This window comes from Salvelinus alpinus, chromosome 7, assembly GCF_045679555.1.
Source record: "Salvelinus alpinus chromosome 7, SLU_Salpinus.1, whole genome shotgun sequence".
Classification (NCBI taxonomy): domain Eukaryota; kingdom Metazoa; phylum Chordata; class Actinopteri; order Salmoniformes; family Salmonidae; genus Salvelinus; species Salvelinus alpinus.
In genome coordinates, this window is record NC_092092.1 from 482,371 (window position 1) to 626,549 (window position 144,179).

Below are 144,179 nucleotides of genomic sequence, written 5' to 3' on the forward strand. Positions count from 1 at the left end.
ACCAGGGTAAAATAATGACAGGAGAGGGCAGACCAGGGTAATATAATGACAGGACAGGGTAGACCAGGGTAATATAATGACAGGAGAGGGTAGACCAGGTTAATATAATGTCAGGAGAGGGTAGACCAGGGTAATACAATGACAGGAGAGGGTAGACCAGGGTAATATAATGTCAGGAGAGGGTAGACCAGGGTAATATAATGACAGGATAGGGTAGACCAGGGTAATATAATGACAGGAGAGGGTAGACCAGGGTAATATAATGACAGGAGAGGGTAGACCAGGGTAATATAATGACAGAAAAGGGTAGACCAGGGTAATATAATGACAGGAGAGGGTAGACCAGGGTAATATAATGACAGGAGAGGGTAGATCAGGGGAATATAATGACAGGAGAGGGTAGACCAGGGTAAAATATTACAGGAGAGGGTAGACCGGGGTAATATAATGACAGGAAAGGGTAGACCAGGGTAATAGAATGGCAGAAGAGGGTAGAACAGGGTAATATAATGACAGGAGAGGGTAGACCAGGGTAATATATAACCGAAGAGGGTAGACCAGGGTAATAGACTGAAAGGAGAGGGTAGACCAGGGCAATAAATAACAGGAGAGGGTAGACCAGGGTAAAAGAATGACAGGAGAGGGTAGACCAGGGTAATTGAATGACAGGTGAAGGAAGTATAGGGTAATAGATAACATGAGAGGGTAGCCCAGGGTAATAAAATGACAGGAGAGGGTAGACTGGGGTAATACAATGACAGGAGAGGGTAGAACAGGGTAATATAATGACAGGAGAGGGTAAACCAGGGTAATATAATGACAGGAGAGGGTAGACCAGGGTAATATAATGTCAGGAGAGGGTAGACCAGGGTAATATAATTACAGGAAAGGGTAGACCAGGGTAATAGAATGACAGGAGAGGGTAGACCAGGGTAATAGAATGACAGGAGAGGGTAGTCCAGGGTAATATATAACAGAAGAAGGTAGACCAGGGTAATATAATGACAGGAGAGGGTAGACCAGGGTAAAATATTACAGGAGAGGGTAGACCGGGGTAATATAATGACAGGAAAGGGTAGACCAGGGTAATAGAATGGCAGAAGAGGGTAGAACAGGGTAATATAATGACAGGAGAGGGTAGACCAGGGTAATATATAACCGAAGAGGGTAGACCAGGGTAATAGACTGAAAGGAGAGGGTAGACCAGGGCAATAAATAACAGGAGAGGGTAGACCAGGGTAAAAGAATGACAGGAGAGGGTAGACCAGGGTAATTGAATGACAGGTGAAGGAAGTATAGGGTAATAGATAACATGAGAGGGTAGCCCAGGGTAATAAAATGACAGGAGAGGGTAGACTGGGGTAATACAATGACAGGAGAGGGTAGAACAGGGTAATATAATGACAGGAGAGGGTAAACCAGGGTAATATAATGACAGGAGAGGGTAGACCAGGGTAATATAATGTCAGGAGAGGGTAGACCAGGGTAATATAATTACAGGAAAGGGTAGACCAGGGTAATAGAATGACAGGAGAGGGTAGACCAGGGTAATAGAATGACAGGAGAGGGTAGTCCAGGGTAATATATAACAGAAGAAGGTAGACCAGGGTAATATAATGACAGGAGAGGGTAGACCAAGGCAATATAATGACAGGAGAGGGTAGACCAGGGTAATATATTGTAAGGAGAGGGTAGACCAGGGTAATATATTGTAAGGAGAGGGTAGACCAGGGTAAAATATTACAGGAGAGGGTTGACCAGGGTAATATAATGACAGGAGAGGGTAGACCAGGGTAATATAATGACAGGAGAGGGTAGAACAGGTTAATATAATGTCAGGAGAGGGTAGACCAGGGTAATACAATGTCAGGAGAGGGTAGACCAGGGTAATATAATGACAGGATAGGGTAGACCAGGGTAATATAATGACAGGAGAGGGTAGACCAGGGTAATATAATGACAGGAGAGGGTAGACCAGGGTAATATAATGACAGGAGAGGGTAGACCAGGGTAAAATAATGACAGGAGAGGGCAGACCAGGGTAATATAATGACAGGACAGGGTAGACCAGGGTAATATAATGACAGAAAAGGGTAGACCAGGGTAATATAATGACAGGAGAGGGTAGACCAGGGTAATATAATGTCAGGAGAGGGTAGACCAGGGTAATATAATGACAGGATAGGGTAGACCAGGGTAATATAATGACAGGAGAGGGTAGACCAGGGTAATATAATGACAGGAGAGGGTAGACCAGGGTAATATAATGACAGAAAAGGGTAGACCAGGGTAATATAATGACAGGAGAGGGTAGACCAGGGTAATATAATGACAGGAGAGGGTAGACCAGGGTAATAGAATGGCAGGAGAGGGTAGATCAGGGTAATATAATGACAGGAGAGGGTAGACCAGGGTAATATAATGACAGGAGAGGGTAGACCAGGGTAAAATATTACAGGAGAGGGTAGACCGGGGTAATATAATGACAGGAAAGGGTAGACCAGGGTAATAGAATGGCAGAAGAGGGTAGACCAGGGTAATATAATGACAGGAGAGGGTAGACCAGGGTAATATATAACAGAAGAGGGTAGACCAGGGTAATAGACTGAAAGGAGAGGGTAGACCAGGGCAATAAATAACAGGAGAGGGTAGACCAGGGTAAAAGAATGACAGGAGAGGGTAGGCCAGGGTAATTGAATGACAGGTGAAGGAAGTATAGGGTAATAGATAACATGAGAGGGTAGACCAGTGTAATAAAATGACAGGAGAGGGTAGACTGGGGTAATACAATGACAGGAGAGGGTAGAACAGGGTAATATAATGACAGGAGATGGTAGACCAGGGTAATATAATGAAAGGAGATGGTAGACCAAGGTAATATAATGACAGGAGATGGTAGACCAGGGTAATATAATGTCAGGAGAGGGTAGACCAGGGTAATACAATTACAGGAGAGGGTAGACCAGGGTAATATAATGACAGGAGAGGGTAGACCAGGGTAAAATAATGACAGGAGAGGGCAGACCAGGGTAATATAATGACAGGAGAGGGTAGACCAGGGTAATATAATGACAGAAAAGGGTAGACCAGGGTAATATAATGACAGGAGAGGGTAGACCAGGGTAATATAATGACAGGAGAGGGTAGACCAGGGTAATATAATGACAGGAAAGGGTAGACCAGGGTAATATAATGACAGGAGAGGGTAGACCAGGGTAATATAATGACAGGAGAGGGTAGACCAGGGTAATATAATGACAGGATAGGGTAGACCAGGGTAATATAATGACAGGAGAGGGTAGACCAGGGTAAAATATTACAGAAGAGGGTAGACCGGGGTAATATAATGACAGGAAAGGGTAGACCAGGGTAATAGAATGGCAGAAGAGGGTAGACCAGGGTAATATAATGACAGGAGAGGGTAGACCAGGGTAATATATAACAGAAGAGGGTAGACCAGGGTAATAGACTGAAAGGAGAGGGTAGACCAGGGCAATAAATAACAGGAGAGGGTAGACCAGGGTAAAAGAATGACAGGAGAGGGTAGACCAGGGTAATTGAATGACAGGTGAAGGAAGTATAGGGTAATAGATAACATGAGAGGGTAGACCAGGGTAATAGAATGACAGGAGAGGGTAGACTGGGGTAATACAATGACAGGAGAGGGTAGAACAGGGTAATATAATGACAGGAGATGGTAGACCAGGGTAATATAATGAAAGGAGATGGTAGACCAAGGTAATATAATGACAGGAGATGGGAGACCAGGGTAATATAATGTCAGGAGAGGGTAGACCAGGGTAATACAATTACAGGAGAGGGTAGACCAGGGTAATATAATGACAGGAGAGGGTAGACCAGGGTAATATAATGTCAGGAGAGGGTAGACCAGGGTAATATAATGACAGGAGAGGGTAGAATGTGGTAATACAATGACAGGAGAGGGTAGACCAGGGTAATATAATGAAAGGAGATGGTAGACCAGGGTAATATAATGACAGGAGAGGGTAGACCAGGGTAAAATAATGACAGGAGAGGGCAGACCAGGGTAATATAATGACAGGACAGGGTAGACCAGGGTAATATAATGACAGAAAAGGGTAGACCAGGGTAATATAATGACAGGAGAGGGTAGACCAGGTTAATATAATGTCAGGAGAGGGTAGACCAGGGTAATACAATGACAGGAGAGGGTAGACCAGGGTAATATAATGTCAGGAGAGGGTAGACCAGGGTAATATAATGACAGGATAGGGTAGACCAGGGTAATATAATGACAGGAGAGGGTAGACCAGGGTAATATAATGACAGGAGAGGGTAGACCAGGGTAATATAATGACAGAAAAGGGTAGACCAGGGTAATATAATGACAGGAGAGGGTAGACCAGGGTAATATAATGACAGGAGAGGGTAGACCAGGGTAATAGAATGGCAGGAGAGGGTAGATCAGGGTAATATAATGACAGGAGAGGGTAGACCAGGGTAATATAATGACAGGAGAGGGTAGACCAGGGTAAAATATTACAGGAGAGGGTAAACCGGGGAAATATAATGACAGGAAAGGGTAGACCAGGGTAATAGAATGGCAGAAGAGGGTAGACCAGGGTAATATAATGACAGGAGAGGGTAGACCAGGGTAATATATAACAGAAGAGGGTAGACCAGGGTAATAGACTGAAAGGAGAGGGTAGACCAGTGCAATAAATAACAGGAGAGGGTAGACCAGGGTAAAAGAATGACAGGAGAGGGTAGACCAGGGTAATTGAATGACAGGTGAAGGAAGTATAGGGTAATAGATAACATGAGAGGGTAGACCAGGGTAATAAAATGACAGGAGAGGGTAGACTGGGGTAATACAATGACAGGAGAGGGTAGAACAGGGTAATATAATGACAGGAGATGGTAGACCAGGGTAATATAAGGAAAGGAGATGGTAGACCAAGGTAATATAATGTCAGGAGAGGGTAGACCAGGGTAATATAATGTCAGGAGAGGGTAGACCAGGGTAATTAAATTACAGGAGAGGGTAGACCAGGGTAATATAATGACAGGAAAGGGTAGACCAGGGTAATATAATGACAGGAGAGGGTAGACCAGGGTAATATAATGACAGGATAGGGTAGACCAGGGTAATATAATGACAGGATAGGGTAGACCAGGGTAATATAATGACAGGAGAGGGTAGACCAGGGTAAAATATTACAGAAGAGGGTAGACCGGGGTAATATAATGACAGCAAAGGGTAGACCAGGGTAATAGAATGGCAGAAGAGGGTAGACCAGGGTAATATAATGACAGGAGAGGGTAGACCAGGGTAATATATAACAGAAGAGGGTAGACCAGGGTAATAGACTGAAAGGAGAGGGTAGACCAGGGCAATAAATAACAGCAGAGGGTAGACCAGGGTAAAAGAATGACAGGAGAGGGTAGACCAGGGTAATTGAATGACAGGTGAAGGAAGTATAGGGTAATAGATAACATGAGAGGGTAGACCAGGGTAATAGAATGACAGGAGAGGGTAGACTGGGGTAATACAATGACAGGAGAGGGTAGAACAGGGTAATATAATGACAGGAGATGGTAGACCAGGGTAATATAATGAAAGGAGATGGTAGACCAAGGTAATATAATGACAGGAGATGGTAGACCAGGGTAATATAATGTCAGGAGAGGGTAGACCAGGGTAATACAATTACAGGAGAGGGTAGACCAGGGTAATATAATGACAGGAGAGGGTAGACCAGGGTAATATAATGTCAGGAGAGGGTAGACCAGGGTAATATAATGACAGGAGAGGGTAGAATGTGGTAATACAATGACAGGAGAGGGTAGACCAGGGTAATATAATGAAAGGAGATGGTAGACCAGGGTAATATAATGACAGGAGAGGGTAGACCAGGGTAATAGATAACAGTGGAGGGTAGACCAGGGCAAAATAATTACAGGAGAGGGTAGACCAGGGCAATAGATAACAGGAGAGGGTAGACCAGGGTAATAGACTGAAAGGAGAGGGTAGACCAGGGCAATAAATAACAGGAGAGGGTAGACCAGGGTAAAATAATGACAGGAGAGGGTAGACTGGGGTAATACAATGACAGGAGAGGGTAGACCAGGGTAATATAATGAAAGGAGATGGTAGACCAGGGTAATATAATGACAGGGGAGGGTAGACCAGGGTAATAGAATGTAAGGAGAGGGTAGACAAGGGTAATAGAATGTAAGGAGAGGGTATACCAGGGTAATATATTGACAGGAGAGGGTAGACCAGGGTAATATAATGACAGGAGAGGGTAGACCAGGGTAATATAATGACAGGAGAGGGTAGACCAGGGTAATATAATGACAGGAGAGGGTAGACCAAGGTAAAATAATGACAGGAGAGGGCAGACCAGGGTATTATAATGACAGGAGAGGGTAGACCAGGGTAATATAATGACAGGAAAGGGTAGACCAGGGTAATATAATGACAGGAGAGGGTAGACCAGGGTAATATAATGACAGGACAGGGTAGACCAGGGTAAAATAATGACAGGAGAGGGCAGACCAGGGTAATATAATGACAGGAGAGGGTAGACCAGGGTAATATAATGACAGGAAAGGGTAGACCAGGGTAATAGAATGGCAGAAGAGGGTAGACCCGGGTAATATAATGACAGGAGAGGGTAGACCAGGGTAATATATAACAGAAGAGGGTAGACCAGGGTAATAGACTGAAAGGAGAGGGTAGACCAGGGCAATAAATAACAGGAGAGGGTAGACCAGGGTAAAAGAATGACAGGAGAGTGTAGACCAGGGTAATTGAATGACAGGTGAAGGAAGTATAGGGTAATAGATAACAGGAGAGGGTAGACCAGGGTAATAGAATGGCAGAAGAGGGTAGACCCGGGTAATATAATGACAGGAGAGGGTAGACCAGGGTAATATATAACAGAAGAGGGTAGACCAGGGTAATAAACTGAAAGGAGAGGGTAGACCAGGGTAATATAATGACAGGAAAGGGTAGACCAGGGTAATATAATGACAGGAGAGGGTAGACCAGGGTAATATAATGACAGGAGAGGGTAGACCAGGGTAATATAATGACAGGAGAGGGTAGACCAGGGTCATAAAATTACAGGAGAGGGTAGACCAGGGTAATATAATGGCAGGAGAGGGTAGACCAGGGTAATATATAACAGGAGAAGGTAGACCAGGGTAATATAATGACAGGAGAGGGTAGACCAGGGTAATATAATGACAGGAGAGGGTAGACCAGGGTAAAATAATGACAGGAGAGGGCAGACCAGGGTAATATAATGACAGGAGAGGGTAGACCAGGGTAATATAATTACAGGAAAGGGTAGACCAGGGTAATAGAATGGCAGGAGAGGGTAGACCAGGGTAATAGAATGACAGGAGAGGGTAGTCCAGGGTAATATATAACAGAAGAGGGTAGACCAGGGTAATATAATGACAGGACAGGGTAGACCAAGGCAATATAATGACAGGAGAGGGTAGACCAGGGTAATATATTGTAAGGAGAGGGTAGACCAGGGTAAAATATTACAGGAGAGGGTAGACCAGGGTAATATAATGACAGGAGAGGGTAGACCAGGGTAATATAATGACAGGAGAGGGTAGACCAGGTTAATATAATGTCAGGAGACGGTAGACCAGGGTAATACAATGACAGGAGAGGGTAGACCAGGGTAAAATAATGACAGGAGAGGGCAGACCAGGGTAATATAATGACAGGAGAGGGTAGACCAGGGTAATATAATTACAGGAAAGGGTAGACCAGGGTAATAGAATGGCAGGAGAGGGTAGACCAGGGTAATAGAATGACAGGAGAGGGTAGTCCAGGGTAATATATAACAGAAGAGGGTAGACCAGGGTAATATAATGACAGGAGAGGGTAGACCAAGGCAATATAATGACAGGAGAGGGTAGACCAGGGTAAGATATTGTAAGGAGAGGGTAGACCAGGGTAATATATTGTAAGGAGAGGGTAGACCAGGGTAAAATATTACAGGAGAGGGTAGACCAGGGTAATATAATGACAGGAGAGGGTAGACCAGGGTAATACAATGACAGGAGAGGGTAGACCATGGTAAAATAATGACAGGAGAGGGCAGACCAGGGTAATATAATGACAAGAGAGGGTAGACCAGGGTAATATAATTACAGGAAAGGGTAGACCAGGGTAATAGAATGGCAGGAGAGGGTAGACCAGGGTAATAAAATGACAGGAGAGGGTAGTTCAGGGTAATATATAACAGAAGAGGGTAGACCAGGGTAATATAATGACAGGAGAAGGTAGACCAAGGCAATATAATGACAGGAGAGGGTAGACCAGGGTAATATATTGTAAGGAGAGGGTAGACCAGGGTAAAATATTACAGGAGAGGGTAGACCAGGGTAATATAATGACAGGAGAGGGTAGACCAGGGTAATACAATGACAGGAGAGGGTAGACCATGGTAAAATAATGACAGGAGAGGGCAGACCAGGGTAATATAATGACAAGAGAGGGTAGACCAGGGTAATATAATTACAGGAAAGGGTAGACCAGGGTAATAGAATGGCAGGAGAGGGTAGACCAGGGTAATAAAATGACAGGAGAGGGTAGTTCAGGGTAATATATAACAGAAGAGGGTAGACCAGGGTAATATAATGACAGGAGAAGGTAGACCAAGGCAATATAATGACAGGAGAGGGTAGACCAGGGTAATATATTGTAAGGAGAGGGTAGACCAGGGTAATATATTGTAAGGAGAGGGTAGACCAGGGTAATATAATGACAGGAGAAGGTAGACCAAGGCAATATAATGACAGGAGAGGGTAGACCAGGGTAATATATTGTAAGGAGAGGGTAGACCAGGGTAATATATTGTAAGGAGAGGGTAGACCAGGGTAATATAATGACAGGAGAGGGTAGACCAGGGTAATATAATGACAGGAGAGGGTAGACCAGGTTAATATAATGTCAGGAGACGGTAGACCAGGGTAATACAATGACAGGAGAGGGTAGACCAGGGTAAAATAATGACAGGAGAGGGCAGACCAGGGTAATATAATGACAGGAGAGGGTAGACCAGGGTAATATAATTACAGGAAAGGGTAGACCAGGGTAATAGAATGGCAGGAGAGGGTAGACCAGGGTAATATATAACAGAAGAGGGTAGACCAGGGTAATATAATGACAGGAGAGGGTAGACCAAGGCAATATAATGACAGGAGAGGGTAGACCAGGGTAAAATATTGTAAGGAGAGGGTAGACCAGGGTAAAATATTACAGGAGAGGGTAGACCAGGGTAATATAATGACAGGAGAGGCTAGACCAGGGTAATACAATGACAGGAGAGGGTAGACCAGGGTAATATAATGTCAGGAGAGGGTATACCAGGGTAATACAATGACAGGAGAGGGTAGACCAAGGTAAAATAATGACAGGAGAGGGCAGACCAGGGTAATATAATGACAGGAGAGGGTAGACCAGGGTAATATAATGACAGGAGAGGGTAGACCAGGGTAATATAATGTCAGGAGAGGGTATATCAGGGTAATATAATGACAGGAGAGGGTATACCAGGGTAATATAATTGCAGGAGAGGGTAGACCAGGGTAATATATAACAGGAGGGGGTAGACCAGGGCAATATAATGACAGGAGAGGGTAGACCAGGGTAATATAATGACAGGAGAGGGTAGACCAGGGTAATATAATGACAGGAGAGGGTAGACCAGGGTAATATAATGACAGGAGAGGGTAGACCAGGGTAAAATAATTACAGGAAAGGGTAGACCAGGGTAATAGAATGGCAGGAGAGGGTAGACCAGGGTAATAGAATGACAGGAGAGGGTAGTCCAGGGTAATATATAACAGAAGAGGGTAGACCAGGGTAATATAATGACAGGAGAGGGTAGACCAGGGTAATATAATGACAGGAGAGGGTAGACCAGGGTAAAATAATGACAGGAGAGGGCAGACCAGGGTAATATAATGACAGGAGAGGGTAGACCAGGGTAATATAATGACAGGAAAGGGTAGACCAAGGTAATAGAATGGCAGAAGAGGGTAGACCCGGGTAATATAATGACAGGAGAGGGTAGACCAGGGTAATATATAACAGAAGAGGGTAGACCAGGGTAATAGACTGAAAGGAGAGGGTAGACCAGGGCAATAAATAACAGGAGAGGGTAGACCAGGGTAAAAGAATGACAGGAGAGGGTAGACCAGGGTAATTGAATGACAGGTGAAGGAAGTATAGGGTAATAGATAACAGGAGAGGGTAGACCAGGGTAATAGAATGGCAGAAGAGGGTAGACCCGGGTAATATAATGACAGGAGAGGGTAGACCAGGGTAATATATAACAGAAGAGGGTAGACCAGGGTAATAAACTGAAAGGAGAGGGTAGACCAGGGTAATATAATGACAGGAAAGGGTAGACCAGGGTAATATAATGACAGGAGAGGGTAGACCAGGGTAATATAATGACAGGAGAGGGTAGACCAGGGTAATATAATGACAGGAGAGGGTAGACCAGGGTCATAAAATTACAGGAGAGGGTAGACCAGGGTAATATAATGGCAGGAGAGGGTAGACCAGGGTAATATATAACAGGAGAAGGTAGACCAGGGTAATATAATGACAGGAGAGGGTAGACCAGGGTAATATAATGACAGGAGAGGGTAGACCAGGGTAAAATAATGACAGGAGAGGGCAGACCAGTGTAATATAATGACAGGAAAGGGTAGACCAGGGTAATATAATTACAGGAAAGGGTAGACCAGGGTAATAGAATGGCAGGAGAGGGTAGACCAGGGTAATAGAATGACAGGAGAGGGTAGTCCAGGGTAATATATAACAGAAGAGGGTAGACCAGGGTAATATAATGACAGGACAGGGTAGACCAAGGCAATATAATGACAGGAGAGGGTAGACCAGGGTAATATATTGTAAGGAGAAAGTAGACCAGGGTAATATATTGTAAGGAGAGGGTAGACCAGGGTAAAATATTACAGGAGAGGGTAGACCAGGGTAATATAATGACAGGAGAGGGTAGACCAGGGTAATATAATGACAGGAGAGGGTAGACCAGGGTCATAAAATTACAGGAGAGGGTAGACCAGGGTAATATAATGGCAGGAGAGGGTAGACCAGGGTAATATATAACAGGAGAAGGTAGACCAGGGTAATATAATGACAGGAGAGGGTAGACCAGGGTAATATATTGCAAGGAGAGGGTAGACCAGGGTAATATATTGTAAGGAGAGGGTAGACCAGGGTAAAATATTACAGGAGAGGGTAGACCAGGGTAATATAATGACAGGAGAGGGTAGACCAGGGTAATACAATGACAGGAGAGGGTAGACCAGGGTAAAATAATGACAGGAGAGGGCAGACCAGGGTAATATAATGACAGGAGAGGGTAGACCAGGGTAATATAATTACAGGAAAGGGTATACCAGGGTAATAGAATGGCAGGAGAGGGTAGACCAGGGTAATAGAATGACAGGAGAGGGTAGTTCAGGGTAATATATAACAGAAGAGGGTAGACCAGGGTAATATAATGACAGGAGAAGGTAGACCAAGGCAATATAATGACAGGAGAGGGTAGACCAGGGTAATATATTGTAAGGAGAGGGTAGACCAGGGTAATATATTGTAAGGAGAGGGTAGACCAGGGTAAAATATTACAGGAGAGGGTAGACCAGGGTAATATAATGACAGGAGAGGGTAGACCAGGGTAATATAATGACAGGAGAGGGTAGACCAGGTTAATATAATGTCAGGAGACGGTACACCAGGGTAATACAATGACAGGAGAGGGTAGACCAGGGTAAAATAATGACAGGAGAGGGCAGACCAGGGTAATATAATGACAGGAGAGGGTAGACCAGGGTAATATAATTACAGGAAAGGGTAGACCAGGGTAATAGAATGGCAGGAGAGGGTAGACCAGGGTAATAGAATGACAGGAGAGGGTAGTCCAGGGTAATATATAACAGAAGAGGGTAGACCAGGGTAATATAATGACAGGAGAGGGTAGACCAAGGCAATATAATGACAGGAGAGGGTAGACCAGGGTAATATATTGTAAGGAGAGGGTAGACCAGGGTAATATATTGTAAGGAGAGGGTAGACCAGGGTAAAATATTACAGGAGAGGGCAGACCAGGGTAATATAATGACAGGAGAGGGTAGACCAGGGTAATATAATTACAGGAAAGGGTAGACCAGGGTAATATAATGACAGGAGAAGGTAGACCAAGGCAATATAATGACAGGAGAGGGTAGACCAGGGTAATATATTGTAAGGAGAGGGTAGACCAGGGTAATATATTGTAAGGAGAGGGTAGACCAGGGTAAAATATTACAGGAGAGGGTAGACCAGGGTAATATAATGACAGGAGAGGGTAGACCAGGGTAATATAATGACAGGAGAGGGTAGACCAGGTTAATATAATGTCAGGAGACGGTAGACCAGGGTAATACAATGACAGGAGAGGGTAGACCAGGGTAAAATAATGACAGGAGAGGGCAGACCAGGGTAATATAATGACAGGAGAGGGTAGACCAGGGTAATATAATTACAGGAAAGGGTAGACCAGGGTAATAGAATGGCAGGAGAGGGTAGACCAGGGTAATAGAATGACAGGAGAGGGTAGTCCAGGGTAATATATAACAGAAGAGGGTAGACCAGGGTAATATAATGACAGGAGAGGGTAGACCAAGGTAATATAATGACAGGAGAGGGTAGACCAGGGTAATATATTGTAAGGAGAGGGTAGACCAGGGAAATATATTGTAAGGAGAGGGTAGACCAGGGTAAAATATTACAGGAGAGGGTAGACCAGGGTAATATAATGACAGGAGAGGGTAGACCAGGGTAATACAATGACAGGAGAGGGTAGACCAGGGTAAAATAATGACAGGAGAGGGCAGACCAGGGTAATATAATGACAGGAGAGGGTAGACCAGGGTAATATAATGACAGGAGAGGGTAGACCAGGGTAATATAATGTCAGGAGAGGGTATACCAGGGTAATATAATGACAGGAGAGGGTAGACCAGGGTAATATAATGGCAGGAGAGGGTAGACCAGGGTAATATATAACAGGAGAGGGTAGACCAGGGCAATATAATGACAGGAGAGGGTAGACCAGGGTAATATAATGACAGGAGAGGGTAGACCAGGGTAATATAATGACAGGAGAGGGTAGACCAGGGTAATAGAATGACAGGAGAGGGTAGTCCAGGGTAATATATAACAGAAGAGGGTAGACCAGGGTAATATAATGACAGGAGAGGGTAGACCAAGGTAATATAATGACAGGAGAGGGTAGACCAGGGTAATATATTGTAAGGAGAGGGTAGACCAGGGAAATATATTGTAAGGAGAGGGTAGACCAGGGTAAAATATTACAGGAGAGGGTAGACCAGGGTAATATAATGACAGGAGAGGGTAGACCAGGGTAATACAATGACAGGAGAGGGTAGACCAGGGTAAAATAATGACAGGAGAGGGCAGACCAGGGTATTATAATGACAGGAGAGGGTAGACCAGGGTAATATAATGACAGGAGAGGGTAGACCAGGGTAATATAATGTCAGGAGAGGGTATACCAGGGTAATATAATGACAGGAGAGGGTATACCAGGGTAATATAATGGCAGGAGAGGGTAGACCAGGGTAATATATAACAGGAGAGGGTAGACCAGGGCAATATAATGACAGGAGAGGGTAGACCAGGGTAATATAATGACAGGAGAGGGTAGACCAGGGTAATATAATGACAGGAGAGGGTAGACCAGGGTAATATAATGACAGGAGAGGGTAGACCAGGGTAAAATAATGACAGGAGAGGGCAGACCAGGGTAATATAATGACAGGAGAGGGTAGACCAGGGTAATATAATTACAGGAAAGGGTAGACCACGGTAATAGAATGGCAGGAGAGGGTAGACCAGGGTAATAGAATGACAGGAGAGGGTAGTCCAGGGTAATATATAACAGAAGAGGGTAGACCAGGGTAATATAATGACAGGACAGGGTAGACCAAGGCAATATAATGACAGGAGAGGGTAGACCAGGGTAATATATTGTAAGGAGAGGGTAGACCAGGGTAATATATTGTAAGGAGAGGGTAGACCAGGGTAAAATATTACAGGAGAGGGTAGACCAGGGTAATATAATGACAGGAGAGGGTAGACCATGGTAATATAATGACAGGAGAGGGTAGACCAGGGTAAAATAATGACAGGAGAGGGCAGACCAGGGTAATAGAATGACAGGAGAGGGTAGTCCAGGGTAATATATAACAGAGACCAGGGTAATATAATGACAGGAGAGGGTAGACCAAGGCAATATAATGACAGGAGAGGGTAGACCAGGGTAATATATTGTAAGGAGAGGGTAGACCAGGGTAAAATATTACAGGAGAGGGTAGACCAGGGTAATATAATGACAGGAGAGGGTAGACCAGGGTAATACAATGACAGGAGAGGGTAGACCAGGGTAAAATAATGACAGTAGAGGGCAGACCAGGGTAATAGAATGACAGGAGAGGGTAGTTCAGGGTAATATATAACAGAAGAGGGTAGACCAGGGTAATATAATGACAGGAGAGGGTAGACCAAGGCAATATAATGACAGGAGAGGGTAGACCAGGGTAATATATTGTAAGGAGAGGGTAGACCAGGGTAATATATTGTAAGGAGAGGGTTGACCAGGGTAAAATATTACAGGAGAGGGTAGACCAGGGTAATATAATGACAGGAGAGGGTAGACCAGGGTAATATAATGACAGGAGAGGGTAGACCAGGTTAATATAATGTCAGGAGAGGGTAGACCAGGGTAATACAATGACAGGAGAGGGTAGACCAGGGTAAAATAATGACAGGAGAGGGCAGACCAGGGTAATATAATGACAGGAGAGGGTAGACCAGGGTAATGCAATGTCAGGAGAGGGTAGACCAGGGTAAAATAATGACAGTAGAGGGCAGACCAGGGTAATAGAATGACAGGAGAGGGTAGTTCAGGGTAATATATAACAGAAGAGGGTAGACCAGGGTAATATAATGACAGGAGAGGGTAGACCAAGGCAATATAATGACAGGAGAGGGTAGACCAGGGTAATATATTGTAAGGAGAGGGTAGACCAGGGTAATATATTGTAAGGAGCGGGTCGACCAGGGTAAAATATTACAGGAGAGGGTAGACCAGGGTAATATAATGACAGGAGAGGGTAGACCAGGGTAATATAATGACAGGAGAGGGTAGACCAGGTTAATATAATGTCAGGAGATGGTAGACCAGGGTAATACAATGACAGGAGAGGGTAGACCAGGGTAAAATAATGACAGGAGATGGCAGACCAGGGTAATATAATGACAGGAGAGGGTAGACCAGGGTAATATAATTACAGGAAAGGGTAGACCAGGGTAATAGAATGGCAGGAGAGGGTAGACCAGGGTAATAGAATGACAGGAGAGGGTAGTCCAGGGTAATATATAACAGAAGAGGGTAGACCAGGGTAATATAATGACAGGAGAGGCTAGACCAAGGCAATATAATGACAGGAGAGGGTAGACCAGGGTAATATATTGTAAGGAGAGGGTAGACCAGGGTAATATATTGTAAGGAGAGGGTAGACCAGGGTAAAATATTACAGGAGAGGGTAGACCAGGGTAATATAATGACAGGAGAGGGTAGACCAGGGTAATACAATGACAGGAGAGGGTAGACCAGGGTAAAATAATGACAGTAGAGGGTAGTTCAGGGTAATAGAATGACAGGAGAGGGTAGTTCAGGGTAATATATAACAGAAGAGGGTAGACCAGGGTAATATAATGACAGGAGAGGGTAGACCAAGGCAATATAATGACAGGAGAGGGTAGACCAGGGTAATATATTGTAAGGAGAGGGTAGACCAGGGTAATATATTGTAAGGAGAGGGTAGACCAGGGTAAAATATTACAGGAGAGGGTAGACCAGGGTAATATAATGACAGGAGAGGGTAGACCAGGGTAATATAATGACAGGAGAGGGTAGACCAGGTTAATATAATGTCAGGAGATGGTAGACCAGGGTAATACAATGACAGGAGAGGGTAGACCAGGGTAAAATAATGACAGGAGAGGGCAGACCAGGGTAATATAATGACAGGAGAGGGTAGACCAGGGTAATATAATTACAGGAAAGGGTAGACCAGGGTAATAGAATGGCAGGAGAGGGTAGACCAGGGTAATAGAATGACAGGAAAGGGTAGTCCAGGGTAATATAATGACAGGAGAGGGTAGACCAAGGCAATATAATGACAGGAGAGGGTAGACCAAGGCAATATAATGACAGGAGAGGGTAGACCAGGGTAATATATTGTCAGGAGAGGGTAGACCAGGGTAATAAATTGTAAGGAGAGGGTAGACCAGGGTAAAATATTACAGGAGAGGGCAGACCAGGGTAATATAATGACAGGAGAGGGTAGACCAGGTTAATATAATGTCAGGAGATGGTAGACCAGGGTAATACAATGACAGGAGAGGGTAGACCAGGGTAAAATAATGACAGGAAAGGGCAGACCAGGGTAATATAATGACAGGAGAGGGTAGACCAGGGTAATATAATTACAGGAAAGGGTAGACCAGGGTAATAGAATGGCAGGAGAGGGTAGACCAGGGTAATAGAATGACAGGAAAGGGTAGTCCAGGGTAATATAATGACAGGAGAGGGTAGACCAAGGCAATATAATGACAGGAGAGGGTAGACCAAGGCAATATAATGACAGGAGAGGGTAGACCAGGGTAATATATTGTCAGGAGAGGGTAGACCAGGGTAATAAATTGTAAGGAGAGGGTAGACCAGGGTAAAATATTACAGGAGAGGGTAGACCAGGGTAATATAATGACAGGAGAGGGTAGACCAGGGTAAAATAATGACAGGAGAGGGCAGACCAGGGTAATATAATGACAGGAGAGGGTAGACCAGGGTAATATAATCACAGGAGAGGGTAGACCAGGGTAATATAATGTCAGGAGAGGGTATACCAGGGTAATATAATGACAGGAGAGGGTATACCAGGGTAATATAATGGCAGGAGAGGGTAGACCAGGGCAATATAATGACAGGAGAGGGTAGACCAGGGTTATATAATGACAGGAGAGGGTAGACCAGGGTAATATAATGACAGGAGAGGGTAGACCAGGGTAATATAATGACAGGAGAGGGTAGACCAGGGTAAAATAATGACAGGAGAGGGCAGACCAGGGTAATATAATGACAGGAGAGGGTAGACCAGGGTAATATAATTACAGGAAAGGGTAGACCAGGGTAATAGAATGGCAGGAGAGGGTAGACCAGGGTAATAGAATGACAGGAGAGGGTAGTCCAGGGTAATATATAACAGAAGAGGGTAGACCAGGGTAATATAATGACAGGACAGGGTAGACCAAGGCAATATAATGACAGGAGAGGGTAGACCAGGGTAATATATTGTAAGGAGAGGGTAGACCAGGGTAATATATTGTAAGGAGAGGGTAGACCAGGGTAAAATATTACAGGAGAGGGTAGACCAGGGTAATATAATGACAGGAGAGGGTAGACCAGGGTAATATAATGACAGGAGAGGGTAGACCAGGGTAAAATAATGACAGGAGAGGGCAGACCAGGGTAATATAATGACAGGAGAGGGTAGACGAGGGTAATATAATTACAGGAAAGGGTAGACGAGGGTAATAGAATGGCAGGAGAGGGTAGACCAGGGTAATAGAATGACAGGAGAGGGTAGTCCAGGGTAATATATAACAGAAGAGGGTAGACCAGGGTAATATAATGACAGGAGAGGGTAGACCAAGGCAATATAATGACAGGAGAGGGTAGACCAGGGTAATATATTGTAAGGAGAGGGTAGACCAGGGTAATATATTGTAAGGAGAGGGTAGACCAGGGTAAAATATTACAGGAGAGGGTAGACCAGGGTAATATAATGACAGGAGAGTGTAGACCAGGGTAATATAATGACAGGAGAGGGTAGACCAGGTTAATATAATGTCAGGAGACGGTAGACCAGGGTAATACAATGACAGGAGAGGGTAGACCAGGGTAAAATAATGACAGGAGAGGGCAGACCAGGGTAATATAATGACAGGAGAGGGTAGACCAGGGTAATATAATTACAGGAAAGGGTAGACCAGGGTAATAGAATGGCAGGAGAGGGTAGACCAGGCTAATAGAATGACAGGAGAGGGTAGTCCAGGGTAATATATAACAGAAGAGGGTAGACCAGGGTAATATAATGACAGGACAGGGTAAACCAAGGCAATATAATGACAGGAGAGGGTAGACCAGGGTAATATATTGTAAGGAGAGGGTAGACCAGGGTAATATATTGTAAGGAGAGGGTAGACCAGGGTAAAATATTACAGGAGAGGGTAGACCAGGGTAATATAATGACAGGAGAGGGTAGACCAGGGTAATATAAAGACAGGAGAGGGTAGACCAGGTTAATATAATGTCAGGAGATGGTAGACCAGGGTAATACAATGACAGGAGAGGGTAGACCAGGGTAAAATAATGACAGGAGAGGGCAGACCAGGGTAATATAATGACAGGAGAGGGTAGACCAGGGTAATACAATGTCAGGAGAGGGTAGACCAGGGTAAAATAATGACAGTAGAGGGCAGACCAGGGTAATAGAATGACAGGAGAGGGTAGTTCAGGGTAATATATAACAGAAGAGGGTAGACCAGGGTAATATAATGACAGGAGAGGGTAGACCAAGGCAATATAATGACAGGAGAGGGTAGACCAGGGTAATATATTGTAAGGAGAGGGTAGACCAGGGTAATATATTGTAAGGAGAGGGTAGACCAGGGTAAAATATTACAGGAGAGGGTAGACCAGGGTAATATAATGACAGGAGAGGGTAGACCAGGGTAATATAATGACAGGAGAGGGTAGACCAGGTTAATATAATGTCAGGAGATGGTAGACCAGGGTAATACAATGACAGGAGAGGGTAGACCAGGGTAAAATAATGACAGGAGATGGCAGACCAGGGTAATATAATGACAGGAGAGGGTAGACCAGGGTAATATAATTACAGGAAAGGGTAGACCAGGGTAATAGAATGGCAGGAGAGGGTAGACCAGGGTAATAGAATGACAGGAGAGGGTAGTCCAGGGTAATATATAACAGAAGAGGGTAGACCAGGGTAATATAATGACAGGAGAGGGTAGACCAAGGCAATATAATGACAGGAGAGGGTAGACCAGGGTAATATATTGTAAGGAGAGGGTAGACCAGGGTAATATATTGTAAGGAGAGGGTAGACCAGGGTAAAATATTACAGGAGAGGGTAGACCAGGGTAATATAATGACAGGAGAGGGTAGACCAGGGTAATACAATGACAGGAGAGGGTAGACCAGGGTAAAATAATGACAGTAGAGGGCAGACCACGGTAATAGAATGACAGGAGAGGGTAGTTCAGGGTAATATATAACAGAAGAGGGTAGACCAGGGTAATATAATGACAGGAGAGGGTAGACCAAGGCAATATAATGACAGGAGAGGGTAGACCAGGGTAATATATTGTAAGGAGAGGGTAGACCAGGGTAATATATTGTAAGGAGAGGGTAGACCAGGGTAATATATTGTAAGGAGAGGGTAGACCAGGGTAAAATATTACAGGAGAGGGTAGACCAGGGTAATATAATGACAGGAGAGGGTAGACCAGGGTAATATAATGACAGGAGAGGGTAGACCAGGTTAATATAATGTCAGGAGATGGTAGACCAGGGTAATACAATGACAGGATAGGGTAGACCAGGGTAAAATAATGACAGGAGAGGGCAGACCAGGGTAATATAATGACAGGAGAGGGTAGACCAGGGTAATATAATTACAGGAAAGGGTAGACCAGGGTAATAGAATGGCAGGAGAGGGTAGACCAGGGTAATAGAATGACAGGAGAGGGTAGTCCAGGGTAATATATAACAGAAGAGGGTAGACCAGGGTAATATAATGACAGGAGAGGGTAGACCAAGGCAATATAATGACAGGAGAGGGTAGACCAGGGTAATATATTGTCAGGAGAGGGTAGACCAGGGTAATAAATTGTAAGGAGAGGGTAGACCAGGGTAAAATATTACAGGAGAGGGTAGACCAGGGTAATATAATGACAGGAGAGGGTAGACCAGGGTAAAATAATGACAGGAGAGGGCAGACCAGGGTAATATAATGACAGGAGAGGGTAGACCAGGGTAATATAAAGACAGGAGAGGGTAGACCAGGTTAATATAATGTCAGGAGATGGTAGACCAGGGTAATACAATGACAGGAGAGGGTAGACCAGGGTAAAATAATGACAGGAGAGGGCAGACCAGGGTAATATAATGACAGGAGAGGGTAGACCAGGGTAATACAATGTCAGGAGAGGGTAGACCAGGGTAAAATAATGACAGGAGAGGGCAGACCAGGGTAATAGAATGACAGGAGAGGGTAGTTCAGGGTAATATATAACAGAAGAGGGTAGACCAGGGTAATATAATGACAGGAGAGGGTAGACCAAGGCAATATAATGACAGGAGAGGGTAGACCAGGGTAATATATTGTAAGGAGAGGGTAGACCAGGGTAATATATTGTAAGGAGAGGGTAGACCAGGGTAAAATATTACAGGAGAGGGTAGACCAGGGTAATATAATGACAGGAGAGGGTAGACCAGGGTAATATAATGACAGGAGAGGGTAGACCAGGTTAATATAATGTCAGGAGATGGTAGACCAGGGTAATACAATGACAGGAGAGGGTAGACCAGGGTAAAATAATGACAGGAGATGGCAGACCAGGGTAATATAATGACAGGAGAGGGTAGACCAGGGTAATATAATTACAGGAAAGGGTAGACCAGGGTAATAGAATGGCAGGAGAGGGTAGACCAGGGTAATAGAATGACAGGAGAGGGTAGTCCAGGGTAATATATAACAGAAGAGGGTAGACCAGGGTAATATAATGACAGGAGAGGGTAGACCAAGGCAATATAATGACAGGAGAGGGTAGACCAGGGTAATATATTGTAAGGAGAGGGTAGACCAGGGTAATATATTGTAAGGAGAGGGTAGACCAGGGTAAAATATTACAGGAGAGGGTAGACCAGGGTAATATAATGACAGGAGAGGGTAGACCAGGGTAATACAATGACAGGAGAGGGTAGACCAGGGTAAAATAATGACAGTAGAGGGCAGACCAGGGTAATAGAATGACAGGAGAGGGTAGTTCAGGGTAATATATAACAGAAGAGGGTAGACCAGGGTAATATAATGACAGGAGAGGGTAGACCAAGGCAATATAATGACAGGAGAGGGTAGACCAGGGTAATATATTGTAAGGAGAGGGTAGACCAGGGTAATATATTGTAAGGAGAGGGTAGACCAGGGTAATATATTGTAAGGAGAGGGTAGACCAGGGTAAAATATTACAGGAGAGGGTAGACCAGGGTAATATAATGACAGGAGAGGGTAGACCAGGGTAATATAATGACAGGAGAGGGTAGACCAGGTTAATATAATGTCAGGAGACGGTAGACCAGGGTAATACAATGACAGGAGAGGGTAGACCAGGGTAAAATAATGACAGGAGAGGGCAGACCAGGGTAATATAATGACAGGAGAGGGTAGACCAGGGTAATATAATTACAGGAAAGGGTAGACCAGGGTAATAGAATGGCAGGAGAGGGTAGACCAGGGTAATAGAATGACAGGAGAGGGTAGTCCAGGGTAATATATAACAGAAGAGGGTAGACCAGGGTAATATAATGACAGGAGAGGGTAGACCAAGGCAATATAATGACAGGAGAGGGTAGACCAGGGTAATATATTGTCAGGAGAGGGTAGACCAGGGTAATAAATTGTAAGGAGAGGGTAGACCAGGGTAAAATATTACAGGAGAGGGTAGACCAGGGTAATATAATGACAGGAGAGGGTAGACCAGGGTAAAATAATGACAGGAGAGGGCAGACCAGGGTAATATAATGACAGGAGAGGGTAGACCAGGGTAATATAATGACAGGAGAGGGTAGACCAGGGTAATATAAAGACAGGAGAGGGTAGACCAGGTTAATATAATGTCAGGAGATGGTAGACCAGGGTAATACAACGACAGGAGAGGGTAGACCAGGGTAAAATAATGACAGGAGAGGGCAGACCAGGGTAATATAATGACAGGAGAGGGTAGACCAGGGTAATACAATGTCAGGAGAGGGTAGACCAGGGTAAAATAATGACAGTAGAGGGCAGACCAGGGTAATAGAATGACAGGAGAGGGTAGTTCAGGGTAATATATAACAGAAGAGGGTAGACCAGGGTAATATAATGACAGGAGAGGGTAGACCAAGGCAATATAATGACAGGAGAGGGTAGACCAGGGTAATATATTGTAAAGAGAGGGTAGACCAGGGTAATATATTGTAAGGAGAGGGTAGACCAGGGTAAAATATTACAGGAGAGGGTAGACCAGGGTAATATAATGACAGGAGAGGGTAGACCAGGGTAATATAATGACAGGAGAGGGTAGACCAGGTTAATATAATGTCAGGAGATGGTAGACCAGGGTAATACAATGACAGGAGAGGGTAGACCAGGGTAAAATAATGACAGGAGATGGCAGACCAGGGTAATATAATGACAGGAGAGGGTAGACCAGGGTAATATAATTACAGGAAAGGGTAGACCAGGGTAATAGAATGGCAGGAGAGGGTAGACCAGGGTAATAGAATGACAGGAGAGGGTAGTCCAGGGTAATATATAACAGAAGAGGGTAGACCAGGGTAATATAATGACAGGAGAGGGTAGACCAAGGCAATATAATGACAGGAGAGGGTAGACCAGGGTAATATATTGTAAGGAGAGGGTAGACCAGGGTAATATATTGTAAGGAGCGGGTAGACCAGGGTAAAATATTACAGGAGAGGGTAGACCAGGGTAATATAATGACAGGAGAGGGTAGACCAGGGTAATACAATGACAGGAGAGGGTAGACCAGGGTAAAATAATGACAGTAGAGGGCAGAACAGGGTAATAGATTGACAGGAGAGGGTAGTTCAGGGTAATATATAACAGAAGAGGGTAGACCAGGGTAATATAATGACAGGAGAGGGTAGACCAAGGCAATATAATGACAGGAGAGGGTAGACCAGGGTAATATATTGTAAGGAGAGGGTAGACCAGGGTAATATATTGTAAGGAGAGGGTAGACCAGGGTAAAATATTACAGGAGAGGGTAGACCAGGGTAATATAATGACAGGAGAGGGTAGACCAGGGTAATATAATGACAGGAGAGGGTAGACCAGGTTAATATAATGTCAGGAGATGGTAGACCAGGGTAATACAATGACAGGAGAGGGTAGACCATGGTAAAATAATGACAGGAGAGGGCAGACCAGGGTAATATAATGACAGGAGAGGGTAGACCAGGGTAATATAATTACAGGAAAGGGTAGACCAGGGTAATAGAATGGCAGGAGAGGGTAGACCAGGGTAATAGAATGACAGGAGAGGGTAGTCCAGGGTAATATATAACAGAAGAGGGTAGACCAGGGTAATATAATGACAGGAGAGGGTAGACCAAGGCAATATAATGACAGGAGAGGGTAGACCAGGGTAATATATTGTCAGGAGAGGGTAGACCAGGGTAATAAATTGTAAGGAGAGGGTAGACCAGGGTAAAATATTACAGGAGAGGGTAGACCAGGGTAATATAATGACAGGAGAGGGTAGACCAGGGTAAAATAATGACAGGAGAGGGCAGACCAGGGTAATATAATGACAGGAGAGGGTAGACCAGGGTAATATAATCACAGGAGAGGGTAGACCAGGGTAATATAATGTCAGGAGAGGGTATACCAGGGTAATATAATGACAGGAGAGGGTATACCAGGGTAATATAATGGCAGGAGAGGGTAGACCAGGGCAATATAATGACAGGAGAGGGTAGACCAGGGTTATATAATGACAGGAGAGGGTAGACCAGGGTAATATAATGACAGGAGAGGGTAGACCAGGGTAATATAATGACAGGAGAGGGTAGACCAGGGTAAAATAATGACAGGAGAGGGCAGACCAGGGTAATATAATGACAGGAGAGGGTAGACCAGGGTAATATAATTACAGGAAAGGGTAGACCAGGGTAATAGAATGGCAGGAGAGGGTAGACCAGGGTAATAGAATGACAGGAGAGGGTAGTCCAGGGTAATATATAACAGAAGAGGGTAGACCAGGGTAATATAATGACAGGACAGGGTAGACCAAGGCAATATAATGACAGGAGAGGGTAGACCAGGGTAATATATTGTAAGGAGAGGGTAGACCAGGGTAATATATTGTAAGGAGAGGGTAGACCAGGGTAAAATATTACAGGAGAGGGTAGACCAGGGTAATATAATGACAGGAGAGGGTAGACCAGGGTAATATAATGACAGGAGAGGGTAGACCAGGGTAAAATAATGACAGGAGAGGGCAGACCAGGGTAATATAATGACAGGAGAGGGTAGACGAGGGTAATATAATTACAGGAAAGGGTAGACGAGGGTAATAGAATGGCAGGAGAGGGTAGACCAGGGTAATAGAATGACAGGAGAGGGTAGTCCAGGGTAATATATAACAGAAGAGGGTAGACCAGGGTAATATAATGACAGGAGAGGGTAGACCAAGGCAATATAATGACAGGAGAGGGTAGACCAGGGTAATATATTGTAAGGAGAGGGTAGACCAGGGTAATATAATGACAGGAGAGGATAGACCAGGGTAATATAATTACAGGAAAGGGTAGACCAGGGTAATAGAATGGCAGGAGAGGGTAGACCAGGCTAATAGAATGACAGGAGAGGGTAGTCCAGGGTAATATAATTACAGGAAAGGGTAGACCAGGGTAATAGAATGGCAGGAGAGGGTAGACCAGGGTAATAGAATGACAGGAGAGGGTAGTCCAGGGTAATATATAACAGAAGAGGGTAGACCAGGGTAATATAATGACAGGAGAGGGTAGACCAAGGCAATATAATGACAGGAGAGGGTAGACCAGGGTAATATATTGTAAGGAGAGGGTAGACCAGGGTAATATATTGTAAGGAGCGGGTAGACCAGGGTAAAATATTACAGGAGAGGGTAGACCAGGGTAATATAATGACAGGAGAGGGTAGACCAAGGCAATATAATGACAGGAGAGGGTAGACCAGGGTAATATATTGTAAGGAGAGGGTAGACCAGGGTAATATATTGTAAGGAGCGGGTAGACCAGGGTAAAATATTACAGGAGAGGGTAGACCAGGGTAATATAATGACAGGAGAGGGTAGACCAGGGTAATACAATGACAGGAGAGGGTAGACCAGGGTAAAATAATGACAGTAGAGGGCAGAACAGGGTAATAGAATGACAGGAGAGGGTAGTTCAGGGTAATATATAACAGAAGAGGGTAGACCAGGGTAATATAATGACAGGAGAGGGTAGACCAAGGCAATATAATGACAGGAGAGGGTAGACCAGGGTAATATATTGTAAGGAGAGGGTAGACCAGGGTAATATATTGTAAGGAGAGGGTAGACCAGGGTAAAATATTACAGGAGAGGGTAGACCAGGGTAATATAATGACAGGAGAGGGTAGACCAGGGTAATATAATGACAGGAGAGGGTAGACCAGGTTAATATAATGTCAGGAGATGGTAGACCAGGGTAATACAATGACAGGAGAGGGTAGACCATGGTAAAATAATGACAGGAGAGGGCAGACCAGGGTAATATAATGACAGGAGAGGGTAGACCAGGGTAATATAATTACAGGAAAGGGTAGACCAGGGTAATAGAATGGCAGGAGAGGGTAGACCAGGGTAATAGAATGACAGGAGAGGGTAGTCCAGGGTAATATATAACAGAAGAGGGTAGACCAGGGTAATATAATGACAGGAGAGGGTAGACCAAGGCAATATAATGACAGGAGAGGGTAGACCAGGGTAATATATTGTCAGGAGAGGGTAGACCAGGGTAATAAATTGTAAGGAGAGGGTAGACCAGGGTAAAATATTACAGGAGAGGGTAGACCAGGGTAATATAATGACAGGAGAGGGTAGACCAGGGTAAAATAATGACAGGAGAGGGCAGACCAGGGTAATATAATGACAGGAGAGGGTAGACCAGGGTAATATAATCACAGGAGAGGGTAGACCAGGGTAATATAATGTCAGGAGAGGGTATACCAGGGTAATATAATGACAGGAGAGGGTATACCAGGGTAATATAATGGCAGGAGAGGGTAGACCAGGGCAATATAATGACAGGAGAGGGTAGACCAGGGTTATATAATGACAGGAGAGGGTAGACCAGGGTAATATAATGACAGGAGAGGGTAGACCAGGGTAATATAATGACAGGAGAGGGTAGACCAGGGTAAAATAATGACAGGAGAGGGCAGACCAGGGTAATATAATGACAGGAGAGGGTAGACCAGGGTAATATAATTACAGGAAAGGGTAGACCAGGGTAATAGAATGGCAGGAGAGGGTAGACCAGGGTAATAGAATGACAGGAGAGGGTAGTCCAGGGTAATATATAACAGAAGAGGGTAGACCAGGGTAATATAATGACAGGACAGGGTAGACCAAGGCAATATAATGACAGGAGAGGGTAGACCAGGGTAATATATTGTAAGGAGAGGGTAGACCAGGGTAATATATTGTAAGGAGAGGGTAGACCAGGGTAAAATATTACAGGAGAGGGTAGACCAGGGTAATATAATGACAGGAGAGGGTAGACCAGGGTAATATAATGACAGGAGAGGGTAGACCAGGGTAAAATAATGACAGGAGAGGGCAGACCAGGGTAATATAATGACAGGAGAGGGTAGACGAGGGTAATATAATTACAGGAAAGGGTAGACGAGGGTAATAGAATGGCAGGAGAGGGTAGACCAGGGTAATAGAATGACAGGAGAGGGTAGTCCAGGGTAATATATAACAGAAGAGGGTAGACCAGGGTAATATAATGACAGGAGAGGGTAGACCAAGGCAATATAATGACAGGAGAGGGTAGACCACGGTAATATATTGTAAGGAGAGGGTAGACCAGGGTAATATAATGACAGGAGAGGGTAGACCAGGGTAATATAATTACAGGAAAGGGTAGACCAGGGTAATAGAATGGCAGGAGAGGGTAGACCAGGCTAATAGAATGACAGGAGAGGGTAGTCCAGGGTAATATAATTACAGGAAAGGGTAGACCAGGGTAATAGAATGGCAGGAGAGGGTAGACCAGGGTAATAGAATGACAGGAGAGGGTAGTCCAGGGTAATATATAACAGAAGAGGGTAGACCAGGGTAATATAATGACAGGAGAGGGTAGACCAAGGCAATATAATGACAGGAGAGGGTAGACCAGGGTAATATATTGTAAGGAGAGGGTAGACCAGGGTAATATATTGTAAGGAGCGGGTAGACCAGGGTAAAATATTACAGGAGAGGGTAGACCAGGGTAATATAATGACAGGAGAGGGTAGACCAGGGTAATACAATGACAGGAGAGGGTAGACCAGGGTAAAATAATGACAGTAGAGGGCAGAACAGGGTAATAGAATGACAGGAGAGGGTAGTTCAGGGTAATATATAACAGAAGAGGGTAGACCAGGGTAATATAATGACAGGAGAGGGTAGACCAAGGCAATATAATGACAGGAGAGGGTAGACCAGGGTAATATATTGTAAGGAGAGGGTAGACCAGGGTAATATATTGTAAGGAGAGGGTAGACCAGGGTAAAATATTACAGGAGAGGGTAGACCAGGGTAATATAATGACAGGAGAGGGTAGACCAGGGTAATATAATGACAGGAGAGGGTAGACCAGGTTAATATAATGTCAGGAGATGGTAGACCAGGGTAATACAATGACAGGAGAGGGTAGACCATGGTAAAATAATGACAGGAGAGGGCAGACCAGGGTAATATAATGACAGGAGAGGGTAGACCAGGGTAATATAATTACAGGAAAGGGTAGACCAGGGTAATAGAATGGCAGGAGAGGGTAGACCAGGGTAATAGAATGACAGGAGAGGGTAGTCCAGGGTAATATATAACAGAAGAGGGTAGACCAGGGTAATATAATGACAGGAGAGGGTAGACCAAGGCAATATAATGACAGGAGAGGGTAGACCAGGGTAATATATTGTCAGGAGAGGGTAGACCAGGGTAATACATTGTAAGGAGAGGGTAGACCAGGGTAAAATATTACAGGAGAGGGTAGACCAGGGTAATATAATGACAGGAGAGGGTAGACCAGGGTAAAATAATGACAGGAGAGGGCAGACCAGGGTAATATAATGACAGGAGAGGGTAGACCAGGGTAATATAATCACAGGAGAGGGTAGACCAGGGTAATATAATGTCAGGAGAGGGTATACCAGGGTAATATAATGACAGGAGAGGGTATACCAGGGTAATATAATGGCAGGAGAGGGTAGACCAGGGCAATATAATGACAGGAGAGGGTAGACCAGGGTTATATAATGACAGGAGAGGGTAGACCAGGGTAATATAATGACAGGAGAGGGTAGACCAGGGTAATATAATGACAGGAGAGGGTAGACCAGGGTAAAATAATGACAGGAGAGGGCAGACCAGGGTAATATAATGACAGGAGAGGGTAGACCAGGGTAATATAATTACAGGAAAGGGTAGACCAGGGTAATAGAATGGCAGGAGAGGGTAGACCATGGTAATAGAATGACAGGAGAGGGTAGTCCAGGGTAATATATAACAGAAGAGGGTAGACCAGGGTAATATAATGACAGGACAGGGTAGACCAAGGCAATATAATGACAGGAGAGGGTAGACCAGGGTAATATATTGTAAGGAGAGGGTAGACCAGGGTAATATATTGTAAGGAGAGGGTAGACCAGGGTAAAATATTACAGGAGAGGGTAGACCAGGGTAATATAATGACAGGAGAGGGTAGACCAGGGTAATATAATGACAGGAGAGGGTAGACCAGGGTAAAATAATGACAGGAGAGGGCAGACCAGGGTAATATAATGACAGGAGAGGGTAGACGAGGGTAATATAATTACAGGAAAGGGTAGACGAGGGTAATAGAATGGCAGGAGAGGGTAGACCAGGGTAATAGAATGACAGGAGAGGGTAGTCCAGGGTAATATATAACAGAAGAGGGTAGACCAGGGTAATATAATGACAGGAGAGGGTAGACCAAGGCAATATAATGACAGGAGAGGGTAGACCAGGGTAATATATTGTAAGGAGAGGGTAGACCAGGGTAATATAATGACAGGAGAGGGTAGACCAGGGTAATATAATTACAGGAAAGGGTAGACCAGGGTAATAGAATGGCAGGAGAGGGTAGACCAGGCTAATAGAATGACAGGAGAGGGTAGTCCAGGGTAATATATAACAGAAGAGGGTAGACCAGGGTAATATAATGACAGGACAGGGTAAACCAAGGCAATATAATGACAGGAGAGGGTAGACCAGGGTAATATATTGTAAGGAGAGGGTAGACCAGGGTAATATATTGTAAGGAGAGGGTAGACCAGGGTAAAATATTACAGGAGAGGGTAGACCAGGGTAATATAATGCCAGGAGAGGGTAGACCAGGGTAATATAAAGACAGGAGAGGGTAGACCAGGTTAATATAATGTCAGGAGATGGTAGACCAGGGTAATACAATGACAGGAGAGGGTAGACCAGCGTAAAATAATGACAGGAGAGGGCAGACCAGGGTAATATAATGACAGGAGAGGGTAGACCAGGGTAATACAATGTCAGGAGAGGGTAGACCAGGGTAAAATAATGACAGTAGAGGGCAGACCAGGGTAATAGAATGACAGGAGAGGGTAGTTCAGGGTAATATATAACAGAAGAGGGTAGACCAGGGTAATATAATGACAGGAGAGGGTAGACCAAGGCAATATAATGACAGGAGAGGGTAGACCAGGGTAATATATTGTAAGGAGAGGGTAGACCAGGGTAATATATTGTAAGTAGAGGGTAGACCAGGGTAAAATATTACAGGAGAGGGTAGACCAGGGTAATATAATGACAGGAGAGGGTAGACCAGGGTAATATAATGACAGGAGAGGGTAGACCAGGTTAATATAATGTCAGGAGATGGTAGACCAGGGTAATACAATGACAGGAGAGGGTAGACCAGGGTAAAATAATGACAGGAGATGGCAGACCAGGGTAATGTAATGACAGGAGAGGGTAGACCAGGGTAATATAATTACAGGAAAGGGTAGACCAGGGTAATAGAAGGCAGGAGAGGGTAGTCCAGGGTAATATATAACAGAAGAGGGTAGACCAGGGTAATATAATGACAGGAGAGGGTAGACCAAGGCAATATAATGACAGGAGAGGGTAGACCAGGGTAATATATTGTAAGGAGAGGGTAGACCAGGGTAATATATTGTAAGGAGAGGGTAGACCAGGGTAAAATATTACAGGAGAGGGTAGACCAGGGTAATATAATGACAGGAGAGGGTAGACCAGGGTAATACAATGACAGGAGAGGGTAGACCAGGGTAAAATAATGACAGTAGAGGGCAGACCAGGGTAATAGAATGACAGGAGAGGGTAGTTCAGGGTAATATATAACAGAAGAGGGTAGACCAGGGTAATATAATGACAGGAGAGGGTAGACCAAGGCAATATAATGACAGGAGAGGGTAGACCAGGGTAATATATTGTAAGGAGAGTGTAGACCAGGGTAATATATTGTAAGGAGAGGGTAGACCAGGGTAAAATATTACAGGAGAGGGTAGACCAGGGTAATATAATGACAGGAGAGGGTAGACCAGGGTAATATAATGACAGGAGAGGGTAGACCAGGATAATATAATGTCAGGAGATGGTAGACCAGGGTAATACAATGACAGGAGAGGGTAGACCAGGGTAAAATAATGACAGGAGAGGGCAGACCAGGGTAATATAATGACAGGAGAGGGTAGACCAGGGTAATATAATTACAGGAAAGGGTAGACCAGGGTAATAGAATGGCAGGAGAGGGTAGACCAGGGTAATAGAATGACAGGAGAGGGTAGTCCAGGGTAATATATAACAGAAGAGGGTAGACCAGGGTAATATAATGACAGGAGAGGGTAGACCAAGGCAATATAATGACAGGAGAGGGTAGACCAGGGTAATATATTGTCAGGAGAGGGTAGACCAGGGTAATAAATTGTAAGGAGAGGGTAGACCAGGGTAAAATATTACAGGAGAGGGTAGACCAGGGTAATATAATGACAGGAGAGGGCAGACCAGGGTAATATAATGACAGGAGAGGGTAGACCAGGGTAATATAATCACAGGAGAGGGTAGACCAGGGTAATATAATGTCAGGAGAGGGTATACCAGGGTAATATAATGACAGGAGAGGGTATACCAGGGTAATATAATGGCAGGAGAGGGTAGACCAGGGCAATATAATGACAGGAGAGGGTAGACCAGGGTTATATAATGACAGGAGAGGGTAGACCAGGGTAATATAATGACAGGAGAGGGTAGACCAGGGTAAAATAATGACAGGAGAGGGCAGACCAGGGTAATATAATGACAGGAGAGGGTAGACCAGGGTAATATAATTACAGGAAAGGGTAGACCAGGGTAATAGAATGGCAGGAGAGGGTAGACCAGGGTAATAGAATGACAGGAGAGGGTAGTCCAGGGTAATATATAACAGAAGAGGGTAGACCAGGGTAATATAATGACAGGACAGGGTAGACCAAGGCAATATAATGACAGGAGAGGGAAGACCAGGGTAATATATTGTAAGGAGAGGGTAGACCAGGGTAATATATTGTAAGGAGAGGGTAGACCAGGGTAAAATATTACAGGAGAGGGTAGACCAGGGTAATATAATGAAAGGAGAGGGTAGACCAGGGTAATATAATGACAGGAGAGGGTAGACCAGGGTAAAATAATGACAGGAGAGGGCAGACCAGGGTAATATAATGACAGGAGAGGGTAGACGAGGGTAATATAATTACAGGAAAGGGTAGACGAGGGTAATAGAATGGCAGGAGAGGGTAGACCAGGGTAATAGAATGACAGGAGAGGGTAGTCCAGGGTAATATATAACAGAAGAGGGTAGACCAGGGTAATATAATGACAGGAGAGGGTAGACCAAGGCAATATAATGACAGGAGAGGGTAGACCAGGGTAATATATTGTAAGGAGAGGGTAGACCAGGGTAATATATTGTAAGGAGAATGTAGACCAGGGTAAAATATTACAGGAGAGGGTAGACCAGGGTAATATAATGACAGGAGAGGGTAGACCAGGGTAATACAATGACAGGAGAGGGTAGACCAGGGTAAAATAATGACAGGAGAGGGCAGACCAGGGTAATAGAATGACAGGAGAGGGTAGTTCAGGGTAATATATAACAGAAGAGGGTAGACCAGGGTAATATAATGACAGGAGAGGGTAGACCAAGGCAATATAATGGCAGGAGAGGGTAGACCAGGGTAATATATTGTAAGGAGAGGGTAGACCAGGGTAATATATTGTAAGGAGAGGGTAGACCAGGGTAAAATATTACAGGAGAGGGTAGACCAGGGTAATATAATGACAGGAGAGGGTAGACCAGGGTAATATAATGACAGGAGAGGGTAGACCAGGTTAATATAATGTCAGGAGACGGTAGACCAGGGTAATACAATGACAGGAGAGGGTAGACCAGGGTAAAATAATGACAGGAGAGGGCAGACCAGGGTAATATAATGACAGGAGAGGGTAGACCAGGGTAATATAATTACAGGAAAGGGTAGACCAGGGTAATAGAATGGCAGGAGAGGGTAGACCAGGGTAATAGAATGACAGGAGAGGGTAGTCCAGGGTAATATATAACAGAAGAAGGTAGACCAGGGTAATATAATGACAGGACAGGGTAAACCAAGGCAATATAATGACAGGAGAGGGTAGACCAGGGTAATATATTGTAAGGAGAGGGTAGACCAGGGTAATATATTGTAAGGAGAGGGTAGACCAGGGTAAAATATTACAGGAGAGGGTAGACCAGGGTAATATAATGACAGGAGAGGGTAGACCAGGGTAATATAATGACAGGAGAGGGTAGACCAGGGTAAAATAATGACAGGAGAGGGCAGACCAGGGTAATATAATGACAGGAGAGGGTAGACCAGGGTAATATAATTACAGGAAAGGGTAGACGAGGGTAATAGAATGGCAGGAGAGGGTAGACCAGGGTAATAGAATGACAGGAGAGGGTAGTCCAGGGTAATATATAACAGAAGAGGGTAGACCAGGGTAATATAATGACAGGAGAGGGTAGACCAAGGCAATATAATGACAGGAGAGGGTAGACCAGGGTAATATATTGTAAGGAGAGGGTAGACCAGGGTAATATATTGTAAGGAGAGGGTAGACCAGGGAAAAATATTACAGGAGAGGGTAGACCAGGGTAATATAATGACAGGAGAGGGTAGACCAGGGTAATACAATGACAGGAGAGGGTAGACCAGGGTAAAATAATGACAGGAGAGGGCAGACCAGGGTAATAGAATGACAGGGGAGGGTAGTTCAGGGTAATATATAACAGAAGAGGGTAGACCAGGGTAATATAATGACAGGAGAGGGTAGACCAAGGCAATATAATGACAGGAGAGGGTAGACCAGGGTAATATATTGTAAGGAGAGGGTAGACCAGTGTAATATATTGTAAGGAGAGGGTAGACCAGGGTAAAATATTACAGGAGAGGGTAGACCAGGGTAATATAATGACAGGAGAGGGTAGACCAGGGTAATATAATGACAGGAGAGGGTAGACCAGGTTAATATAATGTCAGGAGACGGTAGACCAGGGTAATACAATGACAGGAGAGGGTAGACCAGGGTAAAATAATGACAGGAGAGGGCAGACCAGGGTAATATAATGACAGGAGAGGGTAGACCAGGGTATTATAATTACAGGAAAGGGTAGACCAGGGTAATAGAATGGCAGGAGAGGGTAGACCAGGGTAAAATAATGACAGGAGAGGGTAGTCCAGGGTAATATATAACAGAAGAGGGTAGACCAGGGTAATATAATGACAGGAGAGGGTAGACCAAGGCAATATAATGACAGGAGAGGGTAGACCAGGGTAATATAATGACAGGAGAGGGTAGACCAGGGTAATATAATGACAGGAGAGGGTAGACCAGGGTAATATAATGACAGGATAGGGTAGACCAGGGTAATATAATGACAGGAGATGGTAGACCAGGGTAAAATATTACAGGAGAGGGTAGATCGGGGTAATATAATGACAGGAAAGGGTAGACCAGGGTAATAGAATGGCAGAATAGGGTAGGACAGGGTAATATAATGACAGGAGAGGGTAGACCAGGGTAATATATAACAGAAGAGGGTAGACCAGGGTAATAGACTGAAAGGAGAGGGTAGACCAGGGCAATAAATAACAGGAGAGGGTAGACCAGGGTAAAAGAATGACAGGAGAGGGTAGACCAGGGTAATTGAATGACAGGTGAAGGAAGTATAGGGTAATAGATATCATGAGAGGGTAGACCAGGGTAATAGAATGACAGGAGAGGGTAGACCGGGGTAATACAATGACAGGAGAAGGTAGAACAGGGTAATATAATGACAGGAGATGGTAGACCTGGGTAATATAATGAAAGGAGATGGTAGACCAAGGTAATATAATGACAGGAGATGGTAGACCAGGGTAATATAATGTCAGGAGAGGGTAGACCAGGGTAATACAATTACAGGAGAGGGTAGACCAGGGTAATATAATGACAGGAGAGGGTAGACCAGGGTAATATAATGTCAGGAGAGGGTAGACCAGGGTAATATAATGACAGGAGAGGGTAGACTGTGGTAATACAATGACAGGAGAGGGTAGACCAGGGTAATATAATGACAGGAGAGGGTAGACCAGGTTAATATAATGTCAGGAGACGGTAGACCAGGGTAATACAATGACAGGAGAGGGTAGACCAGGGTAAAATAATGACAGGAGAGGGTAGGCCAGGGTAATATAATGACAGGAGAGGGTAGACTGTGGTAATACAATGACAGGAGAGGGTAGACCAGGGTAATATAATGACAGGAGAGGGTAGTCCAGGTTAATATAATGTCAGGAGACGGTAGACCAGGGTAATACAATGACAGGAGAGGGTAGACCAGGGTAAAATAATGACAGGAGAGGGCAGACCAGGGTAATATAATGACAGGAGAGGGTAGACCAGGGTAATATAATTACAGGAAAGGGTAGACCAGGGTAATAGAATGGCAGGAGAGGGTAGACCAGGGTAATAGAATGACAGGAGAGGGTAGTCCAGGGTAATATATAACAAAAGAGGGTAGACCAGGGTAATATAATGACAGGAGAGGGTAGACCAAGGCAATATAATGACAGGAGAGGGTAGACCAGGGTAATATATTGTAAGGAGAGGGTAGACCAGGGTAATATATATTGTAAGGAGAGGGTAGACCAGGGTAAAATATTACAGGAGAGGGTAGACCAGGGTAATATAATGACAGGAGAGGGTAGACCAGGGTAATATAATGTCAGGAGAGGGTAGACCAGGGTAATATAATGACAGGAGAGGGTAGACTGTGGTAATACAATGACAGGAGAGGGTAGACCAGGGTAATATAATGACAGGAGATGGTAGACCAGGTTAATATAATGTCAGGAGACGGTAGACCAGGGTAATACAATGACAGGAGAGGGTAGACCAGGGTAAAATAATGACAGGAGAGGGCAGACCAGGGTAATATAATGACAGGAGAGGGTAGACCAGGGTAATATAATTACAGGAAAGGGTAGACCAGGGTAATAGAATGGCAGGAGAGGGTAGACCAGGGTAATAGAATGACAGGAGAGGGTAGTCCAGGGTAATATATAACAGAAGAGGGTAGACCAGGGTAATATAATGACAGGAGAGGGTAGACCAAGGCAATATAATGACAGGAGAGGGTAGACCAGGGTAATATATTGTAAGGAGAGGGTAGACCAGGGTAATATATATTGTAAGGAGAGGGTAGACCAGGGTAAAATATTACAGGAGAGGGTAGACCAGGGTAATATAATGACAGGAGAGGGTAGACCAGGGTAATATAATGACAGGAGAGGGTAGACCAGGGTAAAATAATGACAGGATAGGGCAGACCAGGGTAATATAATGACAGGAGAGGGTAGACCAGGGTAATATAATGCCAGGAAAGGGTAGACCAGGGTAATATAATGACAGGAGAGGGTAGACCAGGGTAATATAATGACAGGAGAGGGTAGACCAGGGTAATATAAAGACAGGAGAGGGTAGACCAGGGTAATATAATGACAGGATAGGGTAGACCAGGGTAATATAATGACAGGAGAGGGTAGACCAGGGTAAAATATTACAGGAGAGGGTAGACCGGGGTAATATAATGACAGGAACGGGTAGACCAGGGTAATAGAATGGCAGAATAGGGTAGGACAGGGTAATATAATGACAGGAGAGGGTAGACCAGGGTAATATATAACAGAAGAGGGTAGACCAGGGTAATATACTGAAAGGAGAGGGTAGACCAGGGCAATAAATAACAGGAGAGGGTAGACCAGGGTAAAAGAATGACAGGAGAGGGTAGACCAGGGTAATTGAATGACAGGTGAAGGAAGTATAGGGTAATAGATAACATGAGAGGGTAGACCAGGGTAATAGAATGACAGGAGAGGGTAGACTGGGGTAATACAATGACAGGAGAAGGTAGAACAGGGTAATATAATGACAGGAGATGGTAGACCAGGGTAATATAATGAAAGGGGTGGTAGACCAAGGTAATATAATGACAGGAGATTGTAGACCAGGGTAATATAATGTCAGGAGAGGGTAGACCAGGGTAATACAATTACAGGAGAGGGTAGACCAGGGTAATATAATGACAGGAGAGGGTAGACCAGGGTAATATAATGTCAGGAGAGGGTAGACCAGGGTAATAGAATGACAGGAGAGGGTAGACTGGGGTAATACAATGACAGGAGAAGGTAGAACAGGGTAATATAATGACAGGAGATGGTAGACCAGGGTAATATAATGAAAGGGGTGGTAGACCAAGGTAATATAATGACAGGAGATGGTAGACCAGGGTAATATAATGTCAGGAGAGGGTAGACCAGGGTAATACAATTACAGGAGAGGGTAGACCAGGGTAATATAATGACAGGAGAGGGTAGACCATGGTAATATAATGTCAGGAGAGGGTAGACCAGGGTAATATAATGACAGGAGAGGGTAGACTGTGGTAATACAATGACAGGAGAGGGTAGACCAGGGTAATATAATGAAAGGAGATGGTAGACCAGGGTAATATAATGACAGGAGAGGGTAGACCAGGGTAATAGATAACAGTGGAGGGTAGACCAGGGCAATATAATTACAGGAGAGGGTAGACCAGGGCAATAGATAACAGGAGAGGGTAGACCAGGGTAATAGACTGAAAGGAGAGGGTAGACCAGGGCAATAAATAACAGGAGAGGGTAGACCAGGGTAAAATAATGACAGGAGAGGGTAGACCAGGGTAATATAATGAAAGGAGAGGGTAGACCAGGGTAATATAATGACAGGGGAGGGTAGACCAGGGTAATAGAAGGGTATGAGAATGTAAGGAGAGGGTAGACCAGGGTAATAGAATGTAAGGAGAGGGTAGACAAGGGTAATATAATGTAAGGAGAGGGTATACCAGGGTAATATATTGACAGGAGAGGGTAGACCAGGGTAAAATAATGACAGGAGAGGTGGTAGACTAGGTTAATATAATGACAGGAGAGGGTAGACCAGGGCAATAAATAACAGGAGAGGGTAGACCAGGGTAAAATAATGACAGGAGAGGGTAGACCAGGGTAATATAATGAAAGGAGAGGGTAGACCAGGGTAATATAATGACAGGGGAGGGTAGACCAGGGTAATAGAAGGGTATGAGAATGTAAGGAGAGGGTAGACCAGGGTAATAGAATGTAAGGAGAGGGTAGACAAGGGTAATAGAATGTAAGGAGAGGGTATACCAGGGTAATATATTGACAGGAGAGGGTAGACCAGGGTAAAATAATGACAGGAGAGGGTAGACCAGGTTAATATAATGACAGGAGAGGGTAGACCAGGGTAAATTAATGACAGGAAAGGGTAGACCAGGGTAATAGAATGGCAGGAGAGGGTGGACCAGGGTAATATAATGACAGGAGAGGGTAGACCAGGGTAATATATAACAGAAGAGGGTAGACCAGGGTAATATAATGACAGGAGAGGGTAGACCAAGGCAATATATACTGACAGGAGAGGGTAGACCAGGGTAATATATTGTAAGGAAAGGGTAGACCAGGGTAATATAATGACAGGAGAGGGAAGACCAGGGTAATATAATGTCAGAAGAGGGTAGACCAGGGTAATATAATGACAGGAGAGGGTAGATCAGGGTAATATAATGACAGGAGAGGGTAGACCAGGGTAATAGATAACAGTGGAGGGTAGACCAGGGCAATATAATGACAGGAGAGGGTAGACCAGGGTAATATAATGACAGGAGAGTGTAGACCAGGGTATTATAATGACAGGAAAGGGTAGTCCAGGGTAAAACAATGACGGGAGAGGGTAGACCAGGGTAATTTAATGACAGGTGAAGGTAGTACAGGGTAAGAGATAACAGGAGACGGTAGACCAGGGTAATATAATGACAGGAGAGGGTAGACCAGGGTAATATAATGACAGGAGAGGGTAGACCAGGGTAATAGACTGAAAGGAGAGGGTAGACCAGGGTACTAAATAACAGGAGAGGGTAGACCAGGGTAAAACAATGACGGGAGAGGGTAGACCAGGGTAATTTAATGACAGGTGAAGGTAGTACAGGGTAAGAGATAACAGGAGACGGTAGACCAGGGTAATATAATGACAGGAGAGGGTAGACCAGGGTAATATAATGACAGGAGAGGGTAGACCAGGGTAATATAATGAAATGAAAGGGTAGACCAGGGTAATAGAAGGGTATGAGAATGTAAGAAGAGGGTAGACCAGGGTAATAGAATGTAAGGAGAGGGTATACAAGGGTAATATAATGTAAGGAGAGGATATACCAGGGTAATATATTGACAGGAGAGGGTAGACCAGGGTAAAATAATGACAGGAGAGGGTAGACCAGGGAAATATAATGACAGGAGAGGTTCGTCCAGGGTAATATAATGACAGGAGAGGGTAGACCTGGGTAATATAATGACAGGAGAGGGTAGACCTGGGTAATATAATGACAGGAGAGGGTAGACCAGGGTAAATTATTGACAGGAAAGGGTAGACCAGGGTAATAGAATGGCAGGAGAGGGTGGACCAGGGTAATATAATGACAGGAGAGGGTAGACCAGGGTAATATATTGTAAGGAGAGGGTAGACCAGGGTAATATAATGGCAGGAGAGGGTAGACCAGGGTAATATATAACAGGAGAGGGTAGACCAGGGCAATATAATGACAGGAGAGGGTAGACCAGGGTAATATAATGACAGGAGAGGGTAGACCAGGGTAATATAATGAAATGAAAGGGTAGACCAGGGTAATAGAATGTAAGGAGAGGGTATACAAGGGTAATAGAATGTAAGGAGAGGGTATACAAGGGTAATATAATGTAAGGAGAGGGTATACCAGGGTAATATATTGACAGGATAGGGTAGACCAGGGTAATATAATGACAGGAGAGGGTAGACCTGGGTAATATAATGACAGGAGAGGGTAGACCTGGGTAATATAATGACAGGAGAGGGTAGACCAGGGTAAATTATTGACAGGAAAGGGTAGACCAGGGTAATAAATGGCAGGAGAGGGTGGACCAGGGTAATGTAATGACAGGAGAGGGTAGACCAGGGTAATATATTGTAAGGAGAGGGTAGACCAGGGTAATATAATGGCAGGAGAGGGTAGACCAGGGTAATATATAACAGGAGAGGGTAGACCAGGGCAATATAATGACAGGAGAGGGTAGACCAGGGTAATATAATGACAGGAGAGGGTAGACCAGGGTAATATATTGACAGGAGAGGGTAGTCCAGGGTAATATAATGACAGGAGAGGGTAGACCAGGGTAATATAATGACAGGAGAGGGTAGACCAGGGTAAAATAATGACAGGAGAGGGTAGACCAGGGTAATATAATGACAGGAGAGGGTAGACCAGGGTAATAGAATGACAGGAGAAGGTAGACCAGGGTAATAGAATGGCAGGAGAGGGTAGACCAGGGTAATATATAACAGAAGAGGGTAGACCAGGGTAATATAATGACAGGAGAGGGTAGACCAAGGCAATATAATGACAGGATAGGGTAGACCAGGGTAATATAATGACAGGAAAGGGTAGACCAGGGTAATATAATGTCAGGAGAGGGTAGACCAGGGTAATATATAACAGGAGAGGGTAGACCAGGGTAATATAATGACAGGAGAGGGTAGACCAGGGAAATATAATGACAGGAGAGGTTCGTCCAGGGTAATATAATGACAGGAGAGGGTAGACCAGGGTAATATAATGACAGGAGAGGGTAGACCAGGGTAATATAATGTCAGGAGAGGGTAGACCAGGGTAATACAATTACAGGAGAGGGTAGACCAGGGTAATATAATGACAGGAGAGGGTAGACCAGGGTAATATAATGTCAGGAGAGGGTAGACCAGGGCAATAGATAACAGGAGAGGGTAGACCAGGGTAATAGACTGAAAGGAGAGGGTAGACCAGGGCAATAAATAACAGGAGAGGGTAGACCAGGGTAAAATAATGACAGGAGAGGGTAGCCTGGGGTAATACAATGACAGGAGAGGGTAGACCAGGGTAATATAATGAAAGGAGATGGTAGACCAGGGTAATATAATGACAGGGGAGGGTAGACCAGGGTAATAGAAGGGTATGAGAATGTAAGGAGAGGGTAGACCAGGGTAATAGAATGTAAGGAGAGGGTAGACAAAGGTAATAGAATGTAAGGAGAGGGTATACCAGGGTAATATAATGACAGGAGAGGGTATACCAGGGTAATATAATGACAGGAGAGGGTAGACCAGGGTAATATAATGACAGGAGAGGGTAGACCAGGGTAAATTAATGACAGGAAAGGTAGACCAGGGTAATATAATGACAGGAGCGGGTAGACCTGGGTAATATAATGACAGGAGAGGGTAGACCAGGGTAATATAATGACAGGAGAGGGTAGACCAGGGTAAATTAATGACAGGAAAGGGTAGACCAGGGTAATATAATGACAGGAGAGGGTAGACCAGGGTAATATAATGTCAGGAGAGGGTAGACCAGGGCAATAGATAACAGGAGAGGGTAGACCAGGGTAATAGACTGAAAGGAGAGGGTAGACCAGGGCAATAAATAACAGGAGAGGGTAGACCAGGGTAAAATAATGACAGGAGAGGGTAGACCAAGGCAATATATACTGACAGGAGAGGGTAGACCAGGGTAATATATTGTAAGGAAAGGGTAGACCAGGGTAATATAATGACAGGAGAGGGAAGACCAGGGTAATATAATGTCAGAAGAGGGTAGACCAGGGTAATATAATGACAGGAGAGGGTAGATCAGGGTAAAATAATGACAGGAGAGGGTAGACCAGGGTAATAGATAACAGTGGAGGGTAGACCAGGGCAATATAATGACAGGAGAGGGTAGACCAGGGTAATATAATGACAGGAGAGTGTAGACCAGGGTATTATAATGACAGGAAAGGGTAGTCCAGGGTAATAGAATAATAAGAGAGGGTAGACCAGGGTAATAGACTGAAAGGAGAGGGTAGACCAGGGTACTAAATAACAGGAGAGGGTAGACCAGGGTAAAACAATGACGGGAGAGGGTAGACCAGGGTAATTTAATGACAGGTGAAGGTAGTACAGGGTAAGAGATAACAGGAGACGGTAGACCAGGGTAATATAATGACAGTAGAGGGTAGACCAGGGTAATATAATGACAGGAGAGGGTAGACCAGGGTAATATAATGAAATGAAAGGGTAGACCAGGGTAATAGAAGGGTATGAGAATGTAAGAAGAGGGTAGACCAGGGTAATAGAATGTAAGGAGAGGGTATACAAGGGTAATATAATGTAAGGAGAGGATATACCAGGGTAATATATTGACAGGAGAGGGTAGACCAGGGTAAAATAATGACAGGAGAGGGTAGACCAGGGAAATATAATGACAGGAGAGGTTCGTCCAGGGTAATATAATGACAGGAGAGGGTAGACCTGGGTAATATAATGACAGGAGAGGGTAGACCTGGGTAATATAATGACAGGAGAGGGTAGACCAGGGTAAATTATTGACAGGAAAGGGTAGACCAGGGTAATAGAATGGCAGGAGAGGGTGGACCAGGGTAATATAATGACAGGAGAGGGTAGACCAGGGTAATATATTGTAAGGAGAGGGTAGACCAGGGTAATATAATGGCAGGAGAGGGTAGACCAGGGTAATATATAACAGGAGAGGGTAGACCAGGGCAATATAATGACAGGAGAGGGTAGACCAGGGTAATATAATGACAGGAGAGGGTAGACCAGGGTAATATAATGAAATGAAAGGGTAGACCAGGGTAATAGAATGTAAGGAGAGGGTATACAAGGGTAATATAATGTAAGGAGAGGGTATACAAGGGTAATATAATGTAAGGAGAGGGTATACCAGGGTAATATATTGACAGGATAGGGTAGACCAGGGTAATATAATGACAGGAGAGGGTAGACCTGGGTAATATAATGACAGGAGAGGGTAGACCTGGGTAATATAATGACAGGAGAGGGTAGACCAGGGTAAATTATTGACAGGAAAGGGTAGACCAGGGTAATAGAATGGCAGGAGAGGGTGGACCAGGGTAATATAATGACAAGAGAGGGTAGACCAGGGTAATATATTGTAAGGAGAGGGTAGACCAGGGTAATATAATGGCAGGAGAGGGTAGACCAGGGTAATATATAACAGGAGAGGGTAGACCAGGGCAATATAATGACAGGAGAGGGTAGACCAGGGTAATATAATGACAGGAGAGGGTAGACCAGGGTAATATATTGACAGGAGAGGGTAGTCCAGGGTAATATAATGACAGGAGAGGGTAGACCAGGGTAATATAATGACAGGAGAGGGTAGACCAGGGTAAAATAATGACAGGAGAGGGTAGACCAGGGTAATATAATGACAGGAGAGGGTAGACCAGGGTAATAGAATGACAGGAGAAGGTAGACCAGGGTAATAGAATGGCAGGAGAGGGTAGACCAGGGTAATATATAACAGAAGAGGGTAGACCAGGGTAATATAATGACAGGAGAGGGTAGACCAAGGCAATATAATGACAGGATAGGGTAGACCAGGGTAATATAATGACAGGAAAGGGTAGACCAGGGTAATATAATGTCAGGAAAGGGTAGACCAGGGTAATATATAACAGGAGAGGGTAGACCAGGGTAATATAATGACAGGAGAGGGTAGACCAGGGAAATATAATGACAGGAGAGGTTCGTCCAGGGTAATATAATGACAGGAGAGGGTAGACCAGGGTAATATAATGACAGGAGAGGGTAGACCAGGGTAATATAATGTCAGGAGAGGGTAGACCAGGGTAATACAATTACAGGAGAGGGTAGACCAGGGTAATATAATGACAGGAGAGGGTAGACCAGGGTAATATAATGTCAGGAGAGGGTAGACCAGGGCAATAGATAACAGGAGAGGGTAGACCAGGGTAATAGACTGAAAGGAGAGGGTAGACCAGGGCAATAAATAACAGGAGAGGGTAGACCAGGGTAAAATAATGACAGGAGAGGGTAGCCTGGGGTAATACAATGACAGGAGAGGGTAGACCAGGGTAATATAATGAAAGGAGATGGTAGACCAGGGTAATATAATGACAGGGGAGGGTAGACCAGGGTAATAGAAGGGTATGAGAATGTAAGGAGAGGGTAGACCAGGGTAATAGAATGTAAGGAGAGGGTAGACAAAGGTAATAGAATGTAAGGAGAGGGTATACCAGGGTAATATAATGACAGGAGAGGGTATACCAGGGTAATATAATGACAGGAGAGGGTAGACCAGGGTAATATAATGACAGGAGAGGGTAGACCAGGGTAAATTAATGACAGGAAAGGTAGACCAGGGTAATATAATGACATGAGAGGGTAGACCAGGGTAAATTAATGACAGGAAAGGGTAGACCAGGGTAATATAATGACAGGAGCGGGTAGACCTGGGTAATATAATGACAGGAGAGGGTAGACCAGGGTAATATAATGACAGGAGAGGGTAGACCAGGGTAAATTAATGACAGGAAAGGGTAGACCAGGGTAATATAATGACAGGAGAGGGTAGACCAGGGTAATATAATGTCAGGAGAGGGTAGACCAGGGCAATAGATAACAGGAGAGGGTAGACCAGGGTAATAGACTGAAAGGAGAGGGTAGACCAGGGCAATAAATAACAGGAGAGGGTAGACCAGGGTAAAATAATGACAGGAGAGGGTAGCCTGGGGTAATACAATGACAGGAGAGGGTAGACCAGGGTAATATAATGAAAGGAGATGGTAGACCAGGGTAATATAATGACAGGGGAGGGTAGACCAGGGTAATAGAAGGGTATGAGAATGTAAGGAGAGGGTAGACCAGGGTAATAGAATGTAAGGAGAGGGTAGACAAAGGTAATAGAATGTAAGGAGAGGGTATACCAGGGTAATATAATGACAGGAGAGGGTATACCAGGGTAATATAATGACAGGAGAGGGTAGACCAGGGTAATATAATGACAGGAGAGGGTAGACCAGGGTAAATTAATGACAGGAAATGTAGACCAGGGTAATATAATGACATGAGAGGGTAGACCAGGTTAAATTAATGACAGGAAAGGGTAGACCAGGGTAATATAATGACAGGAGCGGGTAGACCTGGGTAATATAATGACAGGAGAGGGTAGACCAGGGTAATATAATGACAGGAGAGGGTAGACCAGGGTAAATTAATGACAGGAAAGGGTAGACCAGGGTAATATAATGACAGGAGCGGGTAGACCTGGGTAATATAATGACAGGACAGGTTCGTCCAGGGTAATATAATGACAGGAGAGGGTAGACCAGGGTAAATTAATGACAGGAAAGGGTAGACCAGGGTAATATAATGACAGGAGCGGGTAGACCTGGGTAATATATAACAGGAGAGGGTAGACCAGGGTAATACAATGACAGGAGAGGGTAGACCAGGGAAATATAATGACAGGAGAGGTTCGTCCAGGGTAATATAATGACAGGAGCGGGTAGACCTGGGTAATATAATGACAGGAGAGGGTAGACCAGGGTAAATTAATGACAGGAAAGGGTAGACCAGGGTAATAGAATGGCAGGAGAGGGTGGACCAGGGTAAAATAATGACAGGAAAGGGTAGACCAGGGTAATATATAACAGAAGAGGGTCGACCAGGGTAATATAATGACATGAGAGGGTAGACCAAGGTAATATAATGACAGGAGAGGGTAGACCAGGGTAAATTAATGACAGGAAAGGGTAGACCAGGGTAATAGAATGGCAGGAGAGGGTAGACCAGGGTAAAATAATGACAGGAGAGGGTAGCCTGGGGTAATACAATGTCAGGAGAGGGTACACCAGGGTAATATAATGAAAGGAGAGGGTAGACAAGGGTAATAGAATGTAAGGAGAGGGTATACCAGGGTAATATAATGACAGGAGAGGGTATACCAGGGTAATATAATGACAGGAGAGGGTAGACCAGGGTAATATAATGACAGGACAGGGTAGACCAGGGTAATTTAATGACAGGAAAGGGTAGACCAGGGTAATATAATGACAGGAGAGGGTAGACCAGGGTAAATTAATGACAGGAAAGGGTAGACCTGGGTAATATAATGACAGGAGAGGGTAGACCAGGGTAAAATAATGACAGGAGAGGGTAGCCTGGGGTAATACAATGACAGGAGAGGGTAGACCAGGGTAATATAATGAAAGGAGAGGGTAGACAAGGGTAATAGAATGTAAGGAGAGGGTATACCAGGGTAATATAATGACAGGAGAGGGTATACCAGGGTAATATAATGACAGGAGAGGGTAGACCAGGGTAATATAATGACAGGAGAGGGTAGACCAGGGTAAATTAATGACAGGAAAGGGTAGACCAGGGTAATATAATGACAGGAGAGTGTAGACCAGGGTAAATTAATGACAGGAAAGGGTAGACCTGGGTAATATAATGACAGGAGAGGGTAGACCAGGGTAAATTAATGACAGGAAAGGGTAGACCAGGGTAATATAATGACAGGAGAGGGTAGACCAGGGTAAATTAATGACAGGAAAGGGTAGACCAGGGTAATATAATGACAGGAGCGGGTAGACCTGGGTAATATAATGACAGGAGAGGGTATACCAGGGTAATATAATGACAGGAGAGGGTAGACCAGGGTAATATAATGACAGGAGAGGGTAGACCAGGGTAATATAATGACAGGAGAGGGTAGACCAGGGTAAATTAATGACAGGAAAGGGTAGACCAGGGTAATATAATGACATGAGAGGGTAGACCAGGGTAAATTAATGACAGGAAAGGGTAGACCAGGGTAATATAATGACAGGAGCGAGTAGACCTGGGTAATATAATGACAGGAGAGGGTAGACCAGGGTAATATAATGACAGGAGAGGGTAGACCAGGGTAAATTAATGACAGGAAAGGGTAGACCAGGGTAATATAATGACAGGAGCGGGTAGACCTGGGTAATATAATGACAGGACAGGTTCGTCCAGGGTAATATAATGACAGGAAAGGTAGACCAGGGTAATATAATGACATGAGAGGGTAGACCAGGGTAAATTAATGACAGGAAAGGGTAGACCAGGGTAATATAATGACAGGAGCGGGTAGACCTGGGTAATATAATGACAGGAGAGGGTAGACCAGGGTAATATAATGACAGGAGAGGGTAGACCAGGGTAAATTAATGACAGGAAAGGGTAGACCAGGGTAATATAATGACAGGAGAGGGTAGACCAGGGTAATATAATGTCAGGAGAGGGTAGACCAGGGCAATAGATAACAGGAGAGGGTAGACCAGGGTAATAGACTGAAAGGAGAGGGTAGACCAGGGCAATAAATAACAGGAGAGGGTAGACCAGGGTAAAATAATGACAGGAGAGGGTAGCCTGGGGTAATACAATGACAGGAGAGGGTAGACCAGGGTAATATAATGAAAGGAGATGGTTGACCAGGGTAATATAATGACAGGAGAGGGTAGACCAGGGTAATATAATGACAGGAGAGGGTAGACCAGGGTAAATTAATGACAGGAAAGGTAGACCAGGGTAATATAATGACATGAGAGGGTAGACCAGGTTAAATTAATGACAGGAAAGGGTAGACCAGGGTAATATAATGACAGGAGCGGGTAGACCTGGGTAATATAATGACAGGAGAGGGTAGACCAGGGTAATATAATGACAGGAGAGGGTAGACCAGGGTAAATTAATGACAGGAAAGGGTAGACCAGGGTAATATAATGACAGGAGCGGGTAGACCTGGGTAATATAATGACAGGACAGGTTCGTCCAGGGTAATATAATGACAGGAGAGGGTAGACCAGGGTAAATTAATGACAGGAAAGGGTAGACCAGGGTAATATAATGACAGGAGCGGGTAGACCTGGGTAATATATAACAGGAGAGGGTAGACCAGGGTAATACAATGACAGGAGAGGGTAGACCAGGGAAATATAATGACAGGAGAGGTTCGTCCAGGGTAATATAATGACAGGAGCGGGTAGACCTGGGTAATATAATGACAGGAGAGGGTAGACCAGGGTAAATTAATGACAGGAAAGGGTAGACCAGGGTAATAGAATGGCAGGAGAGGGTGGACCAGGGTAAAATAATGACAGGAAAGGGTAGACCAGGGTAATATATAACAGAAGAGGGTAGACCAGGGTAATATAATGACATGAGAGGGTAGACCAAGGTAATATAATGACAGGAGAGGGTAGACCAGGGTAAATTAATGACAGGAAAGGGTAGACCAGGGTAATAGAATGGCAGGAGAGGGTAGACCAGGGTAAAATAATGACAGGAGAGGGTAGCCTGGGGTAATACAATGTCAGGAGAGGGTACACCAGGGTAATATAATGAAAGGAGAGGGTAGACAAGGGTAATAGAATGTAAGGATAGGGTATACCAGGGTAATATAATGACAGGAGAGGGTATACCAGGGTAATATAATGACAGGAGAGGGTAGACCAGGGTAATATAATGACAGGACAGGGTAGACCAGGGTAATTTAATGACAGGAAAGGGTAGACCAGGGTAATATAATGACAGGAGAGGGTAGACCAGGGTAAATTAATGACAGGAAAGGGTAGACCTGGGTAATATAATGACAGGAGAGGGTAGACCAGGGTAAAATAATGACAGGAGAGGGTAGCCTGGGGTAATACAATGACAGGAGAGGGTAGACCAGGGTAATATAATGAAAGGAGAGGGTAGACAAGGGTAATAGAATGTAAGGAGAGGGTATACCAGGGTAATATAATGACAGGAGAGGGTATACCAGGGTAATATAATGACAGGAGAGGGTAGACCAGGGTAATATAATGACAGGAGAGGGTAGACCAGGGTAAATTAATGACAGGAAAGGGTAGACCAGGGTAATATAATGACAGGAGAGTGTAGACCAGGGTAAATTAATGACAGGAAAGGGTAGACCTGGGTAATATAATGACAGGAGAGGGTAGACCAGGGTAAATTAATGACAGGAAATGGTAGACCAGGGTAATATAATGACAGGAGAGGGTAGACCAGGGTAAATTAATGACAGGAAAGGGTAGACCAGGGTAATATAATGACAGGAGCGGGTAGACCTGGGTAATATAATGACAGGAGAGGGTATACCAGGGTAATATAATGACAGGAGAGGGTAGACCAGGGTAATATAATGACAGGAGAGGGTAGACCAGGGTAATATAATGACAGGAGAGGGTAGACCAGGGTAAATTAATGACAGGAAAGGGTAGACCAGGGTAATATAATGACATGAGAGGGTAGACCAGGGTAAATTAATGACAGGAAAGGGTAGACCAGGGTAATATAATGACAGGAGCGGGTAGACCTGGGTAATATAATGACAGGAGAGGGTAGACCAGGGTAAATTAATGACAGGAAAGGGTAGACCAGGGTAATAGAATGGCAGGAGAGGGTGGACCAGGGTAAAAAAATGACAGGAAAGGGTAGACCAGGGTAATATATAACAGAAGAGGGTAGACCAGGGTAATATAATGACAGGAGAGGGTAGACCAAGGTAATATAATGACAGGAGAGGGTAGACCAGGGTAAATTAATGACAGGAAAGGGTAGACCAGGGTAATAGAATGGCAGGAGAGGGTAGACCAGGGTAAAATAATGACAGGAGAGGGTAGCCTGGGGTAATAAAATGACAGGAGAGGGTAGACCAGGGTAATATAATGAAAGGAGAGGGTAGACAAGGGTAATAGAATGTAAGGAGAGGGTATACCAGGGTAATATAATGACAGGAGAGGGTATACCAGGGTAATATAATGACAGGAGAGGGTAGACCAGGGTAATATAATGACAGGAGAGGGTAGACCAGGGTAAATTAATGACAGGAAAGGGTAGACCAGGGTAATATAATGACAGGAGAGGGTAGACCAGGGTAAATTAATGACAGGAAAGGGTAGACCTGGGTAATATAATGACAGGAGAGGGTAGACCAGGGTAAATTAATGACAGGAAAGGGTAGACCAGGGTAATATAATGACAGGAGAGGGTAGACCAGGGTAAATTAATGACAGGAAAGGGTAGACCAGGGTAATATAATGACAGGAGCGGGTAGACCTGGGTAATATAATGACAGGAGAGGGTAGACCAGGGTAATATAATGACAGGAGAGGGTAGACCTGGGTAATATAATGACAGGAGAGGTTCGTCCAGGGTAATATAATGACAGGAGAGGGTAGACCAGGGTAAATTAATGACAGGAAAGGGTAGACCAGGGTAATATAATGACAGGAGCGGGTAGACCTGGGTAATATATAACAGGAGAGGGTAGACCAGGGTAATATAATGACAGGAGAGGGTAGACCAGGGAAATATGATGACAGGAGAGGTTCGTCCAGGGTAATATAATGACAGGAGCGGGTAGACCTGGGTAATAATAAAAGGAGAGGGTAGACCAGGGTAAATTAATGACAGGAAAGGGTAGACCAGGGTAATAGAATGGCAGGAGAGGGTGGACCAGGGTAAAATAATGACAGGAAAGGGTAGACCAGGGTAATATATAACAGAAGAGGGTAGACCAGGGTAATATAATGACATGAGAGGGTAGACCAAGGTAATATAATGACAGGAGAGGGTAGACCAGGGTAAATTAATGACAGGAAAGGGTAGACCAGGGTAATAGAATGGCAGGAGAGGGTAGACCAGGGTAAAATAATGACAGGAGAGGGTAGCCTGGGGTAATACAATGTCAGGAGAGGGTACACCAGGGTAATATAATGACAGGAGAGGGTAGACAAGGGTAATAGAATGTAAGGAGAGGGTATACCAGGGTAATATAATGACAGGAGAGGGTATACCAGGGTAATATAATGACAGGAGAGGGTAGACCAGGGTAATATAATGACAGGAGAGGGTAGACCAGGGTAAATTAATGACAGGAAAGGGTAGACCAGGGTAATATAATGACAGGAGAGGGTAGACCAGGGTAAATTAATGACAGGAAAGGGTAGACCTGGGTAATATAATGACAGGAGAGGGTAGACCAGGGTAAAATAATGACAGGAGAGGGTAGCCTGGGGTAATACAATGAAAGGAGAGGGTAGACCAGGGTAATATAATGAAAGGAGAGGGTAGACAAGGGTAATAGAATGTAAGGAGAGGGTATACCAGGGTAATATAATGACAGGAGAGGGTATACCAGGGTAATATAATGACAGGAGAGGGTAGACCAGGGTAATATAATGACAGGAGAGGGTAGACCAGGGTAAATTAATGACAGGAGAGGGTAGCCTGGGGTAATACAATGTCAGGAGAGGGTACACCAGGGTAATATAATGACAGGAGAGGGTAGACAAGGGTAATAGAATGTAAGGAGAGGGTATACCAGGGTAATATAATGACAGGAGAGGGTATACCAGGGTAATATAATGACAGGAGAGGGTAGACCAGGGTAATATAATGACAGGAGAGGGTAGACCAGGGTAAATTAATGACAGGAAAGGGTAGACCAGGGTAATATAATGACAGTAGAGGGTAGACCAGGGTAAATTAATGACAGGAAAGGTTAGACCTGGGTAATATAATGACAGGAGAGGGTAGACCAGGGTAAAATAATGACAGGAGAGGGTAGCCTGGGGTAATACAATGAAAGGAGAGGGTAGACCAGGGTAATATAATGAAAGGAGAGGGTAGACAAGGGTAATAGAATGTAAGGAGAGGGTATACCAGGGTAATATAATGACAGGAGAGGGTATACCAGGGTAATATAATGACAGGAGAGGGTAGACCAGGGTAATATAATGACAGGAGAGGGTAGACCAGGGTAAATTAATGACAGGAAAGGGTAGACCAGGGTAATATAATGACAGGAGAGTGTAGACCAGGGTAAATTAATGACAGGAAAGGGTAGACCTGGGTAATATAATGACAGGAGAGGGTAGACCAGGGTAAATTAATGACAGGAAAGGGTAGACCAGGGTAATATAATGACAGGAGCGGGTAGAACTGGGTAATATAATGACAGGAGAGGGTATACCAGGGTAATATAATGACAGGAGAGGGTAGACCAGGGTAATATAATGACAGGAGAGGGTAGACCAGGGTAATATAATGACAGGAGAGGGTAGACCAGGGTAAATTAATGACAGGAAAGGGTAGACCAGGGTAATATAATGACATGAGAGGGTAGACCAGGGTAAATTAATGACAGGAAAGGGTAGACCAGGGTAATATAATGACAGGAGCGGGTAGACCTGGGTAATATAATGACAGGAGAGGGTAGACCAGGGTAAATTAATGACAGGAAAGGGTAGACCAGGGTAATAGAATGGCAGGAGAGGGTGGACCAGGGTAAAAAAATGACAGGAAAGGGTAGACCAGGGTAATATATAACAGAAGAGGGTAGACCAGGGTAATATAATGACAGGAGAGGGTAGACCAAGGTAATATAATGACAGGAGAGGGTAGACCAGGGTAAATTAATGACAGGAAAGGGTAGACCAGGGTAATAGAATGGCAGGAGAGGGTAGACCAGGGTAAAATAATGACAGGAGAGGGTAGCCTGGGGTAATAAAATGACAGGAGAGGGTAGACCAGGGTAATATAATGAAAGGAGAGGGTAGACAAGGGTAATAGAATGTAAGGAGAGGGTATACCAGGGTAATATAATGACAGGAGAGGGTATACCAGGGTAATATAATGACAGGAGAGGGTAGACCAGGGTAATATAATGACAGGAGAGGGTAGACCAGGGTAAATTAATGACAGGAAAGGGTAGACCAGGGTAATATAATGACAGGAGAGGGTAGACCAGGGTAAATTAATGACAGGAAAGGGTAGACCTGGGTAATATAATGACAGGAGAGGGTAGACCAGGGTAAATTAATGACAGGAAAGGGTAGACCAGGGTAATATAATGACAGGAGAGGGTAGACCAGGGTAAATTAATGACAGGAAAGGGTAGACCAGGGTAATATAATGACAGGAGCGGGTAGACCTGGGTAATATAATGACAGGAGAGGGTAGACCAGGGTAATATAATGACAGGAGAGGGTAGACCTGGGTAATATAATGACAGGAGAGGTTCGTCCAGGGTAATATAATGACAGGAGAGGGTAGACCAGGGTAAATTAATGACAGGAAAGGGTAGACCAGGGTAATATAATGACAGGAGCGGGTAGACCTGGGTAATATATAACAGGAGAGGGTAGACCAGGGTAATATAATGACAGGAGAGGGTAGACCAGGGAAATATGATGACAGGAGAGGTTCGTCCAGGGTAATATAATGACAGGAGCGGGTAGACCTGGGTAATAATAAAAGGAGAGGGTAGACCAGGGTAAATTAATGACAGGAAAGGGTAGACCAGGGTAATAGAATGGCAGGAGAGGGTGGACCAGGGTAAAATAATGACAGGAAAGGGTAGACCAGGGTAATATATAACAGAAGAGGGTAGACCAGGGTAATATAATGACATGAGAGGGTAGACCAAGGTAATATAATGACAGGAGAGGGTAGACCAGGGTAAATTAATGACAGGAAAGGGTAGACCAGGGTAATAGAATGGCAGGAGAGGGTAGACCAGGGTAAAATAATGACAGGAGAGGGTAGCCTGGGGTAATACAATGTCAGGAGAGGGTACACCAGGGTAATATAATGACAGGAGAGGGTAGACAAGGGTAATAGAATGTAAGGAGAGGGTATACCAGGGTAATATAATGACAGGAGAGGGTATACCAGGGTAATATAATGACAGGAGAGGGTAGACCAGGGTAATATAATGACAGGAGAGGGTAGACCAGGGTAAATTAATGACAGGAAAGGGTAGACCAGGGTAATATAATGACAGGAGAGGGTAGACCAGGGTAAATTAATGACAGGAAAGGGTAGACCTGGGTAATATAATGACAGGAGAGGGTAGACCAGGGTAAAATAATGACAGGAGAGGGTAGCCTGGGGTAATACAATGAAAGGAGAGGGTAGACCAGGGTAATATAATGAAAGGAGAGGGTAGACAAGGGTAATAGAATGTAAGGAGAGGGTATACCAGGGTAATATAATGACAGGAGAGGGTATACCAGGGTAATATAATGACAGGAGAGGGTAGACCAGGGTAATATAATGACAGGAGAGGGTAGACCAGGGTAAATTAATGACAGGAAAGGGTAGACCAGGGTAATATAATGACAGGAGAGTGTAGACCAGGGTAAATTAATGACAGGAAAGGGTAGACCTGGGTAATATAATGACAGGAGAGGGTAGACCAGGGTAAATTAATGACAGGAAAGGGTAGACCAGGGTAATATAATGACAGGAGAGGGTAGACCAGGGTAAATTAATGACAGAAAAGGGTAGACCAGGGTAATATAATGACAGGAGCGGGTAGACCTGGGTAATATAATGACAGGACAGGTTCGTCCAGGGTAATATAATGACAGGAGAGGGTAGACCAGGGTAAATTAATGACAGGAAAGGGTAGACCAGGGTAATATAATGACAGGAGCGGGTAGACCTGGGTAATATATAACAGGAGAGGGTAGACCAGGGTAATATAATGACAGGAGAGGTTCGTCCAGGGTAATATAATGACAGGAGCGGGTAGACCTGGGTAATATAATGACAGGAGAGGGTAGACCAGGGTAAATTAATGACAGGAAAGGGTAGACCAGGGTAATAGAATGGCAGGAGAGGGTGGACCAGGGTAAAATAATGACAGGAGAGGGTAGACCAGGGTAATATATAACAGAAGAGGGTAGACCAGGGTAATATAATGACAGGAGAGGGTAGACCAAGGTAATATAATGACAGGAAAGGGTAGACCAGGGTAAATTAATGACAGGAAAGGGTAGACCAGGGTAATAGAATGGCAGGAGAGGGTAGACCAGGGTAAAATAATGACAGGAGAGGGTAGCCTGGGGTAATACAATGACAGGAGAGGGTAGACCAGGGTAATATAATGAAAGGAGAGGGTAGACAAGGGTAATAGAATGGAAGGAGAGGGTATACCAGGGTAATATAATGACAGGAGAGGGTATACCAGGGTAATATAATGACAGGAGAGGGTAGACCAGGGTAATATAATGACAGGAGAGGGTAGACCAGGGTAAATTAATGACAGGAAAGGGTAGACCAGGGTAATATAATGACAGGAGAGGGTAGACCAGGGTAAATTAATGACAGGAAAGGGTAGACCTGGGTAATATAATGACAGGAGAGGGTAGACCAGGGTAAATTAATGACAGGAAAGGGTAGACCAGGGTAATATAATGACAGGAGAGGGTAGACCAGGGTAAATTAATGACAGGAAAGGGTAGACCAGGGTAATATAATGACAGGAGCGGGTAGACCTGGGTAATATAATGACAGGAGAGGGTAGACCAGGGTAATATAATGACAGGAGAGGGTAGACCTGGGTAATATAATGACAGGAGAGGTTCGTCCAGGGTAATATAATGACAGGAGAGGGTAGACCAGGGTAATATAATGACAGGAGCGGGTAGACCTGGGTAATATAATGACAGGACAGGTTCGTCCAGGGTAATATAATGACAGGAGAGGGTAGACCAGGGTAAATTAATGACAGGAAAGGGTAGACCAGGGTAATATAATGACAGGAGCGGGTAGACCTGGGTAATATATAACAGGAGAGGGTAGACCAGGGTAATATAATGACAGGAGAGGGTATACCAGGGTAATATAATGACAGGAGCGGGTAGACCTGGGTAATATAATGACAGGAGAGGGTAGACCAGGGTAAATTAATGACAGGAAAGGGTAGACCAGGGTAATAGAATGGCAGGAGAGGGTGGACCAGGGTAAAAAAATGACAGGAAAGGGTAGACCAGGGTAATATATAACAGAAGAGGGTAGACCAGGGTAATATAATGACAGGAGAGGGTAGACCAAGGTAATATAATGACAGGAGAGGGTAGACCAGGGTAAATTAATGACAGGAAAGGGTAGACCAGGGTAATAGAATGGCAGGAGAGGGTAGACCAGGGTAAAATAATGACAGGAGAGGGTAGCCTGGGGTAATACAATGACAGGAGAGGGTAGACCAGGGTAATATAATGAAAGGAGAGGGTAGACAAGGGTAATAGAATGTAAGGAGAGGGTATACCAGGGTAATATAATGACAGGAGAGGGTATACCAGGGTAATATAATGACAGGAGAGGGTAGACCAGGGTAATATAATGACAGGAGAGGGTAGACCAGGGTAAATTAATGACAGGAAAGGGTAGACCAGGGTAATATAATGACAGGAGAGGTTAGACCAGGGTAAATTAATGACAGGAAAGGGTAGACCTGGGTAATATAATGACAGGAGAGGGTAGACCAGGGTAAATTAATGACAGGAAAGGGTAGACCAGGGTAATATAATGACAGGAGAGGGTAGACCAGGGTAAATTAATGACAGGAAAGGGTAGACCAGGGTAATATAATGACAGGAGCGGGTAGACCTGGGTAATATAATGACAGGAGAGGGTAGACCAGGGTAATATAATGACAGGAGAGGGTAGACCTGGGTAATATAATGACAGGAGAGGTTCGTCCAGGGTAATATAATGACAGGAGAGGGTAGACCAGGGTAAATTAATGACAGGAAAGGGTAGACCAGGGTAATATAATGACAGGAGCGGGTAGACCTGGGTAATATATAACAGGAGAGGGTAGACCAGGGTAATATAATGACAGGAGAGGGTAGACCAGGGAAATATGATGACAGGAGAGGTTCGTCCAGGGTAATATAATGACAGGAGCGGGTAGACCTGGGTAATATAATGACAGGAGAGGGTAGACCAGGGTAAATTAATGACAGGAAAGGGTAGACCAGGGTAATAGAATGGCAGGAGAGGGTGGACCAGGGTAAAATAATGACAGGAAAGGGTAGACCAGGGTAACATATAACAGAAGAGGGTAGACCAGGGTAATATAATGACAGGAGAGGGTAGACCAAGGTAATATAATGACAGGAAAGGGTAGACCAGGGTAAATTAATGACAGGAAAGGGTAGACCAGGGTAATAGAATGGCAGGAGAGGGTAGACCAGGGTAAAATAATGACAGGAAATGGTAGACTGGGGTAAAACAATGACAGGAGAGGGTAGACCAGAGTAATATAATGACAGGAGAGGGTAGACCAGGGAAATATAATGACAGGAGAGGGTAGACCAGGTTAATATAATGTCAGGAGAGGGTAGACCAGGGTAATACAATGACAGGAGAGGGTAGACCAGGGTAATAGATAACAGTAGAGGGTTGACCAGGGTAATATAATGACAGGAGAGGGTAGACCAGGGTAATATAATGACATGAAAGGGTAGACCAGGGTAATAGAAGGGTATGAGAATGTAAGGAGAGGGTAGACAAGGGTAATAAAATGGCATGAGAGGGTATACCAGGGTAATATATTGACAGGAGAGGGTAGACCAGGGTAAAATAATGACAGGAGAGGGTAGACCAGGGTAATATAATGGCAGGAGACAGTAGAACAGGGTAATATAATGACAGGAGAGGGTAGACCAGGGTAATATATAACAGGAGAGGGTAGACCAGGGTAATATAATGACAGGAGAGGGTAGACCAGGGTAATATAATGTCAGGAGAGGGTAGACCAGGGTAATACAATTACAGGAGAGGGTAGACCAGGGTAATATAATGACAGGAGAGGGTAGACCAGGGTAATATAATGTCAGGAGAGGGTAGACCAGGGTAATATAATGACAGGAGAGGGTTTACCAGGGAAATATAATGGCAGGAGAGGGTAGACCAGGGTAATATATAACAGGAGAGGGTAGACCAGGGCAATATAATGTAAGGAGAGGGTCGACCAGGGTAATATATAACAGAAGAGGGTAGACCAGGGTAATATAATGACAGGAGAGGGTAGACCAGGGTAATATAATGTCAGGAGATGGTAGACCAGGGTAATACAATTACAGGAGAGGGTAGACCAGGGTAATATAATGACAGGAGAGGGTAGACCAGGGTAATATAATGTCAGGAGAGGGTAGACCAGGGTAATATAATGACAGGAGAGGGTTTACCAGGGAAATATAATGGCAGGAGAGGGTAGACCAGGGTAATATATAACAGGAGAGGGTAGACCAGGGCAATATAATGTAAGGAGAGGGTCGACCAGGGTAATATATAACAGAAGAGGGTAGACCAGGGTAATATAATGACAGGAGAGGGTAGACCTAGGCAATATAAAGACAGGAGAGGGTAGACCAGGGTAATATTTTGTAAGGAGAGGGTAGACCAGGGTAATATATTGTAAGGAGAGGGTAGACCAGGGTAAATTATTACAGGAGAGGGTAGACCAGGGTAATATAATGACAGGAGAGGGTAGACCAGGGTGATATAATGACAGGAGAGGGTAGACCAGGGTAATATAATGACAGGAGAGGGTAGATCATAGTAATATAATGACAGGAGAGGGTAGACCAGGGTATATAATGAAAGGAGAGGGTAGACCAGGGTAATATAATGACAGGAAAGGGTAGACCAGGGTAATAGAATTGCAGGAGAGGGTAGACCAGGGTAATATAATGACAGGAGAGGGTAGACCAGGGTAATATATAACAGAAGAGGGTAGAACCAGGGTAATATAATGACAGTAGAGGGTAGACCAAGGCAATATAATGACAGGAGAGGGTACACCAGGGTAATATATTGTAAGGAGAGGGTAGACCAGGGTAATATATTGTAAGGAGAGGGTAGACCAGGGTAAAATATTACAGGAGAGGGTAGACCAGGGTAATATAATGTCAGGAGAGGGTAGTCCAGGGTAATAGAATAATAAGAGAGGGTAGACCAGGGTAACAGAAGGGTATGAGAATGTAAGGAGAGGGTAGACAAGGGTAATAAAATGGCAGGAGAGGGTATACCAGGGTAATATATTGACAGGAGAGGGTAGACCAGGGTAATATATAACAGGAGAGGGTAGACCAGGGTAAAATATTACAGGAGAGGGTAGACCAGGGTAATATAATGACAGGAGAGGGTAGACCAGGGTAATATACTGACAGGAGAGGGTAGACCAGGGTAATATAATGTCAGGAGAGGGTAGACCAGGGTAATACAATTACAGGAGAGGGTAGACCAGGGTAATATAATGACAGGAGAGGGTAGACCAGGGTAATATAATGTCAGGAGAGGGTAGACCAGAGTAATATAATGACAGGAGAGGGTATACCAGGCTAATATAATGTCAGGAGAGGGTAGACCAGGGTAATATATAACAGGAGAGGGTAGACCAGGGCAATATAATGACAGGAAAGGTTAGACAAGGGTAACATAATGACAGGAGAGGGTAGACCAGGGTAATATAATGACAGGAGAGGGTAGACCAGGGTACTATAATGACAGTTGAGGGTAGACCAGGTTAATATAATGTCAGGAGAGGGTAGACCAGGGTAATACATTGACAGGAGAGGGTAGACCAGGGTAATATAATGACAGGAGAGGGTAGACCAGGGTAATATAATGTCAGAAGAGGGTAGACCAGGGTAATATAATGACAGGAGAGGGTAGACCAGGGTAATATAATGAAAGGAGAGGGTAGACCAGGGTAATATAATGACAGGAGAGGGTAGACCAGGGTAATAGAATGTTAGGAAGAGGGTAGACCAGGGTAATACAATTACAGGAGAGGGTAGACCAGGGTAATATAATGACAGGAGAGGGTACAGCAGGGTAATATAATGACAGGAGAGGGTAGACCAGGGTAATATAATGACAGGAGAGGGTAGACCAGGGTAATATAATGTCAGGAGAGGGTAGACCAGGGTAATACAATTACAGGAGAGGGTAGACAAGGGTAATATAATGACAGGAGAGGGGAGACCAGGGTAATATAATGTCAGGAGAGGGTAGACCAGAGTAATATAATGACAGGAGAGGGTATACCAGGCTAATATAATGTCAGGAGAGGGTAGACCAGGGTAATATATAACAGGAGAGGGTAGACCAGGGCAATATAATGACAGGAAAGGGTAGACAAGGGTAATATAATGACAGGAGAGGGTAGACCAGGGTAATATAATGACAGGAGAGGGTAGACCAGGGTACTATAATGACAGTTGAGGGTAGACCAGGTTAATATAATGTCAGGAGAGGGTAGACCAGGGTAATACATTGACAGGAGAGGGTAGACCAGGGTAATATAATGACAGGAGAGGGTAGACCAGGGTAATGTAATGTCAGAAGAGGGTAGACCAGGGTAATATAATGACAGGAGAGGGTAGACCAGGGTAATATAATGAAAGGAGAGGGTAGACCAGGGTAATATAATGACAGGAGAGGGTAGACCAGGGTAATAGAATGTTAGGAGAGGGTAGACCAGGGTAATACAATTACAGGAGAGGGTAGACCAGGGTAATATAATGACAGGAGAGGGTACAGCAGGGTAATATAATGACAGGAGAGGGTAGACCAAGGCAATATAATGACAGGAGAGGGTAGACCAGGGTAATATATTGTAAGGAGACGGTAGACCAGGGTAATATAATGACAGGAGAGGGTAGACCAGGGTAATATAATGACAGGAGAGGGTAGACCAGGGTAATATAATGTCAGGAGAGGGTAGACCAGGGTAATACAATTACAGGAGAGGGTAGACAAGGGTAATATAATGACAGGAGAGGGTAGACCAGGGTAATATAATGTCAGGAGAGGGTAGACCAGAGTAATATAATGACAGGAGAGGGTATACCAGGCTAATATAATGTCAGGAGAGGGTAGACCAGGGTAATATATAACAGGAGAGGGTAGACCAGGGCAATATAATGACAGGAAAGGGTAGACAAGGGTAATATAATGACAGGAGAGGGTAGACCAGGGTAATATAATGACAGGAGAGGGTAGACCAGGGTACTATAATGACAGTTGAGGGTAGACCAGGTTAATATAATGTCAGGAGAGGGTAGACCAGGGTAATACATTGACAGGAGAGGGTAGACCAGGGTAATATAATGACAGGAGAGGGTAGACCAGGGTAATGTAATGTCAGAAGAGGGTAGACCAGGGTAATATAATGACAGGAGAGGGTAGACCAGGGTAATATAATGAAAGGAGAGGGTAGACCAGGGTAATATAATGACAGGAGAGGGTAGACCAGGGTAATAGAATGTTAGGAGAGGGTAGACCAGGGTAATACAATTACAGGAGAGGGTAGACCAGGGTAATATAATGACAGGAGAGGGTACAGCAGGGTAATATAATGACAGGAGAGGGTAGACCAAGGCAATATAATGACAGGAGAGGGTAGACCAGGGTAATATATTGTAAGGAGACGGTAGACCAGGGTAATATAATGTCAGAAGAGGGTAGACCAGGGTAATATAATGACAGGAGAGGGTAGACCAGGGTAATATAATAACAGGAGAGGGTAGACCAGGGTAATATAATGTCAGGAGAGGGTAGACCAGGGTAATACAATGACAGGAGAGGGTAGACCAGGGTAAAATAATGACAGGAGAGGGTAGACCAGGGTAATATAATGTCAGGAGAGGGTAGACCAGGGTAATATATAACAGGAGAGGGTAGACCAGGGCAATATATAACAGGAGAGGGTAGACCAGGGCAATATAATGACAGGAGAGGGTAGACCAGGGTAATATAATAACAGGAGAGGGTAGTCCAGGATAATATAATGACAGGAGAGGGTAGACCAGGGTAATATAATGACAGTGAGGGTAGACCAGGGCAATATAATGACAGGAGAGGGTAGACCAGGGTAATATAATGACAGGAGAGGGTAGACCAGGGTAATGTAATGTCAGAAGTTGGTAGACCAGGGTAATATAATGACATGAGAGGGTAGACCAGGGTAATATAATGTCAGGAGAGGGTAGACCAGGGTAATACAATGACAGGAGAGGGTAGACCAGGGTAAAATAATGACAGGAGAGGGTAGACCAGGGTAATATAATGTCAGGAGAGGGTAGACCAGGGTAATATATAACAGGAGAGGGTAGACCAAGCCAATATATAACAGGAGAGGGTAGACCAGGGCAATATAATGACAGGAGAGGGTAGACAAGGGTAATATAATGACAGGAGAGGGTAGACCAGGGTAATATAATGACAGGAGAGGGTAGACCAGGGTAATATAATGACAGGAGAGGGTAGACCAGGTTAATATAATGTCAGGAGAGGGTAGACCAGGGTAATATAATGACAGGAGAGGGTAGACCAGGGTAATATAATGACAGGAAAGGGTAGACCAGGGTAATAGAATGGCAGGAGAGGGTAGACCAGGGTAATATAATGACAGGAGAGGGTAGACCAGGGTAATATATAACAGAAGAGGGTAGAACCAGGGTAAAATAATGACAGGAGAGGGTAGACCAAGGCAATATAATGACAGGAGAGGGTACACCAGGGTAATATATTGTAAGGAGAGGGTAGACCAGGGTAATATATTGTAAGGAGAGGGTAGACCAGGGTAAAATATTACAGGACAGGGTAGACCAGGGTAATATAATGTCAGGAGAGGGTAGTCCAGGGTAATAGAATAATAAGAGAGGGTAGACCAGGGTAACAGAAGGGTATGAGAATGTAAGGAGAGGGTAGACAAGGGTAATAAAATGGCAGGAGAGGGTATACCAGGGTAATATATTGACAGGAGAGGGTAGACCAGGGTAATATATAACAGGAGAGGGTAGACCAGGGTAAAATATTACAGGAGAGGGTAGACCAGGGTAATATAATGACAGGAGAGGGTAGACCAGGGTAATATAATAACAGGAGAGGGTAGACCAGGGTAATATAATGTCAGGAGAGGGTAGACCAGGGTAATACAATGACAGGAGAGGGTAGACCAGGGTAAAATAATGACAGGAGAGGGTAGACCAGGGTAATATAATGTCAGGAGAGGGTAGACCAGGGTAATATATAACAGGAGAGGGTAGACCAGGGCAATATATAACAGGAGAGGGTAGACCAGGGCAATATAATGACAGGAGAGGGTAGACCAGGGTAATATAATAACAGGAGAGGGTAGTCCAGGATAATATAATGACAGGAGAGGGTAGACCAGGGTAATATAATGACAGTGAGGGTAGACCAGGGCAATATAATGACAGGAGAGGGTAGACCAGGGTAATATAATGACAGGAGAGGGTAGACCAGGGTAATGTAATGTCAGAAGTTGGTAGACCAGGGTAATATAATGACATGAGAGGGTAGACCAGGGTAATATAATGTCAGGAGAGGGTAGACCAGGGTAATACAATGACAGGAGAGTGTAGACCAGGGTAAAATAATGACAGGAGAGGGTAGACCAGGGTAATATAATGTCAGGAGAGGGTAGACCAGGGTAATACAATGACAGGAGAGTGTAGACCAGGGTAAAATAATGACAGGAGAGGGTAGACCAGGGTAATATAATGTCAGGAGAGGGTAGACCAGGGTAATATATAACAGGAGAGGGTAGACCAAGGCAATATATAACAGGAGAGGGTAGACCAGGGCAATATAATGACAGGAGAGGGTAGACCAGGGTAATATAATGACAGGAGAGGGTAGACCAGGGTAATATAATGACAGGAGAGGGTAGACCAGGTTAATATAATGTCAGGAGAGGGTAGACCAGGGTAATATAATGACAGGAGAGGGTAGACCAGGGTAATATAATGACAGGAAAGGGTAGACCAGGGTAATAGAATGGCAGGAGAGGGTAGACCAGGGTAATATAATGACAGGAGAGGGTAGACCAGGGTAATATATAACAGAAGAGGGTAGAACCAGGGTAAAATAATGACAGGAGAGGGTAGACCAAGGCAATATAATGACAGGAGAGGGTACACCAGGGTAATATATTGTAAGGAGAGGGTAGACCAGGGTAATATATTGTAAGGAGAGGGTAGACCAGGGTAAAATATTACAGGACAGGGTAGACCAGGGTAATATAATGTCAGGAGAGGGTAGTCCAGGGTAATAGAATAATAAGAGAGGGTAGACCAGGGTAACAGAAGGGTATGATAATGTAAGGAGAGGGTAGACAAGGGTAATAAAATGGCAGGAGAGGGTATACCAGGGTAATATATTGACAGGAGAGGGTAGACCAGGGTAATATATAACAGGAGAGGGTAGACCAGGGTAAAATATTACAGGAGAGGGTAGACCAGGGTAATATAATGACAGGAGAGGGTAGACCAGGGTAATATAATGACAGGAGAGGGTAGACCAGGGTAATATAATGTCAGGAGAGGGTAGACCAGGGTAATACAATTACAGGAGAGGGTAGACAAGGGTAATATAATGACAGGAGAGGGTAGACCAGGGTAATATAATGTCAGGAGAGGGTAGACCAGAGTAATATAATGACAGGAGAGGGTATACCAGGGTAATATAATGTCAGGAGAGGGTAGACCAGGGTAATATATGACAGGAGAGGGTAGACCAGGGCAATATAATGACAGGAAAGGGTAGACAAGGGTAATATAATGACAGGAGAGGGTAGACCAGGGTAATATAATGACAGGAGAGGGTAGACCAGGGTACTATAATAACAGTTGAGGGTAGACCAGGTTAATATAATGTCAGGAGAGGGTAGACCAGGGTAATACATTGACAGGAGAGGGTAGACCAGGGTAATATAATGACAGGAGAGGGTAGACCAGGGTAATATAATGTCAGAAGAGGGTAGACCAGGGTAATATAATGACAGGAGAGGGTAGACCAGGGTAATATAATGAAAGGAGAGGGTAGACCAGGGTAATATAATGACAGGAGAGGGTAGACCAGGGTAATAGAATGTCAGGAGAGGGTAGACCAGGGTAATACAATTACAGGAGAGGGTAGACCAGGGTAATATAATGACAGGAGAGGGTACAGCAGGGTAATATAATGACAGGAGAGGGTAGACCAAGGCAATATAATGACAGGAGAGGGTAGACCAGGGTAATATAATGTCAGAAGAGGGTAGACCAGGGTAATATAATGACAGGAGAGGGTAGACCAGGGTAATATAATAACAGGAGAGGGTAGACCAGGGTAATATAATGTCAGGAGAGGGTAGACCAGGGTAATACAATGACAGGAGAGGGTAGACCAGGGTAATATAATGACAGGAGAGGGTAGACCAGGGTAATATAATGTCAGGAGAGGGTAGACCAGGGTAATATATAACAGGAGAGGGTAGACCAGGGCAATATATAACAGGAGAGGGTAGACCAGGGCAATATAATGACAGGAGAGGGTAGACCAGGGTAATATAATAACAGGAGAGGGTAGTCCAGGATAATATAATGACAGGAGAGGGTAGACCAGGGTAATATAATGACAGTGAGGGTAGACCAGGGCAATATAATGACAGGAGAGGGTAGACCAGGGTAATATAATGACAGGAGAGGGTAGACCAGGGTAATGTAATGTCAGAAGTTGGTAGACCAGGGTAATATAATGACATGAGAGGGTAGACCAGGGTAATATAATGTCAGGAGAGGGTAGACCAGGGTAATACAATGACAGGAGAGTGTAGACCAGGGTAAAATAATGACAGGAGAGGGTAGACCAGGGTAATATAATGTCAGGAGAGGGTAGACCAGGGTAATATATAACAGGAGAGGGTAGACCAAGGCAATATATAACAGGAGAGGGTAGACCAGGGCAATATAATGACAGGAGAGGGTAGACAAGGGTAATATAATGACAGGAGAGGGTAGACCAGGGTAATATAATGACAGGAGAGGGTAGACCAGGGTAATATAATGACAGGAGAGGGTAGACCAGGTTAATATAATGTCAGGAGAGGGTAGACCAGGGTAATATAATGACAGGAGAGGGTAGACCAGGGTAATATAATGACAGGAAAGGGTAGACCAGGGTAATAGAATGGCAGGAGAGGGTAGACCAGGGTAATATAATGACAGGAGAGGGTAGACCAGGGTAATATATAACAGAAGAGGGTAGAACCAGGGTAAAATAATGACAGGAGAGGGTAGACCAAGGCAATATAATGACAGGAGAGGGTACACCAGGGTAATATATTGTAAGGAGAGGGTAGACCAGGGTAATATATTGTAAGGAGAGGGTAGACCAGGGTAAAATATTACAGGACAGGGTAGACCAGGGTAATATAATGTCAGGAGAGGGTAGTCCAGGGTAATAGAATAATAAGAGAGGGTAGACCAGGGTAACAGAAGGGTATGAGAATGTAAGGAGAGGGTAGACAAGGGTAATAAAATGGCAGGAGAGGGTATACCAGGGTAATATATTGACAGGAGAGGGTAGACCAGGGTAATATATAACAGGAGAGGGTAGACCAGGGTAAAATATTACAGGAGAGGGTAGACCAGGGTAATATAATGACAGGAGAGGGTAGACCAGGGTAATATAATGACAGGAGAGGGTAGACCAGGGTAATATAATGTCAGGAGAGGGTAGACCAGGGTAATACAATTACAGGAGAGGGTAGACAAGGGTAATATAATGACAGGAGAGGGTAGACCAGGGTAATATAATGTCAGGAGAGGGTAGACCAGAGTAATTTAATGACAGGAGAGGGTATACCAGGGTAATATAATGTCAGGAGAGGGTAGACCAGGGTAATATATGACAGGAGAGGGTAGACCAGGGCAATATAATGACAGGAAAGGGTAGACAAGGGTAATATAATGTCAGAAGAGGGTAGACCAGGGTAATATAATGACAGGAGAGGGTAGACCAGGGTAATATAATGAAAGGAGAGGGTAGACCAGGGTAATATAATGACAGGAGAGGGTAGACCAGGGTAATAGAATGTCAGGAGAGGGTAGACCAGGGTAATACAATTACAGGAGAGGGTAGACCAGGGTAATATAATGACAGGAGAGGGTACAGCAGGGTAATATAATGACAGGAGAGGGTAGACCAAGGCAATATAATGACAGGAGAGGGTAGACCAGGGTAATATATTGTAAGGAGACGGTAGACCAGGGTAATATAATGTCAGAAGAGGGTAGACCAGGGTAATACAATGACAGGAGAGGGTAGACCAGGGTAAAATAATGACAGGAGAGGGTAGACCAGGGTAATATAATGTCAGGAGAGGGTAGACCAGGGTAATATATAACAGGAGAGGGTAGACCAGGGTACTATAATAACAGTTGAGGGTAGACCAGGTTAATATAATGTCAGGAGAGGGTAGACCAGGGTAATACATTGACAGGAGAGGGTAGACCAGGGTAATATAATGACAGGAGAGGGTAGACCAGGGTAATGTAATGTCAGAAGAGGGTAGACCAGGGTAATATAATGACAGGAGAGGGTAGACCAGGGTAATATAATGAAAGGAGAGGGTAGACCAGGGTAATATAATGACAGGAGAGGGTAGACCAGGGTAATAGAATGTCAGGAGAGGGTAGACCAGGGTAATACAATTACAGGAGAGGGTAGACCAGGGTAATATAATGACAGGAGAGGGTACAGCAGGGTAATATAATGACAGGAGAGGGTAGACCAAGGCAATATAATGACAGGAGAGGGTAGACCAGGGTAATATATTGTAAGGAGACGGTAGACCAGGGTAATATAATGTCAGAAGAGGGTAGACCAGGGTAATACAATGACAGGAGAGGGTAGACCAGGGTAAAATAATGACAGGAGAGGGTAGACCAGGGTAATATAATGTCAGGAGAGGGTAGACCAGGGTAATATATAACAGGAGAGGGTAGACCAGGGCAATATATAACAGGAGAGGGTAGACCAGGGCAATATAATGACAGGAGAGGGTAGACCAGGGTAATATAATAACAGGAGAGGGTACAGCAGGGTAATATAATGACAGGAGAGGGTAGACCAAGGCAATATAATGACAGGAGAGGGTAGACCAGGGTAATATATTGTAAGGAGACGGTAGACCAGGGTAATATAATGTCAGAAGAGGGTAGACCAGGGTAATACAATGACAGGAGAGGGTAGACCAGGGTAAAATAATGACAGGAGAGGGTAGACCAGGGTAATATAATGTCAGGAGAGGGTAGACCAGGGTAATATATAACAGGAGAGGGTAGACCAGGGTACTATAATAACAGTTGAGGGTAGACCAGGTTAATATAATGTCAGGAGAGGGTAGACCAGGGTAATACATTGACAGGAGAGGGTAGACCAGGGTAATATAATGACAGGAGAGGGTAGACCAGGGTAATGTAATGTCAGAAGAGGGTAGACCAGGGTAATATAATGACAGGAGAGGGTAGACCAGGGTAATATAATGAAAGGAGAGGGTAGACCAGGGTAATATAATGACAGGAGAGGGTAGACCAGGGTATTAGAATGTCAGGAGAGGGTAGACCAGGGTAATACAATTACAGGAGAGGGTAGACCAGGGTAATATAATGACAGGAGAGGGTACAGCAGGGTAATATAATGACAGGAGAGGGTAGACCAAGGCAATATAATGACAGGAGAGGGTAGACCAGGGTAATATATTGTAAGGAGACGGTAGACCAGGGTAATATAATGTCAGAAGAGGGTAGACCAGGGTAATACAATGACAGGAGAGGGTAGACCAGGGTAAAATAATGACAGGAGAGGGTAGACCAGGGTAATATAATGTCAGGAGAGGGTAGACCAGGGTAATATATAACAGGAGAGGGTAGACCAGGGCAATATATAACAGGAGAGGGTAGACCAGGGCAATATAATGACAGGAGAGGGTAGACCAGGGTAATATAATAACAGGAGAGGGTAGTCCAGGATAATATAATGACAGGAGAAGGTAGACCAGGGTAATATAATGACAGTGAGGGTAGACCAGGGTCATATAATGACAGGAGAGGGTAGACCAGGGTAATATAATGACAGGAGAGGGTAGACCAGGGTAATGTAATGTCAGAAGTTGGTAGACCAGGGTAATATAATGACAGGAGAGGGTAGACCAGGGTAATATAATGTCAGGAGAGGGTAGACCAGGGTAATACAATGACAGGAGAGGGTAGACAAGGGTAATATAATGTCAGGAGAGGGTAGACCAGGGTAATATATAACAGGAGAGGGTAGACCAAGGCAATATATAACAGGAGAGGGTAGACCAGGGCAATATAATGACAGGAGAGGGTAGACAAGGGTAATATAATGACAGGAGAGGGTAGACCAGGGTAATATAATGACAGGAGAGGGTAGACCAGGGTAATATAATGACAGGAGAGGGTAGACCAGGTTAATATAATGTCAGGAGAGGGTAGACCAGGGTAATATAATGACAGGAGAGGGTAGACCAGGGTATTATAATGACAGGAAAGGGTAGACCAGGGTAATAGAATGGCAGGAGAGGGTAGACCAGGGTAATATAATGACAGGAGAGGGTAGACCAGGGTAATATATAACAGAAGAGGGTTCAACCAGGGTAATATAATGACAGGAGAGGGTAGACTAAGGCAATATAATGACAGGAGAGGGTACACCAGGGTAATATATTGTAAGGAGAGGGTAGACCAGGGTAATATATTGTAAGGAGAGGGTAGACCAGGGTAAAATATTACAGGAGAGGGTAGACCAGGGTAATATAATGTCAGGAGAGGGTAGTCCAGGGTAATAGAATAATAAGAGAGGGTAGACCAGGGTAACAGAAGGGTATGAGAATGTAAGGAGAGGGTAGACAAGGGTAATAAAATGGCAGGAGAGGGTATACCAGGGTAATATATTGACAGGAGAGGGTAGACCAGGGTAATATATAACAGGAGAGGGTAGACCAGGGTAAAATATTACAGGAGAGGGTAGACCAGGGTAATATAATGACAGGAGAGGGTAGACCAGGGTAATATAATGACAGGAGAGGGTAGATCAGGGTAATATAATGACAGGAGAGGGTAGACCAGGGTAATACAATTACAGGAGAGGGTAGACAAGGGTAATATAATGACAGGAGAGGGTAGACTAGGGTAATATAATGACAGGAAAGGGTAGACAAGGGTAATATAATGACAGGAGAGGGTATACCAGGGTAATATAATGTCAGGAGAGGGTAGACCAGGGTAATATATAACAGGAGAGGGTAGACCAGGGCAATATAATGACAGGAAAGGGTAGACAAGGGTAATATAATGACAGGAGAGGGTAGACCAGGGTAATATAATGACAGGAGAGGGTAGACCAGGGTACTATAATGACAGTTGAGGGTAGACCAGGTTAATATAATGTCAGAAGAGGATAGACCAGGGTAATACATTGACAGGAGAGGGTAGACCAGGGTAATATAATGACAGGAGAGGGTAGACCAGGGTAATGTAATGAAAGGAGAGGGTAGACCAGGGTAATATAATGACAGGAGAGGGTAGACCAGGGTAATATAATGTCAGGAGAGGGTAGACCAGGGTAATACAATTACAGGAGAGGGTAGACCAGGGTATTATAATGACAGGAGAGGGTACAGCAGGGTAATATAATGACAGGAGAGGGTAGACCAAGGCAATATAATGACAGGAGAGGGTAGACCAGGGTAATATATTGTAAGGAGACGGTAGACCAGGGTAATATAATGTCAGAAGAGGGTAGACCAGGGTAATATAATGACAGGAGAGGGTAGACCAGGGTAATATAATGACAGGAGAGGGTAGACCAGGGTAATATAATGTCAGGAGAGGGTAGACCAGGGTAATACAATGACAGGAGAGGGTAGACCAGGGTAAAATAATGACAGGAGAGGGTAGACCAAGGTAATATAATGTCAGGAGAGGGTAGACCAGGGTAATATATAACAGGAGAGGGTAGACCAGGGCAATATATAACAGGAGAGGGTAGACCAGGGCAATATAATGACAGGAGAGGGTAGACCAGGGTAATATAATAACAGGAGAGGGTAGTCCAGGATAATATAATGACAGGAGAGGGTAGACCAGGGTAATATAATGACAGTGAGGGTAGACCAGGGCAATATAATGACAGGAGAGGGTAGACCAGGGTAATATAATGACAGGAGAGGGTAGACCAGGGTAATGTAATGTCAGAAGTTGGTAGACCAGGGTAATATAATGACAGGAGAGGGTAGACCAGGGTAATATAATGTCAGGAGAGGGTAGACCAGGGTAATACAATGACAGGAGAGGGTAGACCAGGGTAAAATAATGACAGGAGAGGGTAGACCAGGGTAATATAATGTCAGGAGAGGGTAGACCAGGGTAATATATAACAGGAGAGGGTAGACCAAGGCAATATATAACAGGAGAGGGTAGACCAGGGCAATATAATGACAGGAGAGGGTAGAGAAGGGTAATATAATGACAGGAGAGGGTAGACCAGGGTAATATAATGACAGGAGAGGGTAGACCAGGGTAATATAATGACAGGAGAGGGTAGACCAGGTTAATATAATGTCAGGAGAGGGTAGACCAGGGTAATATATTGTAAGGAGAGGGTAGACCAGGGTAATATATTGTAGGGAGAGGGTAGACCAGGGTAAAATATTACAGGAGAGGGTAGACCAGGGTAATATAATGACAGGAGAGGGTAGACCAGGGTACTATAATGACAGTTGAGGGTAGACCAGGTTAATATAATGTCAGGAGAGGGTAGACCAGGGTAATACAATGACAGGAGAGGGTAGACCAGGGTAATATAATGACAGGAGAGGGTAGACCAGGGTAATGTAATGGCAGAAGAGGGTAGACCAGGGTAATATAATGACAGGAGAGGGTAGACCAGGGTAATATAATGAAAGGAGAGGGTAGACCAGGGTAATATAATGACAGGAGAGGGTAGACCAGGGTAATAGAATGTCAGGAGAGGGTAGACCAGGGTAATACAATTACAGGAGAGGGTAGACCAGGGTAATATAATGACAGGAGAGGGTACAGCAGGGTAATATAATGACAGGAGAGGGTAGACCAAGGCAATATAATGACAGGAGAGGGTAGACCAGGGTAATATATTGTAAGGAGACGGTAGACCAGGGTAATATAATGTCAGAAGAGGGTAGACCAGGGTAATATAATGACAGGAGAGGGTAGACCAGGGTAATATAATGACAGGAGAGGGTAGACCAGGGTAGTATAATGTCAGGAGAGGGTAGACCAGGGTCATATAATGACAGGAGAGGGTAGACCAGGGTAATATAATGACAGGAGAGGGTAGACCAGGGTAATGTAATGTCAGAAGTTGGTAGACCAGGGTAATATAATGACAGGAGAGGGTAGACCAGGGTAATATAATGTCAGGAGAGGGTAGACCAGGGTAATACAATGACAGGAGAGGGTAGACCAGGGTAATATAATGTCAGGAGAGGGTAGACCAGGGTAATATATAACAGGAGAGGGTAGACCAAGGCAATATATAACAGGAGAGGGTAGACCAGGGCAATATAATGACAGGAGAGGGTAGACAAGGGTAATATAATGACAGGAGAGGGTAGACCAGGGTAATATAATGACAGGAGAGGGTAGAACAGGGTAATATAATGACAGGAGAGGGTAGACCAGGTTAATATAATGTCAGGAGAGGGTAGACCAGGGTAATATAATGACAGGAGAGGGTAGACCAGGGTAATATAATGACAGGAAAGGGTAGACCAGGGTAATAGAATGGCTGGAGAGGGTAGACCAGGGTAATATAATGACAGAAGAGGGTTCAACCAGGGTAATATAATGACAGGAGAGGGTAGACTAAGGCAATATAATGACAGGAGAGGGTACACCAGGGTAATATATTGTAAGGAGAGTGTAGACCAGGGTAATATATTGTAAGGAGAGGGTAGACCAGGGTAATATATTGTAAGGAGAGGGTAGACCAGGGTAAAATATTACAGGAGAGGGTAGACCAGGGTAATATAATGACAGGAAAGGGTAGACAAGGGTAATATAATGACAGGAGAGGGTAGACCAGGGTAATATAATGACAGGAGAGGGTAGACCAGGGTACTATAATGACAGGAGAGGGTAGACCAGGGTAATGTAATGAAAGGAGAGGGTAGACCAGGGTAATATAATGACAGGAGAGGGTAGACCAGGGTAATAGAATGTCAGGAGAGGGTAGACCAGGGTAATACAATGACAGGAGAGGGTACAGCAGGGTAATATAATGACAGGAGAGGGTAGACCAGGGTAATAGAATGGCAGGAGAGGGTAGACCAGGGTAATATATTGTAAGGAGACGGTAGACCAGGGTAATATAATGTCAGAAGAGGGTAGACCAGGGTAATATAATGACAGGAGAGGGTAGACCAGGGTAATATAATGACAGGAGAGGGTAGACCAGGGTAATATAATGTCAGGAGAGGGTAGACCAGGGTAATACAATGACAGGAGAGGGTAGACCAGGGTAAAATAATGACAGGAGAGGGTAGACCAAGGTAATATAATGTCAGGAGAGGGTAGACCAGGGTAATATATAACAGGAGAGGGTAGACCAGGGCAATATATAACAGGAGAGGGTAGACCAGGGCAATATAATGACAGGAGAGGGTAGACCAGGGTAATATAATAACAGGAGAGGGTAGTCCAGGATAATATAATGACAGGAGAGGGTAGACCAGGGTAATATAATGACAGTGAGGGTAGACCAGGGCAATATAATGACAGGAGAGGGTAGACCAGGGTAATATAATGACAGGAGAGGGTAGACCAGGGTAATGTAATGTCAGAAGTTGGTAGACCAGGGTAATATAATGACAGGAGAGGGTAGACCAGGGTAATATAATGTCAGGAGAGGGTAGACCAGGGTAATACAATGACAGGAGATGGTAGACCAGGGTAAAATAATGACAGGAGAGGGTAGACCAGGGTAATATAATGTCAGGAGAGGGTAGACCAGGGTAATATATAACAGGAGAGGGTAGACCAAGGCAATATATAACAGGAGAGGGTAGACCACTGCAATATAATGACAGGAGAGGGTAGAGAAGGGTAATATAATGACAGGAGAGGGTAGACCAGGGTAATATAATGACAGGAGAGGGTAGACCAGGGTAATATAATGACAGGAGAGGGTAGACCAGGTTAATATAATGTCAGGAGAGGGTAGACCAGGGTAAAATAATGACAGGAGAGGGTAGACAAAGGTAATATAATGTCAGGAGAGGGTAGACCAGGGTAATATATAACAGGAGAGGGTAGACCAGGGCAATATATAACAGGAGAGGGTAGACCAGGGCAATATAATGACAGGAGAGGGTAGACCAGGGTAAAATAATGACAGGAGAGGGTAGACCAGGGTAATATTGACAGGAGAGGGTAGACCAGGGTAATATAATGACAGGAGAGGGTAGACCAGGGTAATATAATGACAGGAGAGGGTAGACCAGGGTAATATAATGACAGGAGAGGGTATACCAGGGTAATATAATGACAGGAAAGGGTAGACCAGGTTAATATAATGTCAGGAGAGGGTAGACCAGGGTAATTCAATGACAGGAGAGGGTAAACCAGGGTAATATAATGACAGGAGAGGGTAGACCAGGGTAATATAATGTCAGGAGAGGGTAGACCAGGGTAATATATAACAGGAGAGGGTAGAACAGGGCAATATATAACAGGAGAGGGTAGACCAGGGTTATATAATGACAGGAGAGGGTAGACCAGGGTAATATAATGACAGGAGAGGGTAGTCCAGGATAATATAATGACAGGAGAGGGTAGACCAGGGTAAAATAATGACAGGAGAGGGTAGACCAGGGTAATATAATGACAGGAGAGGGTAGACCAGGGTAATATAATGACAGGAAATGGTAGACCAGGATAATGAATGGCAGGAGAGGGTAGACCAGGGTAATAGAATGGCAGGAGAGGGTAGACCAGGGTAATATATAACAGAAGAGGGTAGACCAGGGTAATATAATGACAGGAGAGGGTAGACCAAGGCAATATAATGACAGGAGAGGGTAGACCAGGGTAATATATTGTAAGGAGAGGGTAGACCAGGGTAATATATTGTAAGGAGAGGGTAGACCAGGGTAAAATATTACAGGAGAGGGTAGACCAGGTTAATATAATGTCAGGAGAGGGTAGACCAGGGTAATATAATGACAGGAGAGGGTAGACCAGGGTAATATAATGACAGGAGAGGGTAGACCAAGGCAATATAATGACAGTTGAGGGTAGACCAGGGTAATATAATGTCAGGAGAGGGTAGACCAGGGTAATACAATGACAGGAGAGGGTAGACCAGGGTAATATAATGACAGGAGAGGGTAGACCAAAGCAATATAATGACAGTTGAGGGTAGACCAGGGTAATATAATGACAGGAGAGGGTAGACCAGGGTAATATAATGACAGGAGAGGGTAGACCAGGGTAATATAATGACAGGAGAGGGTAGACCAGGGTAATACAATGACAGGAGAGGGTAGACCAGGGTAATATAATGACAGGAGAGGGTAGACCAGGGTAATATAATGTCAGGAGAGGGTAGACCAGGGTAATATATAACAGGAGAGGGTAGACCAGGGCAATATATAACAGGAGAGGGTAGACCAGGGAAATATAATGACAGGAGAGGGTAGACAAGGGTAATATAATAACAGGAGAGGGTAGTCCAGGATAATATAATGACAGGAGAGGGTAGACCAGGGTAAAATAATGACAGGAGAGGGTAGACCAGGGTAATATAATGACAGGAAATGGTAGACCAGGATAATGAATGGCAGGAGAGGGTAGACCAGGGTAATAGAATGGCAGGAGAGGGTAGACCAGGGTAATATATAACAGAAGAGGGTAGACCAGGGTAATATAATGACAACAGAGGGTAGACCAAGGCAATATAATGACAGTTGAGGGTAGACCAGGGTAATATAATGTCAGGAGAGGGTATACCAGGGTAATACAATGACAGGAGAGGGTAGACCAGGGTAATATAATGTCAGGAGAGGGTAGACCAGGGTAATATATAACAGGAGAGGGTAGACCAGGGCAATATATAACAGGAGAGGGTAGACCAGGGAAATATAATGACAGGAGAGGGTAGACAAGGGTTATATAATGACAGGAGAGGGTAGACCAGGGTAATATAATAACAGGAGAGGGTAGTCCAGGATAATATAATGACAGGAGAGGGTAGACCAGGGTAAAATAATGACAGGAGAGGGTAGACCAGGGTAATATAATGACAGGAGAGGGTAGACCAGGGTAATATAATGACAGGAAATGGTAGACCAGGATAATGAATGGCAGGAGAGGGTAGACCAGGGTAATAGAATGGCAGGAGAGGGTAGACCAGGGTAATATATAACAGAAGAGGGTAGACCAGGGTAATATAATGACAGGAGAGGGTAGACCAAGGCAATATAATGACAGGAGAGGGTAGACCAGGGTAATATATTGTAAGGAGAGGGTAGACCAGGGTAATATATTGTAAGGAGAGGGTAGACCAGGGTAAAATATTACAGGAGAGGGTAGACCAGGGTAATATATTGTAAGGAGAGGGTAGACCAGGGTAATATAATGTCAGGAGAGGGTAGACCAGGGTAATACAATGACAGGAGAGGGTAGACCAGGGTAATATAATGACAGGAGAGGGTAGACCAGGGTAATATAATGACAGGAGAGGGTAGACCAGGGTAATACAATGACAGGAGAGGGTAGACCAGGGTAATATAATGACAGGAGAGGGTAGACCAGGGTAATACAATGACAGGAGAGGGTAGACCCGGGTAATATAATGACAGGAGAGGGTAGACCAGGGTAATATAATGTCAGAAGAGGGTAGACCAGGGTAATATAATGTCAGGAGGGGGTAGACCAGGGTAATACAATGACAGGAGAGGGTAGACCCGGGTAATATAATGACAGAAGAGGGTAGACAAAGGCAATATAATGACAGTTGAGGGTAGACCAGGGTAATATAATGTCAGGAGAGGGTAGACCAGGGTAATACAATGACAGGAGAGGGTAGACCCGGGTAATATAATGACAGGAGAGGGTAGACCAGGGTAATATAATGTCAGAAGAGGGTAGACCAGGGTAATATAATGTCAGGAGGGGGTAGACCAGGGTACTATAATGACAGTTGAGGGTAGACCAGGTTAATATAATGTCAGGAGAGGGTAGACCAGGGTAATACAATTACAGGAGAGGGTAGACCAGGGTAATACAATTACAGGAGAGGGTAGACCAGGGTAATATAATGACAGGAGAGGGTAGACCAAGGCAATATAATGACAGTTGAGGGTAGACCAGGGTAATATAATGTCAGGAGAGGGTAGACCAGGGTAATACAATGACAGGAGAGGGTAGACCCGGGTAATATAATGACAGGAGAGGGTAGACCAGGGTAATATATAGTAAGGAGAGGGTAGACCAGGGTAATATATTGTAAGGAGAGGGTAGACCAGGGTAAAATATTACAGGAGAGGGTAGACCAGGGTAATATATTGTAAGGAGAGGGTAGACCAGGGTAATATAATGTCAGGAGAGGGTAGACCAGGGTAATACAATGACAGGAGAGGGTAGACCAGGGTAATATAATGACAGGAGAGGGTAGACCAGGGTAATATAATGTCAGGAGAGGGTAGACCAGGGTAATACAATGACAGGAGAGGGTAGACCAGGGTAATATAATGACAGGAGAGGGTAGACCAGGGTAATATAATGACAGGAGAGGGTAGACCAGGGTAATACAATGACAGGAGAGGGTAGACCCGGGTAATATAATGACAGAATAGGGTAGACCAAGGCAATATAATGACAGTTGAGGGTAGACCAGGGTAATATAATGTCAGGAGAGGGTAGACCAGGGTAATACAATGACAGGAGAGGGTAGAAACGGGTAATATAATGACAGGAGAGGGTAGACCAGGGTAATATAATGTCAGAAGAGGGTAGACCAGGGTAATATAATGTCAGGAGGGGGTAGACCAGGGTACTATAATGACAGTTGAGGGTAGACCAGGTTAATATAATGTCAGGAGAGGGTAGACCAGGGTAATACAATTACAGGAGAGGGTAGACCAGGGTAATACAATTACAGGAGAGGGTAGACCAGGGTAATATAATGACAGGAGAGGGTAGACCAAGGCAATATTACCCTGGTCTACCCTCTCCTGCCATTCTATTACCCTGGTCTACCCTCTCCTGCCATTCATTATCCTGGTCTACCATTTCCTGTCATCATATTACCCTGGTCTACCCTCTCCTGTCATTATATTACCCTGGTCTACCCTCTCCTGTCATTATTTTACCCTGGTCTACCCTCTCCTGTCATTATATTACCCTGGTCTACCCTCTCCTGTCATTATATTATCCTGGACTACCCTCTCCTGTCATTATATTACCCTGGTCTACCCTCTCCTGTCATTATATTTCCCTGGTCTACCCTCTCCTGTTATATATTGCCCTGGTCTACCCTCTCCTGTTATATATTACCCTGGTCTACCCTCTCCTGACATTATATTACCCTGGTCTACCCTCTCCTGTCAATATATTACCCTGGTCTACCCTCTCCTGTCATTGTTTTACCCTGGTCTACCCTCTCCTGACATTATATTAACCTGGTCTACCCTTTCCTGTCATTATATTACCCTGGTATACCCTCTCCTGTCATTATATTACCCTGGTCTACCCTCTCCTGTCATTATATTACCCTGGTCTACCCTCTCCTGTCATTGTATTACCCTGGTCTACCCTCTCCTGTCATTATATTACCCTGGTCTACCCTCTCCTGTCATTGTATTACCCTGGTCTACCCTCTCCTGTTATATATTACCCTGGTCTACCCTCTCCTGACATTATATTAACCTGGTCTACCCTCAACTGTCATTATATTACCCTGGTCTACCCTCTCCTGTCATTATATTATCCTGGACTACCCTCTCCTGTTATTATATTACCCTGGTCTACCCTCTCCTGTCATTATATTGCCCTGGTCTACCCTCTCCTGTTATATATTGCCCTGGTCTACCCTCTCCTGTTATATATTACCCTGGTCTACCCTCTCCTGACATTATATTACCCTGGTCTACCCTCTCCTGTCATTATTTTACCCTGGTCTACCCTCTCCTGTCATTGTATTACCCTGGTCTACCCTCTCCTGACATTATATTACCCTGGTCTACCCTCTCCTGTCATTATATTACCCTGGTCTACCCTCTCCTGTCATTATATTACCCTGGTCTACCCTCTTCTGACATTATATTACCCTGGTCTACCCTCTCCTGTCATTATATTACCCTGGTCTACCCTCTGCTGTCATTGTATTACCCTGGTCTACCCTCTCCTGACATTATATTACCCTGGTCTACCCTCAACTGTCATTATATTGCCTTGGTCTACCCTCTCCTGTCATTATATTACCCTGGTCTACCCTCTCCTGTCATTGTATTACCCTGGTCTACCCTCTCCTGTCATTATATTGCCCTGGTCTACCCTATCCTGTCATTATATTACCCTGGTCTACCCTCTCCTGTCATTATATTACCCTGGTCTACCCTCTCCTGAAATTATATTACCCTGGTCTACCCTCTCCTGTAGTATTTTACCCTGGTCTACCCTCTCCTTACAATATATTACCCTGGTCTACCTTCTCCTTACAATATATTACCCTGGTCTACCCTCTCCTGTCATTATATTGCCTTGGCCTACCCTCTCCTGTCATTATATTACCCTGGTCTACCCTCTTCTGTTATATCTTACCCTGGTCTACCCCCTCCTGCCATGCTATTACCCTGGTCTACCCTCTCCTGCCATTCATTATCCTGGTCTACCATTTCCTGTCATTATATTACCCTGGTCTACCCTCTCCTGTCATTATATTACCCTGGTCTACCCTCTCCTGTCATTATTTTACCCTGGGGTACCCTCTCCTGTCATTATATTATCCTGGACTACCCTCTCCTGTTATTATATTACCCCTGTCTACCCTCTCCTGTCATTATATTTCCCTGGTCTACCCTCTCCTGTTATATATTGCCCTGGTCTACCCTCTCCTGTTATATATTACCCTGGTCTACCCTCTCCTGACATTATATTACCCTGGTCTACCCTCTCCTGTCAATATATTACCCTGGTCTACCCTCTCCTGTCATTGAATTACCCTGGTCTACCCTCTCCTGACATTATATTAACCTGGTCTACCCTTTCCTGTCATTATATTACCCTGGTATACCCTCTCCTGTCATTATATTACCCTGGTCTACCCTCTCCTGTCACAGTATTACCCTGGTCTACCCTCTCCTGACATTATATTAACCTGGTCTACCCTCAACTGTCATTATATTACCCTGGTCTACCCTCTCCTGTCATTATATTACCCTGGACTACCCTCTCCTGTCATTATATTATCCTGGACTACCCTCTCCTGTTATTATATTACACTGGTCTACCCTCTCCTGTCATTATATTGCCCTGGTCTACCCTCTCCTGTTATATATTGCCCTGGTCTACCCTCTCCTGTTATATATTACCCTGGTCTACCCTCTCCTGACATTATATTACCCTGGTCTACCCTCTCCTGTCATTGTAAGGAGAGGGTAGACCAGGGTAAAATATTACAGGAGAGGGTAGACCAGGTTAATATAATTTCAGGAGAGGGTAGACCAGGCAATATAATGACAGTTGAGGGTAGACCAGGGCAATATAATGTCAGGAGAGGGTAGACCAGGGTAATACAATGACAGGAGAGGGTAGACCAGGATAATATAATGACAGGAGAGGGTAGACCAGGGTAATATAATGTCAGAAGAGGGTAGACCAGGGTAATATAATGACAGGAGAGGGTAGACCAGGGTAATATAATGACAGGAGAGGGTAGACCAGGGTAATATAATGTCAGGAGACGGTAGACCAGGGTAATACAATTACAGGAGAGGGTAGACCAGGGTAATACATTGTAAGGAGAGGGTAGACCAGGGAAATATATTGTAAGGAGAGGGTAGCCCAGGGTAAAATATTACAGGAGAGGGTAGACCAGGTTAATATAATGTCAGGAGAGGGTAGCCCAGGGTAATACAATGACAAGATAGGGTAGACCAGGGTAATATAATGACAGGAGAGGGTAGACCAGGGTAATATAATTTCAGGAGAGGGTAGACCAGGGTAAAACAATTACAGGAGAGGTTAGACCAGGGTAATATAATGACAGGAGAGGGTAGACCAGGGTAATATAATGACAGGAGAGTGTAGACAAGGGTATTATAATGACAGTAGAGGGTAGTCCAGGGTAATAGAATAATAAGAGAGGGTAGACCAGGGTATATAATGACATTTGACGGTAGACCAGGGCAATATAATGACAGGAGAGGGTAGACCAGGGTAATATAATGTCAGGAGAGGGTAGACCAGGGTAATATAATGACAGGAGAGGGTAGACCAGGGTAATATATTGTAAGGAGAGGGTAGAACAGGGTAATATATTGTAAGGAAAGGGTAGACCAGGGTAAAATATTACAGGAGAGGGTAGACCAGGGTAATATAATGACAGGAGAGGGTAGACCAGGGTACTATAATGACAGTTGAGGGAAGACCAGGTTAATATAATGTCAGGAGAGGGTAGACCAGGGTAATACAATGACAGGAGAGGGTAGACCAGGGTAATATAATGACAGGAGAGGGTAGACCAGGGTAATATAATGACAGGAGAGGGTAGACCAGGGTAATATAATGTCAGGAGAGGGTAGACCAGGGTAATATAATGTCAGAAGAGGGTAGACCAGGGTAATATAATGACAGGAGAGGGTAGACCAGGGTAATATAATGACAGGAGAGGGTAGACCAGGGTAATATAATGTCAGGAGAAGGTAGACCAGGGTAATATAATGACAGGAGAGGGTAGACCAGGGTAATATAATGTCAGAAGAGGGTAGACCAGGGTAATACAATGACAGGAGAGGGTAGACCAGGATAATATAATGACAGGAGAGGGTAGACCAGGGTAATATAATGTCAGAAGAGGGTAGACCAGGGTAATATAATGACAGGAGAGGGTAGACCAGGGTAATATAATGACAGGAGAGGGTAGACCAGGGTAATATAATGTCAGGAGACGGTAGACCAGGGTAATACAATTACAGGAGAGGGTAGACCAGGGTAATACATTGTAAGGAGAGGGTAGACCAGGGAAATATATTGTAAGGAGAGGGTAGCCCAGGGTAAAATATTACAGGAGAGGGTAGACCAGGTTAATATAATGTCAGGAGAGGGTAGCCCAGGGTAATACAATGACAAGATAGGGTAGACCAGGGTAATATAATGACAGGAGAGGGTAGACCAGGGTAATATAATTTCAGGAGAGGGTAGACCAGGGTAAAACAATTACAGGAGAGGTTAGACCAGGGTAATATAATGACAGGAGAGGGTAGACCAGGGTAATATAATGACAGGAGAGTGTAGACAAGGGTATTATAATGACAGTAGAGGGTAGTCCAGGGTAATAGAATAATAAGAGAGGGTAGACCAGGGTATATAATGACATTTGACGGTAGACCAGGGCAATATAATGACAGGAGAGGGTAGACCAGGGTAATATAATGTCAGGAGAGGGTAGACCAGGGTAATATAATGACAGGAGAGGGTAGACCAGGGTAATATATTGTAAGGAGAGGGTAGACCAGGGTAATATATTGTAAGGAGAGGGTAGACCAGGGTAAAATATTACAGGAGAGGGTAGACCAGGGTAATATAATGACAGGAGAGGGTAGACCAGGGTACTATAATGACAGTTGAGGGTAGACCAGGTTAATATAATGTCAGGAGAGGGTAGACCAGGGTAATACAATGACAGGAGAGGGTAGACCAGGGTAATATAATGACAGGAGAGGGTAGACCAGGGTAATATAATGTCAGGAGAGGGTAGACCAGGGTAATATAATGTCAGGAGAGGGTAGACCAGGGTAATATAATGTCAGGAGAGGGTAGACCAGGGTAATATAATGACAGGAGAGGGTAGACCAGGGTAATATAATGACAGGAGAGGGTAGACCAGGGTAATATAATGTCAGGAGAAGGTAGACCAGGGTAATATAATGACAGGAGAGGGTAGACCAGGGTAATATAATGTCAGAAGAGGGTAGACCAGGGTAATATAATGACAGGAGAGGGTAGACCAGGGTAATATAATGACAGGAGAGTGTAGACCAGGGTATTATAATGACAGTAGAGGGTAGTCCAGGGTAATAGAATAATAAGAGAGGGTAGACCAGGGTAATATAATGACATTTGAGGGTAGACCAGGGCAATATAATGACAGGAGAGGGTAGACCAGGGTAATATAATGTCAGGAGAGGGTAGACCAGGGTAATATAATGACAGGAGAGGGTAGACCAGGGTAATATATTGTAAGGAGAGGGTAGACCAGGGTAATATATTGTAAGGAGAGGGTAGACCAGGGTAAAATATTACAGGAGAGGGTAGACCAGGGTAATATAATGACAGGAGAGGGTAGACCAGGGTACTATAATGACAGTTGAGGGTAGACCAGGTTAATATAATGTCAGGAGAGGGTAGACCAGGGTAATACAAGGACAGGAGAGGGTAGACCAGGGTAATATAATGACAGGAGAGGGTAGACCAGGGTAATGTAATGTCAGAAGAGGGTAGCTTAGGGTAATATAATGACAGGAGAGGGTAGACCAGGGTAATATAATGAAAGGAGAGGGTAGACCAGGGTAATATAATGACAGGAGAGGGTAGACAAGGGTAATATAATGTCAGGAGAGGGTAGACCAGGGTAATACAATTACAGGAGAGGGTAGACCAGGGTAATATAATGACAGGAGAGGGTACAGCAGGGTAATATAATGACAGGAGAGGGTAGACCAAGGCAATATAATGACAGGAGAGGGTAGACCAGGGTAATATATTGTAAGGAGACGGTAGACCAGGGTAATATAATGTCAGAAGAGGGTAGACCAGGGTAATATAATGACAGGAGAGGGTAGACCAGGGTAATATAATGACAGGAGAGGGTAGACCAGGGTAATATAATGTCAGGAGAGGGTAGACCAGGGTAATACAATGACAGGAGAGGGTAGACCAGGGTAAAATAATGACAGGAGAGGGTAGACCAGGTTAATATAATGTCAGGAGAGGGTAGACCAGGGTAATACAATGACAGGAGAGGGTAGACCATGGTAATATAATGACAGGAGAGGGTAGACCAGGGTAATATAATGACAGGAGAGGGTAGACCAGGGTAATATAATGTCAGGAGAGGGTAGACCAGGGTAATATAATGACAGGAGAGGGTAGACCAGGGTAATATAATGTCAGAAGAGGGTAGACCAGGGTAATATAATGACAGGAGAGGGTAGACCAGGGTAATATAATGACAGGAGAGGGTAGACCAGGGTAATATAATGTCAGGAGAAGGTAGACCAGGGTAATATAATGACAGGAGAGGGTAGACCAGGGTAATATAATGTCAGAAGAGGGTAGACCAGGGTAATATAATGACAGGAGAGGGTAGACCAGGGTAATATAATGACAGGAGAGTGTAGACCAGGGTATTATAATGACAGTAGAGGGTAGTCCAGGGTAATAGAATAATAAGAGAGGGTAGACCAGGGTATATAATGGCATTTGAGGGTAGACCAGGGCAATATAATGACAGGAGAGGGTAGACCAGGGTAATATAATGTCAGGAGAGGGTAGACCAGGGTAATATAATGACAGGAGAGGGTAGACCAGGGTAATATATTGTAAGGAGAGGGTAGACCAGGGTAATATATTGTAAGGAGAGGGTAGACCAGGGTAAAATATTACAGGAGAGGGTAGACCAGGGTAATATAATGACAGGAGAGGGTAGACCAGGGTACTATAATGACAGTTGAGGGTAGACCAGGTTAATATAATGTCAGGAGAGGGTAGACCAGGGTAATACAATGACAGGAGAGGGTAGACCAGGGTAATATAATGACAGGAGAGGGTAGACCAGGGTAATGTAATATCAGAAGAGGGTAGCTTAGGGTAATATAATGACAGGAGAGGGTAGACCAGGGTAATATAATGAAAGGAGAGGGTAGACCAGGGTAATATAATGTCAGGAGAGGGTAGACCAGGGTAATACAATGACAGGAGAGGGTAGACCAGGGTAATATAATGACAGGAGAGGGTAGACCAGGGTAATATAATGTCAGGAGAGGGTAGACCAGGGTAAAACAATTACAGGAGAGGGTAGACCAGGGTAATATAATGACAGGAGAGGGTAGACCAGGGTAATATAATGACAGGAGAGGGTAGACCAGGGTAATATATTGTAAGGAGAGGGTAGACCAGGGTAAAATATTACAGGAGAGGGTAGACCAGGGTAATATAATGACAGGAGAGGGTAGACCAGGGTACTATAATGACAGTTGAGGGTAGACCAGGTTAATATAATGTCAGGAGAGGGTAGACCAGGGTAATACAATGACAGGAGAGGGTAGACCAGGGTAATATAATGACAGGAGAGGGTAGACCAGGGTAATGTAATGTCAGAAGAGGGTAGACCAGGGTAATATAATGACAGGAGAGGGTAGACCAGGGTAATATAATGAAAGGAGAGGGTAGACCAGGGTAATATACTGTAAGGAGACAGTAGACCAGGGTAATATAATGTCAGAAGAGGGTAGACCAGGGTAATATAATGACAGGAGAGGGTAGACCAGGGTAATATAATGACAGGAGAGGGTAGACCAGGGTAATATAATGTCAGGAGAGGGTAGACCAGGGTAATACAATGACAGGAGAGGGTAGACCAGGGTAAAATAATGACAGGAGAGGGTAGACCAGGGTAATATAATGTCAGGAGAGGGTAGACCAGGGTAATATATAACAGGAGAGGGTAGACCAGGGCAATATATAACAGGAGAGGGTAGACCAGGGCAATATAATGACAGGAGAGGGTAGACAAGGGTAATATAATGACAGGAGAGGGTAGTACAGGGTAATAAAATAACAGGAGAGGGTAGTCCAGGATAATATAATGACAGGAGAGGGTAGACCAGGGTAATATAATGACAGGAGAGGGTAGACCAGGGTAATATAATGACAGGAGAGGGTAGACCAGGGTAATATAATGTCAGAAGAGGGTAGACCAGGGTAATATAATGTCAGAAGAGGGTAGACCAGGGTAATATAATGTCAGAAGAGGGTAAACCAGGGTAATATAATGACAGGAGAGGGTAGTCCAGGATAATATAATGACAGGAGAGGGTAGACCAGGATATAATACAGTAGGGTAGACCAGGTAATATAATGTCAGGAGAGGGTAGACCAGGGTAATATAATAACAGGAGAGGGTAGTCCAGGATAATATAATGACAGGAGAGGGTAGACCAGGGTAATATAATGACAGTTGAGGGTAGACCAGGTTAATATAATGTCAGGAGAGGGTAGACCAGGGTAATATATAACAGGAGAGGGTAGACCAGGGTAATACAATGACAGGAGAGGGTAGACCAGGGTAATATAATGACAGGAGAGGGTAGACCAGGGTAATGTAATGTCAGAAGAGGGTAGACCAGGGTAATATAATGACAGGAGAGGGTAGACCAGGTTAATATAATGACAGGAGAGGGTAGACCAGGGTAATATATTGACAGGAGAGGGTAGACCAGGGTAATATAATGTCAGGAGAGGGTAGACCAGGGTAATATATAACAGGAGAGGGTAGACCAGGGCAATAGAATAATAAGAGAGGGTAGACCAGGGTATATAATGACATTTGAGGGTAGACCAGAGTAATATAATGACAGGAGAGGGTAGACCAGGGTAATATAATGTCAGGAGAGGGTAGACCAGGGTAATATAATGACAGGAGAGGGTAGACCAAGGCAATATATAACAGGAGAGGGTAGACCAGGGCAATATAATGACAGGAGAGGGTAGACAAGGGTAATATAATGACAGGAGAGGGTAGACCAGGGTAATATAATGACAGGAGAGGGTAGACCAGGGTAATATAATGACAGGAGAGGGTAGACCAGGTTAATATAATGTCAGGAGAGGGTAGACCAGGGTAATATAATAACAGGAGAGGGTAGACCAGGGTAATATAATGACAGGAGAGGGTAGACCAGGGTAATATATTGTAAGGAGAGGGTAGACCAGGGTAATATATTGTAGGGAGAGGGTAGACCAGGGTAAATAATTACAGGAGAGGGTAGACCAGGGTAATAGAATGTCAGGAGAGGGTAGACCAGGGTAATACAATGACAGGAGAGGGTAGACCAGGGTAATATAATGTCAGAAGAGGGTAGACCAGGGTAATGTAATGTCAGAAGAGGGTAGACCAGGGTAATATAATGACAGGAGAGGGTAGACCAGGTAATATAATGAAAGTAGAGGGTAGACCAGGGTAATATAATGACAGGAGAGGGTAGACCAGGGTAATAGAATGTCAGGAGAGGGTAGACCAGGGTAATACAATTACAGGAGAGGGTAGACCAGGGTAATATAATGACAGTAGAGGGTACAGCAGGGTAATATATAACAGGAGAGGGTAGACCAGGGCAATATAATGTCAGGAGAGGGTAGACCAGGGTAATACAATGACAGGAGAGGGTAGACCAGGGTAAAATAATGACAGGAGAGGGTAGACCAGGGTAATATAATGTCAGGAGAGGGTAGACCAGGGTAATATATAACAGGAGAGGGTAGACCAGGGCAATATATAACAGGAGAGGGTAGACCAGGGCAATATAATGACAGGAGAGGGTAGACCAGGATAATATAATGACAGGAGAGGGTAGACCAGGGTAATATAATGACAGGAGAGGGTATACCAGGGTAATATAATGACAAGAGAGGGTAGACCAGGGTAATATAATGACAGGAGAGGGTATACCAGGGTAATATAATGACAGGAAAGGGTAGACCAGGTTAATATAATGTCAGGAGAGGGTAGACCAGGAAAATACAATGACAGGAGAGGGTAGACCAGGGTAATATATTGACAGGAGAGGGTAGACCAGGGTAATATAATGTCAGGAGAGGGTAGACCAGGGTAATATATAACAGGAGAGGGTAGACCAGGGCAATATATAACAGGAGAGGGTAGACAAGGGTTATATAATGACAGGAGAGGGTAGACCAGGGTAATATAATGACAGGAGAGGGTAGTCCAGGATAATATAATGACAGGAGAGGGTAGACCAGGGTAAAATGATGACAGGAGAGGGTAGACCAGGGTAATATAATGACAGGAGAGGGTAGACCAGGGTAATATAATGACAGGAAATGGTAGACCAGGATAATGAATGGCAGGAGAGGGTAGACCAGGGTAATAGAATGGCAGGAGAGGGTAGACCAGGGTAATATATAACAGAAGAGGGTAGACCAGGGTAATATAATGACAGGAGAGGGTAGACCAAGGCAATATAATGACAGGAGAGGGTAGACCAGGGTAATATAATGACAGGAGAGGGTAGACCAGGGTAATATAATGACAGGAAATGGTACACCAGGATAATGAATGGCAGGAGAGGGTAGACCAGGGTAATAGAATGGCAGGAGAGGGTAGACCAGGGTAATATATAACAGAAGAGGGTAGACCAGGGTAATATAATGACAGGAGAGGGTAGACCAAGGCAATATAATGACAGGAGAGGGTAGACGAGGTAATATAATGACAGGAGAGGGTAGACCAGGGTAATATAATGACAGGAAATGGTACACCAGGATAATGAATGGCAGGAGAGGGTAGACCAGGGTAATAGAATGGCAGGAGAGGGTAGACCAGGGTAATATATAACAGAAGAGGGTAGACCAGGGTAATATAATGACAGGAGAGGGTAGACCAAGGCAATATAATGACAGGAGAGGGTAGACCAGGGTAATACAATGACAGGAGAGGGTAGACCAGGGTAAAATAATGACAGGAGAGGGTAGACCAGGGTAATATAATGTCAGGAGAGGGTAGACCAGGGTAATATATAACAGGAGAGGGTAGACCCGGGCAATATATAACAGGAGAGGGTAGACCAGGGCAATATAATGACAGGAGAGGGTAGACCAGGATAATATAATGACAGGAGAGGGTAGACCAGGGTAATATAATGACAGTTGAGGGTAGACCAGGTTAATATAATGTCAGGAGAGGGTAGACCAGGGTAATACAATGACAGGAGAGGGTAGACCAGGGTAATATAATGACAGGAGAGGGTAGACCAGGGTAATATAATGACAGGAGAGGGTATACCAGGGTAATATAATGACAGGAAAGGGTAGACCAGGTTAATATAATGTCAGGAGAGGGTAGACCAGGAAAATACAATGACAGGAGAGGGTAGACCAGGGTAATATATTGACAGGAGAGGGTAGACCAGGGTAATATAATGTCAGGAGAGGGTAGACCAGGGTAATATATAACAGGAGAGGGTAGACCAGGGCAATATATAACAGGAGAGGGTAGACAAGGGTGATATAATGACAGGAGAGGGTAGACCAGGGTAATATAATGACAGGAGAGGGTAGTCCAGGATAATATAATGACAGGAGAGGGTAGACCAGGGTAAAATAATGACAGGAGAGGGTAGACCAGGGTAATATAATGACAGGAGAGGGTAGACCAGGGTAATATAATGACAGGAAATGGTAGACCAGGATAATGAATGGCAGGAGAGGGTAGACCAGGGTAATAGAATGGCAGGAGAGGGTAGACCAGGGTAATATATAACAGAAGAGGGTAGACCAGGGTAATATAATGACAGGAGAGGGTAGACCAAGGCAATATAATGACAGGAGAGGGTAGACCAGGGTAATATATTGTAAGGAGAGGGTAGACCAGGGTAATATATTGTAAGAAGAGGGTAGACCAGGGTAAAATATTACAGGAGAGGGTAGACCAGGGTAATATAATGACAGGAGAGGGTAGACCAAGGCAATATAATGACCGTTGAGGGTAGACCAGGGTAAAACAATTACAGGAGAGGTTAGACCAGGGTAATATAATGTCAGGAGATGGTAGACCAGGGTAATACAATTACAGGAGAGGGTAGACCAGGGTAATATATTGTAAGGAGAGGGTAGACCAGGGAAATATATTGTAAGGAGAGGGTAGCCCAGGGTAAAATATTACAGGAGAGGGTAGACCAGGTTAATATAATGTCAGGAGAGGGTAGCCCAGGGTAATACAATGACAAGATAGGGTAGACCAGGGTAATATAAAGACAGGAGAGGGTAGACCAGGGTAATATAATTTCAGGAGAGGGTAGACCAGGGTAAAACAATTACAGGAGAGGTTAGACCAGGGTAATATAATGACAGGAGAGGGTAGACCAGGGTAATAAAATGACAGGAGAGTGTAGACCAGGGTATTATAATGACAGTAGAGGGTAGTCCAGGGTAATAGAATAATAAGAGAGGGTAGACCAGGGTATATAATGACATTTGAGGGTAGACCAGGGCAATATAATGACAGGAGAGGGTAGACCAGGGTAATATAATGTCAGGAGAGGGTAGACCAGGGTAATATATAACAGGAGAGGGTAGACCAGGGCAATATATAACAGGAGAGGGTAGACAAGGGTTATATAATGACAGGAGAGGGTAGACCAGGGTAATATAATGACAGGAGAGGGTAGTCCAGGATAATATAATGACAGGAGAGGGTAGACCAGGGTAAAATAATGACAGGAGAGGGTAGACCAGGGTAATATAATGACAGGAGAGGGTAGACCAGGGTAATATAATGACAGGAAATGGTAGACCAGGATAATGAATGGCAGGAGAGGGTAGACCAGGGTAATAGAATGGCAGGAGAGGGTAGACCAGGGTAATATATAACAGAAGAGGGTAGACCAGGGTAATATAATGACAGGAGAGGGTAGACCAAGGCAATATAATGACAGGAGAGGGTAGACCAGGGTAATATATTGTAAGGAGAGGGTAGACCAGGGTAATATATTGTAAGGAGAGGGTAGACCAGGGTAAAATATTACAGGAGAGGGTAGACCAGGGTAATATAATGACAGGAGAGGGTAGACCAAGGCAATATAATGACAGTTGAGGGTAGACCAGGGTAAAACAATTACAGGAGAGGTTTGACCAGGGTAATATAATGTCAGGAGAGGGTAGACCAGGGTAATACAATTACAGGAGAGGGTAGACCAGGGTAATATATTGTAAGGAGAGGGTAGACCAGGGAAATATATTGTAAGGAGAGGGTAGCCCAGGGTAAAATATTACAGGAGAGGGTAGACCAGGTTAATATAATGTCAGGAGAGGGTAGCCCAGGGTAATACAATGACAAGATAGGGTAGAACAGGGTAATATAAAGACAGGAGAGGGTAGACCAGGGTAATATAATTTCAGGAGAGGGTAGACCAGGGTAAAACAATTACAGGAGAGGTTAGACCAGGGTAATATAATGACAGGAGAGGGTAGACCAGGGTAATATAATGACAGGAGAGTGTAGACCAGGGTATTATAATGACAGTAGAGGGTAGTCCAGGGTAATAGAATAATAAGAGAGGGTAGACCAGGGTATATAATGACATTTGAGGGTAGACCAGGGCAATATAATGACAGGAGAGGGTAGACCAGGGTAATATAATGTCAGGAGAGGGTAGACCAGGGTAATATAATGACAGGAGAGGGTAGACCAGGGTAATATATTGTAAGGAGAGGGTAGACCAGGGTAATATATTGTAAGGAGAGGGTAGACCAGGGTAAAATATTACAGGAGAGGGTAGACCAGGGTAATATAATGACGGGAGAGGGTAGACCAGGGTACTATAATGACAGTTGAGGGTAGACCAGGTTAATATAATGTCAGGAGAGGGTAGACCAGGGTAATACAATGACAGGAGAGGGTAGACCAGGGTAATATAATGACAGGAGAGGGTAGACCAGGGTAATGTAATGTCAGAAGAGGGTAGCTTAGGGTAATATAATGACAGGAGAGGGTAGACCAGGGTAATATAATGAAAGGAGAGGGTAGACCAGGGTAATATAATGACAGGAGAGGGTAGACAAAGGCAATACAATGACAGTTGAGGGTAGACCAGGGTAAAACAATTACAGGAGAGGTTAGACCAGGGTAATATAATGTCAGGAGAGGGTAGACCAGGGTAATACAATTACAGGAGAGGGTAGACCAGGGTAATATATTGTAAGGAGAGGGTAGACGAGGGAAATATATTGTAAGGAGAGGGTAGCCCAGGGTAAAATATTACAGGAGAGGGTAGACCAGGTTAATATAATGTCAGGAGAGGGTAGACCAGGGTAATACAATGACAAGATAGGGTAGACCAGGGTAATATAAAGACAGGAGAGGGTAGACCAGGGTAATATAATTTCAGGAGAGGGTAGACCAGGGTAAAACAATTACAGGAGAGGTTAGACCAGGGTAATATAATGACAGGAGAGGGTAGACCAGGGTAATATAATGACAGGAGAGTGTAGACCAGGGTATTATAATGACAGTAGAGGGTAGTCCAGGGTAATAGAATAATAAGAGAGGGTAGACCAGGGTATATAATGACATTTGAGGGTAGACCAGGGCAATATAATGACAGGAGAGGGTAGACCAGGGTAATATAATGTCAGGATAGGGTAGACCAGGGTAATATAATGACAGGAGAGGGTAGACCAGGGTAATATATTGTAAGGAGAGGGTAGACCAGGGTAATATATTGTAAGGAGAGGGTAGACCAGGGTAAAATATTACAGGAGAGGGTAGACCAGGGTAATATAATGACGGGAGAGGGTAGACCAGGGTACTATAATGACAGTTGAGGGTAGACCAGGTTAATATAATGTCAGGAGAGGGTAGACCAGGGTAATACAATGACAGGAGAGGGTAGACCAGGGTAATATAATGACAGGAGAGGGTAGACCAGGGTAATGTAATGTCAGAAGAGGGTAGCTTAGGGTAATATAATGACAGGAGAGGGTAGACCAGGGTAATATAATGAAAGGAGAGGGTAGACCAGGGTAATATAATGACAGGAGAGGGTAGACCAGGGTAATATAATGTCAGGAGAGGGTAGACCAGGGTAATACAATTACAGGAGAGGGTACAGCAGGGTAATATAATGACAGGAGAGGGTAGACCAAGGCAATATAATGACAGGAGAGGGTAGACCAGGGTAATATATTGTAAGGAGACGGTAGACCAGGGTAATATAATGTCAGAAGAGGGTAGACCAGGGTAATATAATGACAGGAGAGGGTAGAACAGGGTAATATAATGACAGGAGAGGGTAGACCAGGGTAATACAATGACAGGAGAGGGTAGACCAGGGTAAAATAATGACAGGAGAGGGTAGACCAGGGTAATATAATGTCAGGAGAGGGTAGACCAGGGAAATATATAACAGGAGAGGGTAGACAAGGGCAATATAATGACAGGAGAGGGTAGACCAGGGTAATATAATGTCAGGAGAGGGTAGACCAGGGTAAAACAATTACAGGAGAGGGTAGACCAGGGTAATATAATGACAGGAGAGTGTAGACCAGGGTATTATAATGACAGTAGAGGGTAGTCCAGGGTAATAGAATAATAAGAGAGGGTAGACCAGGGTATATAATGACATTTGAGGGTAGACCAGGGCAATATAATGACAGGAGAGGGTAGACCAGGGTAATATAAAGTCAGGAGAGGGTAGACCAGGGTAATATAATGACAGGAGAGGGTAGACCAGGGTAATATATTGTAAGGAGAGGGTAGACCAGGGTAATATACTGTAAGGAGAGGGTAGACCAGGGTAAAATATTACAGGAGAGGGTAGACCAGGGTAATATAATGACAGGAGAGGGTAGACCAGGGTACTATAATGACAGTTGAGGGTAGACCAGGTTAAGATATTGTCAGGAAAGGGTAGACCAGGGTAATATAATGACAGGAGAGGGTAGACCAGGGTAATATAATGACAGGAGAGGGTAGACCAGGGTAATGTAATGTCAGAAGAGGGTAGACCAGGGTAATATAATGACAGGAGAGGGTAGACCAGGGTAATATAATGAAAGGAGAGGGTAGACCAGGGTAATATAATGACAGGAGAGGGTAGACCAGGGTAATATAATGTCAGGAGAGGGTAGACCAGGGTAATACAATTACAGGAGAGGGTAGACCAGGGTAATATAATGACAGGAGTGGGTACAGCAGGGTAATATAATGACAGGAGAGGGTAGACCAAGGCAATATAATGACAGGAGAGGGTAGACCAGGGTAATATACTGTAAGGAGATGGTAGACCAGGGTAATATAATGTCAGAAGAGGGTAGACCAGGGTAATATAATGACAGGAGAGGGTAGACCAGGGTAATATAATGACAGGAGAGGGTAGACCAGGGTAATATAATGCCAGGAGAGGGTAGACCAGGGTAATACAATTACAGGAGAGGGTAGACCAGGGTAATACAATGACAGGAGAGGGTAGACCAGGGTAAAATAATGTCAGGAGAGGGTAGACCAGGGTAATACAATGACAGGAGAGGGTAGACCAGGGTAATATAATGACAGGAGAGTGTAGACCAGGGTAATATAATGTCAGAAGAGGGTAGACCAGGGTAATATAATGACAGGATAGGGTAGACCAGGGCAATATATAACAGGAGAGGGTAGACCAGGGCAATATAATGACAGGAGAGGGTAGACAAGGGTAATATAATGACAGGAGAGGGTAGTACAGGGTAATATAATAACAGGAGAGGGTAGTCCAGGATAATATAATGACAGGAGAGGGTAGACCAGGGTAATATAATGACAGGAGAGGGTAGACCAGGGTAATATAATGTCAGGAGAGGGTAGACCAGGGTAATATAATGGCAGGAGAGGGTAGACCAGGGTAATATAATGACAGGAGAGGGTAGACCAGGGTAATATAATGACAGGAGAGGGTAGACCAGGGTAATATAATGTCAGGAGAGGGTAGACCAGGGTAATATAATGACAGGAGAGGGTAGACCAGGGTAATATAATGTCAGAAGAGGGTAGACCAGGGTAATATAATGACAGGAGAGGGTAGACCAGGGTAATATAATGACAGGAGAGGGTAGACCAGGGTAATATAATGTCAGGAGAAGGTAGACCAGGGTAATATATTGTAAGGAGAGGGTAGACCAGGGTAATATATTGTAAGGAGAGGGTAGACCAGGGTAAAATATTACAGGAGAGGGTAGACCAGGTTAATATAATGTCAGGAGAGGGTAGACCAGGGTAATACAATGACAAGATAGGGTAGACCAGGGTAATATAATGACAGGAGAGGGTAGACCAGGGTAATATAATTTCAGGAGAGGGTAGACCAGGGTAAAACAATTACAGGAGAGGGTAGACCAGGGTAATATAATGACAGGAGAGGGTAGACCAGGGTAATACAATGACAGGAGAGTGTAGACCAGGGTATTATAATGACAGTAGAGGGTAGTCCAGGGTAATAGAATAATAAGAGAGGGTAGACCAGGGTATATAATGACATTTGAGGGTAGACCAGGGCAATATAATGACAGGAGAGGTTAGATCAGGGCAATATATTGACAGGAGAGGGTAGATCAGGGTAATATATTGTAAGGAGAGGGTAGACCAGGGTAATATATTGTAAGGAGAGGGTAGACCAGGGTAATATATTGTAAGGAGAGGGTAGAACAGGGTAAAATATTACAGGAGAAGGTAGACCAGGGTAATATAATGACAGGAGAGGGTAGACCAGGTTAATATAATGTCAGGAGAGGGTAGACCAGGGTAATACAATGACAGGAGAGGGTAGACCAGGGTAATATAATGACAGGAGAGGGTAGACCAGGGTAATATAATGACAGGAGAGGGTAGACCAGGGTAATATAATGACAGGAGAGGGTAGACCAGGGTAATTTATAACAGAAGAGGGTAGACCAGGGTAATATAATGACAGGAGAGGGTAGACCAAGGCAATATAATGACAGGAGAGGGTAGACCAGGGTAATATAATGACAGGAGAGGGTAGACCAGGGTAATTTATAACAGAAGAGGGTAGACCAGGGTAATATAATGACAGGAGAGGGTAGACCAAGGTAATAAAATGACAGGAGAGGGTAGACCAGGGCAATATAATGACAGGAGAGGGTAGACCAAGGCAATATAATGACAGGAGAGGGTAGACCAAGGCAATATAATGACAGGAGAGGGTAGACCAGGGTAATATAATGACAGGAGAGGGTAGACCAGGGTAATATAATGACAGGAGAGGGTAGACCAGGGTAATTTATAACAGAAGAGGGTAGACCAGGGTAATATAATGACAGGAGAGGGTAGACCAAGGCAATATAATGACAGGAGAGGGTAGACCAGGGCAATATAATGACAGGAGAGGGTAGACCAGGGCAATATAATGACAGGAGAGGGTAGACCAGGGTAATATAATGACAGGAGAGGGTAGACCAGGTTAATATAATGTCAGGAGAGGGTAGACCAGGGTAATATAATGACAGGAGAGGGTAGACCAGGGTAATATATTGTAAGGAGAGGGTAGACCAGGTTAATATAATGTCAGGAGAGGGTAGACCAGGGTAATATAATGACAGGAGATGGTAGACCAGGGTAATATAATGACAGGAGAGGGTAGACCAGGGTAATATAATGACAGGAGAGGGTAGACCAGGGTAATATAATGACAGGAAAGGGTAGACCAGGGTAATAGAATGGCAGGAGAGGGTAGACCAGGGTAATATAATGACAGGAGAGGGTAGACCAGGGTAATATAATGACAGGAGAGGGTAGACCAGGGTAATATAATGACAGGAGAGGGTAGACCAAGGCAATATAATGACAGGAGATTGTAGACCAGGGTAATATATTGTAAGGAGAGGGTAGACCAGGTTAATATAATGTCAGGAGAGGGTAGACCAGGGTAATACAATGACAGGAGAGGGTAGACCAGGGTAATATAATGTCAGGAGAGGGTAGACCAGGGTAATACAATGACAGGAGAGGGTAGACCAGGGTAATATAATGACAGGAGAGTGTAGACCAGGGTAATATATAACAGAAGAGGGTAGACCAGGGTAATAGAATGACAGGAGAGGGTAGACCAAGGCAATATAATGACAGGAGAGGGTAGACCAGGGTAATATAATGACGGGAGAGGGTAGTCAAGGGTAATATAATGACAGGAGAGGGTAGACCAGGGTAATATAATGACAGGAGAGGGTAGACCACGGCAATATAATGACAGGAGAGGGTAGACCAGGGTAATATATTGTAAGGAGAGGGTAGACCAGTGTAATATATTGTAAGAAGAGGGTTGACCAGGGTAATATAATGACAGAAGAGGGTAGACAAGGGTAATATAATGACAGGAGAGGGTAGACAAGGGTAATATAATGACAGGAGAGGGTAGACCAGGTTAATATAATGTCAGGAGAGGGTAGACCAGGGTAATACAATGACAGGAGAGGGTAGACCAGGGAAATATAATGACAGGAGAGGGTAGACCAGGGTAATATAATGACAGGAGAGGGTAGACCAGGGTAATATAATCACAGGAGAGGGTAGACCAGGGTAATAGATAACAGTGGAGGGTAGACCAGGGCTGACATAATGACAGGAGAGGGTAGACCAGGGTAATTTAATGACAGGAAAGGGTAGACCAGGGTAATATATAACAGAAGAGGGTAGACCAGGGTAATATAATGACAGGAGAGGGTAGACCAAGGCAATATAATGAGAGGAGAGGGTAGACCAGGGTAATATAATGACAGGAGAGGGTAGACCAGGGTAATATAATGACAGGAGAGGGTAGACCAGGTTAATATAATGTCAGGAGAGGGTAGACCAGGGTAATACAATGACAGGAGAGGGTAGACCAGGGTAATATAATGACAGGAGAGGGTAGACCAGGGTAATATAATGACAGGAGAGGGTAGACCAGGGTAAAATAATGACAGGAGAGGGTAGACCAGGGTAATATAATGTCAGGAGAGGGTAGACCAGGGTAATACAATGACAGGAGAGGGTAGACCAGGGTAAAATAATGACAGGAGAGGGTATACCAGAGTAATATAATGTCAGGAGAGGGTAGACCAGGGTAATATATAACAGGAGAGGGTAGACCAGGGCAATATATAACAGGAGAGGGTAAACCAGGGTAATATAATGACAGGAGAGGGTAGACCAGGGTAATGTAATGTCAGAAGAGGGTAGACCAGGGTAATATAATGACAGGAGAGGGTAGACCAGGGTAATATAATGAAAGGAGAGGGTAGACCAGGGTAATATAATGACAGGAGAGGGTAGACCAGGGCTAACATAATGACAGGAGAGGGTAGACCAGGGTAATATAATGACAGGAGAGGGTAGACCAGGGTAATATAATGACAGGAGAGGGTAGACCAGGGTAATATATCACAGGAGAGGTTAGACCAGGGTAATACAATGACAGGAGAGGGTAGACCAGGGTAAAATAATGTCAGGAGAGGGTAGACCAGGGTAATACAATGACAGGAGAGGGTAGACCAGGGTAATATAATGACAGGAGAGTGTAGACCAGGGTAATATAATGTCAGAAGAGGGTAGACCAGGGTAATATAATGACAGGATAGGGTAGACCAGTGTAATATAATGACGGGAGAGGGTAGTCCAGGGTAATATAATGACAGGAGTGTGTAGACCAGGGTAATACAATGACAGGAGAGGGTAGACCAGGGTAAAATAATGACAGGAGAGGGTATACCAGAGTAATATAATGTCAGGAGAGGGTAGACCAGGGTAATATATAACAGGAGAGGGTAGACCAGGGCAATATATAACAGGAGAGGGTAAACCAGGGTAATATAATGACAGGAGAGGGTAGACCAGGGTAATGTAATGTCAGAAGAGGGTAGACCAGGGTAATATAATGACAGGAGAGGGTAGACCAGGGTAATATAATGAAAGGAGAGGGTAGACCAGGGTAATATAATGACAGGAGAGGGTAGACCAGGGCTAACATAATGACAGGAGAGGGTAGACCAGGGTAATATAATGACAGGAGAGGGTAGACCAGGGTAATATAATGACAGGAGAGGGTAGACCAGGGTAATATATAACAGGAGAGGTTAGACCAGGGTAATACAATGACAGGAGAGGGTAGACCAGGGTAAAATAATGTCAGGAGAGGGTAGACCAGGGTAATACAATGACAGGAGAGGGTAGACCAGGGTAATATAATGACAGGAGAGTGTAGACCAGGGTAATATAATGTCAGAAGAGGGTAGACCAGGGTAATATAATGACAGGATAGGGTAGACCAGTGTAATATAATGACGGGAGAGGGTAGTCCAGTGTAATATAATGACAGGAGAGGGTAGACCAGGGTAATAGAATGACAGGAGAGGGTAGACCAAGGCAATATAATGACAGGAGAGGGTAGACCAGGGTAATATAATGACGGGAGAGGGTAGTCAAGGGTAATATAATGACAGGAGAGGGTAGACCAGGGTAATATAATGACAGGAGAGGGTAGACCAAGGCAATATAATGACAGGAGAGGGTAGACCAGGGTAATATATTGTAAGGAGAGGGTAGACCAGTGTAATATATTGTAAGAAGAGGGTTGACCGGGGTAATATAATGACAGAAGAGGGTAGACAAGGGTAATATAATGACAGGAGAGGGTAGACAAGGGTAATATAATGACAGGAGAGGGTAGACCAGGGTAATATAATGACAGGAGAGGGTAGACCAGGGTAATATAATGACAGGAAAGGGTAGACCAGGGTAATAGAATGGCAGGAGAGGGTAGACCAGGGTAATATAATGACAGGAGAGGGTAGACCAGGGTAATATAATGACAGGAGAGGGTAGACCAGGGTAATATAATGACAGGAGAGGGTAGACCAAGGCAATATAATGACAGGAGATTGTAGACCAGGGTAATATATTGTAAGGAGAGGGTAGACCAGGTTAATATAATGTCAGGAGAGGGTAGACCAGGGTAATACAATGACAGGAGAGGGTAGACCAGGGTAATATAATGTCAGGAGAGGGTAGACCAGGGTAATACAATGACAGGAGAGGGTAGACCAGGGTAATATAATGACAGGAGAGTGTAGACCAGGGTAATATATAACAGAAGAGGGTAGACCAGGGTAATAGAATGACAGGAGAGGGTAGACCAAGGCAATATAATGACAGGAGAGGGTAGACCAGGGTAATATAATGACGGGAGAGGGTAGTCAAGGGTAATATAATGACAGGAGAGGGTAGACCAGGGTAATATAATGACAGGAGAGGGTAGACCACGGCAATATAATGACAGGAGAGGGTAGACCAGGGTAATATATTGTAAGGAGAGGGTAGACCAGTGTAATATATTGTAAGAAGAGGGTTGACCAGGGTAATATAATGACAGAAGAGGGTAGACAAGGGTAATATAATGACAGGAGAGGGTAGACAAGGGTAATATAATGACAGGAGAGGGTAGACCAGGGTAATATAATGACAGGAGAGGGTAGACCAGGGTAATATAATGACAGGAAAGGGTAGACCAGGGTAATAGAATGGCAGGAGAGGGTAGACCAGGGTAATATAATGACAGGAGAGGGTAGACCAGGGTAATATAATGACAGGAGAGGGTAGACCAGGGTAATATAATGACAGGAGAGGGTAGACCAAGGCAATATAATGACAGGAGATTGTAGACCAGGGTAATATATTGTAAGGAGAGGGTAGACCAGGTTAATATAATGTCAGGAGAGGGTAGACCAGGGTAATACAATGACAGGAGAGGGTAGACCAGGGTAATATAATGTCAGGAGAGGGTAGACCAGGGTAATACAATGACAGGAGAGGGTAGACCAGGGTAATATAATGACAGGAGAGTGTAGACCAGGGTAATATATAACAGAAGAGGGTAGACCAGGGTAATAGAATGACAGGAGAGGGTAGACCAAGGCAATATAATGACAGGAGAGGGTAGACCAGGGTAATATAATGACGGGAGAGGGTAGTCAAGGGTAATATAATGACAGGAGAGGGTAGACCAGGGTAATATAATGACAGGAGAGGGTAGACCACGGCAATATAATGACAGGAGAGGGTAGACCAGGGTAATATATTGTAAGGAGAGGGTAGACCAGTGTAATATATTGTAAGAAGAGGGTTGACCAGGGTAATATAATGACAGAAGAGGGTAGACAAGGGTAATATAATGACAGGAGAGGGTAGACAAGGGTAATATAATGACAGGAGAGGGTAGACCAGGTTAATATAATGTCAGGAGAGGGTAGACCAGGGTAATACAATGACAGGAGAGGGTAGACCAGGGAAATATAATGACAGGAGAGGGTAGACCAGGGTAATATAATGACAGGAAAGGGTAGACCAGGGTAATAGAATGGCAGGAGAGGGTAGACCAGGGTAATATAATGACAGGAGAGGGTAGACCAGGGTAATATAATGACAGGAGAGGGTAGACCAGGGTAATATAATGACAGGAGAGGGTAGACCAAGGCAATATAATGACAGGAGATTGTAGACCAGGGTAATATATTGTAAGGAGAGGGTAGACCAGGTTAATATAATGTCAGGAGAGGGTAGACCAGGGTAATACAATGACAGGAGAGGGTAGACCAGGGTAATATAATGTCAGGAGAGGGTAGACCAGGGTAATACAATGACAGGAGAGGGTAGACCAGGGTAATATAATGACAGGAGAGTGTAGACCAGGGTAATATATAACAGAAGAGGGTAGACCAGGGTAATAGAATGACAGGAGAGGGTAGACCAGGGCAATATAATGACAGGAGAGGGTAGACCAGGGTAATATAATGACGGGAGAGGGTAGTCAAGGGTAATATAATGACAGGAGAGGGTAGACCAGGGTAATATAATGACAGGAGAGGGTAGACCACGGCAATATAATGACAGGAGAGGGTAGACCAGGGTAATATATTGTAAGGAGAGGGTAGACCAGTGTAATATATTGTAAGAAGAGGGTTGACCAGGGTAATATAATGACAGAAGAGGGTAGACAAGGGTAATATAATGACAGGAGAGGGTAGACAAGGGTAATATATTGTAAGGAGAGGGTAGACCAGTGTAATATATTGTAAGAAGAGGGTTGACCGGGGTAATATAATGACAGAATAGGGTAGACAAGGGTAATATAATGACAGGAGAGGGTAGACAAGGGTAATATAATGACAGGAGAGGGTAGACCAGGGTAATATAATGACAGGAGAGGGTAGACCAGGGTAATATAATGACAGGAAAGGGTAGACCAGGGTAATAGAATGGCAGGAGAGGGTAGACCAGGGTAATATAATGACAGGAGAGGGTAGACCAGGGTAATATAATGACTGGAGAGGGTAGACCAGGGTAATATAATGACAGGAGAGGGTAGACCAAGGCAATATAATGACAGGAGATTGTAGACCAGGGAAATATATTGTAAGGAGAGGGTAGACCAGGTTAATATAATGTCAGGAGAGGGTAGACCAGGGTAATACAATGACAGGAGAGGGTAGACCAGGGTAATATAATGTCAGGAGAGGGTAGACCAGGGTAATACAATGACAGGAGAGGGTAGACCAGGGTAATATAATGACAGGAGAGTGTAGACCAGGGTAATATATAACAGAAGAGGGTAGACCAGGGTAATAGAATGACAGGAGAGGGTAGACCAAGGCAATATAATGACAGGAGAGGGTAGACCAGGGTAATATAATGACGGGAGAGGGTAGTCAAGGGTAATATAATGACAGGAGAGGGTAGACCAGGGTAATATAATGACAGGAGAGGGTAGACCACGGCAATATAATGACAGGAGAGGGTAGACCAGGGTAATATATTGTAAGGAGAGGGTAGACCAGTGTAATATATTGTAAGAAGAGGGTTGACCAGGGTAATATAATGACAGAAGAGGGTAGACAAGGGTAATATAATGACAGGAGAGGGTAGACAAGGGTAATATAATGACAGGAGAGGGTAGACCAGGTTAATATAATGTCAGGAGAGGGTAGACCAGGGTAATACAATGACAGGAGAGGGTAGACCAGGGAAATATAATGACAGGAGAGGGTAGACCAGGGTAATATAATGACAGGAGAGGTTAGACCAGGGTAATATAATCACAGGAGAGGGTAGACCAGGGTAATAGATAACAGTGGAGGGTAGACCAGGGCTGACATAATGACAGGAGAGGGTAGGCCAGGGTAATTTAATGACAGGAAAGGGTAGACCAGGGTAATATATAACAGAAGAGGGTAGACCAGGGTAATATAATGACAGGAGAGGGTAGACCAAGGCAATATAATGAGAGGAGAGGGTAGACCAGGGTAATATAATGACAGGAGAGGGTAGACCAGGGTAATATAATGACAGGAGAGGGTAGACCAGGTTAATATAATGTCAGAAGAGGGTAGACCAGGGTAATACAATGACAGGAGAGGGTAGACCAGGGTAATATAATGACAGGAGAGGGTAGACCAGGGTAATATAATGACAGGAGAGGGTAGACCAGGGTAAAATAATGACAGGAGAGGGTAGACCAGGGTAATATAATGACAGGAGAGGGTAGACCAGGGTAATACAATGACAGGAGAGGGTAGACCAGGGTAAAATAATGACAGGAGAGGGTATACCAGAGTAATATAATGTCAGGAGAGGGTAGACCAGGGTAATATATAACAGGAGAGGGTAGACCAGGGCAATATATAACAGGAGAGGGTAAACCAGGGTAATATAATGACAGGAGAGGGTAGACCAGGGTAATGTAATGTCAGAAGAGGGTAGACCAGGGTAATATAATGACAGGAGAGGGTAGACCAGGGTAATATAATGAAAGGAGAGGGTAGACCAGGGTAATATAATGACAGGAGAGGGTAGACCAGGGCTAACATAATGACAGGAGAGGGTAGACCAGGGTAATATAATGACAGGAGAGGGTAGACCAGGGTAATATAATGACAGGAGAGGGTAGACCAGGGTAATATATAACAGGAGAGGTTAGACCAGGGTAATACAATGACAGGAGAGGGTAGACCAGGGTAAAATAATGTCAGGAGAGGGTAGACCAGGGTAATACAATGACAGGAGAGGGTAGACCAGGGTAATATAATGACAGGAGAGTGTAGACCAGGGTAATATAATGTCAGAAGAGGGTAGACCAGGGTAATATAATGACAGGATAGGGTAGACCAGTGTAATATAATGACGGGAGAGGGTAGTCCAGGGTAATATAATGACAGGAGAGGGTAGACCAGGGTAATAGAATGACAGGAGAGGGTAGACCAAGGCAATATAATGACAGGAGAGGGTAGACCAGGGTAATATAATGACGGGAGAGGGTAGTCAAGGGTAATATAATGACAGGAGAGGGTAGACCAGGGTAATATAATGACAGGAGAGGGTAGACCAAGGCAATATAATGACAGGAGAGGGTAGACCAGGGTAATATATTGTAAGGAGAGGGTAGACCAGTGTAATATATTGTAAGAAGAGGGTTGACCGGGGTAATATAATGACAGAAGAGGGTAGACAAGGGTAATATAATGACAGGAGAGGGTAGACAAGGGTAATATAATGACAGGAGAGGGTAGACCAGGTTAATATAATGTCAGGAGAGGGTAGACCAGGGTAATACAATGACAGGAGAGGGTAGACCAGGGTAATATAATGACAGGAGAGGGTAAACCAGGGTAATATAATGTCAGAAGAGGGTAGACCAGGGTAATATAATGACAGGATAGGGTAGACCAGGGTAATATAATGACAGGAGAGGGTAGACCAGGGTAATATAATGACAGGAGAGGGTAGACCAGGGTAATATAATGACAGGAGAGGGTAGACCAGGGTAATATAATGACAGGAGAGGGTAGACCAAGGCAATATAATGACAGGAGAGGCTAGACCAGGGTAATATATTGTAAGGAGAGGGTAGACCAGGGTAATATATTGTAAGGATAGGGTAGAACAGGGTAAAATATTACAGGAGAGGGTAGACCAGGGTAATATAATGACAGGAGAGGGTAGACCAGGTTAATATAATGTCAGGAGAGGGTAGACCAGGGTAATACAATGACAGGAGAGGGTAGACCAGGGTAATATAATGACAGGAGAGGGTAGACCAGGGTAATATAATGACAGGAGAGGGTAGACCAGGGTAATATAATGACAGGAGAGGGTAGACCAGGGTAATTTATAACAGAAGAGGGTAGACCAGGGTAATATAATGACAGGAGAGGGTAGACCAAGGCAATATAATGACAGGAGAGGGTAGACCAGGGTAATATAATGACAGGAGAGGGTAGACCAGGGTAATATAATGACAGGAGAGGGTAGACCAGGGTAATATAATGACAGGAGAGGGTAGACCAAGGCAATATATTGTAAGGAGAGGGTAGACCAGGGTAATATATTGTAAGGAGAGGGTAGACCAGGGTAATATATTGTAAGGAGAGGGTAGACCAGGGTAATATAATGACAGGAGAGGGTAGACCAAGGCAATATATTGTAAGGAGAGGGTAGACCAGGGTAATATATTGTAAGGAGAGGGTAGACCAGGGTAATATATTGTAAGGAGAGGGTAGAACAGGGTAAAATATTACAGGAGAGGGTAGACCAGGGTCATATAATGACAGGAGAGGGTAGACCAGGTTAATATAATGTCAGGAGAGGGTAGACCAGGGTAATACAATGACAGGAGAGGGTAGACCAGGGTAATATAATGACAGGAGAGGGTAGACCAGGGTAATATAATGACAGGAGAGGGTAGACCAGGTTAATATAATGTCAGGAGAGGGTAGACCAGGGTAATACAATGACAGGAGAGGGTAGACCAGGGTAATATAATGACAGGAGAGGGTAGACCAGGGTAATACAATGACAGGAGAGGGTAGACCAGGGTAATATAATGACAGGAGAGGGTAGACCAGGGTAATATAATGACAGGATAGGGTAGACCAGTGTAATATAATGACGGGAGAGGGTAGTCCAGGGTAATATAATGACAGGAGAGGGTAGACCAGGGTAATAGAATGACAGGAGAGGGTAGACCAAGGCAATATAATGACAGGAGAGGGTAGACCAGGGTAATATAATGACGGGAGAGGGTAGTCAAGGGTAATATAATGACAGGAGAGGGTAGACCAGGGTAGTATAATGACAGGAGAGGGTAGACCAAGGCAATATAATGACAGGAGAGGGTAGACCAGGGTAATATATTGTAAGGAGAGGGTAGACCAGTGTAATATATTGTAAGAAGAGGGTTGACCGGGGTAATATAATGACAGAAGAGGGTAGACAAGGGTAATATAATGACAGGAGAGGGTAGACAAGGGTAATATAATGACAGGAGAGGGTAGACCAGGTTAATATAATGTCAGGAGAGGGTAGACCAGGGTAATACAATGACAGGAGAGGGTAGACCAGGGTAATATAATGACAGGAGAGGGTAAACCAGGGTAATATAATGTCAGAAGAGGGTAGACCAGGGTAATATAATGACAGGATAGGGTAGACCAGGGTAATATAATGACAGGAGAGGGTAGACCAGGGTAATATAATGACAGGAGAGGGTAGACCAGGGTAATATAATGACAGGAGAGGGTAGACCAGGGTAATATAATGACAGGAGAGGGTAGACCAAGGCAATATAATGACAGGAGAGGCTAGACCAGGGTAATATATTGTAAGGAGAGGGTAGACCAGGGTAATATATTGTAAGGATAGGGTAGAACAGGGTAAAATATTACAGGAGAGGGTAGACCAGGGTAATATAATGACAGGAGAGGGTAGACCAGGTTAATATAATGTCAGGAGAGGGTAGACCAGGGTAATACAATGACAGGAGAGGGTAGACCAGGGTAATATAATGACAGGAGAGGGTAGACCAGGGTAATATAATGACAGGAGAGGGTAGACCAGGGTAATATAATGACAGGAGAGGGTAGACCAGGGTAATTTATAACAGAAGAGGGTAGACCAGGGTAATATAATGACAGGAGAGGGTAGACCAAGGCAATATAATGACAGGAGAGGGTAGACCAGGGTAATATAATGACAGGAGAGGGTAGACCAGGGTAATATAATGACAGGAGAGGGTAGACCAGGGTAATATAATGACAGGAGAGGGTAGACCAAGGCAATATATTGTAAGGAGAGGGTAGACCAGGGTAATATATTGTAAGGAGAGGGTAGACCAGGGTAATATATTGTAAGGAGAGGGTAGACCAGGGTAATATAATGACAGGAGAGGGTAGACCAAGGCAATATATTGTAAGGAGAGGGTAGACCAGGGTAATATATTGTAAGGAGAGGGTAGACCAGGGTAATATATTGTAAGGAGAGGGTAGAACAGGGTAAAATATTACAGGAGAGGGTAGACCAGGGTCATATAATGACAGGAGAGGGTAGACCAGGTTAATATAATGTCAGGAGAGGGTAGACCAGGGTAATACAATGACAGGAGAGGGTAGACCAGGGTAATATAATGACAGGAGAGGGTAGACCAGGGTAATATATTGTAAGGATAGGGTAGAACAGGGTAAAATATTACAGGAGAGGGTAGACCAGGGTAATATAATGACAGGAGAGGGTAGACCAGGTTAATATAATGTCAGGAGAGGGTAGACCAGGGTAATACAATGACAGGAGAGGGTAGACCAGGGTAATATAATGACAGGAGAGGGTAGACCAGGGTAATATAATGACAGGATAGGGTAGACCAGTGTAATATAATGACGGGAGAGGGTAGTCCAGGGTAATATAATGACAGGAGAGGGTAGACCAGGGTAATAGAATGACAGGAGAGGGTAGACCAAGGCAATATAATGACAGGAGAGGGTAGACCAGGGTAATATAATGACGGGAGAGGGTAGTCAAGGGTAATATAATGACAGGAGAGGGTAGACCAGGGTAATATAATGACAGGAGAGGGTAGACCAAGGCAATATAATGACAGGAGAGGGTAGACCAGGGTAATATATTGTAAGGAGAGGGTAGACCAGTGTAATATATTGTAAGAAGAGGGTTGACCGGGGTAATATAATGACAGAAGAGGGTAGACAAGGGTAATATAATGACAGGAGAGGGTAGACAAGGGTAATATAATGACAGGAGAGGGTAGACCAGGTTAATATAATGTCAGGAGAGGGTAGACCAGGGTAATACAATGACAGGAGAGGGTAGACCAGGGTAATATAATGACAGGAGAGGGTAAACCAGGGTAATATAATGTCAGAAGAGGGTAGACCAGGGTAATATAATGACAGGATAGGGTAGACCAGGGTAATATAATGACAGGAGAGGGTAGACCAGGGTAATATAATGACAGGAGAGGGTAGACCAGGGTAATATAATGACAGGAGAGGGTAGACCAGGGTAAATTAATGACAGGAGAGGGTAGACCAAGGCAATATAATGACAGGAGAGGCTAGACCAGGGTAATATATTGTAAGGAGAGGGTAGACCAGGGTAAAATATTACAGGAGAGGGTAGACCAGGGTAATATAATGACAGGAGAGGGTAGACCAGGGTAATATAATGACAGGAGAGGGTAGACCAGGGTAATTTATAACAGAAGAGGGTAGACCAGGGTAATATAATGACAGGAGAGGGTAGACCAAGGCAATATAATGACAGGAGAGGGTAGACCAGGGTAATATAATGACAGGAGAGGGTAGACCAGGGTAATATAATGACAGGAGAGGGTAGACCAGGGTAATATAATGACAGGAGAGGGTAGACCAAGGCAATATATTGTAAGGAGAGGGTAGACCAGGGTAATATATTGTAAGGAGAGGGTAGACCAGGGTAATATATTGTAAGGAGAGGGTAGACCAGGGTAATATAATGACAGGAGAGGGTAGACCAAGGCAATATATTGTAAGGAGAGGGTAGACCAGGGTAATATATTGTAAGGAGAGGGTAGACCAGGGTAATATATTGTAAGGAGAGGGTAGAACAGGGTAAAATATTACAGGAGAGGGTAGACCAGGGTCATATAATGACAGGAGAGGGTAGACCAGGTTAATATAATGTCAGGAGAGGGTAGACCAGGGTAATACAATGACAGGAGAGGGTAGACCAGGGTAATATAATGACGGGAGAGGGTAGACCAGGGTAATATATTGTAAGGATAGGGTAGAACAGGGTAAAATATTACAGGAGAGGGTAGACCAGGGTAATATAATGACAGGAGAGGGTAGACCAGGGTAATATATTGTAAGGATAGGGTAGAACAGGGTAAAATATTACAGGAGAGGGTAGACCAGGGTAATATAATGACAGGAGAGGGTAAACCAGGGTAATATAATGTCAGAAGAGGGTAGACCAGGGTAATATAATGACAGGATAGGGTAGACCAGGGTAATATAATGACAGGAGAGGGTAGACCAGGGTAATATAATGACAGGAGAGGGTAGACCAGGGTAATATAATGACAGGAGAGGGTAGACCAGGGTAATATAATGACAGGAGAGGGTAGACCAAGGCAATATAATGACAGGAGAGGCTAGACCAGGGTAATATATTGTAAGGAGAGGGTAGACCAGGGTAATATATTGTAAGGATAGGGTAGAACAGGGTAAAATATTACAGGAGAGGGTAGACCAGGGTAAGATAATGACAGGAGAGGGTAGACCAGGGTAATATAATGACAGGAGAGGGTAGACCAGGGTAATTTATAACAGAAGAGGGTAGACCAGGGTAATATAATGACAGGAGAGGGTAGACCAAGGCAATATAATGACAGGAGAGGGTAGACCAGGGTAATATAATGACAGGAGAGGGTAGACCAGGGTAATATAATGACAGGAGAGGGTAGACCAGGGTAATATAATGACAGGAGAGGGTAGACCAAGGCAATATATTGTAAGGAGAGGGTAGACCAGGGTAATATATTGTAAGGAGAGGGTAGACCAGGGTAATATATTGTAAGGAGAGGGTAGACCAGGGTAATATAATGACAGGAGAGGGTAGACCAAGGCAATATATTGTAAGGAGAGGGTAGACCAGGGTAATATATTGTAAGGAGAGGGTAGACCAGGGTAATATATTGTAAGGAGAGGGTAGAACAGGGTAAAATATTACAGGAGAGGGTAGACCAGGGTCATATAATGACAGGAGAGGGTAGACCAGGTTAATATAATGTCAGGAGAGGGTAGACCAGGGTAATACAATGACAGGAGAGGGTAGACCAGGGTAATATAATGACGGGAGAGGGTAGACCAGGGTAATATATTGTAAGGATAGGGTAGAACAGGGTAAAATATTACAGGAGAGGGTAGACCAGGGTAATATAATGACAGGAGAAGGTAGACCAGGGTAATATATTGTAAGGATAGGGTAGAACAGGGTAAAATATTACAGGAGAGGGTAGACCAGGGTAATATAATGACAGGAGAGGGTAAACCAGGGTAATATAATGTCAGAAGAGGGTAGACCAGGGTAATATAATGACAGGATAGGGTAGACCAGGGTAATATAATGACAGGAGAGGGTAGACCAGGGTAATATAATGACAGGAGAGGGTAGACCAGGGTAATATAATGACAGGAGAGGGTAGACCAGGGTAATATAATGACAGGAGAGGGTAGACCAAGGCAATATAATGACAGGAGAGGCTAGACCAGGGTAATATATTGTAAGGAGAGGGTAGACCAGGGTAATATATTGTAAGGATAGGGTAGAACAGGGTAAAATATTACAGGAGAGGGTAGACCAGGGTAATATAATGACAGGAGAGGGTAGACCAAGGTAATATAATGACAGGAGAGGGTAGACCAGGGTAATTTATAACAGAAGAGGGTAGACCAGGGTAATATAATGACAGGAGAGGGTAGACCAAGGCAATATAATGACAGGAGAGGGTAGACCAGGGTAATATAATGACAGGAGAGGGTAGACCAGGGTAATATAATGACAGGAGAGGGTAGACCAGGGTAATATAATGACAGGAGAGGGTAGACCAAGGCAATATATTGTAAGGAGAGGGTAGACCAGGGTAATATATTGTAAGGAGAGGGTAGACCAGGGTAATATATTGTAAGGAGAGGGTAGACCAGGGTAATATAATGACAGGAGAGGGTAGACCAAGGCAATATATTGTAAGGAGAGGGTAGACCAGGGTAATATACAGTGATCCCTCGCCACTTCGCGGTTCACTTATCGCGGATTCGCTATTTCGCGGATTTTCATAATGCATTTTTTATTTTTTTTTGGTGCATTGTGCTCTGCATTCTGATTCGCTAAAAACTCACTCCCGCTTCTTGTATCAAAACATGCTACGAATTGTGCTATCATTTTGTCGTCTCGTGCAGTTATGTGTACGTACATAAAACAGCTTGGCAAATTTACATTAAGTTGGCCAGGAAGGAAGGAAGGACTAACGCTTGGTCGCTTAGCAACCATGGTGCGAATGGCCACTGAACTTAAGCGAGTAGCTGAGGAATGGGACCCTTTGATGAGCCGTTCATTACAGTTCTCCAACGTAATCGATGGTGGCATGTCGGTGTACAAGGATCTTTTTGCAAAGAAGAAAAAAGAGCGACAACAGCTGCCTATCACTATGCTCTTCTCCCGAACAAACACACCTGCACCGCGGGCTTCAGAAGAAGAGAACACTGCAGAGCGCAGTCAGGATGCAGCGGCCCAGTCTGAAGAGCAGTGAAACGGCCTACACGTGAGTCACTGTATTTGTATACATGTAATAGTTGCTAATTGTAAAAAAAAAAGAAGTTTTCTATTTCGCGGATTTCACTTATCGCGGGTCATTTTCGGAACGTAACCCCCGCGATAAACGAGGGATTACTGTATTGTAAGGAGAGGGTAGACCAGGGTAATATATTGTAAGGAGAGGGTAGAACAGGGTAAAATATTACAGGAGAGGGTAGACCAGGGTCATATAATGACAGGAGAGGGTAGACCAGGTTAATATAATGTCAGGAGAGGGTAGACCAGGGTAATACAATGACAGGAGAGGGTAGACCAGGGTAATATAATGACAGGAGAGGGTAGACCAGGGTAATATATTGTAAGGATAGGGTAGAACAGGGTAAAATATTACAGGAGAGGGTAGACCAGGGTAATATAATGACAGGAGAGTGTAGACCAGGTTAATATAATGTCAGGAGAGGGTAGACCAGGGTAATACAATGACAGGAGAGGGTAGACCAGGGTAATATAATGACAGGAGAGGGTAGACCAGGGTAATATAATGACAGGATAGGGTAGACCAGTGTAATATAATGACGGGAGAGGGTAGTCCAGGGTAATATAATGACAGGAGAGGGTAGACCAGGGTAATAGAATGACAGGAGAGGGTAGACCAAGGCAATATAATGACAGGAGAGGGTAGACCAGGGTAATATAATGACGGGAGAGGGTAGTCAAGGGTAATATAATGACAGGAGAGGGTAGACCAGGGTAATATAATGACAGGAGAGGGTAGACCAAGGCAATATAATGACAGGAGAGGGTAGACCAGGGTAATATATTGTAAGGAGAGGGTAGACCAGTGTAATATATTGTAAGAAGAGGGTTGACCGGGGTAATATAATGACAGAAGAGGGTAGACAAGGGTAATATAATGACAGGAGAGGGTAGACAAGGGTAATATAATGACAGGAGAGGGTAGACCAGGTTAATATAATGTCAGGAGAGGGTAGACCAGGGTAATACAATGACAGGAGAGGGTAGACCAGGGTAATATAATGACAGGAGAGGGTAAACCAGGGTAATATAATGTCAGAAGAGGGTAGACCAGGGTAATATAATGACAGGATAGGGTAGACCAGGGTAATATAATGACAGGAGAGGGTAGACCAGGGTAATATAATGACAGGAGAGGGTAGACCAGGGTAATATAATGACAGGAGAGGGTAGACCAGGGTAATATAATGACAGGAGAGGGTAGACCAAGGCAATATAATGACAGGAGAGGCTAGACCAGGGTAATATATTGTAAGGAGAGGGTAGACCAGGGTAATATATTGTAAGGATAGGGTAGAACAGGGTAAAATATTACAGGAGAGGGTAGACCAGGGTAATATAATGACAGGAGAGGGTAGACCAGGTTAATATAATGTCAGGAGAGGGTAGACCAGGGTAATACAATGACAGGAGAGGGTAGACCAGGGTAATATAATGACAGGAGAGGGTAGACCAGGGTAATATAATGACAGGAGAGGGTAGACCAGGGTAATATAATGACAGGAGAGGGTAGACCAGGGTAATTTATAACAGAAGAGGGTAGACCAGGGTAATATAATGACAGGAGAGGGTAGACCAAGGCAATATAATGACAGGAGAGGGTAGACCAGGGTAATATAATGACAGGAGAGGGTAGACCAGGGTAATATAATGACAGGAGAGGGTAGACCAGGGTAATATAATGACAGGAGAGGGTAGACCAAGGCAATATATTGTAAGGAGAGGGTAGACCAGGGTAATATATTGTAAGGAGAGGGTAGACCAGGGTAATATATTGTAAGGAGAGGGTAGAACAGGGTAAAATATTACAGGAGAGGGTAGACCAGGGTCATATAATGACAGGAGAGGGTAGACCAGGTTAATATAATGTCAGGAGAGGGTAGACCAGGGTAATACAATGACAGGAGAGGGTAGACCAGGGTAATATAATGACAGGAGAGGGTAGACCAGGGTAATATAATGACAGGAGAGGGTAGACCAGGGTAATATAATGACAGGAGAGGGTAGACCAGGGTAATTTATAACAGAAGAGGGTAGACCAGGGTAATATAATGACAGGAGAGGGTAGACCAGGGTAATATAATGACAGGAGAGGGTAGACCAAGGTAATAAAATGACAGGAGAGGGTAGACCAGGGCAATATAATGACAGGAGAGGGTAGACCAAGGCAATATAATGACAGGAGAGGGTAGGCCAAGGCAATATAATGACAGGAGAGGGTAGACCAGGGTAATATAATGACAGGAGAGGGTAGACCAGGGTAATATAATGACAGGAGAGGGTAGACCAGGGTAATTTATAACAGAAGAGGGTAGACCAGGGTAATATAATGACAGGAGAGGGTAGACCAAGGCAATATAATGACAGGAGAGGGTAGACCAGGGCAATATACTGACAGGAGAGGGTAGACCAGGGCAATATAATGACAGGAGAGGGTAGACCAGGGTAATATATTGTAAGGAGAGGGTAGACCAGGTTAATATAATGTCAGGAGAGGGTAGACCAGGGTAATATAATGACAGGAGATGGTAGACCAGGGTAATATAATGACAGGAGAGGGTAGACCAGGGTAATATAATGACAGGAGAGGGTAGACCAGGGTAATATAATGACAGGAAAGGGTAGACCAGGGTAATAGAATGGCAGGAGAGGGTAGACCAGGGTAATATAATGACAGGAGAGGGTAGACCAGGGTAATATAATGACAGGAGAGGGTAGACCAGGGTAATATAATGACAGGAGAGGGTAGACCAAGGCAATATAATGACAGGAGAGGGTAGACCAGGGTAATATATTGTAAGGAGAGGGTATACCAGGGTAATATAATGACAGGAGAGTGTAGACCAGGGTAATATATAACAGAAGAGGGTAGACCAGGGTAATATAATGAAAGGAGAGGGTAGACCAAGGCAATATAATGACAGGAGATTGTAGACCAGGGTAATATATTGTAAGGAGAGGGTAGACCAGGTTAATATAATGTCAGGAGAGGGTAGACCAGGGTAATACAATGACAGGAGAGGGTAGACCAGGGTAATATAATGTCAGGAGAGGGTAGACAAGGGTAATACAATGACAGGAGAGGGTAGACCAGGGTAATATAATGACAGGAAAGGGTAGACCAGGGTAATATAATGGCAGGAGAGGGTAGACCATGGTAATAGAATGACAGGAGAGGGTAGACCAAGGCAATATAATGACAGGAGAGGGTAGACCAGGGTAATATAATGACGGGAGAGGGTAGTCAAGGGTAATATAATGACAGGAGAGGGTAGACCAGGGTAATATAATGACAGGAGAGGGTAGACCAAGGCAATATAATGACAGGAGAGGGTAGACCAGGGTAATATATTGTAAGGAGAGGGTAGACCAGTGTAATATATTGTAAGAAGAGGGTTGACCAGGGTAATATAATGACAGAAGAGGGTAGACAAGGGTAATATAATGACAGGAGAGGGTAGACAAGGGTAATATAATGACAGGAGAGGGTAGACCAGGTTAATATAATGTCAGGAGAGGGTAGACCAGGGTAATACAATGACAGGAGAGGGTAGACCAGGGTAATATAATGACAGGAGAGGGTAGACCAGGGTAATATAATGACAGGAGAGGGTAGACCAGGGTAATATAATGACAGGAGAGGGTAGACCAGGGTAATATAATGACAGGAGAGGGTAGACCAGGGTAATATAATGACAGGAGAGGGTACACCAAGGCAATATAATGACAGGAGAGGGTAGACCAGGGTAATATATTGTAAGGAGAGGGTAGACCAGGGTAATATATTGTAAGGAGAGGGTAGAACAGGGTAATATAATGGCAGGAGAGGGTAAACCAGGGTAATATAATGTCAGAAGAGGGTAGACCAGGGTAATATAATGACAGGAGAGGGTAGACCAGGGTAATATAATGACAGGAGAGGGTAGACCAGGGTAATATAATGACAGGAGAGGGTACACCAAGGCAATATAATGACAGGAGAGGGTAGACCAGGGTAATATATTGTAAGGAGAGGGTAGACCAGGGTAATATATTGTAAGGAGAGGGTAGAACAGGGTAAAATATTACAGGAGAGGGTAGACCAGGGTAATATAATGACAGGAGAGGGTAGACCAGGTTAATATAATGTCAGGAGAGGGTAGACCAGGGTAATACAATGACAGGAGAGGGTAGACCAGGGTAATATAATGACAGGAGAGGGTAGACCAGGGTAATATAATGACAGGAGAGGGTAGACCAGGGTAATATAATGACAGGAGAGGGTAGACCAGGGTAATATAATGACAGGAGAGGGTAGACCAGGGTAATATAATGACAGGAGAGGGTAGACCAGGGTAATATAATGACAGGAGAGGGTAGACCAGGGTAATATAATGACAGGAGAGGGTAGACCAGGGTAATATAATGACAGGAGAGGGTAGACCAGGGTAATATAATGGCAGGAGAGGGTAAACCAGGGTAATATAATGTCAGAAGAGGGTAGACCAGGGTAATATAATGACAGGATAGGGTAGACCAGGGTAATATAATGACAGGAGAGGGTAGACCAGGGTAATATAATGACAGGAGAGGGTACACCAAGGCAATATAATGACAGGAGAGGGTAGACCAGGGTAATATATTGTAAGGAGAGGGTAGACCAGGGTAATATATTGTAAGGAGAGGGTAGAACAGGGTAATATAATGGCAGGAGAGGGTAAACCAGGGTAATATAATGTCAGAAGAGGGTAGACCAGGGTAATATAATGACAGGAGAGGGTAGACCAGGGTAATATAATGACAGGAGAGGGTAGACCAGGGTAATATAATGACAGGAGAGGGTACACCAAGGCAATATAATGACAGGAGAGGGTAGACCAGGGTAATATATTGTAAGGAGAGGGTAGACCAGGGTAATATATTGTAAGGAGAGGGTAGAACAGGGTAAAATATTACAGGAGAGGGTAGACCAGGGTAATATAATGACAGGAGAGGGTAGACCAGGTTAATATAATGTCAGGAGAGGGTAGACCAGGGTAATACAATGACAGGAGAGGGTAGACCAGGGTAATATAATGACAGGAGAGGGTAGACCAGGGTAATATAATGACAGGAGAGGGTAGACCAGGGTAATATAATGACAGGAGAGGGTAGACCAGGGTAATTTATAACAGAAGAGGGTAGACCAGGGTAATATAATGACAGGAGAGGGTAGACCAAGGCAATATAATGACAGGAGAGGGTAGACCAGGGTAATATAATGACAGGAGAGGGTAGACCAGGGTAATATAATGACAGGAGAGGGTAGACCAGGGTAATATAATGACAGGAGAGGGTAGACCAGGGTAATATAATGACAGGAGAGGGTAGACCAGGGTAATATAATGACAGGAGAGGGTAGACCAAGGCAATATAATGACAGGAGAGGGTAGACCAGGGTAATATATTGTAAGGAGAGGGTAGACCAGGGTAATATATTGTAAGGAGAGGGTAGAACAGGGTAAAATATTACAGGAGAGGGTAGACCAGGGTAATATAATGACAGGAGAGGGTAGACCAGGTTAATATAATGACAGGAGAGGGTAGACCAGGGTAATATAATGACAGGAGAGGGTAGACCAGGGTAATATAATGACAGGAGAGGGTAGACCAGGGTAATATAATGACAGGAGAGGGTAGACCAGGGTAATTTATAACAGAAGAGGGTAGACCAGGGTAATAAAATGACAGGAGAGGGTAGACCAGGGTAATATAATGACAGGAGAGGGTAGACCAGGGTAATATAATGACAGGAGAGGGTAGACCAGGGTAATATAATGACAGGAGAGGGTAGACCAGGGTAATATAATGACAGGAAAGGGTAGACCAGGGTAATAGAATGGCAGGAGAGGGTAGACCAGGGTAATATAATGACAGGAGAGGGTAGACCAGGGTAATATATAACAGAAGAGGGTAGACCAGGGTAATATAATGACAGGAGAGGGTAGACCAAGGCAATATAATGACAGGAGATTGTAGACCAGGGTAATATATTGTAAGGAGAGGGTAGACCAGGTTAATATAATGTCAGGAGAGGGTAGACCAGGGTAATACAATGACAGGAGAGGGTAGACCAGGGTAATATAATGTCAGGAGAGGGTAGACCAGGGTAATACAATGACAGGAGAGGGTAGACCAGGGTAATATAATGACAGGAGAGTGTAGACCAGGGTAATATATAACAGAAGAGGGTAGACCAGGGTAATATAATGAAAGGAGAGGGTAGACCAAGGCAATATAATGACAGGAGATTGTAGACCAGGGTAATATATTGTAAGGAGAGGGTAGACCAGGTTAATATAATGTCAGGAGAGGGTAGACCAGGGTAATACAATGACAGGAGAGGGTAGACCAGGGTAATATAATGTCAGGAGAGGGTAGACCAGGGTAATACAATGACAGGAGAGGGAAGACCAGGGTAATATAATGACAGGAAAGGGTAGACCAGGGTAATATAATGTCAGGAGAGGGTAGACCAGGGTAATAGAATGACAGGAGAGGGTAGACCAAGGCAATATAATGACAGGAGAGGGTAGACCAGGGTAATATAATGACGGGAGAGGGTAGTCAAGGGTAATATAATGACAGGAGAGGGTAGACCAGGGTAATATAATGACAGGAGAGGGTAGACCAAGGCAATATAATGACAGGAGAGGGTAGACCAGGGTAATATATTGTAAGGAGAGGGTAGACCAGTGTAATATATTGTAAGAAGAGGGTTGACCAGGGTAATATAATGACAGAAGAGGGTAGACAAGGGTAATATAATGACAGGAGAGGGTAGACACGGGTAATATAATGACAGGAGAGGGTAGACCAGGTTAATATAATGTCAGGAGAGGGTAGACCAGGGTAATACAATGACAGGAGAGGGTAGACCAGGGTAATATAATGACAGGAGAGGGTAAACCAGGGTAATATAATGTCAGAAGAGGGTAGACCAGGGTAATATAATGACAGGTTAGGGTAGACCAGGGTAATATAATGACAGTTGAGGGTAGACCAGGGTAATATATTGTAAGGAGAGGGTAGACCAGGTTAATATAATGTCAGGAGAGGGTAGACCAGGGTAATACAATGACAGGAGAGGGTAGACCAGGGTCATATAATGTCAGGAGAGGGTAGACCAGGGTAATACAATGACAGGAGAGGGTAGACCAGGGTAATATAATGACAGGAGAGTGTAGACCAGGGTAATATATAACAGAAGAGGGTAGACCAGGGTAATATAATGAAAGGAGAGGGTAGACCAAGGCAATATAATGACAGGAGATTGTAGACCAGGGTAATATATTGTAAGGAGAGGGTAGACCAGGTTAATATAATGTCAGGAGAGGGTAGACCAGGGTAATACAATGACAGGAGAGGGTAGACCAGGGTAATATAATGTCAGGAGAGGGTAGACCAGGGTAATACAATGACAGGAGAGGGAAGACCAGGGTAATATAATGACAGGAAAGGGTAGACCAGGGTAATATAATGGCAGGAGAGGGTAGACCAGGGTAATAGAATGACAGGAGAGGGTAGACCAAGGCAATATAATGACAGGAGAGGGTAGACCAGGGTAATATAATGACGGGAGAGGGTAGTCAAGGGTAATATAATGACAGGAGAGGGTAGACCAGGGTAATATAATGACAGGAGAGGGTAGACCAAGGCAATATAATGACAGGAGAGGGTAGACCAGGGTAATATATTGTAAGGAGAGGGTAGACCAGTGTAATATATTGTAAGAAGAGGGTTGACCAGGGTAATATAATGACAGAAGAGGGTAGACAAGGGTAATATAATGACAGGAGAGGGTAGACACGGGTAATATAATGACAGGAGAGGGTAGACCAGGTTAATATAATGTCAGGAGAGGGTAGACCAGGGTAATACAATGACAGGAGAGGGTAGACCAGGGTAATATAATGACAGGAGAGGGTAAACCAGGGTAATATAATGTCAGAAGAGGGTAGACCAGGGTAATATAATGACAGGTTAGGGTAGACCAGGGTAATATAATGACAGGAGAGGGTAGACCAGGGTAATATAATGACAGGAGAGGGTAGACCAGGGTAATATAATGACAGGAGAGGGTAGACCAAGGCAATATAATGACAGGAGAGGGTAGACCAGGGTAATATATTGTAAGGAGAGGGTAGACCAGGGTAATATATTGTAAGGAGAGGGTAGAACAGGGTAAAATATTACAGGAGAGGGTAGACCAGGGTAATATAATGACAGGAGAGGGTAGACCAGGTTAATATAATGTCAGGAGAGGGTAGACCAGGGTAATACAATGACAGGAGAGGGTAGACCAGGGTAATATAATGACAGGAGAGGGTAGACCAGGGTAATTTATAACAGAAGAGGGTAGACCAGGGTAATATAATGACAGGACAGGGTAGACCAAGGCAATATAATGACAGGAGAGGGTAGACCAGGGTAATATAATGACAGGAGAGGGTAGACCAGGGTAATATAATGACAGGAGAGGGTAGACCAGGGTAATATAATGACAGGAGAGGGTAGACCAGGGTAATACAATGACAGGAGAGGGTAGACCAGGGTAATATAATGACAGGAGAGGGTAAACCAGGGTAATATAATGTCAGAAGAGGGTAGACCAGGGTAATATAATGACAGGATAGGGTAGACCAGGGTAATACAATGACAGGAGAGGGTAGACCAGGGTAATATAATGACAGGAGAGTGTAGACCAGGGTAATATATAACAGAAGAGGGTAGACCAGGGTAATATAATGAAAGGAGAGGGTAGACCAAGGCAATATAATGACAGGAGATTGTAGACCAGGGTAATATATTGTAAGGAGAGGGTAGACCAGGTTAATATAATGTCAGGAGAGGGTAGACCAGGGTAATACAATGACAGGAGAGGGTAGACCAGGGTAATATAATGTCAGGAGAGGGTAGACCAGGGTAATACAATGACAGGAGAGGGAAGACCAGGGTAATATAATGACAGGAAAGGGTAGACCAGGGTAATATAATGGCAGGAGAGGGTAGACCAGGGTAATAGAATGACAGGAGAGGGTAGACCAAGGCAATATAATGACAGGAGAGGGTAGACCAGGGTAATATAATGACGGGAGAGGGTAGTCAAGGGTAATATAATGACAGGAGAGGGTAGACCAGGGTAATATAATGACAGGAGAGGGTAGACCAAGGCAATATAATGACAGGAGAGGGTAGACCAGGGTAATATATTGTAAGGAGAGGGTAGACCAGTGTAATATATTGTAAGAAGAGGGTTGACCAGGGTAATATAATGACAGAAGAGGGTAGACAAGGGTAATATAATGACAGGAGAGGGTAGACACGGGTAATATAATGACAGGAGAGGGTAGACCAGGTTAATATAATGTCAGGAGAGGGTAGACCAGGGTAATACAATGACAGGAGAGGGTAGACCAGGGTAATATAATGACAGGAGAGGGTAAACCAGGGTAATATAATGTCAGAAGAGGGTAGACCAGGGTAATATAATGACAGGTTAGGGTAGACCAGGGTAATATAATGACAGTTGAGGGTAGACCAGGGTAATATATTGTAAGGAGAGGGTAGACCAGGTTAATATAATGTCAGGAGAGGGTAGACCAGGGTAATACAATGACAGGAGAGGGTAGACCAGGGTCATATAATGTCAGGAGAGGGTAGACCAGGGTAATACAATGACAGGAGAGGGTAGACCAGGGTAATATAATGACAGGAGAGTGTAGACCAGGGTAATATATAACAGAAGAGGGTAGACCAGGGTAATATAATGAAAGGAGAGGGTAGACCAAGGCAATATAATGACAGGAGATTGTAGACCAGGGTAATATATTGTAAGGAGAGGGTAGACCAGGTTAATATAATGTCAGGAGAGGGTAGACCAGGGTAATACAATGACAGGAGAGGGTAGACCAGGGTAATATAATGTCAGGAGAGGGTAGACCAGGGTAATACAATGACAGGAGAGGGAAGACCAGGGTAATATAATGACAGGAAAGGGTAGACCAGGGTAATATAATGGCAGGAGAGGGTAGACCAGGGTAATAGAATGACAGGAGAGGGTAGACCAAGGCAATATAATGACAGGAGAGGGTAGACCAGGGTAATATAATGACGGGAGAGGGTAGTCAAGGGTAATATAATGATAGGAGAGGGTAGACCAGGGTAATATAATGACAGGAGAGGGTAGACCAAGGCAATATAATGACAGGAGAGGGTAGACCAGGGTAATATATTGTAAGGAGAGGGTAGACCAGTGTAATATATTGTAAGAAGAGGGTTGACCAGGGTAATATAATGACAGAAGAGGGTAGACAAGGGTAATATAATGACAGGAGAGGGTAGACACGGGTAATATAATGACAGGAGAGGGTAGACCAGGTTAATATAATGTCAGGAGAGGGTAGACCAGGGTAATACAATGACAGGAGAGGGTAGACCAGGGTAATATAATGACAGGAGAGGGTAAACCAGGGTAATATAATGTCAGAAGAGGGTAGACCAGGGTAATATAATGACAGGTTAGGGTAGACCAGGGTAATATAATGACAGGAGAGGGTAGACCAGGGTAATATAATGACAGGAGAGGGTAGACCAGGGTAATATAATGACAGGAGAGGGTAGACCAAGGCAATATAATGACAGGAGAGGGTAGACCAGGGTAATATATTGTAAGGAGAGGGTAGACCAGGGTAATATATTGTAAGGAGAGGGTAGAACAGGGTAAAATATTACAGGAGAGGGTAGACCAGGGTAATATAATGACAGGAGAGGGTAGACCAGGTTAATATAATGTCAGGAGAGGGTAGACCAGGGTAATACAATGACAGGAGAGGGTAGACCAGGGTAATATAATGACAGGAGAGGGTAGACCAGGGTAATTTATAACAGAAGAGGGTAGACCAGGGTAATATAATGACAGGACAGGGTAGACCAAGGCAATATAATGACAGGAGAGGGTAGACCAGGGTAATATAATGACAGGAGAGGGTAGACCAGGGTAATATAATGACAGGAGAGTGTAGACCAGGTTAATATAATGTCAGGAGAGGGTAGACCAGGGTAATACAATGACAGGAGAGGGTAGACCAGGGTAATATAATGACAGGAGAGGGTAGACCAGGGTAATTTATAACAGAAGAGGGTAGACCAGGGTAATATAATGACAGGACAGGGTAGACCAAGGCAATATAATGACAGGAGAGGGTAGACCAGGGTAATATAATGACAGGAGAGGGTAGACCAGGGTAATATAATGACAGGAGAGTGTAGACCAGGTTAATATAATGACAGGAGAGGGTAGACCAGGGTAATACAATGACAGGAGAGGGTAGACCAGGGTAATATAATGACAGGAGAGGGTAAACCAGGGTAATATAATGTCAGAAGAGGGTAGACCAGGGTAATATAATGACAGGATAGGGTAGACCAGGGTAATATAATGACAGGAGAGGGTAGACCAAGGCAATATAATGACAGGAGAGGGTAGACCAGGGTAATATATTGTAAGGAGAGGGTAGACCAGGGTAATATATTGTAAGGAGAGGGTAGAACAGGGTAAAATATTACAGGAGAGGGTAGACCAGGGTAATATAATGTCAGGAGAGGGTAGACCAGGGTAATACAATGACAGGAGAGGGTAGACCGGGGTAATATAATGTCAGGAGAGGGTAGACCAGGGTAATACAATGACAGGAGAGGGTAGACCAGGGTAATATAATGACAAGAGAGGGTAGACCAGGGTAATAGATAACAGTGGAGGGTAGACCAGGGCTAACATAATGACAGGAGAGGGTAGACCAGGGTAATATATAACAGTAGAGGGTAGACCAGGGTAATATAATGACAGGAAAGGGTAGACCAGGGTAATATATAACAGGAGAGGGTAGACCAGGGTAATATAATGACAGGAGAGGGTAGACCAAGGCAATATAATGAGAGGAGAGGGTAGACCAGGGTAATATAATGACAGGAGAGGGTAGACCAGGGTAATATAATGACAGGAGAGTGTAGACCAGGTTAATATAATGTCAGGAGAGGGTAGACCAGGGTAATACAATGACAGGAGAGGGTAGACCAGGGTAATATAATGACAGGAGAGGGTAGACCAGGGTAATATAATGACAGGAGAGGGTAGACCAGGGTAAAATAATGACAGGAGAGGGTAGACCAGGGTAATATAATGTCAGGAGAGGGTAGACCAGGGTAATACAATGACAGGAGAGGGTAGACCAGGGTAAAATAATGACAGGAGAGGGTAGACCAGAGTAATATAATGTCAGGAGAGGGTAGACCAGGGTAATATATAACGGGAGAGGGTAGACCAGGGCAATATATAACAGGAGAGGGTAAACCAGGGTAATATAATGACAGGAGAGGGTAGACCAGGGTAATGTAATGTCAGAAGAGGGTAGACCAGGGTAATATAATGACAGGAGAGGGTAGACCAGGGTAATATAATGACAGGAGAGGGTAGACCAGGGTAATATAATGACAGGAGAGGGTAGACCAGGGCTAACATAATGACAGGAGAGGGTAGACCAGGGTAATATAATGACAGGAGAGGGTAGACCAGGGTAATATAATGACAGGAGAGGGTAGACCAGGGTAATATATAACAGGAGAGGGTAGACCAGGGTAATACAATGACAGGAGAGGGTAGACCAGGGTAAAATAATGTCAGGAGAGGGTAGACCAGGGTAATACAATGACAGGAGAGGGTAGACCAGGGTAATATAATGTCAGAAGAGGGTAGACCAGGGTAATGTAATGACAGGATAGGGTAGACCAGTGTAATATAATGACGGGAGAGGGTAGTCCAGGGTAATATAATGACAGGAGAGGGTAGACCAGGTTAATATAATGTCAGGAGAGGGTAGACCAGGGTAATACAATGACAGGAGAGGGTAGACCAGGGTAATATAATGACAGGAGAGGGTAAACCAGGGTAATATAATGTGAGAAGAGGGTAGACCAGGGTAATATAATGACAGGATAGGGTAGACCAGGGTAATATAATGACAGGAGAGGGTAGACCAGGGTAATATAATGACAGGAGAGGGTAGACCAGGGTAATATAATGACAGGAGAGGGTAGACCAAGGCAATATAATGACAGGAGAGGCTAGACCAGGGTAATATATTGTAAGGAGAGGGTAGACCAGGGTAATATATTGTAAGGAGAGGGTAGAACAGGGTAAAATATCACAGGAGAGGGTAGACCAGGGTAATATAATGACAGGAGAGGGTAGACCAGGGTAATATAATGACAGGAGAGGGTAGACCAGGGTAATATAATGACAGGAAAGGGTAGACCAGGGTAATATAATGACAGGAGAGGGTAGACCAGGGTAATTTATAACAGAAGAGGGTAGACCAGGGTAATATAATGACAGGAGAGGGTTGACCAAGGCAATATAATGACAGGAGAGGGTAGACCAGGGTAATATAATGACAGGAGAGGGTAGACCAGGGTAATATAATGACAGGAGAGGGTAGACCAGGGTAATATAATGACAGGAGAGGGTAGACCAGGGTAATATAATGACAGGAGAGGGTAGACCAGGGTAATATAATGACAGGAGAGGGTAGACCAGGGTAATATAATGACAGGAGAGGGTAGACCAAGGCAATATATTGACAGGAGAGGGTAGACCAGGGTAATATATTGTAAGGAGAGGGTAGACCAGGGTTATATATTGTAAGGGGAGGGTAGAACAGGGTAAAATATTACAGGAGAGGGTAGACCAGGGTAATATAATGACAGGAGAGGGTAGACCAGGTTAATATAATGAGAGGAGAGGGTAGACCAGGGTAATATAATGTCAGGAGAGGGTAGACCAGGGTAATACAATGACAGGAGAGGGTAGACCAGGGTAATATAATGACAGGAAAGGGTAGACCAGGGTAATATAATGACAGGAGAGGGTAGACCAGGGTAATATAATGACAGGAGAGGGTAGACCAGGGTAATTTATAACAGAAGAGGGTAGACCAGGGTAATATAATGACATGAGAGGGTAGACCAGGGTAATAAAATGACAGGAGAGGGTAGACCAGGGTAATATAATGACAGGAAAGGGTAGACCAGGGTAATATAATGACAGGAGAGGGTAGACCAGGGTAATATAATGACAGGAGAGGGTAGACCAGGGTAATATAATGACAGGAAAGGGTAGACCAGGGTAATAGAATGGCAGGAGAGGGTAGACCAGGGTAATATAATGACAGGAGAGGGTAGACCAGGGTAATATAATGACAGGAGAGGGTAGACCAGGGTAATATAATGACAGGAGAGGGTAGACCAAGGCAATATAATGACAGGAGATTGTAGACCAGGGTAATATATTGTAAGGAGAGGGTAGACCAGGTTAATATAATGTCAGGAGAGGGTAGACCAGGGTAATACAATGACAGGAGAGGGTAGACCAGGGTAATATAATGTCAGGAGAGGGTAGACCAGGGTAATACAATGACAGGAGAGGGTAGACCAGGGTAATATAATGACAGGAGAGTGTAGACCAGGGTAATATATAACAGAAGAGGGTAGACCAGGTTAATATAATGAAAGGAGAGGGTAGACCAAGGCAATATAATGACAGGAGATTGTAGACCAGGGTAATATATTGTAAGGAGAGGGTAGACCAGGTTAATATAATGTCAGGAGAGGGTAGACCAGGGTAATACAATGACAGGAGAGGGTAGACCAGGGTAATATAATGTCAGGAGAGGGTAGACCAGGGTAATACAATGACAGGAGAGGGTAGACCAGGGTAATATAATGACAGGAAAGGGTAGACCAGGGTAATATAATGGCAGGAGAGGGTAGACCATGGTAATAGAATGACAGGAGAGGGTAGACCAAGGCAATATAATGACAGGAGATTGTAGACCAGGGTAATATATTGTAAGGAGAGGGTAGACCAGGTTAATATAATGTCAGGAGAGGGTAGACCAGGGTAATACAATGACAGGAGAGGGTAGACCAGGGTAATATAATGTCAGGAGAGGGTAGACCAGGGTAATACAATGACAGGAGAGGGTAGACCAGGGTAATATAATGACAGGAAAGGGTAGACCAGGGTAATATAATGGCAGGAGAGGGTAGACCAGGGTAATAGAATGACAGGAGAGGGTAGACCAGGGTAATATAATGACAGGAGAGGGTAGACCAGGGTAATATAATGACGGGAGAGGGTAGTCAAGGGTAATATAATGACAGGAGAGGGTAGACCAGGGTAATATAATGACAGGAGAGGGTAGACCAAGGCAATATAATGACAGGAGAGGGTAGACCAGGGTAATATATTGTAAGGAGAGGGTAGACCAGTGTAATATATTGTAAGAAGAGGGTTGACCAGGGTAATATAATGACAGAAGAGGGTAGACAAGGGTAATATAATGACAGGAGAGGGTAGACAAGGGTAATATAATGACAGGAGAGGGTAGACCAGGGTAATATAATGACAGGAGAGGGTAGACCAGGGTAATATAATGACAGGAGAGGGTAGACCAGGGTAATATAATGACAGGAGAGGGTAGACCAGGGTAATATAATGACAGGAGAGGGTAGACCAGGGTAATATAATGACAGGAGAGTGTAGACCAGGGTAATATAATGACAGGAAAGGGTAGACCAGGGTAATAGAATGGCAGGAGAGGGTAAACCAGGGTAATATAATGACAGGAGAGGGTAGACCAGGGTAATATATAACAGAAGAGGGTAGACCAGGGTAATATAATGACAGGAGAGGGTAGACCAAGGCAATATAATGACAGGAGATTGTAGACCAGGGTAATATAATTGTAAGGAGAGGGTAGACCAGGTTAATATAATGTCAGGAGAGGGTAGACCAGGGTAATACAATGACAGGAGAGGGTAGACCAGGGTAATATAATGTCAGGAGAGGGTAGACCAGGGTAATATAATGACAGGAGAGTGTAGACCAGGGTAATATAATGTCAGAAGAGGGTAAACCAGGGTAATATAATGACAGGATAGGGTAGACCAGGGTAATATAATGACGGGAGAGGGTAGACCAGGGTAATATAATGACAGGAGAGGGTAGACCAAGGCAATATAATGACAGGAGAGGGTAGACCAGGGTAATATAATGACGGGAGAGGGTAGTCAAGGGTAATATAATGACAGGAGAGGGTAGACCAGGGTAATATAATGACAGGAGAGGGTAGGCCAAGGCAAGATAATGACAGGAGAGGGTAGACCAGGGTAATATATTGTAAGGAGAGGGTAGACCAGTGTAATATATTGTAAGAAGAGGGTTGACCAGGGTAATATAATGACAGAAGAGGGTAGACAAGGGTAATATAATGACAGGAGAGGGTAGACAAAGGCAATATAATGACAGGAGATTGTAGACCAGGGTAATATAATTGTAAGGAGAGGGTAGACCAGGTTAATATAATGTCAGGAGAGGGTAGACCAGGGTAATACAATGACAGGAGAGGGTAGACCAGTGTAATATAATGACGGGAGAGGGTAGTCCAGGGTAATATAATGACAGGAGAGGGTAGACCAGGTTAATATAATGTCAGGAGAGGGTAGACCAGGGTAATACAATGACAGGAGAGGGTAGACCAGGGTAATATAATGACAGGAGAGGGTAAACCAGGGTAATATAATGTGAGAAGAGGGTAGACCAGGGTAATATAATGACAGGATAGGGTAGACCAGGGTAATATAATGACAGGAGAGGGTAGACCAGGGTAATATAATGACAGGAGAGGGTAGACCAGGGTAATATAATGACAGGAGAGGGTAGACCAAGGCAATATAATGACAGGAGAGGCTAGACCAGGGTAATATATTGTAAGGAGAGGGTAGACCAGGGTAATATATTGTAAGGAGAGGGTAGAACAGGGTAAAATATCACAGGAGAGGGTAGACCAGGGTAATATAATGACAGGAGAGGGTAGACCAGGTTAATATAATGTCAGGAGAGGGTAGACCAGGGTAATACAATGACAGGAGAGGGTAGACCAGGGTAATATAATGACAGGAGAGGGTAGACCAGGGTAATATAATGACAGGAAAGGGTAGACCAGGGTAATATAATGACAGGAGAGGGTAGACCAGGGTAATTTATAACAGAAGAGGGTAGACCAGGGTAATATAATGACAGGAGAGGGTAGACCAAGGCAATATAATGACAGGAGAGGGTAGACCAGGGTAATATAATGACAGGAGAGGGTAGACCAGGGTAATATAATGACAGGAGAGGGTAGACCAGGGTAATATAATGACAGGAGAGGGTAGACCAGGGTAATATAATGACAGGAGAGGGTAGACCAGGGTAATATAATGACAGGAGAGGGTAGACCAGGGTAATATAATGACAGGAGAGGGTAGACCAAGGCAATATATTGACAGGAGAGGGTAGACCAGGGTAATATATTGTAAGGAGAGGGTAGACCAGGGTAATATATTGTAAGGAGAGGGTAGAACAGGGTAAAATATTACAGGAGAGGGTAGACCAGGGTAATATAATGACAGGAGAGGGTAGACCAGGTTAATATAATGACAGGAGAGGGTAGACCAGGGTAATATAATGTCAGGAGAGGGTAGACCCGGGTAATACAATGACAGGAGAGGGTAGACCAGGGTAATATAATGACAGGAAAGGGTAGACCAGGGTAATATAATGACAGGAGAGGGTAGACCAGGGTAATATAATGACAGGAGAGGGTAGACCAGGGTAATTTATAACAGAAGAGGGTAGACCAGGGTAATATAATGACAGGAGAGGGTAGACCAGGGTAATAAAATGACAGGAGAGGGTAGACCAGGGTAATATAATGACAGGAGAGGGTAGACCAGGGTAATATAATGACAGGAGAGGGTAGACCAGGGTAATATAATGACAGGAGAGGGTAGACCAGGGTAATATAATGACAGGAAAGGGTAGACCAGGGTAATAGAATGGCAGGAGAGGGTAGACCAGGGTAATATAATGACAGGAGAGGGTAGACCAGGGTAATATAATGACAGGAGAGGGTAGACCAGGGTAATACAATGACAGGAGAGGGTAGACCAAGGCAATATAATGACAGGAGATTGTAGACCAGGGTAATATATTGTAAGGAGAGGGTAGACCAGGTTAATATAATGTCAGGAGAGGGTAGACCAGGGTAATACAATGACAGGAGAGGGTAGACCAGGGTAATATAATGTCAGGAGAGGGTAGACCAGGGTAATACAATGACAGGAGAGGGTAGACCAGGGTAATATAATGACAGGAGAGTGTAGACCAGGGTAATATATAACAGAAGAGGGTAGACCAGGTTAATATAATGAAAGGAGAGGGTAGACCAAGGCAATATAATGACAGGAGATGGTAGACCAGGGTAATATATTGTAAGGAGAGGGTAGACCAGGTCAATATAATGTCAGGAGAGGGTAGACCAGGGTAATACAATGACAGGAGAGGGTAGACCAGGGTAATATAATGACAGGAAAGGGTAGACCAGGGTAATATAATGTCAGGAGAGGGTAGACCATGGTAATAGAATGACAGGAGAGGGTAGACCAAGACAATATAATGACAGGAGATTGTAGACCAGGGTAATATATTGTAAGGAGAGGGTAGACCAGGTTAATATAATGTCAGGAGAGGGTAGACCAGGGTAATACAATGACAGGAGAGGGTAGACCAGGGTAATATAATGTCAGGAGAGGGTAGACCAGGGTAATACAATGACAGGAGAGGGTAGACCAGGGTAATATAATGACAGGAAAGGGTAGACCAGGGTAATATAATGGCAGGAGAGGGTAGACCATGGTAATAGAATGACAGGAGAGGGTAGACCAGGGTCATATAATGACAGGAGAGGGTAGACCAGGGTAATATAATGACGGGAGAGGGTAGTCAAGGGTAATATAATGACAGGAGAGGGTAGACCAGGGTAATATAATGACAGGAGAGGGTAGACCAAGGCAATATAATGACAGGAGAGGGTAGACCAGGGTAATATATTGTAAGGAGAGGGTAGACCAGTGTAATATATTGTAAGAAGAGGGTTGACCAGGGTAATATAATGACAGAAGAGGGTAGACAAGGGTAATATAATGACAGGAGAGGGTAGACAAGGGTAATATAATGACAGGAGAGGGTAGACCAGGGTAATATAATGACAGGAGAGGGTAGACCAGGGTAATATAATGACAGGAGAGGGTAGACCAGGGTAATATAATGACAGGAGAGGGTAGACCAGGGTAATATAATGACAGGAGAGGGTAGACCAGGGTAATATAATGACAGGAGAGGGTAGACCAGGGTAATATAATGACAGGAAAGGGTAGACCAGGGTAATAGAATGGCAGGAGAGGGTAAACCAGGGTAATATAATGACAGGAGAGGGTAGACCAGGGTAATATATAACAGAAGAGGGTAGACCAGGGTAATATAATGACAGGAGAGGGTAGACCAAGGCAATATAATGACAGGAGATTGTAGACCAGGGTAATATAATTGTAAGGAGAGGGTAGACCAGGTTAATATAATGTCAGGAGAGGGTAGACCAGGGTAATACAATGACAGGAGAGGGTAGACCAGGGTAATATAATGTCAGGAGAGGGTAGACCAGGGTAATATAATGACAGGAGAGTGTAGACCAGGGTAATATAATGTCAGAAGAGGGTAAACCAGGGTAATATAATGACAGGATAGGGTAGACCAGGGTAATATAATGACGGGAGAGGGTAGACCAGGGTAATATAATGACAGGAGAGGGTAGACCAAGGCAATATAATGACAGGAGAGGGTAGGCCAAGGCAAGATAATGACAGGAGAGGGTAGACCAGGGTAATATATTGTAAGGAGAGGGTAGACCAGTGTAATATATTGTAAGAAGAGGGTTGACCAGGGTAATATAATGACAGAAGAGGGTAGACAAGGGTAATATAATGACAGGAGAGGGTAGACAAAGGCAATATAATGACAGGAGATTGTAGACCAGGGTAATATAATTGTAAGGAGAGGGTAGACCAGGTTAATATAATGTCAGGAGAGGGTAGACCAGGGTAATACAATGACAGGAGAGGGTAGACCAGGGTAATATAATGTCAGGAGAGGGTAGACCACGGTAATATAATGACAGGAGAGTGTAGACCAGGGTAATATAATGTCAGAAGAGGGTAAACCAGGGTAATATAATGACAGGATAGGGTAGACCAGGGTAATATATTGTAAGGAGAGGGTAGACCAGTGTAATATATTGTAAGAAGAGGGTTGACCAGGGTAATATAATGACAGGAGAGGGTAGACCAAGGCAATATAATGACAGGAGAGGGTAGACCAGGGTAATATAATGACGGGAGAGGGTAGTCAAGAGTAATATAATGACAGGAGAGGGTAGACCAGGGTAATATAATGAAGGAGAGGGTAGACCAAGGCAATATAATGACAGGAGAGGGTAGACCAGGGTAATATATTGTAAGGAGAGGGTAGACCAGTGTAATATATTGTAAGAAGAGGGTTGAACAGGGTAATATAATGACAGAAGAGGGTAGACAAGGGTAATATAATGACAGGAGAGGGTAGACAAGGGTAATATAATGACAGGAGAGGGTAGACCAGGTTAATATAATGTCAGGAGAGGGTAGACCAGGGTAATACAATGACAGGAGAGGGTAGACCAGGGTAATATAATGACAGGAGAGGGTAAACCAGGGTAATATAATGTCAGAAGAGGGTAGACCAGGGTAATATAATGACAGGATAGGGTAGACCAGGGTAATATAATGACAGGAGAGGGTAGACCAGGGTAATATAATGACAGGAGAGGGTAGACCAGGGTAATATAATGACAGGAGAGGGTAGACCAGGGTAATATATTGTAAGGAGAGGGTAGACCAGGGTAATATATTGTAAGGAGAGGGTAGAACAGGGTAAAATATTACAGGAGAGGGTAGACCAGGGTAATATAATGACAGGAGAGGGTAGACCAGGTTAATATAATGTCAGGAGAGGGTAGACCAGGGTAATACAATGACAGGAGAGGGTAGACCAGGGTAATATAATGTCAGAAGAGGGTAGACCAGGGTAATTTATAACAGAAGAGGGTAGACCAGGGTAATATAATGACAGGAGAGGGTAGACCAAGGCAATATAATGACAGGAGAGGGTAGACCAGGGTAATATAATGACAGGAGAGGGTAGACCAGGGTAATATAATGACAGGAGAGGGTAGACCAGGGTAATATAATGACAGGAGAGGGTAGACCAGGGTAATATAATGACAGGAGAGGGTAGACCAGGGTAATATATAACAGAAGAGGGTAGACCAGGTTAATATAATGAAAGGAGAGGGTAGACCAAGGCAATATAATGACAGGAGATTGTAGACCAGGGTAATATATTGTAAGGAGAGGGTAGACCAGGTCAATATAATGTCAGGAGAGGGTAGACCAGGGTAATACAATGACAGGAGAGGGTAGACCAGGGTAATATAATGTCAGGAGAGGGTAGACCAGGGTAATACAATGACAGGAGAGGGTAGACCAGGGTAATATAATGACAGGAAAGGGTAGACCAGGGTAATATAATGTCAGGAGAGGGTAGACCATGGTAATAGAATGACAGGAGAGGGTAGACCAAGACAATATAATGACAGGAGAGGGTAGACCAGGGTAATATATTGTAAGGAGAGGGTAGACCAGGTTAATATAATGTCAGGAGAGGGTAGACCAGGGTAATACAATGACAGGAGAGGGTAGACCAGGGTAATATAATGTCAGGAGAGGGTAGACCAGGGTAATACAATGACAGGAGAGGGTAGACCAGGGTAATATAATGACAGGAAAGGGTAGACCAGGGTAATATAATGGCAGGAGAGGGTAGACCATGGTAATAGAATGACAGGAGAGGGTAGACCAGGGTAATATAATGACAGGAGAGGGTAGACCAGGGTAATATAATGACGGGAGAGGGTAGTCAAGGGTAATATAATGACAGGAGAGGGTAGACCAGGGTAATATAATGACAGGAGAGGGTAGACCAAGGCAATATAATGACAGGAGAGGGTAGACCAGGGTAATATATTGTAAGGAGAGGGTAGACCAGTGTAATATATTGTAAGAAGAGGGTTGACCAGGGTAATATAATGACAGAAGAGGGTAGACAAGGGTAATATAATGACAGGAGAGGGTAGACAAGGGTAATATAATGACAGGAGAGGGTAGACCAGGGTAATATAATGACAGGAGAGGGTAGACCAGGGTAATATAATGACAGGAGAGGGTAGACCAGGGTAATATAATGACAGGAGAGGGTAGACCAGGGTAATATAATGACAGGAGAGGGTAGACCAGGGTAATATAATGACAGGAGAGGGTAGACCAGGGTAATATAATGACAGGAAAGGGTAGACCAGGGTAATAGAATGGCAGGAGAGGGTAAACCAGGGTAATATAATGACAGGAGAGGGTAGACCAGGGTAATATATAACAGAAGAGGGTAGACCAGGGTAATATAATGACAGGAGAGGGTAGACCAAGGCAATATAATGACAGGAGATTGTAGACCAGGGTAATATAATTGTAAGGAGAGGGTAGACCAGGTTAATATAATGTCAGGAGAGGGTAGACCAGGGTAATACAATGACAGGAGAGGGTAGACCAGGGTAATATAATGTCAGGAGAGGGTAGACCAGGGTAATATAATGACAGGAGAGTGTAGACCAGGGTAATATAATGTCAGAAGAGGGTAAACCAGGGTAATATAATGACAGGATAGGGTAGACCAGGGTAATATAATGACGGGAGAGGGTAGACCAGGGTAATATAATGACAGGAGAGGGTAGACCAAGGCAATATAATGACAGGAGAGGGTAGGCCAAGGCAAGATAATGACAGGAGAGGGTAGACCAGGGTAATATATTGTAAGGAGAGGGTAGACCAGTGTAATATATTGTAAGAAGAGGGTTGACCAGGGTAATATAATGACAGAAGAGGGTAGACAAGGGTAATATAATGACAGGAGAGGGTAGACAAAGGCAATATAATGACAGGAGATTGTAGACCAGGGTAATATAATTGTAAGGAGAGGGTAGACCAGGTTAATATAATGTCAGGAGAGGGTAGACCAGGGTAATACAATGACAGGAGAGGGTAGACCAGGGTAATATAATGTCAGGAGAGGGTAGACCACGGTAATATAATGACAGGAGAGTGTAGACCAGGGTAATATAATGTCAGAAGAGGGTAAACCAGGGTAATATAATGACAGGATAGGGTAGACCAGGGTAATATATTGTAAGGAGAGGGTAGACCAGTGTAATATATTGTAAGAAGAGGGTTGACCAGGGTAATATAATGACAGGAGAGGGTAGACCAAGGCAATATAATGACAGGAGAGGGTAGACCAGGGTAATATAATGACGGGAGAGGGTAGTCAAGAGTAATATAATGACAGGAGAGGGTAGACCAGGGTAATATAATGAAGGAGAGGGTAGACCAAGGCAATATAATGACAGGAGAGGGTAGACCAGGGTAATATATTGTAAGGAGAGGGTAGACCAGTGTAATATATTGTAAGAAGAGGGTTGACCAGGGTAATATAATGACAGAAGAGGGTAGACAAGGGTAATATAATGACAGGAGAGGGTAGACAAGGGTAATATAATGACAGGAGAGGGTAGACCAGGTTAATATAATGTCAGGAGAGGGTAGACCAGGGTAATACAATGACAGGAGAGGGTAGACCAGGGTAATATAATGACAGGAGAGGGTAAACCAGGGTAATATAATGTCAGAAGAGGGTAGACCAGGGTAATATAATGACAGGATAGGGTAGACCAGGGTAATATAATGACAGGAGAGGGTAGACCAGGGTAATATAATGACAGGAGAGGGTAGACCAGGGTAATATAAAACAGGAGAGGGTACACCAAGGCAATATAATGACAGGAGAGGGTAGACCAGGGTAATATATTGTAAGGAGAGGGTAGACCAGGGTAATATATTGTAAGGAGAGGGTAGAACAGGGTAAAATATTACAGGAGAGGGTAGACCAGGGTAATATAATGACAGGAGAGGGTAGACCAGGTTAATATAATGTCAGGAGAGGGTAGACCAGGGTAATACAATGACAGGAGAGGGTAGACCAGGGTAATATAATGACAGGAGAGGGTAGACCAGGGTAATTTATAACAGAAGAGGGTAGACCAGGGTAATATAATGACAGGAGAGGGTAGACCAAGGCAATATAATGACAGGAGAGGGTAGACCAGGGTAATATAATGACAGGAGAGGGTAGACCAGGGTAATATAATGACAGGAGAGGGTAGACCAGGGTAATATAATGACAGGAGAGGGTAGACCAGGGTAATATAATGACAGGAGAGGGTAGACCAGGGTAATATATTGTAAGGAGAGGGTAGACCAGGGTAATATATTGTAAGGAGAGGGTAGATCAGGGTAAAATATTACAGGAGCGGGTAGACCAGGGTAATATAATGACAGGAGAGGGTAGACCAGGTTAATATAATGACAGGAGAGGGTAGACCAGGGTAATATAATGACAGGAGAGGGTAGACCAGGGTAATATATATTGACAGGAGAGGGTAGACCAGGGTAATATAATGACAGGAGAGGGTAGACCAGGGTAATTTACAACAGAAGAGGGTAGACCAGGGTAATATAATGACAGGAGAGGGTAGACCAGGGTAATATAATGACAGGAGAGGGTAGACCAGGGTAATTTATAACAGAAGAGGGTAGACCAAGGCAATATAATGACAGGAGAGGGTAGACCAGGGTAATAAAATGACAGGAGAGGGTAGACCAGGGTAATATAATGACAGGAGAGGGTAGACCAGGGTAATATAATGACAGGAAAGGGTAGACCAGGGTAATAGAATGGCAGGAGAGGGTAGACCAGGGTAATATAATGACAGGAGAGGGTAGACCAGGGTAATATAATGACAGGAAAGGGTAGACCAGGGTAATAGAATGGCAGGAGAGGGTAAACCAGGGTAATATAATGACAGGAGAGGGTAGACCAGGGTAATATATAACAGAAGAGGGTAGACCAGGGTAATATAATGACAGGAGAGGGTAGACCAAGGCAATATAATGACAGGAGATTGTAGACCAGGGTAATATAATTGTAAGGAGAGGGTAGACCAGGTTAATATAATGTCAGGAGAGGGTAGACCAGGGTAATACAATGACAGGAGAGGGTAGACCAGGGTAATATAATGTCAGGAGAGGGTAGACCAGGGTAATATAATGACAGGAGAGTGTAGACCAGGGTAATATAATGTCAGAAGAGGGTAAACCAGGGTAATATAATGACAGGATAGGGTAGATCAGGGTAATATAATGACGGGAGAGGGTAGACCAGGGTAATATAATGACAGGAGAGGGTAGACCAAGGCAATATAATGACAGGAGAGGGTAGACCAGGGTAATATAATGACAGGAGAGGGTAGACCAGGGTAATATAATGACAGGAGAGGGTAGACCAGGGTAATATAATGACAGGAGAGGGTAGACCAGGGTAATATATTGTAAGGAGAGGGTAGACCAGGGTAATATATTGTAAGGAGAGGGTAGATCAGGGTAAAATATTACAGGAGCGGGTAGACCAGGGTAATATAATGACAGGAGAGGGTAGACCAGGTTAATATAATGACAGGAGAGGGTAGACCAGGGTAATATAATGACAGGAGAGGGTAGACCAGGGTAATATATATTGACAGGAGAGGGTAGACCAGGGTAATATAATGACAGGAGAGGGTAGACCAGGGTAATTTACAACAGAAGAGGGTAGACCAGGGTAATATAATGACAGGAGAGGGTAGACCAGGGTAATATAATGACAGGAGAGGGTAGACCAGGGTAATTTATAACAGAAGAGGGTAGACCAAGGCAATATAATGACAGGAGAGGGTAGACCAGGGTAATAAAATGACAGGAGAGGGTAGACCAGGGTAATATAATGACAGGAGAGGGTAGACCAGGGTAATATAATGACAGGAAAGGGTAGACCAGGGTAATAGAATGGCAGGAGAGGGTAGACCAGGGTAATATAATGACAGGAGAGGGTAGACCAGGGTAATATAATGACAGGAAAGGGTAGACCAGGGTAATAGAATGGCAGGAGAGGGTAAACCAGGGTAATATAATGACAGGAGAGGGTAGACCAGGGTAATATATAACAGAAGAGGGTAGACCAGGGTAATATAATGACAGGAGAGGGTAGACCAAGGCAATATAATGACAGGAGATTGTAGACCAGGGTAATATAATTGTAAGGAGAGGGTAGACCAGGTTAATATAATGTCAGGAGAGGGTAGACCAGGGTAATACAATGACAGGAGAGGGTAGACCAGGGTAATATAATGTCAGGAGAGGGTAGACCAGGGTAATATAATGACAGGAGAGTGTAGACCAGGGTAATATAATGTCAGAAGAGGGTAAACCAGGGTAATATAATGACAGGATAGGGTAGACCAGGGTAATATAATGACGGGAGAGGGTAGACCAGGGTAATATAATGACAGGAGAGGGTAGACCAAGGCAATATAATGACAGGAGAGGGTAGACCAGGGTAATATAATGACGGGAGAGGGTAGTCAAGGGTAATATAATGACAGGAGAGGGTAGACCAGGGTAATATAATGACAGGAGAGGGTAGACCAAGGCAATATAATGACAGGAGAGGGTAGACCAGGGTAATATATTGTAAGGAGAGGGTAGACCAGTGTAATATATTGTAAGAAGAGGGTTGACCAGGGTAATATAATGACAGAAGAGGGTAGACAAGGGTAATATAATGACAGGAGAGGGTAGACAAAGGCAATATAATGACAGGAGAGGGTAGACCAGGGTAATATATTGTAAGGAGAGGGTAGACCAGTGTAATATATTGTAAGAAGAGGGTTGACCAGGGTAATATAATGACAGGAGAGGGTAGACAAGGGTAATATAATGACAGGAGAGGGTAGACCAGGGTAATATAATGACAGGAGAGGGTAGACCAGGGTAATATAATGACAGGAGAGGGTAGACCAGGGTAATATAATGACAGGAGAGGGTAGACCAGGGTAATATAATGACAGGAGAGGGTAGACCAGGGTAATATAATGACAGGAGAGGGTAGACCAGGGTAATATAATGACAGGAGAGGGTAGACCAGGGTAATATAATGACAGGAGAGGGTAGACCAGGGTAATATAATGACAGGAAAGGGTAGACCAGGGTAATAGAATGGCAGGAGAGGGTAAACCAGGGTAATATAATGACAGGAGAGGGTAGACCAGGGTAATATATAACAGAAGAGGGTAGACCAGGGTAATATAATGACAGGAGAGGGTAGACCAAGGCAATATAATGACAGGAGATTGTAGACCAGGGTAATATAATTGTAAGGAGAGGGTAGACCAGGTTAATATAATGTCAGGAGAGGGTAGACCAGGGTAATATAATGTCAGGAGAGGGTAGACCAGGGTAATATAATGACAGGAGAGTGTAGACCAGGGTAATATAATGTCAGAAGAGGGTAAACCAGGGTAATATAATGACAGGATAGGGTAGACCAGGGTAATATAATGACGGGAGAGGGTAGACCAGGGTAATATAATGACAGGAGAGGGTAGACCAAGGCAATATAATGACAGGAGAGGGTAGACCAGGGTAATATAATGACGGGAGAGGGTAGTCAAGGGTAATATAATGACAGGAGAGGGTAGACCAGGGTAATATAATGACAGGAGAGGGTAGGCCAAGGCAAGATAATGACAGGAGAGGGTAGACCAGGGTAATATATTGTAAGGAGAGGGTAGACCAGTGTAATATATTGTAAGAAGAGGGTTGACCAGGGTAATATAATGACAGAAGAGGGTAGACAAGGGTAATATAATGACAGGAGAGGGTAGACAAAGGCAATATAATGACAGGAGATTGTAGACCAGGGTAATATAATTGTAAGGAGAGGGTAGACCAGGTTAATATAATGTCAGGAGAGGGTAGACCAGGGTAATACAATGACAGGAGAGGGTAGACCAGGGTAATATAATGTCAGGAGAGGGTAGACCACGGTAATATAATGACAGGAGAGTGTAGACCAGGGTAATATAATGTCAGAAGAGGGTAAACCAGGGTAATATAATGACAGGATAGGGTAGACCAGGGTAATATATTGTAAGGAGAGGGTAGACCAGTGTAATATATTGTAAGAAGAGGGTTGACCAGGGTAATATAATGACAGGAGAGGGTAGACCAAGGCAATATAATGACAGGAGAGGGTAGACCAGGGTAATATAATGACGGGAGAGGGTAGTCAAGAGTAATATAATGACAGGAGAGGGTAGACCAGGGTAATATAATGAAGGAGAGGGTAGACCAAGGCAATATAATGACAGGAGAGGGTAGACCAGGGTAATATATTGTAAGGAGAGGGTAGACCAGTGTAATATATTGTAAGAAGAGGGTTGACCAGGGTAATATAATGACAGAAGAGGGTAGACAAGGGTAATATAATGACAGGAGAGGGTAGACAAGGGTAATATAATGACAGGAGAGGGTAGACCAGGTTAATATAATGTCAGGAGAGGGTAGACCAGGGTAATACAATGACAGGAGAGGGTAGACCAGGGTAATATAATGACAGGAGAGGGTAAACCAGGGTAATATAATGTCAGAAGAGGGTAAACCAGGGTAATATAATGACAGGATAGGGTAGACCAGGGTAATATAATGACAGGAGAGGGTAGACCAGGGTAATATAATGACAGGAGAGGGTAGACCAGGGTAATATAAAACAGGAGAGGGTACACCAAGGCAATATAATGACAGTAGAGGGTAGACCAGGGTAATATATTGTAAGGAGAGGGTAGACCAGGGTAATATATTGTAAGGAGAGGGTAGAACAGGGTAAAATATTACAGGAGAGGGTAGACCAGGGTAATATAATGACAGGAGAGGGTAGACCAGGTTAATATAATGTCAGGAGAGGGTAGACCAGGGTAATACAATGACAGGAGAGGGTAGACCAGGGTAATATAATGACAGGAGAGGGTAGACCAGGGTAATTTATAACAGAAGAGGGTAGACCAGGGTAATATAATGACAGGAGAGGGTAGACCAAGGCAATATAATGACAGGAGAGGGTAGACCAGGGTAATATAATGACAGGAGAGGGTAGACCAGGGTAATATAATGACAGGAGAGGGTAGACCAGGGTAATATAATGACAGGAGAGGGTAGACCAGGGTAATATAATGACAGGAGAGGGTAGACCAGGGTAATATAATGACAGGAGAGGGTAGACCAGGGTAATATAATGACAGGAGAGGGTAGACCAAGGCAATATAATGACAGGAGAGGGTAGACCAGGGCAATATAATGACGGGAGAGGGTAGTCAAGGGTAATATAATGACAGGAGAGGGTAGACCAGGGTAATATAATGACAGGAGAGGGTAGGCCAAGGCAAGATAATGACAGGAGAGGGTAGACCAGGGTAATATAATGACAGGAGAGGGTAGACCAGTGTAATATATTGTAAGAAGAGGGTTGACCAGGGTAATATAATGACAGAAGAGGGTAGACAAGGGTAATATAATGACAGGAGAGGGTAGACAAAGGCAATATAATGACAGGAGATTGTAGACCAGGGTAATATAATTGTAAGGAGAGGGTAGACCAGGTTAATATAATGTCAGGAGAGGGTAGACCAGGGTAATACAATGACAGGAGAGGGTAGACCAGGGTAATATAATGTCAGGAGAGGGTAGACCACGGTAATATAATGACAGGAGAGTGTAGACCAGGGTAATATAATGTCAGAAGAGGGTAAACCAGGGTAATATAATGACAGGATAGGGTAGACCAGGGTAATATATTGTAAGGAGAGGGTAGACCAGTGTAATATATTGTAAGAAGAGGGTTGACCAGTGTAATATAATGACAGGAGAAGGTAGACCAAGGCAATATAATGACAGGAGAGGGTAGACCAGGGTAATATAATGACGGGAGAGGGTAGTCAAGAGTAATATAATGACAGGAGAGGGTAGACCAGGGTAATATAATGAAGGAGAGGGTAAACCAAGGCAATATAATGACAGGAGAGGGTAGACCAGGGTAATATATTGTAAGGAGAGGGTAGACCAGTGTAATATATTGTAAGAAGAGGGTTGACCAGGGTAATATAATGACAGAAGAGGGTAGACAAGGGTAATATAATGACAGGAGAGGGTAGACAAGGGTAATATAATGACAGGAGAGGGTAGTCCAGGTTAATATAATGTCAGGAGAGGGTAGACCAGGGTAATACAATGACAGGAGAGGGTAGACCAGGGTAATATAATGACAGGAGAGGGTAAACCAGGGTAATATAATGTCAGAAGAGGGTAGACCAGGGTAATATAATGACAGGATAGGGTAGACCAGGGTAATATAATGACAGGAGAGGGTAGACCAGGGTAATATAATGACAGGAGAGGGTAGACCAGGGTAATATAAAACAGGAGAGGGTACACCAAGGCAATATAATGACAGGAGAGGGTAGACCAGGGTAATATATTGTAAGGAGAGGGTAGACCAGGGTAATATATTGTAAGGAGAGGGTAGAACAGGGTAAAATATTACAGGAGAGGGTAGACCAGGGTAATATAATGACAGGAGAGGGTAGACCAGGTTAATATAATGTCAGGAGAGGGTAGACCAGGGTAATACAATGACAGGAGAGGGTAGACCAGGGTAATATAATGACAGGAGAGGGTAGACCAGGGTAATTTATAACAGAAGAGGGTAGACCAGGGTAATATAATGACAGGAGAGGGTAGACCAAGGCAATATAATGACAGGAGAGGGTAGACCAGGGTAATATAATGACAGGAGAGGGTAGACCAGGGTAATATAATGACAGGAGAGGGTAGACCAGGGTAATATAATGACAGGAGAGGGTAGACCAGGGTAATATAATGACAGGAGAGGGTAGACCAGGGTAATATAATGACAGGAGAGGGTAGACCAGGGTAATATATTGTAAGGAGAGGGTAGACCAGGGTAATATATTGTAAGGAGAGGGTAGAACAGGGTAAAATATTACAGGAGCGGGTAGACCAGGGTAATATAATGACAGGAGAGGGTAGACCAGGTTAATATAATGACAGGAGAGGGTAGACCAGGGTAATATAATGACAGGAGAGGGTAGACCAGGGTAATATATATTGACAGGAGAGGGTAGACCAGGGTAATATAATGACAGGAGAGGGTAGACCAGGGTAATTTACAACAGAAGAGGGTAGACCAGGGTAATATAATGACAGGAGAGGGTAGACCAGGGTAATATAATGACAGGAGAGGGTAGACCAGGGTAATTTATAACAGAAGAGGGTAGACCAAGGCAATATAATGACAGGAGAGGGTAGACCAGGGTAATAAAATGACAGGAGAGGGTAGACCAGGGTAATATAATGACAGGAGAGGGTAGACCAGGGTAATATAATGACAGGAAAGGGTAGACCAGGGTAATAGAATGGCAGGAGAGGGTAGACCAGGGTAATATAATGACAGGAGAGGGTAGACCAGGGTAATATAATGACAGGAAAGGGTAGACCAGGGTAATAGAATGGCAGGAGAGGGTAAACCAGGGTAATATAATGACAGGAGAGGGTAGACCAGGGTAATATATAACAGAAGAGGGTAGACCAGGGTAATATAATGACAGGAGAGGGTAGACCAAGGCAATATAATGACAGGAGATTGTAGACCAGGGTAATATAATTGTAAGGAGAGGGTAGACCAGGTTAATATAATGTCAGGAGAGGGTAGACCAGGGTAATACAATGACAGGAGAGGGTAGACCAGGGTAATATAATGTCAGGAGAGGGTAGACCAGGGTAATATAATGACAGGAGAGTGTAGACCAGGGTAATATAATGTCAGAAGAGGGTAAACCAGGGTAATATAATGACAGGATAGGGTAGACCAGGGTAATATAATGACGGGAGAGGGTAGACCAGGGTAATATAATGACAGGAGAGGGTAGACCAAGGCAATATAATGACAGGAGAGGGTAGACCAGGGTAATATAATGACGGGAGAGGGTAGTCAAGGGTAATATAATGACAGGAGAGGGTAGACCAGGGTAATATAATGACAGGAGAGGGTAGACCAAGGCAAGATAATGACAGGAGAGGGTAGACCAGGGTAATATATTGTAAGGAGAGGGTAGACCAGTGTAATATATTGTAAGAAGAGGGTTGACCAGGGTAATATAATGACAGAAGAGGGTAGACAAGGGTAATATAATGACAGGAGAGGGTAGACAAAGGCAATATAATGACAGGAGATTGTAGACCAGGGTAATATAATTGTAAGGAGAGGGTAGACCAGGTTAATATAATGTCAGGAGAGGGTAGACCAGGGTAATACAATGACAGGAGAGGGTAGACCAGGGTAATATAATGTCAGGAGAGGGTAGACCACGGTAATATAATGACAGGAGAGTGTAGACCAGGGTAATATAATGTCAGAAGAGGGTAAACCAGGGTAATATAATGACAGGATAGGGTAGACCAGGGTAATATATTGTAAGGAGAGGGTAGACCAGTGTAATATATTGTAAGAAGAGGGTTGACCAGGGTAATATAATGACAGGAGAGGGTAGACCAAGGCAATATAATGACAGGAGAGGGTAGACCAGGGTAATATAATGACGGGAGAGGGTAGTCAAGAGTAATATAATGACAGGAGAGGGTAGACCAGGGTAATATAATGACAGGAGAGGGTAGACCAAGGTAATATAATGACAGGAGAGGGTAGACCAGGGTAATATATTGTAAGGAGAGGGTAGACCAGTGTAATATATTGTAAGAAGAGGGTTGACCAGGGTAATATAATGACAGAAGAGGGTAGACAAGGGTAATATAATGACAGGAGAGGGTAGACAAGGGTAATATAATGACAGGAGAGGGTAGACCAGGTTAATATAATGTCAGGAGAGGG